This window comes from Mobula birostris, chromosome 21 (genome assembly GCF_030028105.1).
Source record: "Mobula birostris isolate sMobBir1 chromosome 21, sMobBir1.hap1, whole genome shotgun sequence".
In the NCBI taxonomy this organism is placed as follows: Eukaryota; Metazoa; Chordata; class Chondrichthyes; order Myliobatiformes; family Myliobatidae; genus Mobula; species Mobula birostris.
In genome coordinates, this window is record NC_092390.1 from 45,044,069 (window position 1) to 45,188,247 (window position 144,179).

The 144,179-nt window shown below is 39.8% G+C and overlaps 2 protein-coding genes across 6 annotated transcripts; one reads left to right on the forward strand and one right to left on the reverse strand.

Annotated features, from left to right (window-relative positions):
- Positions 1–31,382: 31,382 nt before the first annotated feature.
- Positions 31,383–58,158, reverse strand: glrx3 (glutaredoxin 3). Of its 3 annotated transcripts, none has more exons than XM_072239388.1 (11): positions 58,050–58,158; positions 53,161–53,269; positions 52,043–52,117; positions 42,970–43,141; positions 40,549–40,721; positions 39,787–39,848; positions 39,551–39,608; positions 38,856–38,908; positions 38,725–38,764; positions 33,378–33,470; positions 31,383–31,673 (listed from the first exon to the last, which is right to left on the reverse strand). In XM_072239388.1, the coding sequence occupies exons 1-11, from the start codon at positions 58,112–58,114 to the stop codon at positions 31,617–31,619; spliced, it is 957 nt and encodes a 318-aa protein (XP_072095489.1). In that variant the 5' UTR covers positions 58,115–58,158; the 3' UTR covers positions 31,383–31,616. The 3 variants fall into 3 exon arrangements, with proteins under 3 accessions (XP_072095489.1, XP_072095492.1, XP_072095491.1); XM_072239391.1 differs by lacking the exon at positions 58,050–58,158 and adding an exon at positions 57,426–57,501; XM_072239390.1 differs by lacking the exon at positions 58,050–58,158 and adding an exon at positions 57,351–57,438.
- LOC140185766 (uncharacterized protein C10orf143 homolog) lies at positions 57,411–72,665 on the forward strand. Of its 3 annotated transcripts, none has more exons than XR_011882722.1 (5): positions 57,411–57,573; positions 58,067–58,219; positions 66,751–66,921; positions 70,516–70,566; positions 72,021–72,665. XR_011882722.1 is itself a non-coding variant. In XM_072239392.1 (4 exons), the coding sequence occupies exons 1-4, from the start codon at positions 59,499–59,501 to the stop codon at positions 72,048–72,050; spliced, it is 324 nt and encodes a 107-aa protein (XP_072095493.1). In that variant the 5' UTR covers positions 59,348–59,498; the 3' UTR covers positions 72,051–72,665. The 3 variants fall into 3 exon arrangements, 1 of the variants encoding a protein (XP_072095493.1); XR_011882723.1 differs by having other exon boundaries at positions 58,067–58,212; XM_072239392.1 differs by lacking the exons at positions 57,411–57,573; positions 58,067–58,219 and adding an exon at positions 59,348–59,570.
- The last annotated feature ends 71,514 nt before the right edge of the window (positions 72,666–144,179 follow it).

Sequence of the window (144,179 nt, forward strand, 5' to 3'; positions counted from 1 at the left end):
TAGAGACCTTCTGTTGGAGCAAGATCTAAATGATCGCTTTGCATGTACCTTTTACTACAGGAGAGAAAATAAGACAATAAGATCATAAGATATAGGAGCAGAATTAGGCAATTTGGTCCATTGAGTCTGCTCCATCATTTTATCATGGTTGCTCTCAGCCCCAACGTACTGCTTTCTCCCCCTGACCCTTCATACACTGACTAATCTATCAACCTTTGGCTAAATATACCCAATGACTTGGTCTCTACAGCCATCAGTGGCAATCGATTCCTCAGATTTATTACCCTCTAACTAAAGAAATTCCTCCTCAACTTCATTCTAAATGGATGTCCCTCTATTCTGAGGCTGTCCCTCCTTGTCCTAGGCTCCACCACAATAGGAAACATCCTTTCCAAATCCACTCTATTGAGGCTTTTCAAAGTTTGATAGGTTTAAATGAGATCACCCCTCATTCTTCTAAATTCCAGCAAGGTAAGGCCCAGAGCAATCAATCACTCCAATAAGCTCTTCATTCTTGTGAAACTCCTCTGAACCCTCTCCAACGTAAGCACATCTTTTCTTAGCTAAGAGGCCCAAAACTGCTCACAATATTCCAAGTGAGGGCTTACCAGTGCCTTATAAAGTCTCAACATTCCATTCTTGCTTTTATACCCTAGTTCTCTTGAAATGAATGTGAATATTGCATTTGCCTTCCTCACCACCAACTCAATCTGCAAATTAACCATCAGGGAATCCTGCACGAGGACTCCTAAGTACCTTTGTACCTCGGATTTTTTAATTTTCCCTCCATTCAGAAAGCAGTGTATGCTTTTATTTCTTCTACCAAAGTACATGACCATACATTTTCCAACATTGTATTCCATTTGCCATTTCTTTACCCATTCTCCTAATCTAAGTCCTTCTGCAGACTCTCTAGTTCCTCAACACTACCTGCCCCTCCACCTACCTTCATATTTTTTGCAAACTTTGCCACAAAGCCATCAATTCCATCATCCAAATTATTGACATATAACGTAAAAAGAAGTGGTCCCAATACAGTCCCTGTGGAACACCAATAGAGAGTGCTACCAATGATAGAGTGAAGGAGAAATTGGATAGGATGAAAGATAGTAGGAATGTTTCTTACAGATAAATCCTGGTTGAAAAACAATTAATATTTAATGGTATTGACAATAATTGATGACGGTATTGTAGTTAATACAGACTTTCAAAGAATAATTGTTATCTATCATCAAGATTTGCAGCAAAATTGAGCTGATATAATAAATTGGCTGTGGGTTAGAAAGCAGATGGTACAACTGAATAGCAGACTGAAACAAACTATGCAGTGGCACTCTCTGGAAATCAGATTTGGAACATACTCATTGTGACAAATCTGAAAGAACTGAACATAAGTATAATGGCATCAATTCATGAGTTTACGGAAGACATTAAAGTCAAAATGTATTCAGCATTGAAGAGAATACCAAAAGACTTCAGGTAAATATACATCACATCATGAAATGGCAAGTCACATGCCATATGGAAATTAATGCTGGGAGATTAATTTGCTAAATGGAACATAACAATGCAGGGCTTGTCCCAGATTGATTTTGTTGGATGTTGTGTGATTGCTCTGATCATTGAACCAGTGGGGTAGATATTTATACTCCGGATGAATTGTTAATTCATCTGTTAAGTACTGTTAAAGTTGCGATTGTGGGCAGGGGTTTGATAAAATGGCAGGCGCAGCTCTCCTTTTAATGCAGACCAGCACTGATGTAGCAGGGTTCTATCATTTCTGAGGGGAAGGAGTGGTTGGATTTGGAATGTCTAATTAGTCCCCATCCCCCAGTGAAGAGTGAGAATTCTGAGTTAGTATCCACCCTTACCTCTCTGGCTAATAAATGGAAAATTCTCAGGTTCAAAGTCCCAGCTATGGTAAGCTTCGCCTATTCTCTGGAATAACACCCACCCCTAAAGGGGAAGAGGAGTATGAGACTTAGGCGGAGCAGACCTCTCAGTTGTTAGATGAGTGGCAGTGCTCTGATGGCGTAAAGTGACAGAGATTGGTTGAGAGTTTGAGTGGGCAGGCCACTGACGTTGTGAGAGCTATCAGGTTGCGGTATCCCGTAGCGACAGCTGTCAATTACATGCAAGCACTGGACAATGCTTTTGGCACGACAGGAAGCCCAATGGAGCTCATGGCGGGGTTTCAGAACATGCGTCAGGAGAAGGGGAAGAAGTTTCTGCTTACTTTTTCAGCTATAGAGGCAGCTAAGTTGCTTGCGGCACAGAGGGGTTATTCAGGCAGCTGGGGTGGATCAATTAAGAATGGATCAGATAGCGAAAGATGCCCAGTCCCAGGACCTGATGGCTTGGGGTCTCTGACAGTCTCGTAAGACGCGCCCCCCTCTCTCTTTTGTTGAGCTGATCAGAGAGGTACATGAGGAGGAGAACATGTCGGAGGCATGGGAGGGTTCTGTCAGCGGGGTAAAGTCCTCGGTAGTGGCCCCCTGCAGTGAAGTGACCATGGATAGCCTGCCCTGGGGAGCAGTAGAGGAGACTGTGGCAGAGTTGAGAACTGAGATGTCTCAGCTGTTATCAGGGGGTGTGATGCCCCCATTTAATGGAGCTGATGGGGGGCAGATCTCCTAAGGGGACGAACAATGCGGAGGGCTGCTAGTAGCCGGTGTCACATGAGAAGGAGAGTGAGCCCCCGGTTACCTAAGCAGAGAGAGTCATTGGGAAAACTTGGAGGAAACCCAGTGAGGGAACAGCCTGGTATCTCTGGGGGAACACGTTCCCAGCAATATACCAAGGGAACCCCAAAAGTGAAAGGCCCTAATCCTGAAGGCTTGGTGGGACCATGCTCCAGTATATCGCTATGGATAGAGGGTATTTATGCTAAAGACATACTCGACACCGGGTCACAGGTCATGCTGTTGTACCATTCGTCTTATGACCGGTATCTGAAGCATTTACCATTGACCCCATTCAGGGCACTGGAGATCTGGGGTCTTAGTGCTGGTGATTATCCATACAACAGTTATTTGTCAATGAAGTTGGAGTTCTCGGAGGCCGATGTGGGAGTGTCTGAGGTCCTTGATGCAGTGGTGCTGGTTTCTCCGGACCCCATTGAGAAGGGAAACATTTCAATTCTGGTGGGGACCACCACCCCTCTTGTGAGGAGGCTCATGGGGGCCTGCAAGGAGAAGGCTGGTGAGAGCTTTCTGGGAACACTGTCCGTGCACCCAGTGCTTTGAGCTGCTTTTGAGGAAGTGCGTGGCTGCATTGGGCCGGATATCGAATTTAGACAAGGGACTGTGTGGTTCACCCAGTCGAAGCCAATGGTGGTACAGCCCGGGGAAGTAGCCAAAATGATGGGTACCCCTAAATTTCCCAGAGTGCTTGAGGGTGAGTCCCATTTAGTGGACATTCCGGAAGACCACGAGGGGGTGTTGGGATTTCCTGCTGGGGTACTGGTGAGGCCCAAACTGCAGAAGCCCTCGGTTGTACAGGCGAGCAGGATGGCAGTGATTGTCAGGAACACTATGAAGAGGGAGGTCACCTTCAAGTGGGGGATGCCCCTGGCGCATCTGTTCCCAATGACGGTAAAGTCTAGTGTCCCTGTGAGACAAGCTGAGGAGACTCTATTGGAAAAAGGGGGAAAGTTGACCGCTGAGTCATTCAACTTCGGGAACTCCCCAGTTCCTGCGGGTTGGAAGAGAAGGTTGGTAGAGAAGATGTTGAAGCTGGAAGGTGTCTTTTTCACTGACGAGTTTGATGTGGGTTGTTCCAAGGGCACTCGTCACACTATCCGGGTGACCAAGGACACCCCGTTCAGAGAGAGTTCGTGGAAACTGGCCCCTGCAGGGGTGGAAGACGTACGGCAGCATTTGTGTAAGATGAAGGAAGCTGGGATCATCACCAAGTCCTGAACCCCCATGCATCCCCAATAGTAGTGGCCAGAAAGAAGAATGGGAAGGTACGGATATGTGTGAAGAAAAGGACTCTGAACAGGTGCACCAGCCCTGACCAGTATACTGTCCCAAGGAGCGAAGACGCACTGGCCTGTCTGAGTGGTGCAAGGTGGTTCAGTGTACTGGACTTGAGGAGTGGATATTACCAGATCCCCATGAGTGAGGCTGACAAAGAGAAGACGGCATTTATTTGTCCCCTGGGGTTCTTCCACTTCGAAAGGACGCCCCAGGGCATATTGGGAGCCCCTGCAATCTTCCAGCGGGTCATGGAGAAGACAGTGGGTGATATGAACTTGCTTCAGGTATTGGTGCATCTGGATGACCTCACAGTGTTTGTATCCACCTTGGAACCCCACAAAGTGAGGATACTGAAGGTGCTGGTCTGCCTGAAAGCTGAAGGGTTAAAACTTTCTCTGGACAAGTGCCAGTTCTGCAAAACATCTCTTAGCTACGTTGGGCACATAATCTCACAGGATGGAGTAGCTACAAATCTGGCTAAGTTAGAGGCAGTGACCACTTGGCCAAGACCCCAGACTGTGAGTGTTCTGTGCTCGTTCCTTGGGTTCTGTGGTTACTATCAGGGGTTCCTGATACGCTACGCGGAAGTGAGTCACCTGTTGAATCAGCTTCTGTGTGGTTACCCTCCTTTGGGGAAGAAAGGGAGGAGGAAAAGGGATGGGAGGGTGGAGAGTATCTTTGCCCGTCAGAGCCCTTTGGACCGAGGTGGGATGCAAAATGTGAGGAGGACTTTCAGTTGCTGAAGGAGCTGCTGACCCAGGCGCCAGTCCTGGCTTTTGTGGACCCCCAATTGCCATATGTACTGCACATGGATGCCAGCCGAGAGGGTTTGGGGGCATCCTGTATCAGGATCAGGGCACTGGGTTGAGATCCATTGCGCTTGTCAGCCAGAGTCTGTCACACTCTGAGGAAAGACTATCTCACGCACAAGTTGGAATATCTGGCGTTGAAATGGGTGGTGGTGGATAAGCTGAGTGACTACCACTATGGGGCCAAGTTTGAGGTGAGGACAGATAACAACCCCGTAACTTATATCCTGATCTGGGCGAAACTGGATGCCACAGGCCATCGGTGGTGGGTGGCATTGTCTGCCTATGATTTCAGCCTGAAGTACCAGCCAGGAAGCAGGAACGTTGATGCAGAAGCTTTGTCCTGATGGGCACATGAGGGACTGGACAGGGATGAGGAGTGGGAGAGTGTTCCTGCCACTGGGGGTGAAGGCCATGTGTCAGTTTGCCATCACCGTGAAGGCAGAGGGAAAGGAGAGGCAGGATCGAGCAGTGGATCAATTGGGAGCTTCTGATGATACCATTCCCCAAGTTTACTGTAACCTGACTGCTCTGAAGACAAATCAGCTGCTGGAATTGAATTCTGGGGAAGTGGTAGCTGTTCAGTGAGATGACCCGGGCATTGGTACCGTTTGGTTAGTGGTCGAAAAGGGAGACATTGCTCAGGCAGAGAAGGTGAAACATGCAGCGGTGCCTCCATTACTGAGAGAATTGCCTCAGTTTGGAGTTGTGGAACCAGATCCTATACCCGGTGTGGCGAGAATACACATAGATTAAGATGTTAGCTGTCCTGTGCTGGCACCAGTGGGATCGGCAGTTGGTCTGCCACCTGTCTTCAGGAGAAACAGAGATAAGGAAAACAAAGGAGCAGCATTTGGAGATGTTAATGAGGGGACGGGAGAGTTTAACGGAATGAGAGCTGTCAAGATCGGCTCCCCCTTTGAACCCTGAACTGTTTGAAGTGATGGACAGGCGATACCCCAGCAGGGGGATAAAAAGGGACAGGTTCGCTAAGGCAACACACACACGACACCCTGAGGTAACGAGACCCTGGAAGCGGTGCGTCTCCCACAAGTCGGTGGGAAGTTTTGGAAGGCTTGGTCGCGGGACCAAGCCATAGACGCACAGGGTGGAAAGGCATGATCAGCGGGAACCTGGTGTGTGTCCGCCCTTGCCTGGGTGCCAGGTTCACCGCAGAGAAACGATCGAATCTGGAAACGGAGGGGTCACGGTCGGTGACCTCAGAAGACATCACAAAGGGCTCACCCGAAAGCTGACTGCAAAGAATATCGAAGGTCTGTGTGGAAGCCGTTTGAATATTCATTCTTTTTGCTCTCTCTCTCCTTCCCCCCACTGTCCATCTCCCACGGCAGTGATTACTGCAAACTGAACTGAATTCAATTGAACTGAACTTTGCGTCACTTTGAAACTGGTCATTTACCCCTAGACAACGATAGAGCTTGATCGATCCTGTTATCTTCATTCTGTGTACATGTGTGTTTATCATTGCTGAACTGTTGCATTTATTATCCTTTTGATTAGAGTACTGTGTTGCTTGTTTCTTTAATAAAACTTCCTTAGTTCTAGTAATCCAGACTCCAACTGAGTGATCCATTTCTGCTGGTTTGGCAACCCAGTTACGGAGTACGTAACACCGGACAGACCATTGCCAGCTGGTTCTGCTGGAGAAATATCAGAGGATTGCAATGAAGTCACTTCATGATGATTCTGGACATTTGAGGGCTTGAAAAGACCTATTGATTGCTCAGAAACGGGTTTTACTGGCCCCAAATGAAGTCTGAGGTTGAAGAATACTGCAAGTTGTGCATTAATGCATACAGCGGAAGACACTGCCTACACGGGGAGCTCCCTTGACCCACTTGCAGTTTGCGCAGCCCCTGGACCTGGTGTGTATGGATTTTCTGTCAATAGAACCTGATGCCAGTAACATGGCGAATGTCTTAGTCATCACAAACCACTACACCAGATAAGCGCAGGCTTTTCTTACCAAAGACCAGAGACCGTCCACAGTGGTCAAAGTGTTATGGAAGAAGTGTTTCATTTATTATGGCCTTCCCAGGTGGATACATAGTGATCAGGGACGGGATTTCGAGAGCAGACTTATCCATGAGTTACTGGGCATGCTTGGAGTTGAGAGGTCGAGGACCACGCCCTTTCAACGGCAGGGTGATCCCCAGCCTGAGCGGTTTAATTGGACCTTGCTAGACATGCTTGGGACCTTGGAGATCAGCAAAAAAAGAAGGTGGAGTCAACATATTGGACATCTGGTCCACAGTTACAACTGTAACCAAAATGAGGCCGCTGAGTACTCGCCATACTATCTGATGTCTGGGCACAAGGCGAGGTTGCCCATTGACCTTTGTTTTGGGATTGATGAGGATGACTTACCACCGAAGACTTATCTGAAGTATGTGTTTGATATGAGAAGAGAGCTGGAAAGGGCTTATGAATTAGCTGGGGTCGCAGCTGCCAAGCAGAATCAAGGAAATAAGAGGAGGTATGATCAAAAGATGAGGTTCTCCCAACTCCTGCCGGGAGACCGAGTCCTCATATGGAACTTGGAGCTACCTGGGAAGCATAAATTGGCTGACCGCTGGGCAGCTACACCCTTTGTGGTGGAGAGTCAGGTGCCAAACCTACCAGTTCTCTGGGTGAAACCAGAGGATGGGAATGGGCCTATCAAGATTCTCCATTGGAACCACCTGCTGCCCATGGGACAAAAGGTGCAGGTAGACCCAGAGCCCGAACCTGAGCCTACACCTAGTAAGAGGACTCTGCGGAAAAGTAGAGCAACTGCAGGGCCAACAGCAGAAGTTAGGCCCCCACTCCTGAGAGGATACTGATTTGGAGTATGAGGACCTGAATGTGTGGTATATGCTGTCTTTTGCTAACTCCCCATTGACTGAGGAAAAGACTCCCTTCTCCCGTAGTCAGGTGAAATTGAGGGGGGATATCTGTGGACAGCCAGGGTTGCAGCGGGACCCTGCAAGGGATGAAGCGGGGATTGGCCACAGGACAGAGGGGTCCAAGTTGCTGGTGGGCATGAGTGAGAGACCGGGGGAGGCCTCACCAGGTAGACCAGATGTATCCCCAGTGGTGTCTGAACCTGAAGAGTTAGGTGAGGGGGAATGGAAGTCTCAGAGAATTAGGAGGCCACCGGATAGACTGGCCTATGTAGCACCGGGTGAACAGAGTGTGCCCCCTACCGATTTGGGAAGCTATGTCATGGCCTTTTACACCTGGGTTGGACTTTGTGTTCTGTAGGAAGGATTGGGAATTATCTCAAAGTCATGAGGACATGACTAGATTTGGTGGGGGAAGAGTGTAACTCCCTGGGAAAGGATTCACTGCTAATATAATGGTTTCTCTGTAGCGCAGTGTTTGGGTTATGACTAGAAATAACAGGGACTTGGGAATGTGCACTGGCCAATGAGGGGAGATGCTTTCCTTTCTTATGTGCCCCAGTGAAGGTTTTGCGGTCTTTTGTTTGGCGGAAGATGGAGGGAGAAGATGCCAGAATAGGGAAGTCATAGTCTGCAGGACAGAGTGGACTTGGAATGGGGTCAGGAGTTGACACCAGAGGGGAAAATCAACGGAGAATGAACAGGCGGGAAAACCGTGAGCTCCAACTGTTATTAGACTGTTTCATAAGATCGGGCCCTTTCTCTTTTTTTGTTTCTTTACTAACCCTACAGTCAAATTAAGAATTATAAAGCTCAAATGTTTAATTGCATATTGTGTACTGTTTGTTATTTCGTGGAACTGACTTGTAACAGGGGAACACATCACGCAGCATTCACCCAAACAAGAATTCTCAAGTTTGGCCGGGCCGGAAGCTGTCTTCTAGATTAGGCCGCTACCCAAACCTGAGGGTTACAAGTGTAAATGCTGCATTTTAAAAGGAGGTCAAAAATCAGAGAGACCTGGGGTGAATATATGCAGGTCGTTAAAAGTACCTGGGCACTTTGAGAAGTCTGTTGGAAGGCTATACAACTTCCTTTGGTTTCTATTTGGACACACTAAGTGTAAAATTCCAACCTTTGTAAATCTCTGTTTAGTCCCCAGCTGGCCAATTCTTTCACCAGATTTTAGGGAAGATGTCAAAGCCTTAGAAAAAATCTGAAGAGATTTACAAGAATGTTTCCAGGGATGAAGGAATTGAATGAACATGGAAATGCTCGAGAAATAGGAGTTGTTGTCCTTTTTGACCAGATAAGATTAAGGGGAGATTTCATGGAAGTGTTTAAGATCATGAAGGATTTTGACAGAATGAACAGGAGAAACTGTTTCCCCTGGTAGCAGACTGGTAACCAGAAAATACCAGTGGAAGATAATTGACAAAAGAACCTGAGATGCAAGAGAGAATTTTTTATTTTATTTTTACATTCATAACAATTTATAACACTCTGCCTGGAAGTCTAAAGGAAGTAAATTCAATAGCAGCTTTAGAAAACAAACTGGATAAATACTAATGAGGAGAAATGGTGCAGAGCTGGAGGAAAGAACAGACTGTGGAACTAATTGGATAACTCTTGCAAGTGGCTGACACAGGCACAATAGGCCAAGTGATGTCACCTGCAACACATTATCTTGTGGTCCTTTGATTCTAACTCAGTATACTGTAATTATGCAAGTATTTTAAAAGAAAATAATAAATAAAGGCTATGGATTGTGGTTAAACAAGCTGGCATTTTGTATTATTTATACCAATTTGCATAAAGAATTGCATTACATTGGAATGTATATATTCTCAAAAGAATGCGCTGCTCTGTGCTACTTTGCTGGATAATTTGAAAGCGACTGACTAAATAATGACAGAAAATGAATAATTTTCTTGAATGTTTGATCTTTATGCTGTTTAACATAAAATTTGAATACATTGAAATTCTAGTGAAAAACAAAATATAAAAATATATTATGTATTTTTGCTTCCCTTCTGTATAATATACAAAAAAATCTAGAATTATTCAACATAAAAGATAGCCTCTGTTGAGAGAGAAAGGAGGGAGCCAGTGCATTTGTGGGTATATATAATTCTGTCTCCTCACAATTGACCTTACCAAATGTGACAATGCTCCAAATAGGAACATTACACAAAGAATTAATTCACCTCATTTTTGTGTGATACCAAATACTGTCAAATTTACAAAAGTTTGGTAGGATTTGATCTGAAAATAGTTCCAAACACAATTTCATGCAGAATAGAATGATCTTCAAATGTCTAATGATGAAAAAAGATACTGCTATGAATCAAATTTCTGGGCAATGAAACAAAACTGAACCAGAAACTAGTACTGGAAAATTACTATTTCACTTGAATGAATACTTTGGCTCTTGATAGTGCAAAGAGTTGGAAAGACAATTATTGCTTTTCTTGTGCTTGAAGGTTTCATCTGAAGAAAATGATCTCTTATTAATACTGATATGGGAGAAACAAAAAAGCAAAACAAGGGATCTCCAGTCAGCCTTTCAACCTAATTTTCCATAGGCATTCATACTGTATATTATCCTACTATATGCCTTAGACATCAGTTTAATCTGAGGCTGCGTTCTGCTTACCTCCAAGAAGACCACAATCTTATTGTGGCTTAGAAGGTTGAGTGCCTCAATGACCAGGAAAACTATGTTGGCTGGTGTCACGGCCTTATGCTTTGGCTCTTGGGAGGGTCACCCATGCCAAAACTGTCAAAGGGCAAAGGCCAGACTAAGAGTGGTCCATCCAATCCTCCAGGTTCGGGGATTCAGCTCAGGGTTAACAACCCTGACTGATAAAACAAAACTGTTACGGGAACAGCAATGAAGGATCCTTCTACATCCTGAATCTTGCAAGACTGACAACTGAGAAGAAGCAACCGACACGATGAAAGAAGCCAAAAATGCCACCAGAGATTGAAGACCTTCATAGCTGCCCTAAAATCCAGCAGCGAAATGGGCAAAAGAAGAAAGAAGAAATTCTGCTTACCATTTCGTACATTCAGTTCATGGTATAAAAAAACATCAAGGAGATATAAGCAACATACATCAAAGTTGCTGGTGAACGCAGCAGGCCAGGCAGCATCTCTAGGAAGATGTACAGTCGACGTTTCGGGCCAAGACCCTTCGTCAGGACTAACTGAAAGAAGAGCTAGTAAGAGATTTGAAAGTGGGAGGGGGAGGGGGAGATCCAAAATGATAGAAGAAGACAGGAGGGGGAGGGATGGAGCCAAGAGCTGGACAGGTGATTGGCAAAGGGGATATGAGAGGATCATGGGACAGGAGGTCCGGGAGAAAGACAGTGGGGGGGGGGGGAACCCAGAGGATGAGCAAGGGGTATAGTCAGAGGGACAGAGGGAGAAAAAGGAGAGTGAGAAAAAGAATGTGTGTATAAAAATAAATAACAGATGGGGTACGAGGGGGAGGTGGGCATTAGCGGAAGTTAGAGAAGTCAATGTTCATGCCATCGGGTTGGAGGCTACCCAGACGGAATATAAGGTGTTGTTCCTCCAACCTGAGTGTGGCTTCATCTTTACAGTAGAGGAGGCTGTGGATAGAAATGTCAGAATGGGAATGGGATGTGAAATTAAAATGTGTGGCCACTGGGAGATCCTGCTTTCTCTGACAGACAGAGCGTAGGTGTTCAGCAAAGACTGGGAGACCGCTTTGCTGAACATCTACGCTTTGTCCGCCAGAGAAAGCAGGATCTCCCAGTGGCCACACATTTTAATTCCACATCCCATTCCCATTCTGACACGTCTATCCACGGCCTCCTCTACTGTAAAGATGAAGCCACCCTCAGGTTGGAGGAACAACACCTTATATTCCGTCTGGGTAGCCTCCAACCCGATGGCATGAACATTGACTTCTCTAACTTCCGCTAATGCCCCACCTCCCCCTCGTACCCCATCCGTTATTTATTTATATACACACATTCTTTCTCTCACTCTCCTTTTTCTCCCTCTGTCCCTCTGACTATACCCCTTGCCCATCCTCTGGGTCCCCCCCCCCCACTGTCTTTCTCTCCGGACCTTCTGTCCCATGATTCTTGCATATCCCCTTTGCCAATCACCTGTCCAGCTCTTGGCTCCATCCCTCCCCCTCCTGTTTTCTCCTATCATGTTGGATCTGCCCCTCTCTCTCCCACTTTCAAATCTCTTACTAACTCTTCCTTCAGTTAGTCCTGACGAAGTGTCTCGGCCTGAAATGTCGACTGTACCTCTTCCTAGAGATGCTGCCTGGCCTGCTGTGTTCACCAGCAACTTTGATGTGTGTTGCTTGAATTTCCAGCATCTGCAGAATTCCTGTTGTTTGCGATCAAGGAGATATCTTGGGTTAGTTAGTTTGCAGACAACACAAAGATTGCTGGAGTGCAGAGGGCTCCTGAAAGATTCAGCACATTATAGATCAGTTTCAGACATGGGCAGAGAGATGGCAGATGAAAGTTAATCAGAGCAAGCATGAGTTGTTACACATTGAGAGCTGAAATATAAGGAGAATGTATGCAGTTAATGACAGCACTCTACAGCATTTATGTACAGAAGGATCTTGTGTCCAAATCCATTGCTCAATGAAAATGGCTTTGCAAACTGCTGTGGTGGTATAGAAGGCACGTGGTATGCCTTTGGCAGTTGACACATCGAGTACAGGAGTAGGATGTCATTTTGAAGGTTGGGTTGTACTTGGAGTAACATGTGTAATTTTGTTTGCCTCATTGCAGAAAAGGTGTGGATGCTTTGGAATGGGTGCTGAAGAGGTTCACCAGGACGTTATCTGGCATAGAGGGTGTGAGCTACAAGCAGAGAGTAAACAAACTTGATTTGTTTTCTATGGAGTTTTGGAAGCTGAAGGGCGAACTGCTCTACATTTATAAAATTATCAGAGGCATGATATGGTAGATCATCAGAATCATATTCCCAAGAGAGAAATGTTAAATACCAGAAGACATGAATTGAAGGAGAGAGGGAGCTAGTCTAAAGGAGATGTGCAGAGCAAGTTATCTACGGAGGGCGTTTGCCTGATGCCGACCCCCTAGGCCTGAGTCGACGTAGTAGTAGTAGTAGTAGTAGTGTTTGGTGTTTGAAAGATACTGCCAGGTATACTGGTAGAAACACAATGGTGTTAAAAAGGCTGTTAGATAGACAAATGAATATGCAGAGAATGGAGAGATATAGAACATGTGCAAGCAGAAGAGATTTTGTTTAATTTGGCATCATGTTCAAGCCCAGACATCTTGGGCTGAAGGGCCTGTTCTATGTACTATGTTCTATGTTCTTTATTCCTCTTAAAATAGGTCTCAAATGTAACTGTAGGTTGCATCATAAACACAAGAAATTCTGCAAGTGCTGGAAATCCAGAGCAACACACACAAAATGCTGGAGGAACTCAGCAGATCAGGCAGCATTGATGGAAATGATATTTGACATTTTGGGCCGAGATCCTTCTTCAGGACTGGAAAGGGATGGGGAAGACGCAAGAATAAAAGGGGTGGGAGGGGATGGATCTAGATGGTGATAGGTGAAGCTAGGTGGGTAGGAAAAGTAAAGGACAGGAGAGAAAATAATTTCATAGGAGGGAAGAGTGGACCATAGGAGGAAGGAAAGTAGAAGGGGACTCAGGGAGAAATGATAGGTGAGTGAGAAAGAGGTAAGAGGCCAGAATGGGGAATAGAAAAAGAGGGGAGGGGGAGTGAAAAAAAATATTACCAGAAGAAGTCAATATTCATGCCATCAGGTTGGAAGCTACCCAGATGGAGTATAAGGTGTTGCTCCTCCACCCTGAGGGTAGCCTTGTCGTGACACAACAGGAGGCCATGGACCGACATGGCAGAACGGGTTGCATTTATTGCTTTGTTTTTTTTATAGCAAGCCAGAAATTTCCTCCCACAGATCCCACTCTTCCTCTGAAACTCCCCAGAAGTGTACATGTAAGCTCTTTTGGCATGTGTCAGTGGGGGTTCTGATGTACGTTAAGTAAAATGTGAGTGGGAGGGTTTGCATTTAAATTTCCAATGATAGATCTTGTAATTGTAAAATATTGTCAATGGCATTATTGCAGGAACATTCATCTTGCTTTCTTCATATTTCCAGTCAATTATATTTAAGGACACATTAACTCCATAAGACCATAAAACATAGGAATTAGGCCATCTGGCGAATCGAGTCTGCTCCACTATTCAATCATGACTGATTCGTTTTTTTATCTCCTCCTCAACCCCAGTTCCCAGCCTTCTCCCCATAACCTTTGATCCCATGTCCAATCAAGAACTTACCAATCTCTATGTTAAATACACCCAATGACTTGGCCTCCGCAGTTGCATGTGGCAACATTAATCACAAATTCACCATCCTTCAGCTAAAGAAATTTATCCACAGAGAAATTTCTCCACAGAGGGGTGAAAGTGCACCCCTCTATCCTGAGGCTGTGTGCTCTTGTCCTAGACTCTCCCACCATGGGAAACATCCTTTCCACATCTACTCTGTCTAGGCCTCTAAACATTCGAAATGTTTCAACGAGATCCCCCCTCATCCTTCTGAATTCTAGTGGGTACAGACCCAGAACTATCAAACGTTCCATGTATGATAACCCTTTCATTCCTGGAATTGTCCTTGTGAACCTCCTCTGGACCCTCTCCAATGCCAGCCCAAAACTGTTCACAACACTCAAGGTGAGGCCTCACCAGTGCCTTATAAAGCCTCAGCATCACATCTTTGCTCTTGTATTCTAGATCTTTTGAAATGAATTTTAACATGGCATTTGCCTTCTTCACCACTGACTCAACCTCCAAGTTAACCTTCAGGGTGTTCTACACAAGGACTCCCAAGTCCCGCTGTATCTCAGATTCCTGGATATCCTCCTCACTTAGAAAATAATCTGCACATTTATTTCTACTAGCAAGGTGCATGACCATGCATTTTCCAACATTGTATTTCATTTGCCACTTTTTTGCTCATTCTCCTAATCTGTCTGTCCTTCTGCATCCTACCTGTTTCCTCAATACTACCTGCCCCTCCACCAATCTTCATATCATCTGCAAACTTGGCAACAAAGCCATCTATTCCATCATCTAAAACATTTATATACAGCATAGAAAGAAGTCGCCCCAACACCAACCCCTGCAGAACACCACTAGTCAATGGCAGCCAACCAGAAAAGGATCCTTTTATTCCCACACGTTGCCTCCTACAAATCAGCCAATGCTCTAACCATGTTGGTAACTTTTCTGTAATACCATGGGCCCTTAGCTTGCTAAGCAGCCTCATGCGTGGCACCTTGTTAAAGGCCTTCTGAAAGTCCAAATATACAACATCCTCTACATCCCCTTTATCTATCCTACATGTAATCTCCTCAAATAATTCCAGCAGGTTCATCAGGCAGGATTTTCCCTGAAGGCAACCATGCTGACTTTGTACTATCTTGTCCTGTGTCACCAAGTACTCCATCACCTCATCCTTAACAATGACTCTAACATCTTCTCAATCACTGAGGTCAAGCTAACTGGTCTTTCTGCTGCCTTCCTCCTTTCTTGAAGACTGGAGTGGCATTTTCAATTTTCCAGTCCTCTGGCACCATGCCGGAGTCCAATGATTTTTGAAAGAAACTTAGCCAAAGTGAACAAGTTTATGATTCTGGTTAAAAGAAAAGCACAACACAAAGCAACTACAGTAATTTATATTCATTTATATTAGAGAATGAGTATGAATGAAATGGAGGGAAAGAAATGGAAAGATCTAAATCATTATTTTTTGTAAGTTTATGGAAAAACTGTGAATGAAGTTCTCCACATACCTTTTTTGATTTCTTATTATCCATATGTGACCGTTGTTTACTTTTCAAAAAATGAATCTGCAAACAAATGAAATTCAAATAGAATGCATGAGTTATATGTTGTGGCAGGCAACAGAATGGAGCTATATGTGTACCATTTGGGAAATAATTTATAATATAATGGTATATGTTTCATAAAGTACCTCATGCATAAACAGAGACATTTTCTGAGAAATGCCTATTGCATTTTAGATAGACAATGTAAATATTGATTTATTTAAATTAAGTGTAATGAAGCAATCAAGCTCAAAATGACCAGGTGCATCACATATCTTTTCTCGAAAGTAATTTCTGTCAGAGAATAAGCAAGTTTTCATCAATAGAAATAAACCCAAGTTGCCTGCCACAAATGATTTTACAATTCTGCCCCTCAGAGGTTAGGCTGAGAACTTGAGAATGGTCATCAATTTTTGTTTCTGTGGTACACACTGTCATCTTCTGGTTTTATACACAAATTGCAAGTCTCTGCCTTTTTTCTGTCACAAGTCGAATCATATCTAAAATATAAGCCACATCGTACATCTAAATTTTGTTATAAAGGGAAGAGCATTTTAAAAGTAATCAAATTAGACAAGGTCTGTACTTTAGCATAATAAATGCAATAACCATGACAAGCTATTTCTCACAATCTATAAACTTTATAATATGTTAAATAATATTTGGAAGGTACATAATTGGAATGCATACCATTCTAGGTTTTAATACTGACCTGCCTACATAAAAAGAAAGTAAAGGTTTTATAAAGTACAAATTGAGTTGAAAATATGGAACACAAATGAAAACAACATAAAATAACTTAAAACTTAATATTTCTGATGAACAAAGCGCAAAAGTTTTAATTTTGGTAATTGCTCACAAAATATTCATTCAGTAGAAATAATCCAACACAATTCCACTCAAAGTTGATAGCTGACTTTTGCAGAATCAAGTTTAGCTTATGAATATGGAGAATTCGCTCATAGTCTTAAATAATTCCATCAAAAAGTAATGATTTTACTTTTTTGAAGAACTTCTTTCTCATAGATAATAGGGAAAAATCTTTCTACAAAATGATGCAAAGTTTTGCTGAGTAGTCCATTTATTGTCCACTTCGCACATTCCATTTTGAAATGGACTGATTGAAACCGGAATTGCATTTGCCACTTTAATAGATTCCAGATTTTTCCTGAGCATGAGATATACAGTGCAATTTAAAGAATAGCAATCAAGGAATGATTGACTTTTCACTATTTATCTCATCCATTTAAATAGAGATATTGACATAATCCCCTGAAGAAAACAAAAACTATTTTGTGGAATTGGGAGATTTGAAAGAAAAGAAAGGAAAAGCAATAGAGATCCATCAATTTTCACCTCAAAAACACCTCATACTTACTCTGATTAAATTCCATCTGCCATTTCTCTGCCCATGTCTCAAACTAATCAATAACCTGCTGAATCTTTTAATGGACTTCTACATACCACCAATCTTTGTGTTATCTTCAAAATTTCGTAATTCTATGTGATATATACCAGTACTCTTGCAGCAATGCTTTGAAAGTTGGAAAATACAATCTACTACGATTTAGTAGATTTAAGATTGAAGGAATTGATGATACCTGCTGAAGGATGAGCTAAAGAATTCTATGAATTTACTATTAACTCTAAGGATGACAGATCCCCTTTCACACGTTAACTGATAGATCTTCATTTTCACTTTCTGTAGGAAATGAAACAGCTCTAATTCTTCATTGAGAATGAAAAGTCTTGAAGACTGATTCTGCATTAATAGACTAATGAATAGCAAACTGAATGATTTGGCTCATTAATAAAAAGTGTATTTTTTCTTTGTTAAAGCAACAAAGACAGAAACATAGAAAAGCAAAGAGAAAGGGACTGGGTGGGGGAGAGTAGAGGACAGGATAGGAGTGAGAAAGAGAGGCCTACATGCAAGGGAAAAAAAAACAAATATACAGTACTATGCAAAAGTCATAAGCACATATATATAGCTAGGGTGCCTAAAACTTTTGCAGAGTACTATATTTGTCAACATGGAGTGGGGAGCAAGTTTGCAAATATGGCAGGAGCAAAGAATGTTGGGAATGCCGAGGATGAAGTGCCGCAGGAGGTGTGTGGGACAGATGGCAGAGAAGGAGTACCAGGATGGGTGCTGGTAAGGGTGCCAACACATTCAGCCCTGAGACAGCAGGCAAGGTCTTTTGATTCCAGACAATTGGTTTATTGATCATTACAGAATGTTCCTCTGGTGCTTCCTGCTCCCTCCCCTCTCCCTATCATGATTCTCCTCTCTCTGCCCTCTTCCCACTCTCAGTCCACAATAGAGACTCATATCAGAATCAGATTATCATCACTCACATATGTCATGAGATTTGGTTTTTTTTTTGCAGAAGCAGTAGAGTGCAATACATGAAATAATTGCAGTACTGTGCAAAAGTCTGAGGCATCCTATCTATATATATGTGCCTGGTAATTGTGCACAGTACTGTCTCTGTATTCATTCAGAGTACTGATTTACGATGAAGTAAGTACTAATAATCTGTCTTTCCACTGTTGTGATAGAAATTCTGGCCAGTGTTGTCAGCTCCTTTCAACCCATTCTTACTATTGTTTTCTTAATTATCTTTCATGGATCAACTGAGTCTGTCATATTAAGCATCTATTCTTCTACCATTGAAAAATGTGTTCTAATATTGTTGCAATATTGTAATCTCATATGATTGTTTTTGTCTGCATCTCACCAACTGCATGTTATGTAATATGTATGCATATGCTGACCCTTTTCTGCTAGATTTATAGTTATTCCTGCCTTATCCTACAAAAGTAGTCGTTTTGGCTCAGTCCATCACAGGAAAAGTTCTCCCAACCATTGAGCACATCTACTTGAAATGCTATCGTGGGAAAGCAGCATATATCATAAGAGGTCCTCAGCACTCAGGCCACGCTGTCTCTCACAGCTGCCATCAGGTAGAAGGTACAAGAGCCTCAGGACTCACACTACCATGCTTCCCGTGCCAACATGGCTTGACCACAACTCACTAACCCTAAATAAACATCTTTGGATTGTGAAAGCACCCAGAGGGCACCCGTGCAGTCATGGGGAGAACGTACAAATTTTTTACACACAGTGGTGGGAATTCAACTCTGATTGGTGAAAGCTAGCGCAGTAAAGCGATGCACTACCGTACCAGTCTTTCAAAAGTTCCAGTGATGTTGTAATTTGTGCAAATGTGGTTTTGTAAATAGGGTAACATTTGGATTACATTCTCTAACTTCTGAACAAGCATCTACAACGTTTGTATATCTTGTCAAGTTTATCGCAGATTTCATTGATCTGCCATATAGTCAATTTGCAAAACAATGCAATTAATAACCATTGAATTAGACTTTCTAAAACTATGTGCAATCATACTGTCATGTGCATGATGAAATGTATTATAAAAATTGCAGATACTTAAGTGAGAAAAAAAATGAATGTTGTTTCATCAAACCTTATCAAACTCTAACCCACTCTCTTCTCAAAATAAACAAAGAACATTAAAATATGAACAGGAATAGGCCATTCCGCCTCTCAGTCCTGCTCAACCATTCAGTAAGACCATGGCTGTCCTGTCAGGCTGTCAGGGAAAACAGCATCTATCTTGGCAATTCTTCCAAAAATGTCAAACATTTCAATGATATCACTTTTCACTCTTTAGAACTTCTAAAATGTACTCATTGTATTCAACCACTCTTCAGAGGACTACCCTCCCTTCCCAAGATTTGATCTGTTGATATTCCAACACACTCTCTATCCTTTTTCAGGTAAGGCACTCCACCCAAAACTGTAAATAGTGGTCTTCCCAAAAACCTAAATAATTGCAGTAAGACCTCTGACTTCTTATGCTGCAATGACTTTTTAATATTTATGTAGATCAGCCGTAGCATAAACAGTTGGGTAGGTATACAGAGGAAATGTTGGTAGTAAAGAAATTGGAGATTATTTTTGCTCTCCAGGGTAAACCTTGAAGTAAATCAGGGTAAACCTTAAATAGAAACATAGAATCATAGAAATCTACAGCACATTACAGGCCCTTCGGCCCACAATGTTGCGCCGACCATGTAATCTACTCCAGAAGCTGCCGAGAATTTCCCAACCGCAATGCCCTCTGTTTTTCTAAGCTCCATATACCTATCTTATAGTCTCTTAAAAGACTCTTATCCGCCTCTACCACCTTCACTGGCAGTGCATTCCACGCACCCACCACTCTGTGTGGAAAAACTTACCTCTGACATCCCCCTTGTACCTACTTCCAAGCACCTTAAAACTATGCCCCCCTCATGTTAGCCATCTCAGCCCTGGGAAAAAGCCTCTGGCTATCCACACAATCAATGCCTCTCATCATCTTATACACCTCTATCAGGTCAGCTCTCATCCTCCACCACTCCAGGACGAAAAGGCCAAGTTCACGCAAGCTATTCTCATAAGGCATGCTCTCCAATCCAGGCAACATCTTTGTAAGTCTCCTCTGCACTCTCTCTATAGTATCCACATCCTTTTTGTAATGAGGTGACCAGAACTGAACATAGTCCTCCAAGTGGGGTCTAACTAGGGTCTTGTATAGCTGTAACATTACCTCACAGCTCTTGATTTACAGTTGATGAAGGCCAACATACCATACACCTTCTTAACAACACTGCAACCTGTGCAGCAGCTTTGAGTGTCCTATGGACACGGACTCCAAGATCTCGCTGATCCTCCACATAGCCAAGAGTCTTACCATTAATATTACATTCTGTCTTCAAATTTGACCCACCAAAACGAACCACTTCACACTTATCTGGTACGAACTCCATCTGACACTTTTCAGCCCAGTTCTTCATCCTATCGATATTGTACTGTAACCTTTGACAACCCTCCAGACTATCCACAACACCCCCAACTTTTGTGCCATCAGCAAACTTTCTAACACACCCTTCTACTTCTTCGTCCAAGTTATTTATAAAAATCACCAAGAGGAGGGGTCCCAGAACAGATCCCTGCGGAACACCACTGGTCACTATCCTCCATGCAGAATAAGAACCATCTACAACCACCCTTTGCCTTCTGTAGGCAAGCTAATTCTGGATCCATAAAGCAAGGTCTCCTTGGATCCCATCCCTCATTACTTTCTGAATGAGCCTTGCATGGGGAACCTTATCAAATGACTTACTGAAATCCATATCCGCTGCCTACCTTCATTAATGTGTTTTGTTACATCCTCAAAGAATTCAATCAGGTTCATAAGGCATGACCTGCCCTTGACAAAGCCATGCTGACTATCCCTAATCAGATTATGTCTCTCCAAATGCTCATAAATCTTGCCTCTCAGGAGCTTCTCCATCAACTTGCCCACCAATGAAGTAAGACTCACTGGTCTATAATTTCCTGGGTTACCTCTACTCCCTTTCTTGAACAAGGGAATGCTTGCAACCTTCCTATCCTCTGGTACTTCTCCCATCCCTATTGATGATACAAAGATCATCGCCAGAGACTCAGCAATCTCCTCCTTCGCTTCCTTGGGTATATCTCATCAGGTCCCGGCGATTTATCTAACGCAATACCTATCAAAAGCTCCAGCACGCCCTCTTTCTTAACGTCTATACACTCAAGTGTTTCAGTCCGCTGTAAGTCAGTCCCACAATTGCCAAGGTCCTTTTCACTGGTGTATACTGAGGCAAAGTATTCATTAAGTACCTCTGCTACCTTCTACAGTTCCATGCACATGTTTCCACTCTCACTGCAGATTGGTCCTATTCTTACAAGCTCATCCTCTTGCTCTTCACATACTTGTAGAATGCCTTGGGGTTTTCCTTAATCCTGCTCACCAAAGCCTTTGCATGGCCCCTTCTAGCTCTCCTAGTTTCATTCCTGAGCTCTTTCCTAGCAACCTTGTAATTTTCTAGGACTCTAACGGTACCTAGTTTCTTGATCCTTTCATAAGCTTTTCCTTTCTTCTTAACTAGATTTTCTACATCCTTTGTACACCATGGTTCTTTTACCCTATCACCCTTTCCCTGCCTCAATGGAACATTCTAATGCAGAACGCTATGCAAATGTTCCCTGAATATTTGCCACATTTCTGCTGTGCATTTCCCTGAGAACATCTGCTCCCAATTTATGGTCCCCAGTTCTTGCCTAATAGTGTCATTTTCCCCCTACCCTAATTAAATGTTTTTGCAAATTGTCTGCTCCTGTCCCTCTCCAGCACTATGGTAAAGGAGATAGAATTGTGATCACTACCTCCAAAATGTTCTCCCACCAAGAGATCTGACACCTGACCAGGTTCATTTTCCAATACTAATTCAAGTACAGCCTCTCCTCTAATTAGCTTATCTACACATTGCATCAGGAAATCTTCCTGAACACACGCTAACAAACTGAACCCTACCTAAACCCCTTGCTTTAAGGAGATGCCAGTTAATATTAGTAAATTTAAAATCACCATCACAACAACCCTATTATTATTGCACCGTTCTAAATCTACCTCCCTATCTGCTCCTTGATGTCTCTGTTACTACTGGTGGTTCTATAAGAAACACTTAGTAAAGTTATTGCTCCCTTCCTATTTCTGACTTCCACCCACAATGACCCAGTATACAATTCTGCTATGACTTCCTCCTTTTCCGCAGCTGTGATACTATCCCTGATTAGCAGTGCCACTCCCCTGCCTCTTTTTCCTCCCTTCCTGTCATCGTTGAAACATCCAGAGCCTGACACACTCAGCAGCCATTCCTGCCCCTGAGACCTCCAAGTCGCGGTAATGGCCACATCAGCATAGATCCATGTATTGATCCACGCTCTAAATTCATCCGCTGTGCTTTTGATACTCCTTGCATTAAAATAGGCACATCCCAAACCATCTGGCTGAGTGCTTCTTTGCTCTATCATCTGCCTCGCTTCATAAACTCCCTACAAGCTGTCACCAATTGTGCTCCAACCGCCCCATCCTCTGCCTCTTTACTTTGGTTCCCACCATCCTGCAAATCTAGTTTAAATCCTCACCAATAGCAATAGCAAACCTCCCTCGAGGATATTGGTTTCCCTCCAGTTCAGGTCCAACCCTACCCACTCATACACGTCACCCCTTTCCCAGAAAAGGCTCCAATGATCCAAGATCTTGAAACCCTGTCTCCTGCACCATCTCCTCAGCCACTCAATTCATCTGCGCTATCTTCCTGTTCTGACCTTCACTAGCTCGTGGCACTGGGAGTAATCCAGAGATTACCACCTTGGAGGTCCTGCTCTTCAGCCTCCTTCCTAATGCCTTAAACTTACTGTGTAGGACCTCTACCCCTCTCCTGCCTATGTCATTGGTACCAACATGCACCACAATCTCTAGATGCTCACCCTCCCCTTCAAGGATATTCTGCAACTGCTCAGATATCCTGGACCATTGCACCCGGGAGGCAACACTCTATCCTGGTGTCTCTTTTGCTGCTGCAGAATCTCCCATCTGTCCCCCTAACTATCAAGTCCCCTATGATTATTGCTCTGCCTGATTTCACCCTACCCTTCTGAAGCTCACAGCTGACCTGAGTGCTATTGGTCTGCAGAACAAATACAAAAGAAATGCTGGAAGCAAAAATGGATGATGTTTTAGGTTGAAGACCATTCATAAGAACAGAGAATTCAGAACTCTCAGAAGGGTCTTTGACTTGAAGCCTTAGTTCCATTTCTCATTCCACAAATCAAAAACCTGGTGAGTATTTCCAGCATTTTCTGCTTTTTTTTTTAAATTTTGGCTTGAACATAGATAACTGAGACCAAATAATACTAATTTTTGTTTTTCTTTTTTACTTAGCAATACAGAGGGATTTGCCTGGTGGCTGCTGAGTAACAGCTCTCTGCTGGTGCTCCTAACTTACTTACTTTTGTCTCCAACCTTTTGAAATACTACTGTTAGATTGGTTATATTACTAAGACTACCAAAGCAGCTTTGGAAGCTATTCAAAAGCTTACTGAGGAGCTTCAAGAGTTTAGAAAAGAAACGTCGGCTGATTCGCAACAAATCAGCGCTGAAATTAAACAAACAGGTACAAAATTAGACAATATTCAAGCAACTCTAACTGAGCTTGATAAAAAGATAAAGGAACATGAAGAGGTTATTACTATACTGGACGAGAGAATGGATGATTTGCAAAAGCTGCATGAAAAACAATCCAAGTCCAACGAAATACTAAGACAGAAGATTATTGATTTGGAAAACGGAAGTAGGAGAAACAACTTACGAATCTTGGGACTTAAAGAGCAAACGGAAGGAGATAATCCTAAAGAATTCAATCAAAGGCAGAGACTTTATAATATCAGGGAATAATTCCATCAAAAGGTTTGCAAAGAATTCTCCCATGGAAAAGGTATGATTGACTACCAAGGTCAGAAGATTCCTATTGTTGAAGATCTTTCATCAGAAGTTATGGCAGAACATGTTAAGTTTAAAAAAGTTATATATATTGAATAGATTAAAAATCTTGCAAAAACAGAAATACTATATATTTTAAAAAATAACTGCTTAATATTTTTCAGTATGAATAATTGCTCTTTCTGTTTGATAAACCTGTCTAGGCTTTTTTTTTACTGCATATTATTTTGTCTTGGTTGGAACAGTAAATAACCTTGAATTCTTTGGAGCGGTTCCAACAGGCTTTCTAAGGGGATGTTTTCAGTGGGGGTAGATAGCAGTTGTTCTTTGACCGATTTTCTCTTTTTGGGAGGAGAGAGGGGGATGGAGAGTTTTTTCTTGAAGCTGATTTGGGAATCTAGTCAATTCTCTTGCTTAGCTAATATATCTCAAGGTATGTTATTTGGGTTTAATATACATTTCTCTGATTGCTACTTTAACCTTTCTTATAGTTTTAAAATTGATCAAAGTATTAATTTACTAAGTTTTAACGTGAAAGGGCTAAATCACCCCGTGAAAAGGAATAAGATTTTTGCCTATATTAAAAAACTTAAGATGCCAATTGTTTTTCTTCAAGAAACCCATGTAAGTGTGACAATTCACACCTTTTTAATAGATGGAGAGGCTCTTATTTCCATTCCTCATTTCAAGCCAAAGCCAGAGAAGTTTCGATCCTTATAGATAATAAAGTTCCCTTTGTTCAACATTACTGGGCAGTTAATATAAAAAATCTTACAGTTTGGTTATCTTACGTAAATCATGAGGATTGCCCGATGTGGGTTTTTTTAGAAGCTACAGACATCAAAGTTGCTGGTGAATGCAGCAGGCCAGGCAGTATCTCTGGGAGAATGCATTTGACATTTTGGGCCAAGACCCTGTGTCAGGACTAACTAAAAGAAGAGCTAGTAAGAGATTTGAAAGTGGGAGGGGAAGGGGGAGATCCAAAATGATAGGAGAAGACAGGAGGGGGAGGGATGGAGCCAAGAGCTGGATAGTTGATTGGCAAAAGGGATATGAGAGGATCATGGGACAGGAGGTCTAGGGAGAAAGAAAAGGGGGAAGGGGGGAAAAACCCAGAGGATGGGCAAGGGATATAGTGAGAGGGACAGAGGGAGAAAAAGGAGAGAAAGAAAAAGAATGTTGTATATAAACAAATAACGGATGGGATACGAGGGGGAGGTGGGGCATTAGCAGAAGTTTGAGAAGTCAATACTCATGCCATCAGGTTGGAGGCTACCCAGACGGAATATAAGGTGTTGTTCCTCCAACCTGAGTGTGGCTTCATCTTTACAGTAGAGGAGGCTGTGGGCAGACATATCAGAATGGGAATGGGACGTGGAATTAAAATGTGTGGCCACTGGGAGATCCTGCTTGCTCTGGCGGACAGAGCGTAGGTGTTCAGCAAAATGATCTCCCAATCTGCGTCGGATCTCGCCAATAGATAGAAGGCCACATCGGAAGCACCAGCTGCAGTATATCACCCCAGCCGACTCACAGGTGAAGTGTCGCCTCACCTGGAAGGACTGTCTGGGGCCCTGAATGATGGTAAGGGAGGAAGTGTAAGGGCATGTGTAGCACTTGTTCCACTTACAAGGATAAGTGCCAGGAGGGAGATTGGTGGGGAGGAATGGGGGGGAAGAATGGACAAGGGAGTCGCGTAGGGAGCGATTTTTTATCCCCCCTTGTTCAATCCCTTCCCACCTATGTTCGTGACACTTCTCACGCTCCTAAACTTTTCCATGATTTTAAGTTCCCTGGCCCCACCGCTTTATTTTCACCATGGATGTCCAGTCCCTTTATACTTCCATCCCCCATCAGGAAGGTCTCAAAGCGCCTTCGCTTCTTTTTGGATTCCAGTTTCCCTCTACCACCAATCTGCTCCGTCTAGCGGAATTAGTCCTTACTCTTAATAATTTCTCCTTTGGCTCCTCCCACTTCCTCCAAACTAAAAGTGTAGCTATGGGCACCTCTATGGGTCCTAGCTACGCGACTTCCTTGTCCATTCGTCCCCCCCCCATCCCTCCCCACCATCTGGGTTGCCTCCAACCTGATGGCATGAACATTGACTTCTCAAACTTCTGCTAATGCCCCACCTCCCCCTCGTACCCCATCCATAATTTATTTATATACACACATTCTTTTTCTCTCTCTCCTTTTTCTCCCTCTGTCCCTCTCACTATATCTCTTGCCCATCCTCTGGGTTTTCCTCCCCTCCCCCTTTTCTTTCTCCCTAGGCCTCCTGTCCCATGATCCTCTCATATCCCTTTTGCGAATCAACTGTCCAGCTCTTGGCTCCATCCCTCCCCCTCCTGTCTTCTCCTATCATTTTGGATCTCCCCCTCCCCCTCCCACTTTCAAATCTCTTACTAGCTCTTCCTTCAGTTAGTCCTGATGAAGGGTCTCAGCCCAAAATGTTGACTGTACCTCTTCCTAGAGATACTGCCTGCCTGCTGCGTTCACCAGCAACTTCGATGTGTGTTGCTTGAATTTCCAGCATCTGCAGATTTCCTCGTGCTTACGTTTTTTAGAAGCTAACTCTGTTAATAAATTTTCTATTATTTCTCTTCTTGGATCCTCACTTCCTTTGTCTCTGATTAAGTTAACGGATAATCTGGTAGTTAAACACACTTTGGGAATTTGGATACAATTCTGAAAATACTTTGGCTTATTGAGATTTTCTCTTTCGAGTCCCATTTTTTCTAATTATTTTTTTAAACCCTCTATGATTGGTGTGACCTCTAAAGAATGGGATAGATTAGGTATTAAATGCTTTCAGGACTTGTTTGTAGAGGGAAGTCTCTTTTCGTTTGAAGAACTGTCAACTAAATATAGTTTACCCAAAACTCATTTTTTCAATACCTACAAATAAGAGATTTTTTACGGTCTCAAATAAGTACATTTCCTAAAAGTCCTGATAATAATCTACTAGATGTAACTTTTAATTTGAAACCTTTTTGTAATGGATCTATATCTAATACTGTATTTGTAATATGCTGTTGGGAATGAGAAGTGTTCCTTTACATAAAATTAAAATTCTTTGGGAACCAGATTTACAGACTTCAATTCCAGAGGAAACTTGGAATCAAATTTTTAAATTGGTTAACTCTTCATTGTTATGTGCCCGCCACTCTCTCCTACAATTTAAAGTGGTCCATAGGGCTCATATGACCAAGGATAAGTTCTCTTGTTTTTATTTAGATACATCTCCGTATTGTGATAAATGTAATAATGGAGAAGCCTCACTCATTCATATGTTTTGGACATGCCTGAATCTTGGAAAATATTGGAAAGAAGTATTTCAAACTTTCTCGATAGTTTTCAAAGTAAACTTTAAGCCTAATCCTTTGACTGCTTTATTTGGTATTGTTGGAGGAAAAGATATTATTTTGGAGTCATCTGACTTGCTCATTTTGGCTTTTATTTCTCTTCTGGCCAGAAGGACGCTCTTGCTTAAATGGAAAGATGCGGCCCCTCCTATTCACGCTCAATGGTTACGTGATGTGATGTCATGTTTAAATTTAGGGAAGATTCAATGTTCAATCTCTGAATCTAGCCAAGACTCTCAAACATTGTGGGGACCGTTTTTGAATTATTTTCAAAACCTTTGATTTGCTGTTAAGGCACAGATGATGACTAATTTTTTCTTTCCTTTTTTTCTTTACTAATCAGCTTCAGTCTTGGTAGTGGGTTAATTTTTTTTATATAACAAAATTACTATATTTCAATGTTATGAATTAATCTGTATGAATATAGGGAAAGGAGTCTTTATATGTGATTTAGTATAATGTATTGATATATTTTTCTTGTACTCTGTATTCTTATATGTAAAATTAATAATTTAAAAAATTGGAAAGCAATGGTGCAGATTAGGCCCTTCCGGCCATTCGAGCCATACTAACCCAGCGAATCCTGACAAACTCCATTAACCCTAACCCTAATCATGGGAAAATTTACAATAACCATTTCACCTACCCAGTATGTCCTGGACTGTAGAAGAAAACCAGGGCACCTGGGCAAAGCCCACACATTCCATGAGGAGGATATACAGACTCCTTACAGAATGGCGCCAGAATTGAACTCCGAACTCCGAACTCTGGAACACACCAAGTTGTAATAGCATCACACTAACTGCTACACTACTGTGGTGGCATGTCCATTGATTGTTGATCAAGCTTGTTATATGTCAGATATACTGATACACTTGGCCCTTTGAAGTAAGTTAGTAATGCTCCACCAGGAAGAGTGATCCTGACAGAACATTTATACTGGAAATCTGAATCTAAATCCTGGGTATTCCACTCCAACAAGTGTGTGCACTTTCTCCATAATTTACACTGCATGCACTGGTCTCCTTTCTTGCTTCTATCATTTCTCCTCTTTAATGATCAAGATGTACAGTCCTAAGATTTTATTTAGCAGGTCATGTTTCCTTCAGCTCAAATTTGTAACAATGTACCTGTCAAAAAAAAAATTGAGCAAGACAATGATGGAAATATTCTAACGAACTAACACATCGAAGATTACTGTGCTTCACGATATTCTGGGCCATTTGTTTTAGATTTCATCAAGTGGTTTTACTTCCTTGCTAACTTTTTTTTTAAATTCTATAAAACTCTCCAACTGGGCAAACTCTTTCCTACCAATAAACCTGTTAACCTAAATTTCTATCTAATTTTTTCATCGTGTTTGCCCAGCTCCCACCGTTTCTTGCTGCCATTCATGTTTCTATTCTCCTTCTGACCCACTTCTTTATAGTTTATTACATATGCAATTTCAAATGTTCAACTTTTGAAACTTTGGTTCTCAATTAACCATACACTTACTCCATTGCTCAAAATACTTAAGACTGCATGTATCTGAACATTTAGAATGCTCCATTGTGAGATTCACAGATGTGACACTATATGGACATAGATCAACAACACAGAGACATTGAGCATATAGGATCCTGTCACCAAGTACCAGCACTCGCCACTTCCTGCAGGGATTCTCTCTCCGATTCCTTGTCCATTCGTCCCTCTTCACGAACCTCCCTTCTGGCACGTATCCCTGCAAGCAGAAGTGCTACACCTGCCCATTCACCTCCTTCCTTAACTCCATTCAAGACCCCAAACAGTTCTTCGCGGTGAGGCAACACTTCACCTGCAAATCTGTTGGGGTGATCTACTGTGTCCAGTGCTCCCAATGCGGCCTCCTCTACATTGGTTAGACTCGAGGTAGATTTGGGGACCAATCTGTCAAGCACCTTTGCTCCATCTGCAAAAAGTAGTTTTCCTGGTGGCCAAGCATTTTAATTCCAATGTCCATTCCCATTCTAATATGTCGGTCCATGGCCTCCTCTACTGCCACGATGACGCCACTCTCAGGTTGGTCATATTCATTTGGGTAGGCTCCTGCCTTTTGACAGGAACAGCGATTTTCCTAATTTCCAGTCATTTTTCCCTCTCCCATTTCCCTTTTTCCATTCCCCCTCCCAGCTCCCATCTTACCTCTTCTCTTCACCTCCCCCTTGTGTCACTTCTCCCTTTCTCCCATGTCCACATTCCTCTCCTATCATATTCCTCCTTCTCCAGCTCTTTAACTTTTCCACCTATCTCCTCCCAGCTTCTCACTTTATCCCCCTCCCCTCTCCCACCCACCTGGCTTCACCTATCACCTTCGAATTTTACTCCTTCTCTTGCCCCCACCTTCTAATTCAGGCTTCTCCCCCTTCCTTTCCAGTATTCATGAAGGATCTCAACCCAAAATGTTGACTGTTTATTCCTCTCCATAGATGCTGCCTGACCTGCTGAGTTCCTCCAGCACTTTGCATGTTGACATAGTTATAGAGCTCAGAAACAGGCACTTTGGCTCCACCTGTCCATGTCGATCAAGTTTTCTAAATGAACTAATCCCATTTGCCTGCATTGAGTCAATACCTCTTTGGATTAATCAACCTTATTAATGCCTCTTGTGATGTAACAAACCTTTATTAGGTCACTGTTCAGTGTCCTATGCTCCAGAGAAAAATATCCTGGCCTAGCCCTGGTGTGGATAACTTCACCACTACTCTGAACTGATTCTATGACTTACACTCACTTTCAAGGGCTCTTTACAACAGCATTATTTTTATTTGCACATTAGTTGTCAGTGTTTGTCTGTTTATAAAGTATTTCATAAAACCCTATTGTATTTAATTTTTCCCTGTAAATGCCTGCAAGAAAATGAATTGAAAGGTTATATATAACATGCATGTACTTTGATAATAAAATTTTGAACTTTCCAGCTTCCCCTTACAACCCAAACCCTCCAGTCTCACTGACATCCTCATAAATCTCTTTTACACCCTCTCTAGATTAAATGACATTCTTCCTGTAGGATGATGACAAGTGCATCCAGTACTCCAAATGTGGCCTTACCAATGTTTTTAACATGGCTGAAGAGAGTTCACATGAGATAATTTTATTTGGTAGTGACCATGGTACAATTATGGCCAAACAACTAAATATCTAGTTTACTTACTGAGCTGTATATCTTTTACAATACACAAAATGCTGGAGGAACTTAGCAGTGAGCGGTGAGGCAGTATCTATGCAAGGAAATGGACAGTTCATGTTTTGAGTCTAGTCCCTACATCTGGACTGAAATAGCCAGCATTAAAAAGTAAAAGGAAGGCAGAGCAAGATCTAGTAAGCAGTAGATGGATCCAGTGAGGCACGATGATTGGTAAAAGGAGAAGAGTGGAAATTTTGCCAGAAGCTGGTAACGAACAAAGGGGGGGGAAGATGATACAATATGATGGGATGAAGGTGGAGCATGGAAAACGTGAAGAGTAGGGCAGATAGGAATAATGCAGGAGGAAAACAAGAGGGAGGTGTGTGTGGTTGGTAAGGATTCTGTATGTCTCAAAGAGACATTTGAAGAGTTTTAAAAGATTCAAATAATTAGCTCCCTTGTACCATGAATGTTACCAGTAAAATTATGATAATAGAAATATTTGGAATTCCAACTAACTTCAATTAATCATGTGTATTTCCAAATGTAGATGAGGGAGGATTTTTCATTCTAAAGGCTAGATGATCAATAAATCAACTGGTAAAACATTTTAAAGAAACTTGGCTTACTTCCCATGTTATTAAAATGAAAATTATTAATACTGCCATTTAACATTCAAGCATAGAGGTCAATATATAATAGTTTATATATCGATACATCTTTCAGTGTGCATGCCAAAATAATACAGCATGCCATGCATGGTGATCATGGCGCTCTTAAAGGATGTGTTACAAGGTAGTTGAAGCATATTTTTTAAGAAAGTATATGCTGGCTGACACACAGGACTTCTACTAAGGTAAACCCTGAACACTATAAAATAAATCATAAACAGTCTAGCTGCATAACACAATAATGTTTTATTGAAATAAGAGTATAACATTTGATCATTGTTTCAGCATGTTTCTCCCTTCATGCTAGAATGTTATTCATGAAATATTACAGAAGCATTAAAACATCAAAGATGATTTACACCCGCCATTGTATTACCTGGCTTTAGACTATATTATTGTCATTGAATAATAACTTTTAAAGTAAACAAATACAAGTTCAAGGCAGTTGCGCTCGTCCATAAAATTTTAACTGGCAGCTTCTTCTTTTAATATTGAAAGAAGCTCTCCATTATTTTTCAATTCCTGTAAGAGAAAAAGTTGTCCATGTTACATAGTGCACATCAAGCATTTTTCCCTATTACTTCCAAGAGCATAGTCAAATGGAAAACGCCATTTCTGGGTTTATCCTCAGCAAGCTGCCTGTATTTATTGTTTTAAAAATTATCCACTTTCTCCAGTAGGTGTTCTAAGGATCCAGAAAGAAATACTTTTTGATTTGTTAGCATAGATAACACAAACTTGGATATCCTGCACAATATTATTCAATGATAATAACATATTTTCCAAATTATTAACTAATGCACAAAGAACTGAATAGTGTAAGCTTCTTTCATTGAATAATGCAGTTCAAATGATAATTAAGCTTAATAAACTATTTCTGTCTGAAAAATCATTTTGTTTTTTCAGTCTTGTTTTGCTTTAAAAGGTGAATATAACTGGTTCTCAAATGAACATAAAAGGGGGCCTAGTCAACATTATCTCGATCTCTCCCTTCTCCAACTAAACACAGATATTGTGTCCATTTATTTCACTGATGTTTCTGGGAAATGCTGTGCACAAATTTCCTACATTACCGTAATGATTATTCATTAAAGTTATAACATTGGAACATTCTAAAACTGAAAATGTACTCAATAAAATGAAGGTTCTTCCTAGCTCTAAAGGAAAGAGATTTACAATATTACAAGAATATAAGGGCAGGACTCTGTCATTTGGCTCCTCAAGCCTGGTCTACCATTCAATATGATAATTGCTATCTGCCTCAGGCCTTATCTCATCTTCCCTGTCAGATCCCCAAAGATCTCATGTTCCCAATCTTTCAAAAATGTCTCTTATTCCTTTCTAAGTTACTCCACTGAGGCCTCCACACGCCTTTGTCACTTGCTGTGAGAAGTTTCTATATATCTCAATTTTACGTGACCTCTTAACATGTAACTACATCCCTCATTTGAGATTTCCCAAATAACAGACAACTCTGTTGTCAAAATCCCCTCAGGATGTTTATAGGTTTCAATAAGATTGCCCGTAATTCTTCTAAACTTCAAAAAATAATAGACCTAATATAGGTCTACTTTTTTTAGTGCCAGGAAGAAGATCAGTCGGGAGTGAACAAGGGAGTCACTTAAGAGAGTGTTTCCTACAGAAAGCAGGATGTGGGGGGGGGCGGAGGCTGTGGCAAGAGCAAGACGTGCTTAGTGGTAGGAACCCATCGAAGACGGCGGAAGTTACAAAGAATGATGTGCTGGATACAGAGACTAGTGAGGTGGGAGGTAATGACAAGAACTATCCCAGTTATGGTACCCAGGAGAATGGAGTAATGACAGATGTGTGGGAAATGGAGGAAATGTAGGTGAAAGCAGCATTAATAGCGATGGAAGGGAAATTATTGTTCTTTGTCAAAAAAAAAAAGACATCTCAGATGTTCTAGAATGGAGAACACATGTGGTGGAGATCGAGGAACTGAGAGAAGGGAATAGCATTTTTATAAGTGACAGGTTAGAAAGCGGTACAGTCAAGGTAACTGTGAGACTCAGTGGGTTTGTCGTCAGAATATCTTCTGAAAATCCAATTATGCTACATCTCGGTGTTCCTTTTATCTGTTATATCCTCAAAGAACTCAAACATTTTGTCAAACTTGATTTACCTTTCATACTTCTCACACAAAATATGTAAAGGAGAATTCTGGACTACGTTTGTCAGTCACATTCAACAATTGGATATACTTACCTTTACAATATCGAGCCCTCCAATAAGCTCGCCATTCACATAAAGTTGTGGATACGTTGGCCAGTTGGAAAACGTCTTTAATCCCTGCCTCACCTGCAAAGTAAGAATACGCAAGATTAAAAACAAAACTTTCATGGATTCATTATTTTCAAAAAATATAACCTACTATTTAAATCACCACATTGCAGAGCTATTTTGCTTCATTATTCAATAGTATTCTATCTATGTAAGGTGTTTCCTGATTTTACAACCAGCATTAGTTCACACTAATTAAAAATTGCACCTTGGTAATATACCCTCACAAAATATACTGCAAGACTTGCAATCTAGTGAAGTACCCACAGAAACACTTAGAAAATATAAAATATGGCAATCAACAATTTCCAGCTAATTTCTCTCTAGAAATATATGATTGAATCTTGATGTGAAGTTGTTCTAAAATTCTGTTGTGGATTGAACAGGAAGTGGAAAAACACTTTTCCAAGCTATTTAATTCATACTGTGGGTTCATCATTCTCCAAAATGGTTTTGCTTTACGAGCCACAAAAACTACTTGGACTTTAGTAAGTGAGAGCAAAATTGGTGGGTGAAAGATTACCATTTCTCCTCAAATAAAAGCAACTGGTCTCCAGTAAAGTTGCTGGTGACTTGGAAGAAATCGTGATTGGAACGTCATGATTAAAATTCTGGCAGAGTCATGTGTGAAGAGTATGTTCCTTTTTGTAGGAGAATCTAGAACTAGGGGTTACCAGTTAAAACTAAGTGGTTGCTCAATTAAGACAAATTAGGTACAATTATATTGTCTCAGAGGGTCAGAAGCCTTTGAATCTCTCTTCATCAAAAGGTAGTGACAAAGAAAGTCTCACTAATTTTAAGCCAGAGGTAGACGGATACTCAATAATCAAGTGAGCAAAGGTAAATATGAAGTTGACAATCCGATCAATCAAAATGAGGAACAAGCCAAAGAAACAGTATGATATACTGCTACATCTACTTCATATGTTCCTTTTTTGTTACCTAGTTTGAAAGCAACAGTGCTCACAGTTATCATAGACACTCTTGTATAGTTAAGAATGCAAGTCAGGAACTTGTTGGTCAAGATGCCCAGAAAGTGTAAAGTTGAGTAATAAATGCCCATTAATGAGTTTCTTTTCTCCAGATATGTCTATTCCAGGACTAGTATATTCTTACTTGTATACTAAATCTTAATTACCTACATAAAGCTGCCCTACTACTGACAATATATTCAGTTTTTAACACTATTTCTTTCTACTGTTTTGCCCTTTCATACATGACTGGGGATATACTATTTCACAGTTCAAAGTAAATTTATCAAAGTACATGTTTAGTTGCAAGAAAAAGTTTGTGAACCTTTTTTAATTACCTGATTTCTGCATTAATTACTCAGAAAATGTGGTCTGATCTTCATCTGAGACACAATTAATAGACAAACATAATCTGCCTACACTAATAACACACCAACAATTGTTCTTTTCATGTCTTTAATGAACACGTTGTTTAATCATTCACAGTTCAGGCTGGAAAAAGTATGTTAACCCTTGTATTTAATAACTGGTAGAACCTCCTTTAGCAGCAACAACCTGCTGCAACGTTTCCTGTAGCTACTGGTCAGACTTGTACAATAGTAAGGAGGAAGTTTAAGCTATTCCTCCACACAAAACTGTTTCAGTTCATCAGTATTTCCCTGATACCTTGCAAGAACAGCCCTCTTTAGGTCATGCCACAGCATCTCAATTAGATTAAAGTCTGGACTTTGACTTGACCATTCCAAAACATAAATGTCCTTTTTTTTAAACCATTCTGTAGTTAATTTATTCTTGTGTTTTGGATCATTGTCCTCTTGCATCATCCAACTTCTATCAGGTGACGGACCACTACCCCGACATTCTCCTTTAAAATATCTTGATACAATTTTGAATTTACTGTTCTCTCAACAACAGCAAGCTGTCCAGTCCCTGAAGCAGTGAAGCAGCCCCAAACCATGATACTCCTTCCACCATGCTTCACAGTTCAGATGAGATTTTGGAGTGCAATGCCCTTTTTCCTCCAAACATATCGGTGTGTATTTCTGCCCAAAATTTCAACTTTTGTCTCATCTATTCACAGCACACTATCCTAGAAGGAATGCAGAGCATCCAAGTGATCTTTTGCAAACTTGAAACGTGCAGCAATATTTTTTTGGACAGCAATGGTTTCCTCCGTGGTGTTCTTCCATGAACATCATTCTTGTTCAGAGAACAGAGACTTCAGCAAGTCCTAGAGACTGCTGCAAGTCTTTCACTGTTACCCTTGGGTTTTTTATCAGCTCTTTCAGCATTGCACATTGTGCTCTCGGTGTGATCTCTACAGGATGCCCACTCCTCGGAAGAGTAGCAATAGTACTGAATTTCCTCCATTTGTACACAATTTCTCTTTCTGGGGACTGATAAACAGTCGTCATTAGAAATACTTCTGTAGCCTTTTCTAGCTTAATTCATCTCTACAATTCTTCAAAGGCCCCCTGAAAGTTGTTTGATCGAGGCATGGTGCACATAAACAGGTATTTCTTGAGAAGAGTAGGTGCTGTCAGTACCTGACTTTGTGTCATTTTTATAGGGCAGGGCACCTCTACAACCCACACCTCCAATCTCATCTCATTGATTGGAACACTGGACTCCAAACAGATTTTGTAGAGGGCATTATCCCAGAGGTTCACATACTTTTTGAACGTAGACTGTGATTGTTTAAATGGTGAATTTAGTATTGACGAGAAGTAGTACAATTGTTTGTGTGTTCTTAGCTTAGGCAGATTGTGTTTGTCTATTATTTTGACTTAGGTTAGGATCATACATTTTATAAGTAATTAATGCAGAAAAAAGGGTTCACAAACTTCTTCTTGCAACTGTATGTCTCCCTATACAAACATGAGATTCATTTTCTTGTGGGCACACTACGTAAATCAAAGAAACAAACTAGAATCAATGAAAGACTGCACATAACAGGACGTATAAACAACTGATGTGCAAAAGACAACAAACAATGCAAATTCAAAAGAAAAAAATAACAAATAAATAAACAATAAATATCAAGAATGTGAGATGAAGAGTCTTTGAAAGTGAGTCCATAGGTTTTGGGAACAGTTCAGTGATAGGGTAACTGATGCTATCCCCACTGATTCAAGAGCCTGATGATCGGATAATAACTACTCCTGAACCTGGTGCTGTGGGTTCTCAAGGTCCTATACCTTCTTACTGATAGCAGCAATGAGTAGAGAGCATGGCTACTTTCCTACGACGGCAATCCAGGTAGATGTGCTGAATTCCATACCGGGCCACGATGCAACTAGTCAATATATTCTCTACCACATATCTATAGAAGTTTATCAAAGTTCACAAACTTCTAAGGAAGTAGAGTGCTGCCATGCTTCTTTGCAATTGCACTTACACGCTAGGGCCAGGACAGATCCTCTGAAAAGATATCACTGAGGAATTTCAAGTTGTTGACCCTCTCTACCTCTGATCCCCTGATAAGAACTGGCTCATGGGCCTCCGGTTTCCTCTTCCTGAAGTCAATAATCAGCTCCTTGTCTTGCTGACATTGAGTGAAAAGTTGTTGTGGGACCATTCAACAAGATTTTATATGCTGATCTATCACCACCTTTGTACCGTCTAACGACAGGTGCCGTCAGAAGACTTAAATATGGCACTGGAGCTGTGCTTAGCCTCACAGTCATAAATGTAAAGCCAGTAGAATCAGAATCAGGTTTATTATCACCGGCATGTGTCACGAAATTTGTTAACTTAGCAGCAGTAGTTCAATGCAATACATAATATAGAAGAGCAGGGAGCTAAGCACTCAGCCGTGTGGTGCACCTGTGCTGATGGAGATTGTGGGGATGGCGTTGCCAATCTGAACAGACTGTAGTCTGCAAGTGATGAAATCGAGGATCAAATTGCACAAGGAAGTATTGAAGCCAAGGTCTTGAACCTTATTGACTAGAGGATGATAGTACTAAATGCTGAGCTGTAATTGATAAAGATTATCCTGATCGTTGCTGTCCAGATGTTCCAGGTACAGATTGAACATTTCATTACCAATTCTTCGGTCCAATTTGTTGAGCAGACACATAGTCATTTGCTCTGTTTGCAAAGGTTTCAAGTTTCCTGAGGAGGACATATGCCTGACAAGAAAATCCAGCTCAATTTTTAAAAAATGATATCAAAGTTCCTGCTTATAATAAATAAAACAATGTTTTGCAAAGCCTTTTAAATTCATTATGTTACATTCCATCCAACATCTTCCATCAGTGACTTCCATTCTAAGCATTCCTTAAATTAACAGAATAAAATAGACATCTATTTTAATGAAATCCTGCAATCTACAAACAAACCAAATATGAAACTTCACAATAATCCAAATTGTGAGATTTTTTTCCCATTTTAGCAATTATAATCTTAACTACTCTAAAAAACAAATGGCACATCAGTCGGACACAAGTTAATACTGTCCTGAACGCCAGATGAAGAAACCTCCTGCTTTCTTTAACCAGAGTAAAGGATAGAATTAAGCTTTGATCTGTATCTGCGTTGTGTGTACTGGGCTCTTTTAATTGAATACTAAATAACGTGCATAAAGTGCATTAGTCATGTCAAGCATGGTTGAAGGCTAAAGGAAAAATTCAGATAAGGCAAGGCAGTACAGATTAAAGCCATCCACGTGGCCTTCTATAGGTCTTCTGGCAGCAAACAAATAAGACATTCTGAGACAACAAGGACAAACTCTTTTTAAAAGAGAACCAAGAGATTGTTTTGATGGGATATAATGATCAATATCATGAATTTCAATGCAAGATTATCAAAACTAAATTTACCACCTCTCAGTGGAATATTTATCAGCCTAATCAACATGGGCAATGTGTAGTAAATAGGAAAACTGAGAGAAAGTTTGAATCTTTGCCAAGCTTATTAAGAACTAAGGTTAAATTTAGTATTATGTTTTAAACTTTGCTGTTAGGTAAATCATGAATTTGTTCTTTGCCATGCGATATTGTTTCTATATTATACAAAGTGGTTTTACGTAAAACCTACATTGTACCCAACATTATTGAAAGAATTATACATGTCATTCACACGATAAAAGATATTAAAATAAAAAGGGGTGTTCTAGACACGAATAACCAAGAAATAGTGAATGGGATAGAATTTAGTTTAAAATTAACTTTTACGTATTCAATTCTTTCCTAAAAGACAAACTTTGTTACAGTTCTGCCCTGCTAATCAAAAGAATATACAAATCTACATTAACATCCAGCTTAAATACAAATGTATGGAATGTAAATGGAACTTACTTCTTCGTCTTCCAGAATGTTAAAGGTTTCATAGTCAACACTACATTAAAAAAAAATTAAGTTCTAAATTTAATAAAGTAGAAAGTTAAATTACTGCAAAATAACTCTGGAATCAAAACAGTGAAACTTACCCAGTTTCATTTAGTATTTCAATGATGGCACGACTGAATCCACACTTTGCCAACTAAACAAAAAGATTATAACTGCATAAAGTATTAAGAGTTATGCTCTTAAACTACCATTGTAAGATGCTAACTGGCTACCTAAAAAAAAGCTAAAGGTAGGAAATTAGCCACACTAGTGGGGAGCTTAGAGCTGTAAATGGCAATTCTAAATTTAAAAGATGAATACAATCCTTCTTTACATGGGTCTTGAGTGTAACCTATGTAGTACCTTGTAGTTGCTGTAAATCTCAGTCTTTTAACACAGGCTATATTCTGTTTAGGATATTATTCAAATCAGGTGTATCCTTAAAGAATTAGGCTCACATTAGCAGACTAAATCTGCATTTAGATCATAACGGGAGAACATACTTTGAGAAATCCTGGATCAAAACACAAATATATTGTTATCAATTATTCCAAACCTAGGTTCTTTAATTCAACTTTCATGTTGATCATTTTATGGAGACAAACTACAAAAGTATTGACGGGTGCAGAATTCAATGGCTATGCAAATAAAAGTATTAATTTCCACATACACCAATGTTGACATCACATTCTAAATAAGCCTTTACATTACAAAGTACCTTGGCATATTTAAAATATTTAAGCATGATATAAATCAATAAATAAATCTGTTGTTTACCCTAGTGCAAAGTACTTACCATTTTGTCGCCTTTCATAAAAAGAACCACTCTTGCTTTATTTATCAGTGCTTTCAACCTACAAATACAATATGAAGCTGAACACCATCTGATTGTGCAAAGTACTGCAAGAAAACTTAACGTCACATTCATAGTTGAATATTTTTAAATAATCCGGGTCCAGTTTACAGTATTTAATTGTATCTTTTTGTAAATTAAGTACATTAAATATGCTAAAGCACCAAGTATTATTTTACCTCTGTTCTAGTCCCATTTCCTTTGGGCAAATTTTGTCTAGTTCACCAGATTCAGCTTGTTCCTGCGAGAGTTAAAAATCAAAAAATTCATTGTCTCTCTTGTTCTGGTGTTAACTGACAAGAAAAGTCGAAGATTTTATTACAAATTATAAATTTAAACCAATAAATAGTTAATGCAAGTCTAATCAGACCCATTCTAATGCAAGACTTAATGAATAGTCAACTGTGTACTCACGCTTGGGGCACTAGGCACAACTTATCTGTTGTTTTCCTGAAGTAGCAGTGGGGAGCAGCTTTATTTTTTATGTAGTAATCTCGATATGGCCATATTTATAACTTACAGTTCATGTGTCATTAATTTTACTTTATGACCTTTCAGTCCTTTGTTGAGTAGCTATTGGCCATTAGGCATTTTGCTGAAAACACACAACTATACAGCCTACATGCTTATCAGATCTTTTTCATGCTCTAAAATCACAATAATCTTGATTTTTTTTTAATTTAGATTTCTCTACTAAATGTCTTGCCACGTAGTAACTAATTTATTCAAGATGTAGTGCTTTCTATAAGGTTTTTACAAATGTCTTAGTTCTTTTGAAGCATTTAACATAGAGAAACTTAACGTGCAAAATATACAGCTTTTTCTTGGTTTAATTATCTTTAACCAAAATTGCCACATATGACTCTTGCAATAATTTCTGTATCAGCTATTTTACTTTGGTTTTAATAAACGACACGAGTATAGCTTTCTCCAATACCAACCTTTACAATATCAAGTCCTCCCACCAGTTCTCCATTCACAAACAGTTGAGGATATGTGGGCCAGTTAGAGTAAACTTTTAGTCCCTGACGCACATCTTCATCAGAAAGAATATCAAAAGTGCTAAAGCGTATATTATGTTCATTGAGGATTCTCACAATTTGTTTGCTAAAGCCTGTGAAGTAGAACAGAATATAATAAGAATGAAATTAGGGACAATTATATTTCCTGGCTCATTTTTCCACAGCAACAGCATCTGCACAGTTGTCATGTAGTAAGAAATTAAACTTGAAGTTACTTGGGTACATGCTCACAATGACTAACTGAGTAGTAAAGATGAAAGCAATGATGAAATTAGAATGGGCTTGGCTATTGAACCTCACTTATTTAAAATAATAATTAATTTTATTCCGATAATGTCTCTTCATCAGAGTTTCAGGTTAATTCTTCTGAGCTCCACTTGAATTGTTCAGGAAAGCTATAAGAATCATGAACAGACTCAAACCAGTTTAAGCACGCATGCCCTCCACCATTTTGATAAGGACACCTCAGATGCCATCCACTAGTTCAGAATCAGGTTTATTATCACTAACATATGTTGTGAAATCTTTTGTTTCACAGCAGCAGTACAGTGAATACAATAATCATTGTACGCCACAATAAGAAATATAAAAAAAATAAGTAGTGCAGAAAGAGAGCAACATAATGAGGTAGCATTCATGGGTTGACAGTCTCCAGTCAGATAATGCTGATCTTCACACTGCTCGCAACTATCTCTTACCCAACATCCACAAACAGGATTGACCTGTTAAGCCCATTGTTTCTACCTACTCTTGCTCCACAGAACACATTTCCTCTTAGCTTGACTCTATTCCTGCACCCCTTCCCTCCAGTCCCTTCCCACTTACATCTTGGACACCCGATCTGGTGACCACATATTCCCTCCACTACTTTCAGCTCCCCATAAGATCTCTCTTATCTGGTTCCACATTACTCCTTATTTAAGAGTCCAGCATTTGCACCTCCCATGCCTCCATTCACCACTCTCCAGCCACTGTCTCTATCTTCACCAAAATCACAAATGGTTTCTTTTGCCCTTTATATTCCACCTTCCTTGCTTGTTTCATGTATCATTCCCAGTCTTGGTGTCACAACTACACCCCCCACTCTTTCCCACCTGACTCGCATGTGCCCATCAACTCTTACTCTATCTGGTCTACCAATCACCTCCTCTCCCCTTTATACTGACTATCCTTCCTCTACGCTCAGTTCTAATGAAGAGTCTAAACCAAAAGTGACCATTCCTTTCACTGACTCACTGAGTTCCTCCAGCAGTTTGTGTTCTGCTCCACATTCCAGCATCCGGACTATTTAAAACAGATTAAGATCCTCTTGAGGTTTGGAGTCTTTAATTTCGACAAGGCTTCCTGAACTAATAGTTCAACTGTTAGTAGATGGGATTAATACAGATGAGTGCCCAATGATCTCTGCAGATGTGGTAGGCCTGTTTCCATACAGTATAACTTCATGACCCCTTTTTCAGCACGTTGATATTAAGAGATAAAAACAATAGAAGCTACAATTTAAAATAATAAGGAAAAGACTATAAGATCACAAGACATAGGAGCAGAATCATGTTATTCACCCATCAAGTCTGCTCCGCCATTCCATCATGGCTGATTTATTATCACTCTCAACCTCATTCTCCTGTCTTCTCCCAGTAACCTTTATGACACCTTTACTAATCAAGAAACAATCAACCTCCATTTTTTTTATATAACCAGTGACTTTGCCTCCACAGCCATCCGTGGCAATAAATTCTACAGATTCACCACCCTCTGGCTAAATAAAATGCTGTTCTAAAGGGAAAAGCAAAGTAGAAAACTTGTATATTAATGAGCAGACCCAATATAGGGTACAAAATCTCAAACGTAAAATTAGTTTTTTTTAATATTTAACAATAATGTGCTCACTGAAAGCTTTATTTTATTAACTAGTTAACACTTCCCCAGCAATAAGTAAAAAAGGTTCTTTGTATGTATACTGGTTGTTTTTTTCACTAATTTTCCCAATGCACTTACAAAGGAAAGAGTTGTCACTACATATTGTAAGCATGCATCAAATATAAAGGTAATATGATTTATAAGATTAATGTGTTTTATATTTTCAAATCTGGAGTTTGTGCTTTATTACAGGAATAGAATCAGCTGCTAAAGAGTACTTATATATGCATTATCTAGAAGCCTGGTTACTACTTGCTGCTCTCTGTTTGCATGATTATGGACCTAAGGGTTTACGGTTATTGGGAGCCATCTGGCAGCGTAAGTATGTTGCATGGGAAGACAAGCTTAAATGGGTCACATTAAGTATAATTTATCCTACTGAAACCCCTCAAGTGTATCACGAAACAGAATTATGCTTACCACATCGAGGTTCTTGAGGTGATCCCTTCATAAATAGCATACAAGGTGCTGAATTTGTAAGTTTTCTCAACTGATCATTCAGATCTTGTTTAGCAGTTTCACTGTGCTGCTGAACCTTTTTAGTTAAAGCAGGAGCATGAGCACCACCTAGTTGATCAATCTTCTGACAGTTCTGAATCAAAAGAAATGTATTTTTATAAAAGCACATTAATAGAATAATGAAACATGAACATCTAGAAATCTATATCAATTAATAGAACCAGTCAGACCCCCAAACAGTAGTAAGGACATGGCCTAAAAATTACAACAGGAGATAGAAAATGCATTCCAAAAGGGCAATGTTACAATGGTCGAGGAGGACTTCAATATGCCGGTAGATTGGAAAAATCAGGTTGGTGCTGGATTACAGGACATGTCTATGAGATCTATGAAAGGTCTTTTTAGAGTAGCTTGTAACTGAGCCCACTAGAGGATCAGCTATTCTGGATTGAGTGTTGTGCAATGAACCAGAATTGGTTAGAGAGCTTAAGGTAAAATAAACTCTTTGTGACAAGTGCTTATAATATGATCAAATTCACCATGAAATTTGAGAAGAAGAAACAAAAAGGAGTAAAGGAATTACAGAGATATGAGAGATGAGCTGGCCAGAATAGATTGAAAAAGAACACTGGCAGGGATGACAGCAGAGCAGCAATGGGTGGAATTTCTGGAAGCAATTTGTAAAGCACAGGATACATATATCCCAAAGAGAAAGAAGTATTCTAAGGGAAAGATGACACAACCATGGCTAACAAGAGAAGCCAAAGCCAAAGAGAGGGCATATAATTGAGCAAAACTTAGTGGGAAGTTAGATGATTGGGAAGCTTTCAAATATCAACAGAAGGCAACTAAAAAAGTCATGAAGAGGTAAAAATGGAAGACGAAAGTAAGCTAGCCGATAATATTAAAGAGGATACCAAAAGTTTCTTCAAATACATAAAGTGTAAAAGAGAGGCAAGAGTGGATATCAGACCACTGGAAAACCATGCTGGAAAGGTAGAATTGGAGGACAACAAAATGGCAGACGAACTCAATAAGTATTCTGCATCAGTCTTCACTGTCGAAGACACTAGCGGTATGATGGGAGTTCCAGATGTCAGGGGACACGAAGTGTGTAAAGTTCATGACCATAACTAGCGAGAAGGTTCTTGGGAAACTGAAAGGTCTGAAGGTAGGTAAGTCACCTGAACTGGATGGTGTATACCCCAGAGTTCTCAAAGAGGTGGCTGAAGAGATTGTGGAGGCATTAGTAGTGATCTTTCAAGAATTACTAAATTCTGGAATGGTTCCAGAAGACTGAAAAATTGCAAATGTCACTCCACTCTTTAAGAAAGGAGAGAGGCAGAAGAAAGGAAACTATAGGCCAATTACTCTAACCACAGTGGTTGGGAAAATGATGGAGCTGATTATTAAGGATGAAGTCTCAGGGTACTTGGAGGCACCGATAAAATGGGCCATAGCCAGCATGGTTTCCTCAAGGGAAAATCCTGCCTGACAAATCATTTGGAATTCATTGAAGAAATAGCAAGTAGGATAGACAAAGGAGAATCAGTTGATGTTTTGTACTTGGATTTTCAGAAAGCTTTTGATAAGGTGCCACACATGAGGCTGCTTAACAAGCTATGAGCCCATGGAATTACAGGAAAGATTCTAGCATGGATAAAGCAGCGGCTGACCGGCAGATGGCAAAGAGTGGAAATAAAAGGAGCCTTTTCTGGTTGGCTGCTGATGAATAGTGGTGTTCCACAGGGGTCTGTGCAGGGATCAATTCTTTTTACGTCATACGTCAATGATCTGGATGATGGAAATGATGGCTTTGTTTCAAAGTTTGCGGATGTTATGAAGATAGGTAGAGGGGTAGGTAGTTTTGAGAAAATAAGGGAGGCTACAGAAGGACTTAGATTAGGAGAATGGGCAAAGAAGTGGCAGACAGATTTGTGTCGGGGAGTGTATGGTCATGCACTATGGTGGAAGACATGAAAGGGTTGACTATTTTCTAAATGGAGAGAAAATACAAAAGCTGAGGTGCAAATGGACCTCGCAGTCCTTGTGCAGGATTCTCTAAAGGTTAATTTGCAGGTTGAGTCGTGGTGAGAAAGGCATAGGCAATGTTAGCATTCCTTTCAAGAGGACTGCAACTTAAAAGCAAGAATGTAATATAGAGATTTTATAAAGCACTTGTGAGGCCTCACTTGGGAGTACTGTGAGCAGGTTTGGGCCCCTTATCTTAGAAAGGATGTGCTGAAAGTGCAGTGGGTTCAAAAGAGATCCATGAAAAAGATTCCAGAATTGAATGGCTTGTCATATAAAGAGCAATTTGATGGATCTTCGCCTGAATTCACTAGAATTCAGAAGAATGAGGGGTGACCTCATTGAAACATATCAAACGGGGAAAGGCCTTGATAGAGTAGATGTGGAGAAGATGCTTCCTCTGGCGGGAGAGTCTAAGACCAGAGGACACAGCCTCAGAATAGAGAGGCGTCCTTTTAGAATGGAGATAAGGAGGAACTTCTTTAGCGAGAGAAAGGTGAATCCGTAGAATTCTTTGCCAAGTCTTTATGTATATTTAAGGCAGAGGTTGCTAGATGCTTGACTGGTCAGGGCATGAAGGAATACGGGGAGAAGGCAGAAGATTGGAGCCGAGAGGAAAATTGGATCAGCCGTGATGAAATGGTGGAGCAGACTCGACAAGCCAAATGGCCTAATTCTGCTCCAATATCTTATGGTCTTAAGCACCAACACATAGAAATAAACTGGCCAAAACGTTAAACCCTTTGCACAATAATATGTTGTAGAAAATATCCATATACACTACATCTACTGCTCTACCTTCATCAATGTGTTCAGTCACATCCTCAAAAAATTCAATCAGGCTTGTAAGGCACGACCTGCCTTTGACAAAGCCATGCTGACTATTCCTAATCATATTATGCCTCTCCAAATGTTCATATATTCTGCCTCTCAAGATCTTCTTCATTAACTTACCAACCACTAAAGTAAGACTCACTGGTCTATAATTTCCTGGGCTATCTCTACTCCCTTTCTAGAATAAGGGAACAACATCTGCAACCCTCCAATCCTACGGAACCTCTCCCACCCCCACTGATGATGCAAAGATCATTGCAAAAGGCTCAGCAATCTCTTCGCTCACCTCCCACAGTAGCCTAGGGTACATCCCATCCGGTCCAGGAGACATCGAACTTGCTGCTTTCCAAAAGCTCCAGCACATCCTCTTTCTTAATGTCTATATGCTAAAGCTTTTCAATCCACTGTAAGTCATCCCTACAATCGCCAAGATCCTTTTCTGTAATGAATACTGAAGCAAAGTATTCATTAAGTATCACTGCTATTTCCTCCATGCAGGTCATGCCTTACAAGCCTGACTGAATTTTTTTGAGGATGTGACTAAACACATTAATGAAGGTAGAGCAGTAGATATAATGTATATGGATTTCAGCAAGGTATTTGATAAGGTACCCCATGCAAGGCTTATTGAGAAAGTAAGGGGACATTACTTTGTGGATCCAGAATTGGCTTGCCCACAGAAGGCAAAGAATGATTGTAGACGGGTCATATCCTGCATGGAGGTTGGTGACCAGTGGTGTGCCTCAGAGATCTGTTCTGGGACCCTTACTCTTTGTGATTTTTATACATGACCTGGATGAAGAACTGGAGGGATGGGTTAGTAAATTTGCTGATGACACAAAGGTTGGGGGTGTTGTGGATAGTGTGGAGGGCTGTCAGAGGTTACAGCAGGATATTGGTAGGATGCAAAACTGGGCTAAGAAGTGGCAGATGGAGTTCAACCCAGATAGATATGAGGTGGTTCACTCTGGTAGGTCAAATATGATGGCAGAATATAGTATTAATGGTAAAACTCTTGGCAGTGTGGAGGATGAGGGATCTTGGGGTCCCAGTCCATAGGACGCTCAAAGCTGCTGCGCAGGTTGACTCTGATTAAGAGGGCATATGGTGCAATGGCCTTCATCAACCGTGGGATTGAGTTCAAGAGCCGAGAGGTAACGTTACAGCTATATAGGACCCTGGTCAGACCCCACTTGGGAGTACTGTGCTCAGTTCTGGTCACCTCACTACAGGAAGGATGTAGAAACTAAAGAAAGGGTGCAGAGGATATTTACAAGGTTGTTGCCTGGATTGGGGAGCATGCCTTTTGATAATAGGTTGAGTGACCCCAGCCTTTTCTCCTTGAGAGCATCGGAAATGAGAGGTAACCTTACAGAGGTGTATAAGGGGTTGAGAGGCATTGATCGTATGGATAGTCAGAGGATTTTTCCCAAGGCTGAAATGACTAACACAAGAGGGCACAGTTTCAAGGTGCTTGGAAGTAGGTACTGAGGAGATGTCAGGGCTAAGTTTTTACGCAGAGAGTGCTGAGTGCGTGGAATGGGCTGCCAGCAACGGTGGTGGAGTCAGATACGATAAGGTCTTTTAAGAGACTCCTGGATAGGTACATGGAGCTTAGAAAAATAGAGGATATGGGTAAGCCTAGGTAATTTCTAAAGTAAGTACATTTTTGGTACAGCATTGCGGGCTGAAGGGCCAGTATTGTGATATAGGTTTTCTATGTTTCTATGTTTAAAATACATCATAATGGTAAGGGGTGGGAAGTTCGAGGGGGATATTAGAGGAAGGTTTTTTACTCACAGAGTGGTTGGTGCGTGGAATGCACTGCCTGAGTCAGTGGTGGAGGCAGATACACTAGCGAAATTTAAGACTCTACTAGACAGGTATATGGAGGAATTTAATTGGGGGGTTATATGGAAGGCAGGGTTTAAGGGTCAGCACAACATTGTGGGCTGAAGGGCATGTACTGTGCTGTACTATTCTATGTTCTATAATGTGCATATTATCTATTTCAGCCCTTCACTAAAATTCTCTGCTGTAGAAGGTGGAAAATCTGAAATATGGTAAATTAAGAAACACAGAAACCCTACAGCACAATACAGACCCTTCGGCCCGCAAAACTGTGCTGAACTTGTCCTTACCCCAGAATTTAACATAGAACACAGAACATAGAATAGTACAGCACAGTACAGGCCCTTCGGCCCACAATGTTGTGCCGACCCTCAAACCCTGCCTCCCATATAAGCCCCCACCTTAGATTCCTCCATATACCTGTCTAGTAGTCTCTTAAACTTCACTAGTGTATCTGCCTCCACCACTGACTCAGGCAGTGCATTCCACGCACCAACCACTCTCTGAGTAAAAAAACCTTCCTCTAATATCTCCCTTGAACTTCCCACCCCTTACCTTAAAGCCATGTCCTCTTGTATTGAGCAGTGGTGCCCTAGGGAAGAGGCGCTGGCTATCCACTCTATCTATTCCTCTTATTATCTTGTACACCTCCATCATGTCTCCTCCCATCCTCCTTCTCTCCAAAGAGTAAAGCACTAGCTCCCTTAATCTCTGATCATAATCCATACTCTCTAAACCAGACAGCATCCTGGTAAATCTCCTCTGTACCCTTTCTAATACTTCCACATCCTTCCTATAGTGAGGTGACCAGAACTGGACACAATACTCCAAGTGTGGCCTAACCAGAGTTTTATAGAGCTGCATCATTACATCGCGACTCTTAAACTCTATCCCTCGACTTATGAAAGCTAACACCCCATAAGCTTTCTTAACTACCCTATCCACCTGTGAGGCAACTTTCAGGGATCTGTGGACATGTACCCCCAGATCCCTCTGCTCCTCCATACTACCAAGTATCCTGCCATTTACTTTGTACTATGCCTTGGAGTTTGTCCTTCCAAAGTGTACCACCTCACACTTCGCTGGGTTGAACTCCATCTGCCACTTCTCAGCCCACTTCTGCATCCTATCAATGTCTCTCTGCAATCTTTAACAATCCTCTACACTATCTACAACACCACCAACCTTTGTGTCATCTGCAAACTTGCCAACCCACCCTTCTACCCCCACATCCAGGTCGTTAATAAAAATCACGAAAAGTAGAGGTCCCAGAACAGATCCTTGTGGGACACCACTAGTCACAATCCTCCAATCTGAATGTATTCCCTCCACCACCACCCTCTGCCTTCTGCAGGCAAGCGAATTCTGAATCCACCTGGCCAAACTCCCCTGGATCCCATGCCTTCTGACTTTCTGAATAAGCCTACCGTATGGAACCTTGTCAAATTTCCTAGGCTTACTCATAGCCCTCTATTTTTCTAAGCTTTTTTCTAATTTTTCTAAGCTCCATGTACCTATCCAGGAGTCCCTTAAAAGATCCTATCATTTCCGCCTCCATCACCGCCGCCAGCAGCCCATTCCACACGCACTCACCACTCTCTGCGTAAAAAACTTACCCCTGACATCTCCTCTGTACCTACTTCCAAGCAAAGCACCTGAAAACTATGCCCTCTCATGCTAGCCATTTCAGCCCCGGGAAAAAGCCTCTGACTATCGACACAATCAATGCCTCTCATTATCTTGTACAACTCCATCAGGTCACCTCTCATCCTCTGTCGCTCCAAGGAGAAAAGGCTGAGTTCACCCAACCTATTCTCACAAAGCATGCTCCCCAATCCAGGCAACATCCTTGTAGATCTCCTCTGCACCCCTTCTATGGTTTCCAAGTCTTTCCTGTAGTGACGCAACCAGAATTGAGCACAGTACTCCAAGTGGGGTCTGTCCAGGGTCCTATATAGCAGCAATATTACCTCTTGGCTCTTAAACTCAATACCACGGTTGATGAAGACCAATGTACCGTATGCCTTCTTAACCACAGAGTCAACCTGCGTAGCTGCTTTGAGTGTCCTATGGACTCGGACCCCAAGATCCCGCTGGTCCTCCATACTGCCAAGAGTCTTACTGTTAATGCTATATTCTGCCATCATATTTGACCTACCAAAATGAATCACCTCACACTCATCTGGGTTGAACTCCATCTTCTACTTCTCAGCCCAGTTTTGCATCCTACCAATGTCCCGCTGTAACCTCTGACAGCCTTCCACACTATCCACAACACCCCCAACCTTTGCGTCATCAGCAAATTTACTAATCCATCCCTCCACTTCTTCATCCAGGTCATGTATAAAAATCACGAAGAGTTGGGGTCCCAGAATAGATCTCTGAAGTACACCACTGGTCACTGACCTCCATGTAGAATATGACCTGTCTACAACCACTCTTTGCCTTCTGTGGGCAAGCCAGTTCTGGACCCACAAAGCAAAGTCCCCTTGGATCCCATGCCTCCTTACTTTCTCAATAAGCCTTGCATGGGGTACCTTATCAAATGCCATGCTGAAATCCATATACACATCATCTACAGCTCTATCTTCATCAATTTGTTTAGCCACATCCTCAAAAAATTCAATCAGACTCGTAAGGCACAACCTGCCTTTGACAAAGCCATGCTGACTATTCTTAATCATATTATACCTCATGAAAGATTCAAAAATCCTGCCTCTCAGGATCTTCTCCAACAACTTACCAAATTTTAAAAAATACTGGAAAAGGAGCTCATGTTTTTCTGGCATATATGACAAATAAACTCTTCTCGGGTTTCCAGCTGGGTACAGGTATTGATTATAACTGACATTTCGATGAAAAACTCTTGCCACCTTCATCAGGGATGATGTCTGGGCATGCCTAGTCCAGTAGTATTTATATACTCGTAGTCCATCCCTCCAGTTGTCATCCAATCAGGTTTCTGCTCTCTCACCTTGTTTACAATTGAATTCCAGTTCTTACTTAGAGTAAGACCTTAATCTTCATCTTTGTTAAAATTCTTTTCCTCTAGATTTATTTCAATAGCTTCCTTAACCAGGCGGTCCCAAGAGCCAGTAGTTTTACATCAAAGTCCACCTTATGGTCATTACAAATGCAGTATTATGTAACCGCCGATTTCTTTGTCTTTTAACAAAGGTGATGGTCTCGCTCTAAGTAAGAATTGGAATTTCATTGTAAACAAGGTGGATGAGGACAAAGCAATCAGGAGGGACAGACTACGGGGGTATAAATACCAGTGGACAAAACATATCCAGACATAAACCCTGATAAAGATGGCAGAGTTTGTTATTAAGACGTCAGTTAAAGATTACTTTGAAGCATTAGCCATTATTTACTTCATTTTACTTTAAAACATAACATCCCTCTCTAACTTTCTGAAACACTTAACTATTGTTCTTACATCTGGTGGAATGAAGAGTTTCAAGATCAAAACCATGCTCAGAGTTTACGCAGATGCTGGTGCACAAAGAGCATGTGGACTATGATTTTTATCTGCAGCATAACCATGTGAAACTGCTTGAATGGACCAATAGATTATTTTTATATCCACTCTATACTCTTTGGAAGCCAGGCCAACTACTTCTGGCCAGGCTCGAGCTGGCAAAAAGAAAAGATAATTCTTTCTCCACTAATGAAGAAGTTGTACCTTGTCATTTTGAATTATACAAGACAATGACAACCGACTGTTGATAAATTGGTACATGGAAGTATTGGAATTTTCTTTCAACTATTTGGAAAGATTATGTAGCATGATGACTAATCACATAAAATTACATATTTAGTTTTAATTTTCTGCATTTACAAATTCTACAATCTATATACAAGCTCACAGCAGCAAGGGGAAAACATTAAACAATTCACAAACTTCCGAACTCTGGAATGTTTATCATTTCAAAAATATACATTATGAAACACTGTCAGACAAGTAAATCCTGGAGATTATCAAAAATAGATGCTATAAAATAATTACAGAAAAGTTCATAATAAATAACATTTTAACTGTTTTTCACAATCTATTTCAAACTAATCTGTAATAGTTCTATTTTTTCTTTACAATAAAAAAGGGCCAAGTCCTAAAGAAAGAAAATTTTCAAAAGACAACAACAATATTTCATTTATACAACCACTCTGAGGCCAGTCAAGGTGCTTTTCACTGAGAATTCAGGCAGCATAAAATCAGGTCTCTACAGCAACCTAAAAATAGAAACTACCCAACTAGTGTTTTGCTTCTTCAATTGGGTTTGATGTTTTATATTCTAAAACTGTGAACTCTTACCTTAAAAAACAGGAATGTTGGTACAGCACTAATTTCGTATTTTTCAGATATCTCTGGAACAGATTCAGCTTCAAGCTGTTTAGAAAAAAGGTCCAGAAAGTAAAGTTTGCTTGTTTTAAGGATAATCTCAACTATGTTCAAATGTCACTAATATACTTTAACTCCAAAGAAAAAATGTGCCTAATCTAAAAGCAGCCTTCTAAACAGAGTAATTTCTCAAACTAAGTATGGATCACAAAATTCTCAGAATTTTCAAGAATTAGAAGCACTCTATGCACCTTTACGATAAGGTTTATATTTCAAGAACTGTCTTCAGGCTACAATGAAAAACACATCAATTTTATTAATTCTCACTCAAGTGCAGTTCTTGAAAATTAATAAGTTTTAGTTAGGCTGAACAATTCTTATGGCTCTCCTCACAAGCTACAATAGAAACAATTGTTTTTGTTTATATTTACCACTGTTTTTGAACTTCAAATCTTCATTGGCCACCAGATTGATTCATCATTCAGTTTTTCATAATATCTTTCAAAATGTAAATGTTCACCTACTTACAGATAAATTCTCAGAAGTGGCAGATTGTTTTCACGTAAATCAATTACGTAGTAGCTTTGTACAACAATTACTACCAGAGATATGTAAGCTAGTAATGATTTTATCACCCAAAAGGCAGACTACTGCAGTTGCTTTCCCTGGAGTGGCTTTCGCTGAGGGGAGATCCAATATCTCACAATCTTCAAACTCTACATTTACATGTAATATTTTGAGAACACTAAACTTAACATCTTTTCTTTCAATTTTGAGTAATATTTTAAACACCCTGCATTCAACCACCCAAATATTTTGTTTTGGACATGGGCTACAAATATTGCTTGCTCTCCCAATCTTCACTGGTTAAGGACTATAAAATATATTTCACTGAAAGAAAACTATAAAGGATCATATCCTATTTGGAGCTCTCAACATTTCATTCAGCATCTATGTGATTTTGTTACATTCTATAGAAACCAGCTGGATAAATGTTTTGTGAAAACATTTTTCTTTTGAAGAATTCTGCAGGGGATAAATTTTACTTCTAATGGCAGTAAAAATCAGCAGATTATAGTCAGGAATTTTACCTTTATAAACACAACATGTGCATATTCTTTGGCCAATTCATTCAAAACTTCATTCATTTGAGTACACTGTACAGCCCATGGTGCCCAGAAGTGGACTACAACCAATGATCTAGAGAAAAAAAAAGTAATTAAGTATGATGTTTGAAAGTCAAATTTTGAAGCTTTGCTCTTTCTTCAATTTAGAAAACTCAGATAATCTTTATACTTTATTGTCACCAAACAATTGGTACTAGAACATACAATCATCACAGCGATATTTGATTCTGCGTGTCACACTCCCTGGATTACAAATATTAAATATTAAAAATATTAAAAATAGTTCAAATTAGTAAATATTAAAAATTTAAATTATAAATCATAAATAAAAAATAGAAAAATGGGAAGTAAGGTAGTGCAAAAAAAACCGAGAGGCAGGTCCGGATATTTGGAGGGTACGGCCCAGATCCGAGTCAGGATCCGTTCAGCAGTCTTATCACAGTCGGAAAGAAGCCGTTCCCAAATCTGGCCGTACGAGTCTTCAAGCTCCTGAACCTTCTTCTGGAGGAAAGAGGGACGAAAAGTGTGTTGCCTGGGTGGGTCGTGTCCTTGATTATCCTGGCAGCACTGCTCTGACAGCGTGCGGTGTAAAGTGAGTCCAAGGACGGAAGATTGGTTTGTGTGATGTGCTGCGCCATGTCCACGATCTTCTGCAGCTTCTTCCGGTCTTGGACAGGACAACTTCCATACCAGGTTCTGATGCACCCTAGAAGAATGCCTTCTACGGTGATCTATAAAAATTAGTGAGAGTTTTAGGGAACACACATCAAAGTTGCTGGTAAATGTAGCAGGCCAGGCAGCATCTATTGGAAGAGTTTCAGTCGACGTTTCAGGCCGAGACCCAAGGGTCTCGGCCTGAAACGTCGACTGAAACTCTTCCAATAGATGCTGCCTGGCCTGCTGCATTTACCAGCAACTTTGACGTGTGTTGCTTGAATTTCCAGCATCTGCAGAATTCCTATTGTTGAGGGTTTTAGGGGACAGGCCAAATTTCTTTAGTTTTCTCAGGAAGTAAAGGCGCTGTTGGGCCTTCTTGTCAGTGAACTCTGTTTGGTTGGACCAAGTCAGGTCACTTGTGATATTGACCCTGAGGAACTTAAAGCTTTTGACCTGTTCCACTTGTGGACCACCGACGTAAATCTACTCTTAAGAATACAATTTTTCCAGAACCCCCAGTGGCTCAGCACCTGACTCAACTATCTGAGTTTCCTCACACTCATAGTCATAGTCATAATCAAAGTCATACTTTATTGATCCCGGGGGAAATTGGTTTTCGTTACAGTTGCTCCATGAATAATTAAATAGTAATAAAACCATAAATAGTTAAATAGTAATATGTAAATTGTGCCAGGAAATAAGTCCAGGACCAGCCTATTGGCTCAGGGTGTTTGACCCTCCAAGGGAGGAGTTGTAAAGTTTGATGGCCACAGGCAGGAATGACTTCCTCTGAAGCTCTGTGTTGCATCTCGGTGGAATGAGTCTCTGGCTGAATGTACTGCCTTTAAACACTACCTTTAAACTCACCAGGGCTGCTTCCCAAGCTCACTTTAAACTCACCTAGCTCACTGAAAAATTATACTAATAACATTTAAAAATTGAAAACTGTATTAGTAGCATCATTATTCAATGGTACAAAAAATCTGTTAAGTCCGGCACCAAATTGTTAAAGGAGCTATATACTGACACTCAACATTGAAAAACAAATCTGTTGCAGAATTTCAAATATAACTTTAGAAAATATGCTGAACTTTGTCAAATATTCTATGTTTTCTGTTGAAAAGATTTGTTACAAAGCTTGAGCTTTTACTGTATGTTGAGTTTTACTATATGTTAAAACTCAAGGTACAGAAACTACAGAATTTCAAATTTGACTTTAGCAAATAAGCCGAGCTGTGTGACAATTCTACTCAACACCAAATATATAAGGATGTTTGATCAGTTCTTTTACGAAAAATTTCATTGCCACTCTTTTGAGTATACCTCAACATAAAAAAAATGTTGTGTAAGGAGGTGGGAACTATTAAACCAAAGGTTTTCAGTAGCTTGGTGCCTGGGATTACCCTCCGTTTGCACTCCCAAAAATTTAATTTTTTTGTCCTGGTTAATTTTCCAATGCCATTTCACATGGGAATCTAATCCATAGATTCAGAAGGTGGCCACTGTTCCCCCCTCCCCAACCCTCCACTCCAGGCCTGACACATGACATATGAAGGGACTGGAGGGATATAGGTGACACACAGGAGGACATTTAGTATAAACTGGCATCAAGAGCACCATAACATTGTAGGCTTAATGGCCTGTTCGGTGTTGTACAGTTCCATGTTCTATTGATTCAAAACCCTCTATACGAAAGAAATCTCATCTTACCTTTCTCAAATCAGCAATCACTTATTTTTAAATAGTGATCAGTAGTTCAAATTCTACTGTAAAAAGAAACATCCTCTGCACATCTACTATGTACAATTCCTCACAACTCAACAATTCCAGGTATCAGTCCAGTAAACCTTCCCTGAATGACTTCAAAAGTACTGACACTCCTTAAATAAGCAGATTAACACTGTACACAATATTCCAGATGTAATCTTACCAGTACCCAATACATCATATGTATAACCTCCCTGTTTTATATTCAATTCACTTCCTAATAAAGCATATACTATTCTTAACAGAACGTTATCAACCATTTAGACTGTTACCGAGCTGGATAAAAAAAATCTTTTCAAGGGACTATTTTAACATCCTCAGATACCTTTATTTTCAGTTATTTTTACCATGCCATACCTGCCTGAAATAATTCTTTATTAAACTGTGACTTCCCTTTGCTTCCATGAATCTATAGTTGATAGATTTTTAAAACATGATTATTTTAAAGCCTAGTCATTTAAATTACACCGGAATTACAACTAGAAATTGTTTGGTAATTTAATTAATGTCATTAATTATCCCATGTAGAAGTAGTAGTGACCCCAATATTTTCTGTTCTGATGCAGAAAGGGATGTGTACAAACAAATAAAGGAATTCTAATCTTATATCTGAAATAAATACAAAAAAAAATTAGCATGTAGAAATTTATAAGCTAATGAAATGTTGGTCTTTCTTACATGGATGGGAGAGATTGAAGAGGAAATTTTGATGCACTTTCATAAGGTGTCAATGAGACTGCACTGAGAGTACTGTGCATAGTTTTGGTATTTAATAAATAAATGATATATTTGCATAGGAAGCACTGCAGAGATTCCTGTAATTCCTGGGATGAAGGGGTTAATGTATTAAATGTTAAGTAGGGTGGTCTTATATTTAATCTATTTTAAAAGAATGAGTATTAATCTTATTGAAACACACAAGATTCTCAGGAGGACACATAAAGTGATTGCTGAGAGGATGTTTCCTCTAGAGGGCTATTTACAGAAATGTGGTCACCTATTAAGACAAAGAGGAATTTCTTCCCCAAGGATCAGTGATCTTCCTTTTCTAAATTACTGAGATTACATTATTTACTGTCCAATCCATAATAAATAATCCAGGATATACAGTAAAGAATGTTGGAAAATAAACACGAATACATCTAGGCCACTTTCCTAGGGTGCAGACTACTGGCACTAGAGATTAATTGGTTAGTTGGTTTCTCATCCTAGATGCACTACAAGAAATCCTCCTACACAGTATTGTTAGTAATTAGGTTTGCCAAATCTGTGTGTAGATTAAGGTGACTTATGTTTACAGTTGAATCCTTTTGGTCATCTCTCATTTTTTATGTTGTCCAATATCATCTCAACTGTTTGGTCATCTGTATCCAACTCCCACTATTTCTTACTCCTTGGTGGTACTCAGATCCACCCACAGAAATTTCACATCACCTGAACATCCTTCTTCGCTATTGCATTAATCAACTCCCCCCTCCAACCCCGCCCAGGCATATCAGCTTTTCCTTTTCACTTGTCTTTCCTAAATATGGACTACCCCTCGACTTCCGTTCGTTTTCTTGGTTCCCTACAGCTGCCTCTGTGACCTCAATTACAAATACCAAATTACAAATCTGTATTTATTTGCACAATTAATTCGTCCGACTTATTGCTTCATTCTAGGTTTGCCTCTTCAACAGTATTTTGTGTCACTGGCATTATTTTGCACTTCAGCCTTATTTGTTTCTCACCCTTGACTTCTGCTCTTTCAACTTTGCTTTCATCCTTCCTGTCTACCCGAATAAATACACATTCCCTGCCCATACATGCAATGATTCGTAGTCTTCACTTCCTTTAGGCTTATAGATATCGATGAGAAAGCTGGGGTGGGACGACACTCCCGATGAAGGAGCAGGAAATCGCCGATAACTCCTCTGCTTTTCCGTCTGTAACTGAGAACGTGCTCTTCTCCAGGTATTGCTGTCAGTTTTATGTGCAAGGCATTCTAATCATAAAAATGTAATCAATGCGTTGGGTGATGGGGATTCATTATCATCATCTGAAAAACATAGTCAATTTTTCTAGAACCCAAAGATAGTATATTAAACCTATATTCGGATAATTCTCACGGCGCACGTTTTTTTAATTCTAGCGACGTAAAGCGGTCTTAGCTTCCATTGAACCGGCTGGTAGAATTTTTTTTGCGTAAATTAATTTTCCGACCTTTTCCCATTATTTTATTCCTCATTAGGGAAAATAATATTTACACGGTTTTGATGTAAAATCTAAAGACGGTATCGGCGCCTCTAACAGGCCCGCACAGCAGTCTACCCCTCCGTTCATGTTGCAAACCCTAATCCCAGCTGTCTCTATTACTCCGGTAATAGCACACATATATCGAAAGTTGAAAAAGGTAACGTTCCTCAGCCCACTCCCCAGTCTGAACCTACTTCTTTGCCTTTTCCAGAATCTCCTCGAATTGTTTCGCACTCTCCACCTCCACTACAGTCGCCATGATTACCAGACTACTCGAGTTGCGCGGATCGTAGGAGGAAACATAGCTCTGATCGACTATTGATGCCTGTCGGGCAAGCACGTGTGGTGCAGCGCTAAGTACAAAGTTAAAAGTTAATTTATTATCAAAATAAGTATATGTCACCAAATACTACACTGAGATTCATTTTCTTACAGGCATTCACTATAGAACAATGGAGTGCAATAGAATCAATAAAAATCTGCACAAAGACCAACTGTGCAAATACAAAAGAAAGAAATAATAAACAAATAAATAAGAATAGGAGTTGTAGATTCCTTGAAAGTCAGTTTATAGGTTGTGTTCAGTGTTGTGGTGAGTGAAGCTTCTGGAGCCTGGAGGCATGAGACCAAAGACTCCTTCATGATTCTAGCAGTGAGAGGAAAGCATAGCCAGGATGGTGAGGATCATTGATGATGGATGCTGCTTTCTTGTGGCAGTTCTTTGTAGCTGGTGCTTAATGGTGGGGAGGGCTTTTCCTATAATGAACTGGGCTGTATCCTACACTTTCTCACGAGGAAATCTGCAGATGCTGGAAATTCAAGCAACATACATCAAAGTTGCTGGTGAACGCAGCAGGCCAGGCAGTATCTTGAGGAGGAGGTACAGTCAACGTTTTGGGCCGAGACCCTTCGTCAGGACTAACTGAAAGAAGAGCTAGTAAGAGATTTGAAAGTGGGAGGGGGAGATCCAAAATGATAGAAGATAGGAGGGGGAGGGATGGAGCCAAGAGCTGGACAGGTGATTGGCAAAGGGGATATGAGAGGGTCATGGGACAGGAGGCCTAGGGAGAAAGACAAGGGGGGGGGAACCCAGAGGATGGGCAAGGGGTATAGTGAGAGGGACACAGGGAGAAAAAGGAGAGAGAGAAAAAGAATGTGTGTGTATATAAATAAATAACGGATGGGGTACAAGGGGGAGGTGGAGCATTAGCGGAAGTTTGAGAAGTCAATGTTCTCAAGAACAGAGAACATTGCCAGAGAAAGCAGGATCTCCCACGTCCCATTCCCATTATGATTATGTCTATCCACGACCTCCTATACTGTAAAGATGAAGCCACACTCAGGTTGGAGGAACAACACCTTATATTCTGTCTGAGTAGCCTCCAACCTGATGGCATGAACATTGACTTCGCCCCCCCAAGTTTTTGAATTAGCATGTGATCACGGCGTGCTGCCTGATTGGTTGGCGTCAGCGGGCGCGTGGAATCCGGCTGAAGCCGCGCCGTGCGCGCGCGCGCACGCTCGCTCCCTCGCTCGCTCATCGTCCTTTCCCGGTCTCCCCCGGGGATCGTTCGCCGGGGCTCTGGAGGGTAACGACGGGGGGGGTTGCGCTTGTGGTTTCGGCGGGGCGAGCGCCCGTCCCCATGGATTACTCAGTTACCCTCCAAAAGCGCCGCCTCGCCGTGCCTCCGGAGAGCTGGGGTCAACCTGATAAAGTGAGTGCTAGCGGTCGACTGACCGACATTTATAACTTCTGTAAACGTTTATTACAGAATCTTGCAATGTTGAGCTTAGAGTGAAGCGGGGATCACGGACGGAGAGTAGACTTTAAATTTATGTTTGTAATGTACTGCTCTAATTTTTGTGGCACGTATACGCTGGGTGTATAAGCTTAAATGGTGTTCTTGCCCAGCTTGTTTGGGACGACAGGCGCTCTAGTCAGCCGAAGTTTGGTTTTATCGGGTATTGACGGGGTGGTGAGGTCTTCTACACTTGGAAGATAAAGCGCTTTGATTTTGCATTCCTTATTACGTGCCCAGTTTAAAAGATTTAAATTGCTATGCCATCGATGTATTTATAGTGGAATTTTAGTGTTATGTAAAAAGGAAAGTTCTTAGTGCTGTCAACTGGGTGGGAGGAATTTTATTAAGAAACAATGTCAATTTGCATTTGCTTCACAGTGCAATAGATATTGTGCAGTGAGCCTCGGTCACTTGGTATGTTGGAAGGCGGGGAAAACAGGATGACTTTGCGTATGAACGGTAGAAAAGAAGCTGTGACCTTGCAGAGCCAAGGGCACCTGCTAGATAAACGTAGCTGGTGAGAATTCTCCAAGTTTGTGTGAAAGAGTGTAGTTAATCAAATAAGAGATCTTTGTAAGAATGAATATACCATTTTTTTAAAGAGGCTAAATTTAGCTTAAAATTGACTCAAGACTCTTGGCTATCTCAAATACGGCTTGGAGCAAAACAGAATTTTATATTTGGGAATGAGATCACCCAATCCATAAGAGTGATTTAGCTAAATTTCATTTTCCAGTTTTCTGGCTCTTCAGCAGTTGAATTCAAGTTTTGATCAATGTAATAAAATCACTGAAATACATAAGAAATTTGGAGGAGTGGGAATGGGCCACGTATGTTGTCAAGCCTACCTGACCATTCGTTTGCTGGTCTCAACTTGGTCCCTATTCCACTTTGAATATTGGGAAACAGGAATTTTTTTTTCTATCTCAGCCTTCAGTATCTACAGCTCTCAGAGCACTGAGGTGGAGAATTCCTTGCAAAAAGAAATTCCTCATTCACTTAAATAGGTGATACCTTCTTCTAAAATGATACCCTTAATTCTAGATTACACTGCCATTCAACACTGTCATCCCTTCTTCTAAACTCCAGGATCCTCAATTATAACTTAATGATAACCTCTTCATCCCAAGAATAAACCTAGCAAATCTTCTCTGGATTACTTCAAATGCGGGGGAAAAGAACTTGTACGTGATGTTCCAGGTGTTCCTGATTAGTTGTTGTTGTTCGTCCATCGTTGACGTTGATGAGGACCTCGACACCATTATGATGGTGTCGAGACTAGCGCGTGATATGGATTTAAGTGAGGGAGAGTTGCGCAGCGTCAGCCTCACTCTCTCCCCAATTCTCATCTGGGTCCAGTGGCAAGACAGAGTCTAAACGGCTGGAGATGGGACTAGGCGCAGTGGATGACCAGGACATCTTCTGTGTCTTGTTCTGCTCTACACATTCCACGACACTTGCAGAGACCACCTTCTTGACCGTTGGACCTTCCATTGGTCTCGTCCGCTCAATCCGCCGGAGTCTGTCTTCACATGCTGGGATAGACAACTCCCTATCTCACCGAGGGTTTGAGACCCGTCGGCTACCCTCACCTGGTTTAGCCGGCTTGTCGAAGCCGTTGCCCGGGGTGTGGCCGCTGTCGCATGCAAACAGCTACGGGGAGCCACAGGTGAGAGCTGAGTGCCAGGTGGGGACCAAAGCTGGACTAACCGCCCTGAAAAGGACGCGACATGTTCCCCCACCAGAGGTGCTACCCCTCCCTGACACCCCATATACCCCTCCTGATTAGTACACTTGCATCAAGAGATGCATTTTTTGCAATAGTGCTCAGCATTACATTTGCCTTCCAAATTGATTTATACAGCACAGGAATGGGCCGTTTGGCCCACAATGTTGCACCAAACCAGCTAAAGACCAAATCCGAAACACCCAGACAGTAATCCCTCCTATCAACAATGTCCATATCCCTCCATCTTCCGTATGTCCTTACTTTTTCAAAATTTGGAAGTTTCTAAAATTCTTACACTGAGAGACTGCTAACAGTTAAAATACTTTATATTTTCTGAAATAAGAACCAAAGCATTTAAAAACATTTGAAAATTATGTTTGTCCTTAAATGTGTTAATTTTAATTAATGCCAAATCAGCATTTGTGTTTACAACATCAGTGTTTTAGAATCTTAAAGTAAATAATGATTGCAGAAGTTGCTATAATATACCAAAAAGAGTTGTATGAAGGTGAAAAGGGGACTGATAGCATTGTTAGTAGGAATTTTAAACAAATTCCTGCTACTCAGCATAGAAATTTGTTGTTGGAATGCTGGATTAATTTGAAGTTGAGATGAGTTACTGAAACTTCTTATTGTTGTTTTGGTTCTTGACTGTAACTTGGAAGCATACCCCACTAATGACATCAGTATTATTTCAAATAAAGTTTAGCATTGGTGATTATTTTGTGTTTACCTAAATTGCTGAGATTAGCTTAAGAGTGTTGCAATTTGATATATAAAAAATATTTCCATAAAGCATTAATGTTCTGATTGGTGTTAATATAGTTGTAAAAAATGTTAAACACAAGAGATTCTGCAGATACTGGAAATCCAGGGCAGCGCGCACAAAATGCTGGAGAAACTCAGCATGTGAGGCAGCCGAGACCTTTCTTCAGGACTGGGAAGATGCCAGAATAAAAGAGGTTGGAGTAGGAGAAGGTGATAGGTGAAGTCAGGTGGGTGGGAAAAGTAAAGGGCTGGAGAATAAATAATCTGATGGGAGAGGAGAGTGGACTATGGGCGAAAGGGAAGAAGGAGAGACACCAAAGATTCAACGTATGTTTATTATCAAAGTATGTATGCAGTATACAACCCTGAAATCTGTCTTCCCACAAGCAGCCACAAAATAAAGAAATACCATGGAATCCGTTCAAAGGAAACCTCAGACGACCAACATGTGGGGAAAAAAATGAACAAATCAGGCAAACGGCAAAATAATGAGCAAGTAACACAATAGTAAACCACAGAGTCCTTGAAACAGTCGAGAGATGTTCAGTTCAATTTAGCACTGTCGTTCGTTGGCTGCAGAGCCAGTCCACGTTGAATTGTCCTGATCAAAATCACGTAAAATAGCTGTAAAAGAGTAACCAGAAACACATGTAACATGAGTTTTCTAAAACCAAATCCAGTCCACACCGATCAAACCTTGCCCAAGACTCCAGCACCTTCTGGCAGCAGGGAGGGAAACCGGTCAAGCCCCACTTTCCTACTGCTGTCATCCTCGTTGATTTCAGTCTTGCTCAATGCTTTAATTGGTGAGTAGTTGAGCTAATCATGGGTTCACATTCTGCCATTAGGCCATATGCTTTGTTCTCAGCCATGCCTAATTCCCTCAGAGACAGCAAAAAAGCAGATCACTCAGTAGGTCCAAAAACACATTATCAAGATGTAAATTGCAAGCTACAATTGCACACAGATTTGTAGTAGAAGTATATGTAAAAGAAGTAGTTGTTTCGTGAACTGTCTGCAGAACATCACCATTGGTCGCTGGCACCATCTTGCCAGGACAGGTGATAGGTAGGTGAGGAGCAGAGGTAAGAGGCCAGAGTGGGGAATAGAAGAGGAGTGAGGAGGGAAGGGAAAAATCATTACCAAGAGGAGAAATTGATGTTCATGCCATCAGTTCAGAGGCTACCTGGACAGAATATGAGGTGTTGCTCCTCCACCCTGAGAGTGGCCTCATTGTGGCAAAATTGAAGGCCATGGGCCGACATGTAGGAATGGGAATGGGGATAGGAATTATCATGGTTGGCCACTAGGAAATTTCACTTTTTGGGAATGGAGTGGAGTTGCTTGACAAAGCGGTTCCCCAATTTACATTAGGTCTCACCATTGTACAGGAGGCTGCATTGGGCTCACTGGATACAATAGTCAATCCCAACAGATTCGCAGATTAAGTATTGCCTCATCTGGAAGGATTGTTTGGGGCCCTGAATGGAGGTAAGGGAGGAAGTGAATGGCAGGTGTAGCATTTCTGTCACTTGCCAAGAGGGAGATTAGTGGTGAAGGATGAATGGACAATTAAATCACGGAGGGAGCAATCTCTGTGGAAAACAATGTGGGGGAGGTAAAAATGGGGGACTAGAAATGTATAGAGACTGGACATCCCTGGTGAAAATAAGGTGATCAGGGCCAAAGAATTGAAAATTGTTGAGACGATCAAGAGCACGTGAAGTGGCATGGATGTAGGTGGGAAAGGACTGAACCAAGGGGAGATAGAAAGGAGTCGGGGTGAATCCAGACATGAATTCAGGACAGGAGCAGGCAGAGACAGTGGCCCTACCTGGACAGTCAGGTTTGTGGACCTTGGTTAGGAGGTAGAGATGAGCTGTGCATCGTAAGGAAATTACGAGTTTGGATGGGAGTTCTGCAGATTTAATGAGGTTAGCGATTGTGTTGGAGACAATTTTCTATAGGTTGAGAAAATAATGTTAATTAGATTCCTTCACCTCGGTAAGCTTTCTGAAGTATTTTAGTTCCACCAGTCAAGTTTTGCACTTGGAAACATGAGACTGCAGATGCTGGAACCCATCTTTGTACCAAGTTTTAATCATTGTTTTGTGTCCACTATTGCATATGTTGTGGTATATAGTCAGTAAACCTTGAAGCTGAGTTGTAAGATAACTAGGGTTAATACTTAAATATAAATTTCATCTTCAAACATATAGCAATTATTCAAGTCGTCACTTTTTATTGTCATTTTGACCATAACTGCTGGTATAGTACACAGTAAAAATGAGACAACGTTTTTCAGGACCATGGTGCTACATGAAACAATACAAAAACTACATTGAACTACGTAAAACAACACAAAAACTACACTAAACTACAGACCTACCCAGGACTGCATAAAATGCACAAAACAGGGCAAGTATTACAATAAATAATAAACAAGACAATAGGCACAGTAGAGGGCAGTAGGTTGCTGTCAGTTCAGGCTCTGAGTATTGAGGAGTGTGATGGCTTGGGGGAAGAAACTGTTACATAGTCTGGTTGTGAGAGCCTGAAAGCTTTGGTGCCTTTTGCCAGATGGCAAGAGGGAGAAGAGTTTGTATGAGGGGTGTGTGGGGTCCTTCATAATGCTGCTTGCTTTGCGGATGCAGCGTGTGGTGTAAATGTCCCTGTAATGGTGGGAGGAGAGACCCGGATGATCTTCTCAGCTGACCTTACTATCCGCTGCAGGATCTTGCAATCTGAGATGGTGCAATTTCCAAACCAGGCAGTGATGCAGCTGCTCAGGATGCTCTCAGTACAACCTCTGTAGAATGTGGTGAGGGTGGGGGGGGGGGAGGTGGACTTTTCTCAACTTTCACAGAAAGTAGAGCTGCTGCTGGGCTTTCTTTGCTACGGAGCTGGTGTTGAGGGACCAGGAGAGATTCTCCACCTGGTGAACACCAAGAAATTTGGTGCTCTAAACGATCTCTAGGTCGTCGATGTTCAGCAGAGAGTGGTCGTTCCATGTCCTCCTGAAGTCAACAACCATCTCTTTTGTTCACATTCAGAGACAGGTTGTTGGCTGTGCACCAGTCTGTTAGCCGCTGCACCTCCTCTCTGTATGCTGACTCGTCGTTCTTGCTAATGAGACCCACCATGGTCGTGTCATCGGCAAACTGATGATGTGTGTTCTTAAAAGTTACAGATTTTCTTTATGGTCATGACATATTCTGAGTTGTATTTGTTCCATGAGAGAACAAAAAACTAGAGATGGAATCCAAGCTATTACTCCAAGTTAATAATTCTGGTCAGAATTCATTGAGAATTACTGTTAAAATAAAGTTTCACTTTAAATCCTGCCACCACTGGATCAAGTGCCCTCTTGTGGTAGTTTCCAGCACGTCCTCTCAGCTCTATTATTGTTATATATGTGTGTAAAATGTTTGTTCACCCATAACTTAAAGATGTAGGAGGCAAATTTGTCCCACTTTTACATCAATGTTTATAATAATTATTTACACCCAAAATCCTTTTAAAATAATGTGCTGAAAGTGAATCTCAAATAACACATTCATGTCATTGTACAGTGATATTAAATAGCTAGGGCAAATGTTTTGTGCATTGGAGATTCAGTTGACAAACGGAAGAAAAAAAACAGCAAACATGCTCTTATGCAATGATGCAAATATGGTTTCAGCTACAGCATTTGAATGATCAGGTAAGAGTACATGATATAACATTCAGAGTACCATGTGAATAATCGATCTTATTTAAGGAATGATATTCATACACCAGAATCAGTTCTGGACCAATACCAATAGTTGTTTTATGGAAAGATTGGGCAGTCCAGGTTTGTATATGCTGAAGTTTGCAGTGAGAGGGGACTTAACTGAAATACAAAAAATCCTGTAGATTTTTGACAGGGTGGACGTAGAGAAGGTGTTTACTCTTGTGGGAAAATCTGGAATTTTGTGGTTAATAAGTAGTTGTCCGTTTAAGACAGATGAACCAAGACCTTTCCCTTTCTCGGTCATGAGTCTTTGGAACACTCTTCCTCAAAAAGCAGTGGAAGCAGTAACTTTGAATATGTTATGATCTCAAGTTAGTTAGGTTCTTGATAAGAAGGAAGATGACAATTAATGCATAGAGATGAGAATACAGGGTCAAGATTAAAATAAGACTAGTCATGATCTTATTAGAGTAAAGCTAATCCTCTATCTGACCATTTGAAAATCCTGATGGTTTGGCACCTGACTCATCAAGTGATGTTTGCAGTTTCCGATCACGGGGGCAGAGAATTGTTCCTCTGCTAGCCACAGTTGTTTAAAATGAAAGCCAGAAAGTGCATGTTCTGAAAATACTCCATAGGTCAGACTGCATGGGCCTTTGAACTGAAATGCTGTTTCCTCAGTGGAGTCTAACACAAGTCTAAATGATGATAAAAGTGTTTGCCAAAAATCCTGAATGGATGATCCATTGCTGCTTACTTGTGAGTTTCCTTGATCACAGAGAAAATATTCAGCCAATTCTAAACCATTCCACGTGATGTCAAAAAGCGGCTGAGTGAAATGAATGTAACTAAGTTTGTATTCCTTATAATTTTTTTTCTAGAAGCGACCTTGCCACGGATTGGATGGAGGTTTTCAGAATGACAGTGATGTACCTTATACCCAACTAAACTGGAGCTCCACAGATCATCAGAATCTGCAGAATCATGTTCAACCTGCAGAAGCAATTTGCACAATCTTTGCACTACCGAGTATAGACAAGTTAACTTCTATGGTACTGCGTAGCTTTTTCTTTCCAGCAGTTGATGTTCTTTTAGATCTTTCTAAGATGAGATTTTTTGTTACACATTGAGTTGTTCTTTGTAATATAATTATTTTATTTTGCTGTTTTATTACTACTTTTTGATTTCTTAAATAGCACAATAGATATAGTGCCTTGTAAAAGTATTCAGCCCCAATCCTTTGTTCACATAAGTGAGTATTACAGCCAGGGATTTTGATCAATTTAACTGGATATTTTTATTTGTTAATTCAAAAACTGAATTGTCAGCAGTTCAAAAGAATTCATTCCCTTTTGCTCAGTATTTAGTTGATCCACTTCTCACAGCTATTAAAGCCAGTTGTCTTTTTGGATAAGTCTCTAATAACTTTGCACAATGTGATGGAGCAAGATTTGTCCATTCCTCCTTGCAAAATTGCTCAAGCGGTGCCAAGTTAATTGGGGTGTGGTAGAGCACAGCAATCTTCAGGCCTTCACAGAGATGTTCAATCAGGTTAATGTCAGGACTCTGACAGAGCCACTCAAGGACATCAATTTTCTTCATTTAAAGCCACTCTATGGTGGTTTTGGCAGTGTACTTTGGGTCATTGTCCTGCTGAAAGATGAATTTCCTCCCCTATTTAAGCTTTCTGACAGAGGCTAGCCATTTTTTAAGTCCAGGAGCTCTCTGTATTTAGCAACATTCATCTTCCCATCAATCCTGACCAGATTTTCAATGCCTGCTGCTGAAAAACATCCCCCATAGCATGTTGCTACCTTCACCATGCATTACATGAGGGATGGTATTACATGGCTGATGCACAGTATTAAATTTACAACTGCACATACCACTTGGTGTTGTGGCCAAAAAATTCCACTTTAGTCTCATCTGGCAAGACTTTTTTCCACACCTTTAGAGTATCTTCGAAGAGATGCTTTGCAAAATCTTTATAGGTAAGGATATCCTTTTGTTTTTAACCAGCATTTCCTCCTTGCCACTCTTCCATAAATTCCTCTATTGTGCAAGGCCTTAGAGATTGGAGCCATGAACTTCATCTCCAGTTACAGCCACTGACCTGCAGCTCACTCAGAGTGACTGTTGGCGTCGAAGTAACCTTTCTTACAAGTGCCATTCTTCTCTGACTAAGTTTAGAGCGGGCAGCCTGACCTAGGTGGTGTGGCTATGTCATATTTTTTCCACTTTTTCACGATAGACTTCACTGAGCTCCAAGGCATGATCAGTGACTTTGAAATGGTCTTGTACTCTTCTCCAGATCTGTGCTTCTCTATTATCATTTTCCTGACTTATCCTGAATGTTCTTTTGTCTTCACTTTGGTTTGGTCTATTGAAAATCTACTATACTGTTGGACCTTACAGCGAGAGAGGTATTTATTCAGGTGATCCTCCAATTTTCTACATCAGCAAATTGGCTGAGTTTGTAAGGTAATATACAGTATTGCACCTGAAGAAAGGTAACGTACTAATTACAAATATTTTTGGCCTCAATTTTGGTTTTTAATTTTTGGTAAATCGTTAACAAGTTTTGGAATTTTTCTTTTGATTTGACATGATGCACAATGTCTGGTAGATTAGCTCAAAAAATTCAACATTTATCTATATTTTAGATCTTAAAAATGAGACAGTAAAATGAGAAAATAATCATGGGGCTGAATACTTTTTCAAGGCACTATAAATACTATTTACCATTAATTGACCAATCCTGAGCATCTTAAGAATATTTCTAAAGTGAATCATTCAAATTTTTGAGAATTCAAGAGTTGCCGGTAGGGTTTAATTACAGATAAATGGACACACAACTATATATTAGGCCAGTCTGTATCTTGCTGAACTAATGCATTTGGTTCCTTCAGGTTGTTATAGCTAGGGGTGGTAATGGGGGATAAGCTACCACCACCCATTAAGTGCTCAAATGGCATGTGTCTCAAATAATCTCTGACAGCCAAGTCCAGCAGAACTGTCTGACAAGAGAAGGGGCAAAGGCGTGTTACTGGCACCTTAAAACCATTTCCTTCAGGCAGATAAGGCTCGTCAGCGTGGTTGGCAGCTCATTTAGGAGAGGGAAAACTCTGATCTCAACCTCCACTGTCTTGTGACTATACCCACTTATGGGAAAGACTTTGGCAGTAAACCGAGAGGAACTGTATGGAGCTGTCCTATGTTGAGTTTAACGTTGACTGGCAACTCCTGTGATGTCAGCAGTGCCTAGCTGTAATGGTCTCTGCCTTTCTTTTGGATTTATGAGCTGTGTGGAGAGGGAGAGCCTGCTGCATGCTCTCCATATCCAACTACCCAGGCTTGTGTATCATATAGACAGCTAAGACTCAACATCCATTGTCAACCCCAACCAACAGAAGGCATCAAGTAATGCATTTTACTAATCCAAAAGGTGTTGTTTGCACCAGAGGAATGCTTTGAGTTTATATACTGTATAATATTTGAATGAAGTTGCAGTTCTTCTCATTTACATGCGAACAAATTGTGATTTAATAAAAAGGCTCTTGCACAATATTGCATTTTTTATGCTTCATTGGCTACACACCCAAATAGCAACATTATCTTCCCACTACCCTTCAAAATCTAGAGTGTGGTATATCTTTGTCTCAAATCTCTAATCTCAGCATTGTTTCCTTATTAAAATGTAAAATCTTGGAATTATCCATAAGTTTTTTTGCTTGTATTAGTCAGCGAGGCCCTATTTTGCAGTCTAAAGTAAACTGTTGAGTATTTCATGGATTTATATATACTGTAAGGTGCTGTTGGAGAAATAACATATGGAATATGGTGATATTTCAGATTCAAATTCATTATCGTATGTACCTTGTGAAACAGTGAACTCTTTTGATTGCATTAACAACCATCACAACCCAAATGTGTGTTGGTGACAGCCCGCAAGTGTTAACACACTGTCTGGCGCCTACAATGCTTGGCAGCACAACACAGAAAGCAATAAAACAGAACCTAACAAGCAACAAAACAAAACCTTTTCCTTCCTCGTTTGTACCTTGACTCAATATCCATGTCAGATTTTCACCGAGCAATCTCAATCTCCACAGCCTGTCTTTTTGGAGCACTGTACAGATACGTAGTCTAAGACGTCTCAGAATCAACCTTCATGACTACTCTCAGGAGAAACATATTTTCACAGCGCAGTGCTGAATCAGGATCTCCACAAGTCATTTCCTTACAGTCTTTGGTCGCTGCCTTCTCATCGCTCTGATACTCAGAGTCTGTCTCCACAAATCAAACCTTCACTGTAAACCTTTTGGACCTATACCATTCCATCTGAACGTGATCAGGCAAATGTTAGGCACAACTAAAATTATTAACACGTCTACAGTAAGTGCACTAGTTTTCCTAAATTTTTTTCCTTTATACATTGGAGCCTTTCCAGAAGTAAAAAATAATATGCTTTTCAAGGCAATTTTTGCAGTAAAATACAACAATGATTGGTGTGCTGTCATCTATTTTCACAGTGACACAGTGTGTTGAAGCACCAATATATAAGGAAATCTTTTGAAAATATTTAGCATGGTACACACTTATTACTGTCAATTTTTGTTATTTATAGCAACATTTTCTTTCCACAGGGACAACCAGGCACATTAAACCCTTGCCTTCGATGTTTGGCAGGTGAATCTGTAAGTACTTAGTTTCGTAAGGATTACTGAACACAAATGTGCTCTTTTTGTTAATGATGGCATATGAAGGTTGAAACTGAGTATCAGATGAGGCAAAATACCTCATTGAAATTAATGTGAATTTTTTATGAGTTATCATTGAAACATTCAGTTTTAAGGATTAAGTAGATCTGTGGTCCAAGCTAGCCCAATATGTTGTGAAGTATCTGCATACATCCAATATTGTCTGTCGATCAATTTAAATAAATTACAGCATCTCAGCAGGGTTTTAATCTTGCAATGACAGCTAACCTTGGAGCTTGAATTGTTTGACTGCATAGTTAGCTACCTATTGTTCAGCTTTTCTGTAGCTTAAAGTGAAGTAAAACAATTTTTTTTTGCCATTTTCTAAGAGAGGATAAAGTACCCTTTTTTTTTTGAATATCTATTGTGATAATCTGATTTGGGTACTATTACAGAACTAAAATTTGTTCTCTTGAGGCTTCACATTGGTTCAAAAGATTTATCCATTAACTTGTAGATTTATGCAGACAAGAGAGGTCTTGAATGTAGCCTTCAGTCTGTGATCATTTGGTTGATCAAAAGGGATCTGGTGTCCCTGAGATTGAGGGGGAAATTGGCTAGATTTTTTCATTATCTAGCATATTTCACAAGAAGTGCATATCTGGACAACACGTTTGCACATTATGGTTTTTTAAACTATAAGCCACAGGAGCAAAATTAGGCCATTCGGACCATTGAGTGCTTTGCCATTTTATCATGGCTGATCATAGCCCTCAACCCCATTCTTCTGCCTTCTCCTGTAATCTTTGACACCCTAGCTAATCAAGAACCTATCAACCTCGGGTTTAAATATACCCAATGATGTCTTAGCCTCCACAACCATCCATGGCAAAGAAGTCCAAAGATTCACCACCCTCTGGCTAAAGAAATTTCTTCCCATCTCTGTTCTAGAGGGATGCCCTTCTATTCTGATGCTGTGCCCTCTGCTCCTAGATTCACTTCCAAATACCCTATATCTAGGCCTTTCAATTTCAGTATTTTTTTTGATGAGTTTGCACCCTCCTCCCCCAAATTCTTCTAAACTCCAGTGAGTAAAGGCCTAAAGCCATTGAATGCTCTTGGTTTGACTGAGCTACCAATGCTTCTTTTCATGTGTAATGAATAATCTGACCTACAGAAGAGACAATAATTGAAGAAAGTTGAAGGAAGCAGGGGAAGAAGTGTGTAAGGCTATTTGGTATTAGAAAACATGACTTCTATTACTCTCATGACATGTATTTTTTCTGGCCTTTGGCAAAAACTTGCACCTCATTTTCTTTGTAAACCATCATTTTTTGGCATATTAAGTATGCTTTCCACTTTATATTGTAAATTAAACAATAAGCATTTATTATCTGCTAATTAGATCATAAAAATGTTGTAAAAATATAGTGATTTTGTTTCTTTTTCAGGGGCATATTAATCATATCACAACTGGCTAGGGGAAAAATTGAAGATAGCTTGCCAGGATATTCTTCTGTCAAGCAAGATATCATCCACTTTGCAATTTTACTGCTATTAGGAATACTGTGCAAAAAATGACTCAAGTTGCTTAATTGATATTGCAAGCTACTGACTGCAAGCCTGACCTATATGGAAAATAATTTATTTTCTAACAACAAAAGTTTTTTAGCAAGGAATTTTTCACAAAGATGTGCTTGAAATAAATTAATTTTGAATTTTAATTAAATCATGAAGATAATTGAACATTGGTACTCAGTATAGAATTGATGTCACTTATTATAATGCTTGTTTTTAAATTCTGATATTTTTATAACAGATTTCAAAATAAATGTTTCTTGTATTTTGTTTCAAAATAGTAAATTGATAGGAGTTTTGACCATATTTTTCAAATTTTGTATGATAATTTCTGATTGTTAATTTGCAAATTAAACATCAGAATTGCTTTCCTTCATTTTATTTTTCTTTAGCCTTGCCATAAAGCCTGCTAATGCTTGTAGATAATTTAGTATTGATAACTAAATTATCAAGTGCCATTCTTCATGTGTGAGCAAAGCTTATGGATCAGGTATTAAAGTGGAGCTTGATTGTGTCCACACTTTGACAGAAGTGCTTTCCTGTCAACAACATTTAACATGTTTATTTTAATTGTGGCTTTGCCCTAATGTCTTTTGCCTGTCATTAATTACAATTGTCTCTGCCAAATGTTTTATCAAAATTTTGGTGAAGGTTCTTAAAACAATAGAATCTCTTTTTTTCAGTAAAAAATTGTATTTTTCAGTACAATTAGATCATCAGATTTTGTAACTAAAACTGTAGCTATTTTTAAATGATTATCTTTTGTACTCTTGCATGCTTGCCAAAGAGTTCACATCTTAAATCAGCATTTACTAATCATTTTCTTTAAACTTACTCAAAGAAAGACCATCTGGACCAGCTGTGGTTTCAATTTGAAAGCTATCAATATTTCACCTGAACTACTTGTGGTTACATACCAAAAAATAACATTTTTAGGGCTTATATCCAGGGGAAATCATAAACTACTTTCTCTTCCGTGGCTGTGGCTATGGTTGAACTTGAGGATGGATAGACAGTTTTCAGAGGCTTCTTGCTGTTGTTATAGCACACTGGTAGACCTTTGCCAATTTAATTTGTTCAGATTTATGAATAAGATGGCGCAATGCCATCTGGAAGGCAATAACTGCTCAACTTTTTCCAGAGAAGTTAATGTGATTTTTTTTTTTTTTGCATTTAAACCATACCATTTAACTGAAGGATGATTGAAAATTAACTGCTACTTTTGATGACTTTTTTTTAAACGATATCCATTGTGGGGCAGCTCATTCACCTTTGGTCACCACCAGACACAGCTCTTACTTGTGGTTCCAAGTACCTGGTGAATGTAGACAGCAGGCTTCAAACCCTGGTGAAATAACAACGTGTCCTAGTATGTGAAGTCTTTTCCAACAGTGAGATCCAATGACCAAGAGGGTAGTTCTGCAGCACCTCATGGAGAGCAACAGGCATGAAAAGGCACAGAAGAAGTCATGGTTATCCACTGCAGCCAAGGAAGACCCTAATTTGTGACAACTATTTGTACCACTGGACCTAGACCTCTAAGGGCAAGAGAGTGGAACTGTCACTGTGCAACAGCTTTTTCACTTTAAAAACTCCCCTTCCCAACTTTCACTGTCATTGTCGGATATGACAGATAACCAACAAACACACTGCCCTGTTCTTTTGATTGTTTGTAAATGAAAATCAGTGCAGACACTTACTATAGCTAATGGACTGCCTTCATACATTGCTTTCAATGATTGCTTCCTCCAAATCTTCATTTTCATTGTTGCATTCAAGATTATCTGTCCCTTCAAATACTTTGTAGTTCCTAACTTGCTGATATTGTGATTATAGTCTCATTTTCACTCCCAGAAGTTACAAGCATCTCCAAGCTTGAATGCTTGAAACTGCAGTAAGCAAACTAATACTAAATTGTGTTACTGCTTATTTGTTGCCAACTACCAGTGACAAAAACTCGCTGCATTTTGAACACAAACACACACAGGTGATGCTATTTAAAAACTGTTCACTCTAAGCACGGTCGAGTGAACAGTTAAGTTCACATAACTGGTGCTAGTTCGAAGCTTTGGTAGCTGTCTCCTGTTCTAAATAAGCAGCATAGTGTCCCAAATAAGTGGCTGGACTGATTAACTGATTGTCCAATTAACTGTCATTCTCTAAAGGAAATATTTATAATCGCTGTGGGAATTGACTGCAATTCAGTGTATTTTTATCCACATTTAATGGCCATTCAATTGATTTTTAGTCTGTTTTAGGTGTAATTGAAGTTTGAGCTAAATTGAAAAGAATGCCATTGTACAAGAAAATGTGTGATTTATTTTAGTTTATAGTATTTAAAATAATAACTTGGTTGACAAATGTCCTCGGTCTAGAAATTCTTTGAATGTGTAAGCAATTATGGTATTCTGTTCTATTATTTTGGTTCCTTAATGTTTTAGCTCTAGGTGGTAGTGGGGATAAGCTCCCACAACCTATTAATAGACTTAATATCATGCTTCTCACAACATTGCCTCTGACGACAAAGTCCAGCTCCTGGTCTTCACATGTGACATTTGCTACTAAGCCCAGCAGAACTGTTTCTACTGATAGGAGAAAGGGCAAAGACAAGTTACTGCCTTAAAACCAGTCACTTCGGGATGATGGGGTATGACAGCCATGGTTGGCAGCTCATCTATGAGAAGAAATAGTCTGATCTGAAACCTCGGCTGCCTTGCGACTATAGGGAAGGCTTTGGGAATAAATCCTGAGCAAAAAATCTGGAGTTGGAGTCAATGTTGACTGGCAATTCCTGTGACACCGCTGGTGTCAAACTATATCAGTCTCTGCTATTTCTTTGGATTCATCAGCTGTGTGGAGAGGGGGAGCCTGATGCACGAGCAACGAATTGCTCTCCATATCATGCTGCCCTGGCTTGCATATCACGTAGGCAGCTGGGACACAATATTCATGGTTGACCTCGATCAATGGAGGGCCTAGTAAAGCACTTTAGAGCTGAAAGTTATTCAAAGAAGATTTCTCTGAATAGCCTTCCAGGAATCATTCTTGTAAAGTCAAGCATTTTGTACCAAAGGCAAAGTAGGTTTCATCTTTGCTGATAATGAGCCAGCAGATAAATGGTCAGTTTATAGGATGTTTTTTTTTAAAAAAATAATAGATTCTTGCTTTCAGCTAGAAAATCTTTGCCAAATTGCAACAGAATTTGTGTTTGAGAACTGGGTTTGAGCAGCAACAACTACTGCTATTGTCCTCAGTAGACAAGACACAGAAGCAATGTTGATTGACTTTGTAAAATAAAGATAATGCATCCAATGGTTTTTTGGTTAGAGAAGACACTTTCTCCACTTCCAAAACATTCAATGAATAAAATTCAGCAATGTTAAGATTAGCTTAATCACTTTGATCTCAGGTACTTTAATTCTGTTGTATTTGTGTTAATTGCAAAATTTGGAATTGCTGTAAATATTTTTTTCATGGATGATAATTGCAGTTACTGAGTGAAGTTCATTTCAAGTTGAGGTCTTTAAACTTGCATAGAAAGGCCTGTTAATTTCTGTACATTTTTGGAAAGTAGTTGTTAGGGAATACATGAAAAACCATTGTTTTCCATGTTCTGAACACATGGCATAACATTTGGCATTCAGTATTACTGGATTTATTTTTATTCCATTTATGCTAGAATTGTAGGTCAAGTGGATGTGGAAATGTTTCTTTGCATAAAGTATTCTAGTGAAAGTAATACTTTTCCAGAGATCTTAAATAGTATATACTGCACGTCTCTTCCATTATTTCTGACTACAGGTAAAGGTTGTTCTGGTACAGCATTGCCTCTATCTTCAAATTGTAATTGTGTGAACATATCAGGCTGGAGGAATAAAGTGGAGCAAAGAAAATTGGAAGGAACATTGTTTGTACACTAACAAAGCCCATCAATATGGAGATCCCTTCCCAGATTTTGACAGCCACCTCTCAACAAAGGCAGACATCGATGATTGTTGCCACTGCTTCCAGTGAGGCAGCATAATCTAATTGTCTAAGGAAAGGAGTATTGGAAGATCAGTGTGTCAAATCCAGCACAAAACTCATGATATACCTGTAGAGGTGATTCCTTACTCCTCTTCCCCGCTCCCCCCCAATATGTTTCTGAAACTTAGACAACCAACTGCAGACGCTGCAAAGTACTGTCTATACAAAATATTTCAGATCTACCAGCAGGATAAGTGAATCAAAGGTAGTCCAAGTTTCAGAACTGTTCAAGAGGGTAGGAATTAAGCGTTATCAGGCAGACCATGAGCTTCATCTTGGGTTTAAGACCTTGATCTACAAAACTAGTTTTCTTACAGACCTAAAGGTTATGCTGGCACAGTGAAGATAATGGTTAAGTGGTCTGCCAACATCCCAAAAGGGAGACCCTAATTGTACTCAGTGGACCCCACTGGATCCATAATGTCATTTATATATCTAATACCAGAGTGCTGGAAAAGGCATATTGTTCCAAACTCCAACATGGAAAGAGATTAAATGGCAGAAAAAAAAAGATTTAAGGATTTTATTCACATCTTTGAGAAATGACGCAACATCTGCACCAACTCCTGAGAACCCCTGTTTCAAAGTTAAATGTGAGAAGGACCATTTCAGAAAGTAGTCAGTCCATGTTTTGGAGCACAGAGAAGCCCAGCGTAAACAACAGAAGAGTCCTCCACTTAAACCACTCATCCAACTGTCAAGCACCTCCTACTCAGCCTGTGGCAAAATCTGCCTGCTCCTCCTCAATGACCCTCAACATTCAGAACTAGAGTAAGAACAAGTTATACTCAAACCTGAGGGAACCACAGGGCAAGAAGAGATAAATTGTGTGACTTTGCTTCTCTTTTGAACATCACAAAAAGTGAAAACTAATTGGATACAACCAGAGGTTTGAATTTAAAATATCTGAAATGTTGAGGCACTAAATTTTAAACATCTGAAGATTAATATTCATCTAATACTTTAGGGCATACTAAAATAGAAAATGTTTAATTCTACATTTTATGACCTGAATGATAAATGGTGAACATACTGGCCAAGATCCCACCAGGTGGCCTATTCACATTTTAACTGGAAATGCTGCTTTCACATTTTAAAAAAATGAATTTTCACAATTATTAGAGAATTTACATTTGAGTAGTTAGGTCAACAGATCAGGCAGTGACATCTAGCTTTTTTTAATATCATAATATGGACCATTCTACATCAGGGACTATTTGGGGAAGTTATGAGGATGTATTAAAAGTCATTTTACAAAATTTGTATGTCATTACAACCATAGAGTAACTGAATAGCACAATACTGTAATTCTTATCAAGATTCAATTTTATTAAGAATTACTGACTTTTATGTTCAAAATGCTATTTGTTGAAGAGGGATATATTCAATTGTTCCTTTGGTCCTTATTATGCCAGAATTTACTTTGTACTTTTGAAAATAAACAATTTAAAAAATACTATTTTGTTCATTGTACTAACGTTAAATCGAAAAACAAAGTGAAGTAGTCTAAGAATTCAATTGTCCAAACGGTGATACTATATGCATTGAGAGTAAATTCCTCTGCCCTATTCTCTGTGCTGATCCTAGAGTCCATATTTTTTCACATACCATTTGTAGCTGCACAGCTACCAGTGTCTCAAGGCAATGTTGACGTTGGTTGTCCTGCAAATTGGCTGATGAGCTTCCCTAAAATGGACACATTGCTCCTAGATTGCTCTGATAGTCTAATGACAGCTCATGTCGTCATATTGGGCAGCACAGTGAGACATTCTTTAGGATCAGTAAAGTATCTATCTCTCTATCTATCATACCAAGCAAAACTGCTGTCTCATGGCACATGTGATCTCAGTTCACTTCTGATCTCCGTGCAACATAGTATTAAACTAGCCCTGTGTCTTTGATGATCAGACATATAGAAACACTTAAAATGCATTCAATTTTCAAAATATTCATTTCATAAGTTATGTTAAAATTATATATTTTGGTAATTTGCAGCAGTTTAAATTGGAATAAAAAGAAAGTTACTCTTTTAGACTTTTAATGGAAGTAATCACCAAATTCAAATAAATGTGGTTGCACCAGATTTATCAGCCATGGCTGGTATAAAGCTTAATGACTGGATATGCATTGTGTCTGGCCCCTCAGGCTGATCTGCCACTACATTTAGTAGAGGAATTAGAAACAGAGGGAGAGATCTGATAGGCGGGTCTACAACATATTCTGTACTTCATTGTTGCAATGCATGGATGCAGAACTCATCAATCTTCTGACCAGCTGAAGGTTTTATTCACTGGTTCTCCAAACAAATTTCCAGGGGTTGGGGGGGGGGGAACAATACATTGGGCATGTTGATTTTCATTCAAAACAAGTATGAAGTTGCTGTTGCAATGGAGCATAAATGTTAAAGAAATTGTGAGTCACGAAGAGGAATGCAGGCCAAAAAGAATAGTACATAGGACACCGCTACTGAGGACAATTATAGAATATTCGCTGATTGATCAAAACTTCTAAATAAGATCTTTTTCCTTACTTTCAAGTGATGGAGGCAGAGGGAATGTGATGGTGTACTGATTACTCTGTTACTTCAAAGTTCAAAATAAAATTTATTATCAGAGTACATACATGTCATCACATAAAATTCTGAGGTCCTTTTTCCTGCAAATCTAAGGTACAGTAACTGCAAACAGGATCAATGAGCAACAAACTGAAAATGGAAATAAAATAAATAGCAAAAAAAAGACTGTGAAATAATATGATAAAGAGACCTCAAAGTGAGACCATTGGTTGTGGGAACACCAGAAATGGAATGAGTGTAGTTATCCCCTTTCATTCAAGAGCCTGATGGGTAGGCTTCTACTCAGGTGTTCGCTCCTGATGCCAGGATGAGTAGCCCTCCTTCAGAGAAATGTGGTGGCCATTCATTTTTCTCACTAGTGACTCAAATTCATTACTTGAAGCAGAAATTCCTATCGAGAGCCACCACTTTAAGAATGCTGTCATCGTGGGAGATTACAAATAGGTTGGTACATGCACCTTAGAAAATAGCCCTGCCACCGCTGAGAAAGTATCTAGCACAGATCCTATAAACAGTAATTTCTTGTGCATTTCTAAGTTATTTTTATTTTTTTTTTGCCCAACATATTTAATTTAACAATGCATAAATTCTTATATTCAAAATTTGAATGTGTTTCAATGAAGTGAACTTGACAAATTGCAATCCAAGAAAGAAGCTTAGGTTAGTTTCTCTGCTGTCCAAAATAAATCTAAGACAAATGGAAATAGTTTTTGGTTCCTTTGGGAAGGAGGTATAAAGTATTGGGTAAACAACTGCTATGCTTTCAGCAGCTTGAAACAAAACTGAATTAAAAGCCAGTATTATCCTTGCATGCTATTTTCAGTGATCTCTTTTGTCCAATATGCTTTTGGTACTGAAACTAAATATGTTGTTTCAATTGAAAGGACCTGTGGTGGCAAGTAAACAATGACTTCCTAATTATTGCTATAAAAGCTTTATTTCAAGAAAAAAATAAAAGTGCTGTTGGTTAAGACATTTGATATATGGTACTTGTTTTGAAGAAAAGCAGATTCACCAAAATTCTTTAAGGACTACATATGTTAGCTCATAAGACTAAAGAAGGAATGAGAGTAGGCTATTCAGCCCCTTGAGTCCTCTCCAGCATTGAATAAGACAGTGACTAATCTGACCTGTCTCAAGTCCGCACTTCTTTTTTTCCTCTATAACCCTTAATTCCCATACTGATTAGAACCCTATCTATATCAATCATAAATAGGACTCTGTTCCCACATTTCTTTGATTTGTAATGCTCTGATAGAATTTATTTTCTCATATCAATCCTATGTGGGCATCTCCTTAATCTGAGACATAAGCAATCCCAGACATGATTGTCCTAATCTAATTGACCTCAGTTTGTACAGGGTAAAATCTCCTATTGGTATAACTGAAAGCAGTAGCGTGATGCTATCTTCAGATCCAGAAAAAGAAGACCAGTAACTAATTGAGATCTTCATTAATCCAAAGGGTAATTGTCTTGACATATTCTGGTTTTTCTTTCTCCATAAATGCTGCCTGATCTGCTAGAGTTTCCAGTGTTTTTTTTTATTTTAAGTGTGAATACTTTATTAATTTAAATCTGAGTGTTTGAGTACTGGGGTATATTGAATCCAGATATACCAGATATGCATAAAACCAGATTTTTTAATACAAGTTATATTTATTTATAGAATGTTGTGAACTAAGAAATGTTCGACTCAGCTGCACTACAACCTGTCCACATGCTCTGTTGTATGCAACGTAAAGCTCAACATAGACCTGTCAGTTAAAGTGGAATAGTGTGATTATTATGGAAGGAGCAGACAGACATCATTACAATGCTGGAAGATGTCAAATGAAAGAGAATGCTGATAAGCATAGTTAATGACATGCTGCGTTGATGCAAATTGCTGTATTGTTTTAAAAGCATTACTATTAAACTTGTTAATTATAAATTATTATAGTACTTATGTTTAGTACAAGACTGTGGCCTAGTGATTGTACATATTTCGAACCTTTTTTACTGCAAACAATTAACCATAAATTTCATGGATCTGTGTGGCATTGCTGGATGTGCATAGGAATATGTGGTTTGCTACTTGCCTGCTCTTGTCAGGTTTCTAATGCTGTCTCTCCAAAAAAAAAAGCTGGCACCTCTAAAGCAGCCAAATGAAAGCAAGTAATTATGCTGAGGGAAGATGACATTGTGAAGTCCCACATTCAAGTGGCCTTCAGCTCATATCTTCTACCCTTTGCCCCTTTCTATTTCCTGGCCTCTTGACCCCTATCTCCTCACTGTCAGATGCCTGATTGCAGACCAAAGACAAATGCAGACAGACTCTGCATATGAAAGGTTCAGGAAAAAAAAATGTCAAAAAATCCAGTTGAGGAGCTGCTGACAAGAGCAGCAAGCTGAAAGAGAGTAGAAAGAGGCCAGTGGAGGGGGCTGGCTTTGACAATCACCAAGTCACTTGGGACTTGGCCTGGGGTAAGTAGGAAACGGGCATCCAGATCAGTCAAAGTCCCAAGGCTTGTGAGCTCTATTACAATAAAAGTACTGGTTGGTCATGTCAAAAAAAAAGTGAAGGTCATGGAGCATGAAGACTGAGCCCTAACAAAAATGATGCCAGGGTTCAAAGCATGAGGAAAAACACATGCCAGATGCAGGTAGTGGATGAGTGACCAGAAGGGGACGATAAAAATAATAAGGATGCAGGCATATGGTGAATGGTGGAACAAGACAGGAGTTTGCTAGAAATAAGAGTTTATTAACATAATTTTCCCCCTGTTGGTTGGGGGGAAATACCAGGAAGAGAGATCATGTTCAGTAATGGTGTTGGAAAAGGAAATAATGAGGGAGTGGGAAATGGTGATGTGGATAGAAACAATGTAGGGGGAATGATGGCAAGAGAAGTATGTTGGCAATAACAAAACAGTGGGAGTGTACAGAAGTAGCTGGGAGGTTGATGATGAGTAGATTAAAGTAGTTGGACAAATGGCAGTGGGCACATATAGAAGTGAAGGGGTTTAAATGTTAATTGGGGCAGGAGTGCTGGCCATGAGAATAAAATGATGGCGGGGGTGGAAAGAAGGAATTGTGCCAGTGTGGAAACAGGGGGACAGAGGTCGGCATATGGTGGTGGGAATAGACGGGAGGGTTGGGAGATGGGCTGACAAGGGTAGAAGGGCTGGGAAGGATATGGTCTCATAAACAGAAGAAATGGGGATGGGGCAATGGTAGTCAGTAATGGAAAGGGGTGAGAGAGGAAATGGGATAGCAAGGTTGAATCATAGTAGAAGGGGTCAAGACAGAAAGTGCTGGCACTGATGGAAGTGGAATGAGTGGTTGTGCTTGACAGATCCATGACAACACCCATGCTGCATTTTGAGGCTGAAGTCTCAAAATTGTGACACATAGCTATTTACAAGAAAATTATTTCCATTTCATTGATATATTTTGACAAAAAAAAACAATTGTAAATAATTCTACGAAGTGCATGCACGTACAATATTTTGCATTAGTAGGTCACTAAGGACAAGGTGAATGAATAGCTGGAATTTCTGACCTTAGAGATAGGACAGCATTTTCTAATTTATATTAACTCATTGAAAAGACATTTGAAGTACTGCTGACTTTGACAAATGACCTATACTGAAAAATATCAACTGAGTTTCCTGTTCTGAGAAGAGATGAGAAAAGGCGGATCCTTTAATATTACTCATTGGTTGCCACAGTGGTGTAGTGATTAGAGCCACGCTGTTGTGGCTTGGGGCATTACGTAGTTCAGAATTCAATTCTGGCGTTGTCCTGTTGTTACGTAACCAGCAACAATGAATATCAATCGAGACAGGTTATATAAAAACAACCAAACATTTATTAAACACGGATAAACGATAAAAAAACAAACAAAAACCTTAACTGGAAGTTAACCGCTATGCAGCCGTTCAACAAATCGTCACTCGGCACTGGTTCTTAAAGCGTTAAATGTGAAAACAGTTCTTAAAGTGGTAAAGTCAGATATAGTTCTTAAAATGGTAAATTCGAAAGTCCAACAGATTTATACGTTCAATTGGGAGAGACTTCTCTGGAGAAGGATTTCTTCATAGATGCGACTTTCGTACTGGTTCTGTCCAAAGGATTCATGATGCAGGGAATAAACAGTTTAAAACAACTAACCTTAATTTCTTCTAGAGAGAGCAAACCTTTGCATGAACTCTTTTCTCTTTTGGCAAGAGTTATCTTCGATGCAGGTCACTACTCCTTCAACGAAGACTCAATAAAGTCGATCCTTTGTTAAACTGCCGAACAAAACCCACTCCTCTCAATCCTTCGGGTCCTGTACTTCGATAAAGTCTTCACTCTCCCGTACTACTGCTGGAATAAGGTACATCAACACATCTAGCAAAAATTTCCAATCCAGCACTATTGTACCTTGCAACAGAACGTAACCACCATTTTAAAAATGAAACTGCGTCATAAAAACAAATACGCAACAGAAACGGAGACACAGTACGTTCTAGCTGGAAATCTAAAAACTAAAATCTAACTGCGTCATCTGGGGTCTTCCCTTATATACCCGTGGTGCACAGGTCATCACGTGACCTCACACTGGCAGGAAAATTACATCAGGTGACCTCCAAAAGTCCATTACATCATTCTCACAAAAAAAAACACAGATCTCCTTGAGGTATGTAACACTGTAAACAGTCCAAACATGTGCAGAGTACGTTAATTGGTCATTGTAAATTGTCTCATGATGCAATTAGGGTTAATTGGGATTGTGAGGTTGCTGGGGAGGTGTGGCTCAAAGGGCCAGAAGGGCCTAATCAGCCCTGTATCACTAAATAAAATAAAGAAATAAATTTCGTACAATGCTACAAAAATAACATTACCTCAAATGAAGCTAATTCCTGTATTTTTGCAGGGACTGTGTTTACTATGAAGGAGAGGTTGAAGTATCAGTAGCATCTCGTACACCTGTTCAACCCAGGCACAATTTCCCTAGAAGATGCAACAAAATTAACCCAAAAATCCAGTGACTCCCTTGTTTCTACATTATGTAAAGTTAATGAACCTTTTTTTTTTCACAGGGACTATTCAAAAGCTCTTGGGAAATAAGAATACCTTCCTTTAAATTACACCCTGCCTTTTAAATCATTACCAGATGCAATTTAGGTTGACACAGTACATAATGAAATGTTTATTTCCTCTCCTGCAGAACAATGAAAGTAATTTTGGATTGCCCTCACAGATGAATCCATGTTATCCATGGAAAGAACTGAAAATCTTGGATAGTCTGAAAAAGCCGCAATATAATGCAGCAAGACAACAAATGGCATTTAAGTAAGTTGAGAACAGAACGCCTCTACCCAGCCATGTGCTCAGAGATCATCCACAACTCTAGATTTGCCACAGAACAAGGGAAACTTGCTACAGTTGCCCAGAGACATGGTTGGCTGCTGACAGTGCTAACATTTGTTTATTAAAATTAGATAAATTAAAAAGAAAGGAAATTACCATACCTTGTCACACTTGCCAGCTATAGAAGCCCTGTCTGAAGCTCTAAGGATTCACATACACAAGTGCCAAATAAAAGGCCATAAGGGTTTATACCCCCAAATCAGTAAAAGCGGCAGAAAATCCATCTTACTCTGCAAGGTGAAAATTACTAATATATAAAAAATAGGATGGATGAGTTTATTGGGAAAATTTTCAGCTTTTTAAAAATCTTTTTAATTGTTGAACCTTTTATGTTATAACTTTTGGGAGAACAGATTAAACTCCAGATCAAAAGGAATATATAAATATATTTTGTCCTTGTTTTACTTTCTTGCTTCCAGCACTTGAGAAAACCATAGACTGTAAGATATAGGAGCAGAATTAGGCCATTTGGTCCACCCCGTCTGCTCTGCCATTTCATCATAGCTGATCCAAATTTTCTTTTGGACCCCAATCTTCTGCCTTCTTCCCATATCCCTTCATGCCCTGACCAATCAAGAATCTATCAACCTCTGCCCTAAATATACATAAAGACTTAGCTTCCACAGCTGCCCACTGCAAAGAATTCCACAGATTCACCACTCTCTGGCTAAAGAAATTCCTCCTCAACTCCATTCTAAAAGGACACCCTTCTCTTCTGAGGCTGACCCCTGGTTTTAGACTGTCCCACCATAGGAAACATCCTCACCACACTCACACTATCAAGGCCTTTCACCATTCGATAGGTTTCAATGAGGTCACCCCTCATTCTTCTGAATTCTAGTGAACATCAAACACTCTTCAAATGACAAACCATTCACTGCTGGAATCATTTCCGTGAACTTCCTTTAAACCCTCTCAGGTTTCAGCACATCCTTTCTAAGAGGCACAAGGTTGCCTACAGTACTCCAAGAGAGGCCTCAGTGGACCAAGTTCCTGGGAGTTCACATCATGGGTGACCTCACCTAGTCTCTCAATATCATATCCCTGAATAAGAAGTGCCTCCACTTCCTAAGGAGAATGAGGCAAGCCAGGATACCACCCACCCCCCGCCGCCACACCTCTGCCCCGCCACGCATCAGACCAGAAGTCCCTACAAAGACCACTGGCTTATATCACAAATATTCATGCTGTGTCCATGAGGTGGTGATCAGCCTCGTTCTCAAGGGCAATAATGGATGGACCAAAATACAGTACTTCCCCGAAAGTGTAAAGTATAAATAGCATTTGTTCATACACTTCATGAATTTTCATACTTCTATCAGATCCATTTGCAGTCTTTTCCATTGTAAGGAGAATTTTGCTTATTTATTTGTTAAGATTCAGAGCAGAATAGGCCCCTCCGGCCCTTTGAGCTTCATCACCCAGCACTTCCCTGACTTAATCCTAGCCTAATCATGGGACAATTTACAATGACCAATTAACCTACATCTTGAGGATGATTCCTGGAATGCAGGGGCTAACATATGAGGAGCGTTTGTCGGCTCTTGGACTGGATTCATTAGAGTATAGAAGAATGAGAGGGGATCACATAGAAACATTTCAAATGTTGAAAGAGTTGGACAGAATAGATGTGGAAAGGCTGGTTCCCTTGGTGGGTGAGTCCAGGACAAGAGGCCACAGTCTTGGAATTAGAGGATACCCATTTGAAACAGAGATGAGGCGAAATTTTTTTAGCCAGAGAGTCGTGGATTTCTGGAATTCGTTGCCACATATAGCTGTGGAGGCTCGATCATTGAGGGTGTTTAAGGAGGAGATTGATAGGTATCTAAATAGTCAGGGTATCAAGGGATATGGGGAAAAAGCCTGAAACTGGAACTAGAAGGGAGAATAGTTCAGCTCATGGTGGAGTGGTGGAGCAGACTCGATGGGCTGAATGGCCTACTTCTGCTCCTTTGTCTTGTGATCTTGTGACTGTGAGAATGGCTGAAAGAATCATAGGGGTCTCCTACCAAACATCAGGGACGTTTATCAGGAGCGCTGCATACACAGAGCCCTTGGTATTATTAAGGATCCTCATTGACCTTTCTACCATCAGGCAGGATGCATAAGGACAAGAACCGTCAGGGTAGGAAACAGTTTCTTTCCTCAGCCCATTAGACTTCTGAAGTCCCTGCCTCATCACATTCGAAGTGTCACCAGTTAATTTGTTGTGTACCGGTAATACATAATTTTTGCACTTTACTTTGTTTACCTATGCATAATTCATTGTCGATTTTATTCTTTCTTTCCTAAGTTACTGTGTGTAACACCCTGGCCCAGGGAAATATTGCCTTGTTTGACAGTATACTCTTATATAGTTAAATAACAATAAACTTGATGACGACTTGAAATGTTAAAGTGATCAGGTGAAAAGACCAGACTTTGGCAGAGTGGAACCATCGACAAGTGCGTAAACATTATAATTGACTCAAAATGCCAACGAAACAATGCAAACCAAATCAAATAACCACTAATTCCATCAGGGCACTCAGAGGAAAGCAGCATCTGACAACCTTGTGGATAGAGAACAAGGATAATTCTGGTTCATGACCAAGATGATGTATTTGTTAAACTTCAGTCAATTTTCCAAACAATGATGACAAAAAAGTACTTTTTTGGGGCTGAAAATTATGGATATTAGTTAAGTAAAACCTACAGGCTAAATAGTAGGTGCATTTCTTATTTATAGAATTAGTATATTCGACTGAAAAAAGTGCTGCTGTAATGACATCTATGGCTTCTTAGCAATTTTCTACTGACAATGCAAGTTGAACAGATGTAGTGTATGATAGACAATATTTTCCCTCGTGGTGTTTTTAATACTCTCAGGCATTTTTGATTCTAATGCTACTGATGGAGCTGAGGTTAAGTGTATATCTGTGAGTAAGTGGCCAACCAACTGTGCCCTCCTTTTGGCTCAGCTTATGATCTTTTTATTTGCAGATCTTATATACATTTTATTCTTGGATCAGGAGCTCTAAGCAATTTAAATGAAAATGTAGTATGCTGGGGGTGGTTTGTTTAGATTAGGTTTGTGTAATCTAAAGCTGTTTATATTAAATTTATTTCCCATCTTGTTTTTTTCTTGTTCAGTGGCTTTTGCAGTGTTACCACAAAGAGAAAAAAGTCCTCACTTGGCAGTCATTTATTATTATAAATCTACCTGGTATGCATAATAAATTTTAAAACAACCTAAAATTGTTTTCCTTCCATCCTCAGATAGCTATGTTTTGCAAGGATTGCAAGCTTTTCTATGGTAAAGAATATGACTTATGCATCCAGTCAGCAGGGGCTACATGTCTTCTCTGTGATGTAACCTAACCAAAATGAATTCCATGCACTCTGTGATTCATAACTAGCTGATTCATGATTATACACAATTGTTTTTCCCAACTGATTTGTACCATCTTCATTTGTGATGTCATGGCAAGAAAAATAATTCCTGTCAGTGTGCACACATGTCCAGGGTACAATCCATGTACATGACCTATACTCCCTAAATCATAAGGGAAATATCTTGAAGAAGGGTCTCTGCCCAAAATGGTGACTGTTTACTCTTTTCTATAGATGCTGCCTGACTTGCTGAGTTCCTCTAGTATTTCTGTCTGTGTGTTGATAAGGGAAATGTGATAAAGCAAACCATTGGTGTGCTGGAGCAAGAATTCCATTGTCTGGTCCACTCTGGAAGAGCCCTGTAATATTTTGACAAGTGATGTCAAGATTTGTGGCTGCCTGTGTATGCTGCGCTTCTTCAACGTAATGATAGATTAGCATTTTCTATCTGCTTTATGATTAATGGTTGCTGACAGGGTGGGGAGACAACCTAGATAGTCCCATCTTTAAATGAACAAACCCCACATGTTTCTCAGGGCTATGTCTAGACAGCAAAATGCAAATATTCTAAACCCAATCAAACTACCCAAATTGTTCAGAACCAATTACCAAATCACACTTCCGCACTGAGTTATAAGTGCCTTTACTTCTCTGATAATTCCAATCCAGTCATCCCTCAGCAGGGGAAGCTATGATTAAACTGGAAGGATGCTTTATGCAGTTCTATACCTATATAGAGTGCAGTTGAAGCGATTTGCCATGATCATCAGCACTCTTGGCTAGCATCATCATCATTATGACCTTCCGGTAACTTCCTTCGGTGGGCGTCCTCTGGATAGATCATAAAACCGTATATTTCATTTCATTTTTGTCTTTAATATCTGTTTTTCATCTTGAATGTGATTCTAGAACTGTTGGAGCCTGTGATTTGCAGTTCAGGGATTGTTTGGATATGTCAGCACTCTGCAGTCTCCGAGAGGGTTCCGGGAGGCAGAGGCAAAGTACACCAACCTCATGGTCAGAAGACTGCAGGACAGGGCGCGAGTTGATGTTTGGCATCATTTCGTGAATTAAGCTTCCATTGTTCGCCGATTAAAGTGATGAGGGAGATTGCAACATGGAGGTGAATGTGAAAGGTGAGTACCAGCAGCCTGCCTTTTTATCTCTGGTGGGATTGCTCTGCTATGGAGAGGGGAAGCTCCATTTTGATTGCTGGGGGATTGCTCCGCTATGGGAAAGGGGAGACGCCTTTTTGATCACAGGTGGGATCGCTCTGCTGTTGAAGAGGGAAAGGCCTGCTGCTCTACTCAGAGAATGTTACCCAGATTTTCTGCGTTTTGGATATGGACCTGGACTATAGACTTTTTCTCAGTCTTATAGTTTTTTTTATATTCTATGTTTTTCACCTAATCATTCTTATTTTTTTGTGTGTTCGGGGAGGAGGATCTGGGGCTCAACGTGTCTGTTCCATTTTTGTTTTTTGTGCGGGGAGGCGGGATCTGGGGGTTGATGATCATGCTGCCATTATTTTCTTTCGTGGTTTCATGGCTATCTGGAGAAGAAGAATTTCAGAGTTGTGTACTTTGATAATAAATGAACCTTTGAACTTTTGATTATGTCCATGATTGTTCTTGGCAAATTTTTCTACAGAAGTGGTTTGCCATTGCCTTCTTCTAGGCAGTGCCTTACAAGGCAGGTAACTCCAGCCATTATCAATAATCTTCAGAGATTGTCTGCCTGGTGTCAGTGGTTGTATAACCAGGATTTGAGATATGCACCAGCTGCTCCTATGACCATCCACCACCTGCTCCAATGGCTTCATGTGACCCTGACTGGTGGAAGGGAGCTAAGCAGGTGCTACACCCCGCCCAAAGGTGATCTGCAGGCTATCGGAGGAAAGGAGAGCCTTACACCTCCCTTGGTCGAGATGTATCTCTATCCTGCCACATTGGCTAGCAAGAAGGGCAAAAAGTGGAACAGATGAAGTGGATGATAATCATGGGATAACAAACACTGTCATCCTAAAAGAGAACAGGAGATTTGTAGACCATGTTAGTCCCTATGGCAATACCTCAGCAATGCTATTCAGCCCTTGTGTGTGGAACATGGCCATGGCGACTGACATATGCAGAGCAGGAGACATTATCTACTTGGATTTTGGATGGCCTAATGATTTGGCTGAGAATGTCAGTGTCATGATTAATAAGTCTGTGGTTGAATCACAGCAAAATTGGTGGTGTAATATTGTCTAAAGTAAAAGTAGTATCTGGACCAGGATTACCACCCTTTCTTATGCCATAGACCAATGCTATGAAGCAAGGGCTCCATGGACCCCAGGTTGAGAAACCCTGAAGTAGATCAAGTGGAAAAGTGGAAAATGAATTGAATTGACTTTATTTCTTACATCCTTCACATACATGAGGAGTAAAAATCTTTACATTACGTCTCAGTCTAAATGTGCAATGTGCAATTTATAGTAATTTGTAATAAATAGTATGTACAACAGGACAGTCAATATAGCCTAGAAATACAATTGTGTCAGCATGAATTAATCAGTCTGATGGCCTGGTGGAAGAAGCTGTCCCGGAGCCTGTTAGTCCTGGCTTTTAAGCTGCGGTACTGTTTCCTGGATGGTAGCAGCTGGAACAGTTTGTAGTTGTGTGACTTGGGTTCCCAATGATCCTTTGGGCCCTTTTTATGCACCTGTTGCTGTAAATGTCCTGAATACTGGGAAGTTCACATCCACAGATGCGCTGGGCTGTCCGCACCACCCTCTGCAGAGTCCCGTGATTGAGAGAAGTACAGTTCCCATACCAGGCAGTGATACAGCCAGTCAGGCTGATCTCAATTGTGACCCTGTAGAAAGTCCTTAGGATTTGGGGATTCATGCCAAACTTCTTCAACCATCTGAGGTGAAAGAGGCGCTGTTGTGCTTTTTTGACCACACAGCTGGTATGTACAGACTACGTGAGATCCTTGGTGATTTGTATGCTGAGGAATTTAAAGCTTTTCACCCTCTCAACCCAAGATCCATTGCTGTCATTATGTCTCCATTCCTTCTGTAGTCCACAGCCAGCTCAATTGTTTTTGTGACACTGAGAGAGAAGTTGTTCTCTTGACACTGCTGTGTCAGGCTGATGACTTTCTTTCTGTAGGCTGCCTCGTTATTATTTGAGATTAGACCAATCAGTGTAGTATCGTCAGCAAATTTAATTAACAGGTTGGAGCTGTTGGTGGCGACACAGTCATAGGTAAAGGAGGGGGCTTAGGACACAGCCCTGAGGGGCTCCAGTGTTGAGGATCAGATGGGCAGAGGTCAGGGAACCCAAACTTGCCACCTGCCTTCTGCAAGTCAGACAAGTGAAAAGTGTTGCATTTTGAGAAGTTAAACCATGGCAGGACTTGGACAGAGAGACCAAGGGGTAAATGTGCATAGTTCCCTGAAAGTGGCAAAAAAGTGGGACAGGGCAGGGAAGGAGGCATAAGGCATATATTCTGAAACATAGAAACATAGAAAACCTACAGCACAATACAGGCCCTTTTGTCCACAATGCTGTGCCAAACATGTACTTATTTTAGAAATTACCTAGGGCTACCCGTAGCCCTCTATTTTTCTAAGCTCCATGGACCTCTCCAGGAGTTTCTTAAAAGACCCTATCGTATCTGCCTCCACCACAATCGCTGGCAGCCCATTCCACGCACTCTCCACTCTTAACATAAAAAATTTACCCATGATATCTCCTCTGTACCTACTTCCAAACACTTTAAAACTGTGCCTTCTCATTTCAGCCTTGGGAAAAAGCCTCTAACTATCCACATGATGAATGCCTCACATCATCTTGTACACCTCCAACAGGTCACCTTGCATCCTCCATTGCTCCAAGGAGAAAAGGCTGAGTTCACTCAACCTATTCTCATAAGGCATGCTCCCCAATCCAGGCAACATCCTTGTAAACATAATCTGCACCTTTTTTATAGTTTCCACGTCCTTCCTGTAGTGAGGTGACCAGAACTGAGCACAGTACACTAACTGGTGTCTGACCACGGTCCTATATAGCTGTAACATTACCTCTTGGCTGCTAAACTGAATCCCACAGTTGATGAAGGCCAAAGCACTGTATGCCTTCTTAACCACAGAGTCAAACTGTGCAGCAGCTTTGAGTGTCCTATGGATTCAGACCCCAAGTTTCCTCTGATCCTCCACAATACCAAGAGTCTTACCATGAATACTATATTCCGCCATCATATTTGACCGACTAAAATGAACCACCTCATACTTGTCTGGGTTAAACACCATCTGCCACTTCTTAGCCTAGTTTTGTATTTTATTGATGTGCTGATGTAATCTCCAACCTTTGCGTCATCAGCAAATTTACTAACCCATCCGTCCACTTCCTCATCCAGGTTATTTATAAAAATCACGAAGAGAAGAGGTCCCAGAACAGATCCCTGAGGCACACCACTGGTCGCCGACCTCTATGCAGAATATGACCCGTCTACAATCACTCTTTGCCTTCTGTGAACAAGCCAATTCTGGATCCACAAAACAAGGTCCCCTTGGATCCCATGCCTCCTTACTTTCTCAATAAGCCTTGCATGGGGTACCTTATCAAATGCCTTGCTGAAAACCATATACACTATATCTACTGCTCTACCTTCATCAATGTGTTTAGTCACATCCTCAAAAAATTTCAGTCAGGCTCAAAAGGCACGACCTGCCTTTGACAAAGCCATGCTGACTATTCCTAATCATATTATGCCTCTCCAGATGTTCATAAATCCTGCCTCTCAGGACCTTTTCCATCAACTTACCAACCACTGAAGTAAGACTCACTAGTCTATAATTTCCTGGGCTCTCTCTACTCCCTTTCTTGAATAAGGGAACAACATCTGCAACTCTCCAATCCTCGGGAACCTCTCCCATCCCCATTGATGACACAAAGATCATTGCCAGAGGCTCAGCAATCTCCTCCCTTGCCTCCCATAGTAGCCTGGGGAACATCTCATCCAGTCCCGGTGACTTATCCAACTTGATGCTTTCCAAAAGCTCCAGCACATCCTCTTTTTAATGTCTATATGCTCAAGCTTTTCAATCCACTGTAAGTCATCTCCAAAAATGCTCTCCCACTGAGAGATCTGAAACCTGACCAGGTTGATTTCTCAATACCGGATCAAGTACAGCCTCTCTTCTTATAGGCTTATCTACATATTGTGTCAGGAAACCATCCTGAACACACCTAACAAACTCCACCCTATCTAATATCCGGACCTGCCTCTCGGTTTTTTTTTGCACTACCTTACTTTCCTTTTTCTATTTTCTATTTATGATTTATAATTTAAATTTTTAATGTTTACTATCGATTTGTACTCCAGGGAGCGCGAAGCGCAGAATCAAATATCGTTGTGATGATTGTACGCTATAGTATCAATTGTTTGGCGACAATAAAGTATAAAGTATAAAGTATAAACCTTTTGCTCTAGGGAGATGCCAATCAATATTTGGGAAATTAAAATCTCCCACCACGACAACTCTGTTATCATTACACCTTTCCAGAATCTGTCTCCCTATCTGCTCCTCGATGTCCCTGTTACCATTGGGAGGTCTATAAAAAACACCCAGTAGAGTTATTGACCCCTTCCTGTTCCTAACTTCCACCCACAGAGACTCAGTAAACAATCCCTCCATGACTTCCTCCTTTTCTGCAGCCGTGACCCTATCTCTGATCAGCAGTGCCATGCCCTCACCTATTTTGCTTCCCTCCCTGTCTTCTCTGAAACAACTAAAGCCTAGCACTCTAAGTGACCATTCCTGCCCCTGAGCCATCCAGGTTTCTGTAATGGCCACAACATCGTAGCTCCAAGTACTGATCCACGCTCTAAGCTCATCTGCTTTGTTCATGATGCTTCTTGCATTAAAATAGGCACATCTCAAACCATCAGTCTGAGCGCACCCCTTCCCTATCACCTGCCTATCCTCCCTTTCACACTGTCTCCAAGCTTTCTCTATTTGTGAGCCAACCGCCCCTTCCTCCATCTCTTCAGTTCGGTTCCCACCCCGCCAGCAATTCTAGTTTAAACTCTCCCCAATAGCCTTAGCAAACCTCCCTGCCAGGATATTGTCCCCCCTTGGATTCAAGTGCAACCCGTCCTTTTTGTACAGGTCACTCCTACCTCCAAAAGAGGTCCCAATGATCCAGAAACTTGAATCCCTGCCCCCTGCTCCAATCCCTCAGCCACGCATTTATCCTCCACCTCACTCTATTCCTATACTCACTACTGCGTGGCACAGGCAGTAACCCTGAGATAACTACCTTTGAGGTCCTGCTTCTCAACTTCCTTCCTAACTCCCTGTAATCTGTTTTCAGGACCTCCTCCTTTTTCCTACCTATGTCGTTGGTACCAATATGTTCTGGCTGTTCCTCTTCCCATTTCAGGATATCGTGAACATGATCAGAAACATCCCAGACCCTGGCGCCTGGGAGGCAAACTACCATCCGCGTTTCTTTCCTGCGTCCACAGAATCACCTGTCTGACCCCCTAACTATAGAGTCCCCTAATACGGCTGCCTTCTTCCTTTCCCTACCCCTCTGAGCCACAGAGCCAGACTCTATGCCAGAGGCATGGCCACTGTTGCTTCCCCCAATATTCTTAACATTCTGTGTTCCTGGTGAGTCATTGGGATGTCATATCGAACTGTACAAGAATTTGGGGAGTGTTAAATTTCGTTTGGGTCACCATCCTATCCAAAGGATGTGAGGATACTGAAAAAATTGGTAAGGATCTTGCCAGGACTGAGGGTTGATTTATTAGAAGAGACTGGTTAGATTGGGTCTGTTTTCTCTGCAATGAAGTGTGAACTTGAAAAAGTTTATAAAACTATGAAGCATGTTGATACATTGTAGGGGAATCTAAAACTGGAGAGCAGAGGTTTAACGTGAGAGGAGGAATTTCAAATGATTTTTATGAGGCAACAAGAGTTTTCCTTAGAGTGGTAGGTGTCTGTATCCTGCTGCCAGGGGAGACGATGGTTCCAGATACAACAGCAACATTTAAGACGCAATGCATACAATGCTTGTGCACTGGCAGTTGTGTCTGAAAACCCATATTCAACGACAAAGTGTATAGACTGAGTTAGGAACACGAACAGGCAGGGGTGTAGAAGGATATAGACCATGTGCAGGCAGATGCAATTAGCTTAAATTTGACGTCACAATCAGTGCAGCCTCTGTGCATATGTCTTTGTGTTGCACTGTTCTATTTCCATCTTTAAACGTGCAAGGGGAAAGATGTAAAAGGTACTGTAGCTGATGGACACATGGGACTATGAAATGAGCTGTCACAGGAAGTGGTAGAGACAGGTACGATTATAATGTTTATGCTAAAGAAATGTTTAGAGGGACATCAGCCAAGTGCAGGCAAATGGGACTAACTCAGGAAGACACTTAGTCAGCACATATTCAGTGGTCATTTTATTAGGTATATCAGACAGTCCACTCGTTCTTTAATGCAAATAACCAATCAGCCAATCATGTGGCAGCAACTCAGTGCTTAAAAGCATGCAGCCATTGTCAAGAGGTTCAGTTGTTGTTCAGGTCAAACACCAGAATGGGGAAGAACAGTGATCTAAGTGACTTTGACAATGTTGGTGCCAGATGGGGTGGCTTGAGTATCTCAGGAACTGCTGACCTCCTGGGATTTTCACCTACTAGATTTTACAGAGAATGGTGCGAAAAACGAAAAAACATCCAGTGAGCAGCAGTTTCTATGGGTGAAAACACCTTGTTAATGAAGGGCTCAGAAGAGAATGGACACACTGTTTCAAGCTGACTGGAAGGTGACAGTAACACAGATAACCACTCGTTACAACAGCACTGTACAGAAGAGCGTGTCTGAATGCACATCAAGTCAAACCTTGAAGTGGATGGGCTACAGAGACACACACAGGTTCCACTCGTGTGGACACTTTACTAGGTACTCTCCTGTACCTAATGAAGTGGCCTCAGAGTATAGATGTGATGAGCTGAAAGGCCAGAATTTGTCAACATGTACAACATTCCCTTTTTCATTGGACTATGAGGTTATGGATGTAGCTGCTGCCTGTAATTGTGGTCAATTTACCCTATAAGATAGATGAACCTGTTTCCTCAGTGTAGTGCAGTTTGTTTGGGCAATTAGTCTTGTTGAGGAGATGGTGGTGTATATAAACTACGATATCAACATGAATGTTGTAGCAGTTCCATCTGTGAGAGGGTACAGAGAACAAATGGACATTTAGAACAAGTTCTAATTGATGGAGCAGAAGAGGTGTGTGAATAGAATCTGATATATTGAGCAGGGTCTTGTCCTAGCAATGCAATTGGTGTGATAATAGCAAATGGTAGAAATAGTGCTCACAGGCAGAATCTGTTGAGAGAGAAAGAACAGCTGAGATCAATAACTTTTAATCAGAGCAATGCTCAATATTAACATTTCTGATCATTGAGTTGGTTCGCTACAATTTAATTTCCAGAAGCACCAGATTTAACTGTCAGTGATGTTGAAGTAACACTAACTCTTTTACAAGTCAAGTAGATGTCAAAGCTATGTGCATTTGTTCTTGAAAAAATGAAGGAAATTGAATACTGTTTTACTAATAAATTTGTAAATTTATTTTCATTTACAGTGCTGTGGCATATCTACATCTCTTTGTTTCAGCAATGGGCAACATATCTAAAATACACTGAAATTCGATCCATCAATCATCTAAATTGATTTTACATGTATCATAATCTAAACTGCATTAATCTCAATGTTCAATATAAAAACAATCATTAACAAATGTGCTTATAAATCATTAAATTCTTGATTTCTGGCTAATTTCAGTTATATCTATTACCTTGGTTTAATGTATGTTACTATAGTTACATCAGAATCACAGAAAGGAGGAAAACTAAATCCCTTAAATAACAAATAATATGAAGCAGGATGCATTGCTATCAGGTGCAGTTCACCTCTTCTTTGACCTAAATAATTGATTTTCTTTTAAGAACAGTCAATCTTTAATATAGAGGAGATTTATGTCCTCACCTCTGGTGACAGGAATGCCAGGACAAGTGTCTGCCAAAGTTGATTGCCTTACTAGGTTACTACCAAGTCCCACTTGATTAAAGTAGCTTAGTGGTAGACATCTGCACACAAGTACAAAGTCATTTGCACACACTGATTTCTGTGCTTGATTTGTTTGAAGGTTTTCTTTTTAATTGATCCAACCATGTAGTCACTATGGCCAAGGAAGTACCTCATTCCCTCTACTTCCTCAGAGGCAAAAGAAATTTGACATATGCCCTTTGACCCTTATCATTTTTTATTGAAGGACTATAGAAAGTAACCTATCCAGATGCATGATGGCTAGATATGGCAACTGCAAGACAGCAGAGAGTTATGGCACAACTCAGCACATCATGGAAACCAGCTTCCCTTCCATTAACTCTGCGTACACTTCGCTGTCAAAGCAGCCTTTATAATCATATGCACAAGTACACATATGAACAGGTGCAGTGAAAAACTTACTTACAGGAGCATCACAGGCACATGGCATCACCTACACAGCATCCGCAAGAAAAATATCAATCATAGACTACTTTCAATTTTTGCAAGAAAGCACAATTAGCATGATTAAAAACTCCATTTTGGTACAAAGTGATCAAAGTGGCCTTAGGGTTGCTAAACTGTAATGATTACAGTTGTGCCAGTCAGTAAAAGAACCAAATGGTTGAAGGGAAATAGCTGTTCTTGAACATATTATGTGGTGAATCAGTGGAATTCTTTGCCATGGGCAGCTGTGGAGGCCAAGTCTTTATGTATATTTAAGGCAGAGGTAGATAGATTCTTGATTGGTCAGAGTGTGAAGGGATACGGAGAGAAAGCAGGAGATTGGGGCTGAGAGGAAAAATGGATCAGTCATGATGAAATAGTGGAGCACACTCGAGGGGCCAAATGGCCTAATTCTGCTCCTAACTCTTATGGTCTTATGATCTTATATTAGTGTGAGACTTCAGGCATCTGACCAATTGTTGATGTGAAAGATGGCATGACGCGGCTGGTAGGGAGCCTTAGTGATAGATATTGCCTTTTGAGCCATTGCCTCCTGTAGGTATATGGTTACAAAAATCAACTACCAAAAGTATTCGCTTTTCTCACCCTGCCATCAGGCAGAAGGTACAAAACCCTGCAAGCACAAACCACTGGGCTCAAGGACAGCTTCTACCCCACTGCTATAAAACTATTGAACTGTCCCTTAGTACTACAGGATGAACTCGCAACCTCACAATCTATCTCAACATGGCCTTGCACCTTATTGTGTACCGGCACTGTCCTTTTTCTGTAAACGTAACACTTTATTCTGCATTGTATTGTATTATACTTTGATGCATAGTGAAAATGAAATTATGTTATGAATACCATACAAGACAAGATTTTCACTGTTTCTTGGTAGATGTGACAATAATAAGCCAATTTACCAATTTATCTACGCTAACAGGACCTTCAACTTTCAGGAAGTGAGAAAAAAAATGGAAGAGGAAAATTAAATGCTATTTAATATCACAATTTTGAGTCATTTCATGTTATATAAAATAAAATTATTCAGTACTCTGAAATATTGAAGTATATTTCACTGAAAACTGAAACAAACCAAATACCAGGATAAATTATTAGCCTCTCTGTTTTCTGTGGGTTTCAAACGTTTTTTGAGCTAATAGTTCAAAAATGAGCTCATATTGTAAAATCTGAAAGTAACTCAATTATATTGTAGTGCACACACTGTAGTCACTTTTCTTGCTGGCAATCTTATACAATTAGAAAAAACAAAAACTCTTCTTGTTGGTTTCTGATTCAGTAAAATTGTGAATGTTTGGTATTAAAAAATACTCTAATGCTGCTTCTGTGGCCATTGTTATTCTGCTGCCAAAACATTAATGTTACCTCATGTTTGTATTATTGTTGAAACTAAGTCTATAATGTTGGTTTCTGCATTTTTGGTACAAGTCATACAAAAACATTGTAATACAACAACATAAAAAATGAATTACAATTAAGGTATAAGAAAGAAAGTCCTACACGTGAAAATTAATTTTCACCCAGTTTTTTTATAACAGAAAGATATCTCATCTAATCAAGTATCAGTGAAATTACTGTTGAGATTTGAATAAAAATAGCTCTAGAAAACTTGAAACTGGTTCTGATAGCCTAACCTTAACGAGAGTGTAGGAATGGTATTGACTATTTTTGTGGCTGTCCCACTGCATTCAAAATGTAGCTATGAGCAACTCCCTGGGCTAGTCTCAGAAGAAAGGAAAGAATTCTTTCTTTTGAGGATCAGGAGGAAGGGAATTGCCCTACATATGGATCAGGAAGGGCAAATGTTCTATTTCAAGATGTTCTATCAGGAATGAGAGAGGTCTTCTTCTTGGGGACTGGGAAGGGGGAGGCATTGCTTAGGAATCTCACGTGGGTGAGATACTGCTCAGGGATCCAACTTGGGAGTGGAGGTGGAGGGGGTCCTCTGTTTGCTGATTGCAAGGGGGAAACCATTCTGTTTATTGGCCTAATGGGAGGAGGACTTCTACTTCAGAATTGGGGGAGAATGGGCTTACTGTTGAGGGACTGGCAGCAAGGAGGAGTTAATTTCCTGTTTGAAGATATTGTGTGGGATTTCTATTGAACATCAATGGTAAGAAAGTAGGGAGTTCTAAGAATGTGAATGTATTTTATTTATTTCCATCCTTTGACAGCTCTCCCCTTTATCTTAATTACTTTGCAGTTTCCTAGTTTGATGCTGAGATATAAGAACGTGTTACCCTGGGTGTATGCAATGACGGATGCTTCCCTGGAAATGTGAAGCAAGTTACTCAGCAAATTGGAATATTGCATGTGTAATAACCTTATAATTAGTATGTGTAATTAGCATTTGTGCCCCATTTGCAGAAACTTCATTTGTGTCATAAGGATGACCATGTCAAGGAGTGCTTAGTGAGTTAAAAAAAAACCCTAGAAATAGAGATAATTGTAATTCACTCAGGAGTAAACAAATACAATTAATGTGTTGAACAGGGATTCAAACTGTAGCAATTTGAATAGAAGTGGGGAAGAAAATTCTCAGTGACAAGACAATTTTACTTTTATATCATTTAAACAAAAGTCTACTTCTTAAATCTAAAATATCAGGAAGAAAGACTAAAATAGCGCTAAGATAAGATACAAACAGATAAGAATTTGAAAAATTGGGTGTCAATGTTATGAATTTAGCTTTTTTAGTTGAACAAAGTACAGCATATTAAGCTTGGATATTTGTTAACTAGTCAAATCTTACCTTTGCTTTAAACCTGCTGAGATAAGCATAACAAATGTCAAGGTCTTGCTGATGGTTACATTTTTAAGTTACCTTTAAAGTTTATAAAACTGTAGTTGATTCAAATGAGTTACTGTGAAGTTATAGTAATGAGGTAAAATGAAATAAGACAGTGCTGTTCCGGAGCAATTCAATTTAATCTGGATAAAGTATGTTAAAAGATTTCAGATGGTAAGTGCAATTTGTCAAAACTGAAAAGATGTAACCTTGTTTGCCAAATAACTATGATATGATTCAATAGAGAAACAGTGCTGTAGTGAAATGGGACAGATAAGCAATATTACTCTGCGATTGTCTACTCAAAATCTACATCAAAATCATTCTGCAATTGATTCATTTCATAACTTTTAAAGAAGTGATTTACTTCCTGTCCAGCAATAATATCATCTGACTTTTTTTTTAAATAGGAGCATCATCTTCAATTTACTTGATTGTTGATAACATTATATCATACAGATTTCATAAAGGCACGAAAGGAGTGTTTTAAATAGCAAATGGTGGAAGAGTATACTTCCTGCCTCATTTTTTTTTTGTTTCTTAAATTGAGATATGCCGTGTGAAAGCTATTGGATTTGACATAGCTGAATGGCAATATCCATATGTTATAACCTTCCTCAAAAAACAAACTGATGGATGAAATCAATTCATCGATGGGGGAAGGAATTATCAACATTTTGGGGAGAGAAACTGCATCAAGAGTGAAACAGAAATGAATTCAGGTGCAAGAGACAGCCAGTTTTAGACTGAATACTGGCCTTGGTTCAGGTCAGAGACCAATTAAGTTATTAGTATTGGTGTGGTGGTGAGGAGGGAGGTAGGAAGATTTGGTATGTAATTCAATTGAATTGGATCCTAAGAGGTATGGGTTGGAGATCAAGAACTTCATCAAGAATCTGAGTGACGTTGATGGTGGAATCCAGGCTTGATGGTGTTGATTGGGGCATGGAAGAGAATCAAAGCCTTGGGGAAATGAAATATGAATAGTTGTGGTTGGTCAGAACCTCGGGCAATCAGAGGGTTGTGGGGGAAGATGGCTGGACAGTGAATCAAGTTCAAGTTCAATTGACCTTCAACCATACACATGTATACAACCAAACAAAACTGTTCCTCTGGGGCCAGGGTGCAAAACACAGTACATACAGTCAGATAGAGCACATATAGTTACAATAGCAGATATAGTCACAAAATAATATTAGCATAAGTCCCTGAGTGGCATAGTCTGAAGGTTGATCCTTCATGGGGTGGTGTCCTGGAGCCACGTTTCTGCAAGAACAAGCATGCAGCAGTTCCTCATCACGCACTGGGCAAAAGCAATCTCGCTATTTCTTCCAGGGAGCGAACACTGGAATGCAGCACCAATGGGAGAGCCAGCCCCCAACTCAGCAAGAATTCCAACGTGCCCACCGAGCTTCTGTTCTCTCCCACACAGCCTCTGGTGTCTCCTCCCCTGAGTGGCTTTAACAGCATGGCATGAGGGCCTGGTCCGCACAGTAGCTGAGGCTACAGCAGTTCCTCTGTCATTGGCCTCACCAATGAAGCAGAATTGCGGTATCTTTTATTACCAATGTCCCACATGGTCTTGCAATCACAAGAAAAATATTTAAACCAGACATTTGCACTAGATGTTGAACCCAGAAAGGCTGCTGCGACCAAACGCACTCCCGTCTTACAGGAAGCCTGCTGCCTTTTTACCTGAAGTGCTTATAGCAGTTGCAGTATTTTTCATCTTTGTTCTGATTTCCTTTAGGTACACAGATCTAAGTAAGAGCTGATTATTCAATATGAAGTAGGGAAGGAACATCATCCTTTTGTTAACAAAAAGACACTCTCTGATGCATTTGAGAATATGTTAAGCTTAGAAAATTATGTATTTAATTATTTAAACAATTATGGGGTTAGTACAAGAAGGGTGGGCCCTGTTAAAAGAGCATCCATAACGTTCAATTATGTTGATTACCTGAAGGTTTATTCCTGCTTCTTTTTATGTTCTTGTATCAGGTGACACAATGGCACAGCAGGGAGCACTGCTGCCTCACGACAGCAACTAATGCTATCTCCAGTCCTGTTCAATGTGGAGTTTGCATGTTCTCTCTCTCTGTGACCATGGGTTTCCCATGATGCTCTGCTTTTCTCCCACATCTCAAAGATGTGCAGTTTGGTAGTTTAATCGGTGACTGTAAATTACCCCTTGTGTAGGTGGATGAATGGTGTGGACAAGGGAAATTGGTGAGCAAGTAGGAGAGAATAAATTATAAAGAAATAAGGGAATAAATGAAATTGCTTTGAAAGTCTTCTTGGGCCAAAGGGCTTCTTTCTATGTTCTAAGAAATATGAGAAAATACATCAAACACATGGCCTGTGGAATAGTTTCATCTGGCCTGGAAACTTAGCCTGAGTTGCTATTACTTTATTTAGGCTGTCTGTTTTAGTTCCCTGAACAAGTTTGTGAGATTGGTTTTATAACAACCCGAAACAATTTACTGAACTGGCTCCCCTCAACTATTAACATTGAGATGACAATCATGCTTTACTATTGTTTGTCTGACCTCATCCTGTATCATCTCTTGTCGAATATTTCACCATCTCGTCAGATAAAATCCTGATTTTTATCAATGGGCCTCCTCCTTTGTTCAAGTCTGATCAAGAGTGCCATGCACTTCAAGAGAAATCCCCGATTTCATATTTTTTTTATTTTATATTTAGCAGTGAGCTGACTGTCTTGATTTGTAAGCAATTTGTAATTGTGTATTAAGTTCAAAGACACTGAAGCAAATTGTGGGGAGAGATAAAATAAGTAAACAATAATTTTACGTGAAGATAAATTTTCTGCAAATGTAGTCAACCAGAGGTGTGTGGGTTCATGTCTCAAAACAATAGTATAGTTTAATGGGGCCTAACGACTCTAGCTCGTTCCAGTACAGATCGTAAGTTTTTCCTCATCAGGTAAGGAAAAACTAATACTTAGCAAGTTCCATATCTTTCAACAGCTTTTATAATCTAACCTTTTTTCTATTATTTGAATTTCATATGTTTTTCTCCTTAAGGCATAAGCAGTCATTTAGCCTGTCAACTCAATGCCATCTCAAGTTCAAGTGGAAGTTTAATTGTCACTGAACCATACATGAATACCCATGGATACAGTCAAACAAGGCAGCTTTATTCTGGGGCCAAGGTGCGAAACACAGTCCCAGCAATCTGATGTTGCAGTGTTGGCTGGGCTTGGCAATTAGCTTGCAGATGTTTCATCACCAGTCCTCAGTGCGCAGTTGTTGGTGTTTCTCTCTGGAAGTGCTCGCGTTTATATAGGCCCCATTCACTCGTCTCAGTCCTGACTGGCTACCACTTCAGTTGAACTTTGAATTCTATGGGCTCGCATTTCTTTGGCTCTTAGGGGCTTGTAGATGGCGTCAGTTTCAATATATTTATTTACAGTACCAACAGTCATACACAGCTAAGACACATAGTGCACATATAGATGGCAGTAAAAGGCAGTCGCACAGCAAAAATATAGTCCATGTCCCTGTGTTCATGAATGTTAAGCAGCAAACATCTGCTGCAGCTGGAAACATTACAGCTTGTCTTCTGCCATGCGAACACTGGGGGGGCAGCTGTGACTCCCGAGTAATCCCATCAATTTTATTTCCCCAATTGTTTCTCAGTAACTCTTCAAACACACATGCCCATCAACTCTCCCAGTTATCCTATTACCCACCTATTTAAGTAACTTAGCAATCGGCACGTTAGTGGGTAATTGGAAACTGGAGCACTCAGGAGAAACCAATGCAGTGACGGAAAATAACCAAACTCCACGGAGCACTGGAGGTCAGGATTCAATCTAGTCTGCTGCTGCCTTCTCCCAGGTGTCCAATATGTCATTCTACAAACAAAGGCTGATGCAAGGACTTGATTAGCTGGGGTTGCTTTGGCATAATCTGAGCATGGACTGTGACTTTTATTTAAATATAATATCTTTGATATTTTATATTACAGACTCCTTATTTTGTCCAGTACCTGAAGAAATGTATCCAGGATGTCAAAGGAAGCAAAGAAGGAAATTTTCGATGTGTTGACCATCATTTTCCGATCATCCCTGACTACAGGGTAAGTACTGAAGGATTAGAGAACTTCTAATGTTGGAGGGCTTCTAATTATAGAGCTTCTAATGTTATGCTGCTGCTTTATAAAGAGCAAGGGATAAAACAACTTATTGCAGATAATTTAAGTTCTGTGGTGGATAAATTACTGTAATCATTTCTGAATGCCAGTGTAAACCCTGATTGTTTTTTGAAAAGAATGGATTAATCAAGGACTGTCAGTAAGGGTTTGTTAAGGAGTGATCATACCTTCTGAGTGTGGTTGAGTGGGTAAAGAGATCAATGAGTCTTGTGCATTTGAGGTAGCTTATATTAGAACTTAGGTTTTTGATGAAGCCCATGTGTCACACTGGCAAAAAAAATGTAAAAGTTAATGGTATCCAAAGGAGGCAGGCAAATTAAATTCAAAATTGGTTCAGCAGCAGGAAGCTAAGGATTAAGGCTGATAGGTAATTTTATGACTGGGGAGGTTTTTATTATTGGGGTTTTGCAGGGTGGACTTTATGGCCCCTTGCAGTTTATAGTTTATATTAATAATTTAAATTTGCCTTTAAGGGATGTGATAAAGAAGTCCACAGATAATACAAAAAAAGCTGTACCATTTTATGTAAGCTGTAGATAGTCTGGATGCTTGGGAGTGGAATTCATTCCAGAGAAGTGTAAATAAGACGTATTTGTTGACTTGCAATAAGGCAGGAGGATGCATGTTAAATGGTGGAACAGGGGCAGATGGAACATATGTCTGCAAACCCTTAAAGGGTACTGAGGCATGAAATCTAAGAACGGGGAAGTTATACTAAGATTGTATACTACACTAATTGGAACACAACCTTGGTTCTTTGTCTACTGTTTTGGTTAACAAATGTAATGAAAGATCCAGTCATAGTGGAGGGAGTGCAGAGATTGACAAGGGTGGCCAAGACTGGATGATTTCAGTGGTGGGGCCAAGTTTGCAGAGTATGTTAATGTCTTCTTTGGACCAGAGGAAGTTTAAGAGGAGACTGACTGAGGAATATGAAGTTATGAAAGTGCCTGGAGAAAGTAGATAGGAAGAAAGGAAATAGGAGATAGAGTAAATAGGAAGGATACAGAGTGGAAAAGTCAAAAAACAATGACCATTAATTTAAAACTCTTGATCGGTGGGTGTTCTTATTCACCATGACTGTAGTTAGATCTACTACTCACTTCCTGAGGTACAGTAGTGGTGTAAGCGTTACCTAAAAAAAAGCAATGTCTTTCATCGATAAGCAAGAACCAAGTCTTTGCTGGAACCAAGCTATAAACAAAATCTTGGCAAATCCATCTCTCGAGTTTGGGATTGACTTGTGTCCTATTAATTTCAATTGTTAATATGTATGTAATATATTGGAAACCCTCAAGGACAATTATTATTACTGTTGTCAGTACAGCATAACTGAGCTGTGATCACCACTTTTTGTGAAAACACCAAATGAGAGTTAAGATAATTGGAAATAAACTTTTTTTTTCAGAAAAGTAGTACAAAAGAACACACAATAAATTGGGGAATACTGGAAAGGAAATATAGCCAAATAAATACCGCAAGTGGGAGATTAAAGATAAATTGGAAGCCAATGGAATGGAGAGAAAATTAAAGCCAAGGGAAAGAGCACATGTTTTGGAAAAGATTAAGAAACTAGTGAATGCCTTAATCTACATGATCTCTTGGGGCTGTATGGTGAATCTTCAAGGATTGTTTAAGTTGTATAAAGATTTTTAATACAGAGTTAGTGATAACATCTAAATTACAGAAGTAATTAGGAAGTGTGTTATTTACCTACACATGATCCTCTTTTGACCAGACTAAGCTCATACTTCATCTTAAGAAAACTATACCGAATTCAGGCTTTGTTTTAAATTTTAAAGATGACAAGTGCAAAGTGATAGTCCAAATACATGGTAAGAGCACAAGAAATATAACAAATCTTAGTCTCATCATTCAATATCTTGAGGTTCAGGAGAAAGTTTTCTGAGATTTATTTCTGAAAATGAAAGAATTTTAAAAGATTTCCTCCTCTGGAAAAGCAGCAAAATTATTTTTAAAGATTATAGAAGGCCGAAGATGTTTAATAATGCTTCCTTTTAGTTTAACTGTTGGTCTTTTAATGGTTGACATCTACATTACCCCCATCATCAGGGAAGGCTTGCCAGCTGCCTAAATTCAGCTTATTAGATGCCAGCAATAATTGGTTGCCTTGCCACAATGAATGTTTGAGCAGCACAGGCAGTCAGTTTCCCTGGCATGATGAGTAAAGACTCTTAATGTTCATCCTCCAGAGGGAATCCAAGTGCCAATACCAGCTGAGATTGGAATCTCATTCGAGTTTTCTACTGGGAATCCAATAGCGTTATTATAGCAAACGGTCTACATTTGGTATATTTTGCTTTTATCATTATGTTTAATGCTTGCCTTAGATTCCTAATTACTTCTGTTATTAAAATGTTTAGACCTTGGCAGTTAATATTTATTTTCAATCCACTGCAAACACCACTTATTTTTACTTTTCTGTTTCATTGTTAATTAAACCTACTTATTTCTTTGTAATTATTATCCCAGCATTCTTTGCTTGCAAGCCAATAGTAATTTATAGGAAAATGCTATTTTATTATAGCAGATTTTAAATATTATTAGTATATGTAGACAGTATTAAATCTTTACTGAAAATAAAAACGGGGGAAAAGCTTCAAATATTCAGGCAGTATTTGTAGACGAGTGGAAGTCAATCATTCAATCTTTTAGGTTTAAGACCTTTTCTTTCAGGTAATTGGCAAAAATACCAGAGGGGAGATGAGATATGTTCTACTGGCAAGTTGTTATGATTTGAAATGTACTATTTGAAAGAGTGGTAGAGGCAGATTCAATAGTAACTTTCAAAGGAAAATTGGATAAATATTTGAAATGGAAAAATTTGCAGGGCTGTGGGGAGTAATTCCATAGCTTTTTTGAAAGAGTTGGCCCACTTCTGTGTTGTATGATTCTGTGATGTTGCAGCTGAACAACTTATAAAAGGGAGCAGAATAATAGGGGAAGCGGATAAAGAAAAATAAAACACACAAGGACAGAAATGGAATGATCTGTGAAGTTCTTGGTAGGAAAACATAATATGACAACAACAAAGAGAAATCCATAATAAATCAAACCAAGACAAAAACATGATCAAAGAAAACTTGTGGAGAGGGAAGCACAAAGAATTGGCAAGACAGTGCAAGGAGTGAATTTGGAACGTAATGAGGGGTGGTGCGAAATACAGAACTGATATCAATGAACCAAAATGATGTAATGGTGTCCAAATGAAGAACCACCTCAATGCCATATCTTGCCCCAGGAACATTGGCACACCCTTGCCCTTTTTTTTGTGATTTCTAACAGACCGCTTGGTCACCCAAATTTTATGTTTCCTTTTATATGCATTTACCTGTTCATATATTCTATATCCTTGGTTAGTTGATTTTGCAAGTCATCAGCAGGAAAGCAGACCATTCAGCCTATTGAGTCCATGCCAGCCACCAACCACCCATTTTTGCTCATGTTTCCAGTATTCTTATGCTTTGCCTCTGTTCTCCCTTCTCTTTCCCCCACACCTTGTCACGTTCCTTCTGAAATGTTCCCCTGAAGGACAAGTTATTCAGAATGAGAATGTTCATTTGCAATTTTTTATCAGGTTGCAGCAAGTTATATCGCCTAACTTTATAAAGAGCTATAGAATTTGATGAAACCATTTTTCATTTCCAACACTAACCTTCTGTGCATTGTGGCACAATTGCACATTTTGCTGAAAGGGGTATTAACATAAGTTATAATTTACTTTACAGCAAGCATGTGAAGGAATTGAAATTTTCTGATTAAGGGGACAACATATGAAATAATAATACATTTAATCAGAGTGAAAATGAATTTGTCCTGTTTCGGCTAATTCCCTCTGGATCCGTGACGATAACTTAAACTATTCTCAAATTTGGCAACAATTCATCAATCTCATTTAAGGATTCTGAAGACATAAGACACATGAGAAATGTCATTCTAATGCAGTAGAGGGTGCTCTACATTGCTTTTGAACCATGCCAAATCTGACTATAACTACTTGAAACAGTCACATTGTAAAGCAGATACATGCATTTTCATAGCATGCTCATCTCACGCCGTATTACACAGATCTTTGTAGAAAAAAATTTTTAAAGAGAAAACTAAAATAAGTGCAAATATGTGTTGTTAGAAGTCTTCTTTACTGAATGAAATAGAACCAAATCTAATAGATACTTACTGCAACAAACTACACTGAAACACATGGAAGGATATATATTTGATAAGCTTATATAACTCAGACAGACTCAAGAAAGACATATTTTGGGCTTCTCCTCCGTATCTTGTCAACCCACAATTGAGGAGCAAGTATTATTTCTTTTGCCACTCATCTTCTGCCAAGTCATATATTAAAATATCTTTGTGCCCCGCTTATCTAAGTGAATTAGATTGGAAAAGGTCACCGTAATTGTCATCAACATTGAAGGTGATAGAGTAAAAAGGGCTGAGGCATACAGATAGAAAATTGGCTAAACAACAAAGAATAGCAGTTATTTTACAGACCTGAGGTGGTGTAAAGTCCAGTTCCCTATGGATAAGTACAAGGACCACTGCTTTTCTTTATTTATATTAATGAGTTGGACTTTGGTATATAAGGCACAATTACCAAATCTGCATATGACTTAAAACTTGAAGATGGAATGTTCTGTGAGCGTAATAGCAAAATACTATAATCCTATTTAAGGATGTATATGACTGACTGGATTATTAGTGGCAGATGAAGATTCATGCTGAGAACTATTTTAGTGAGAAGAATAAGAAAATGCAATATAAATTAATCTATAACATTAGAATACTTGGTTCCATTGACAATGGAGATGGTTATCAGAATGTACAGAGGCATCTTGATCAATTGGGTAAGTGTACTGAGGATCAGCAAATGGAGGTTAATTCAGGTAGGTGCCATATGTTGCATTTTGAGAGGACAAACGAAACAAGGGCATTCATCGTGAATGATAGGGCACTGGTGAGTGTTGAAGAACAGAGAGATCTAGGAGTACCAGGACATGGTTCTCCAAAAGTGGGGTGGCAGACAGAGTAGTGAAGAATACTTTTGGCACAATGGCCTTCATCAACCAGGGTTTAAATTAAGAGGGGAGACACTTAATAGAAACCTGACGGGAAACTTACTCACTCAGAGGATCAGCAGAATATCGAATAAGCTGCTAGAGAATGTGGCTGTGTTAACAATGTTTCAAAGCTATTTTGACATGTACTGTTAGGAATGGATAGAATATTGATAGGAAGGTATGAATAAAGAATCTAGTGCTTTCCCAGCGTATATGACAAATGAACTCATCTCAGGCTCGTCGGGTACCTGTACCCGGCTGGAAGCCCGAGAGGAGTTTATTAATGGATAAGAAAGGTTGAGAGTAGGGGGTCTGAACCTGAAGTCCACGGACCTCTTGCTTTATGGTATTGATCCAGGCATAAAAAAAGTTGGGAACACCTGGTTTAGAAGAACTTGGGCAAAATGCAGGCAAATTGAACTGACTTGGATGGGAATTTAGGCCAGCATGGACTAGTTGAGCCAACAGCCCTGTATTGTGCTATGTAACAACATGACTCAATGGTCAACTCCAAGGCAGTGTTCTAATGCAGTACAAAAATAGAAAGATATGAATGTATGTGTGCGTGGTTTGTTAAAAGTGGAAGGACAGCTTGCAAAACAGATTAGGAAAACATTTGGCAATATGGGACTTATAAATAGAAGAGCACAGCAATAAAGTCATGATGAACCTTGAAAGACACCCACGTGGACATAACCAGAGTACTGTGTGCAGTTCTGGATGCCACACTTGAGGAAAGATATGAAGGCTTTTAGGGACTTGCAGAAGAGAAATACTATACAAATGGTTTGCAAAAATGAGAGACATTAACAATGTGGTCAGAAAGAAGAAACAGCAGTTGTTCCCTTTGGTTTCAAGGAAGTAGTGAGGAGATCTTAAAGATATATTGAAGGCAAATTAAATGGTGGATAGAGAAAGCAATTGTAAATGAAGAGAAATAGGATGAAAGTGAATGGTGGAATGAGATGAAGTGATTTTATTTCTGCATAGCCATTGGTTAGAGTTTGATATGTGCTCAGAGTAATAGTGGAGTCAGATTCAATTACAGCATTCAAAATGGAGCTTGATAAGTAATTTGACTAAATGAATCGCAAGGCTATGGTGAGAAAATAGAAGGATGGGACAACCAGATTGCTCTAATAAAGAGCCTGTACAGAAACAACAGGCCAAATGACCTCCGTCCTTTGTACAAATTTTATCAGAAACAGACGTATACTACAATCAGAGACGTATCTTGTGCAGCTTAAGAATCTTGCTGAATGGAATATTTAAATAGTTCTATAAGGTATTATTTGAAAGCAGATAAAATTATTTTTTCCTCTATTGATTGAACTATTGAATGTATTGCCTGGGCTTTTCCAAACAAGAAATGCCTGATTTTATTTTAGAGAAAAGGAATTAATTTGACCAGTAGGCCTTTAAGCCAAATCACAGGCTGTCGAATCCAAATGCTTTCGCAATAGTTTGGGAAAGGAAGAGAAAGTTCACTGCAATTTGATAACGGTCTTCCTTAGCTTCCTCATCCAAGACTGAATAAATACTCCATATCAACAAGGTGACATGTTTAATGCAGATGAAAGACCTTGGTGTTTCTTTTTTCCTTTGCTATTTTGCACTGAAAATTACAGCCTTTTGAAACTACTCCTGAAGCATCTTATTGATATATAACATAACGTTAAAGTGCCATTGATATCATAAAGAGGACTTTGTTTCTGAGTATCAGTCATCTGCATTTGTTCCTAGAACTTTAGAATGTTGATTTGATCTTATTCACATTGTAGATTTAACAAAACTGATATGTTTTTGTATTTTCAAAGTCTTGAAAACCAACAGTAATGTGGCAGGATCTGGTGCAAGGTGAATAAGGAGCTAAACAGATGATCATAAGCTCAAACTGACAAGCCTTAACAAGACTGAAGATGAGAAGACAGTATGCTACATACAATTGACTCCCAACTGTCAGTGAATTTCATCAGGATGATACTCATTTATTGTTCTGGTGATTGAGAAAAATAATGTTCAGAAATTTGCTGCTTGCTGTTTTGATTAGTAAATCCATTGGTAATAGCTCAACAGACATCCACATAAATGTCTCTGAGTTTCTGCTTGAGTGTGAACCTGTGCAACCTGCAGGAAATTTCACAAAGGTGAAGACCAGTAAGTGTCCATTATTTTGTTTATATAGTGTGTATATATTTCTACAATTAGTTGTATTAATGTGCTTTTGTAAATTCTGTTCTCTGCTGTATTTATAAGTTGTTAACCTGTTTTACCCACTGAGTTCTGTGGACCAAAACTTTTAAAGCATTTGAATATTGAAAAAACTACACACAGAACAAAATTGGTCAAAGATGTGTCAACCTTCAAAATTACGGGCATGTGGAGAGTACCACATTCCTTGCATGTGTCATGAGGGCTGTTCAGCATGAAAACAGACCCTTCAGCTGGACTTGCCCATGCTGATCTATGCCAATCCAATTATCTACCGTCTCTTCCTTTGCTATGCATGTATCTGTCTGAATGCTTTTTAAGCATTGTGATTGCTGATAAAGCATTTAGGAAACCTATCCAGTGAAGAGTGCCACGTTGACTGTTCATTCCCCTCCATACATACTGCCCAACCAGCAGTAAATTAAACTAAGCTGAACTAAACTAAACTGAACATTCCTAAATAGTTTCAAGGGCTCTGCGGTTTGATGCTTAATATTGTGTGTATTATTGCCTTTTGCGTGATTTGTTTTTTTTGCGCAATGTGTGCTTGATGTTTTCTTTGAACAGATTCCATGATGCGTCCTTGATTCACGGCTGTCTGCAGGAAGTTAAATCTCAGGATTGTATACTGCATACATACTTTGATAATAAGTGACCTTTGACGTTGACTTGCATCTATCACTTTCTCTGGTAGCTTGCTCCATATACCCATCATGGTCTCTGCAAAAATCTTGCCCCTCAGATCTCCTTTATTTTTTTTCTTTCATCTAAAGTATATGCCTTTTAGCTTCAGTCTCCCCAGCCCTTAGTAAAGGACTGTGCCCCTCTTACTTTAATATACCTCCATTAGGTCATTCCTCAGTTTTCCGTGCTTCAATCTTGCATAGTAACTAAACCCTTCCATTCCAAGTAACATACTGCTGAATCTCTTCTGCACTCTTTCAGAGCTACTTTCTTTTTCTGCAGTGTGATGACCAGAACTGTCATCATCATCATCATCAGGTGCCATGCCTAGTTTGAGCTTCGACTGCAACGGCCCACACACTCCTGTTTCGGGTCAAGTGGATCAATTCATTGGTATTCATTTCCGGTTCTCTGGCTGCTGTCTCCATCATCATTTGTCTTTGTCTTCCTCTTATTTTCCTCCCTTCAATCTTTCCCATAATTACCGTGCATTCTAACTCCTCTTTCCTAATCACATGTCCAATGAAGTTACGTTGCCTTCTCATGATCTCATACATTATTTCTCTTTTTGTGCTTGCTCTGTTCATGACATCCTTGTTAGATATTCGTTTCGTCCATGATATTCTTTGCATCCTCCTCAAAAACCACATCTCTGTTGCTGCAATTCGTTTCCTCATGTTACTAGATATTGTCCAACATTCTGAGCCATATAACATAACTGGATAAACGTAACATCTCAGTGCTCTGAGGCGGGCTGTCATGCCTACTTTAGTGTTGGAGAGTATACTCGTAAAGGTGTCTTTTGCCATCCTTATTCTTCTTTTGATGTCCATGTCGCACCTGCCATCTGATGTCACCCAGCTTCCTAAGTAGCAAAAGTTCTGTACTTGTTTTATGTCTTCCCCGTTTATTCTCAGCCTGCAGATAGGATTCTGTTCTTTTTGGATATCACCATACATTCTGTCTTTTTGCAATTGATAGATAGATCCATTTTTGCACTTTCTTCAACAACTATATCATTTAAGTTTTGTAGTTCTTCCTCCATACCTGCAATTAACACAGTGTCATCTGTATATCTAAAATTATTGATGTTTCCACCTCCAACTTTGATTCCCAAGATGTCTCTTAATTTTTGTAATATTGTTTCACTGTACACATTAAACAAATCAGGGGAGAAAACACACCCTTGTCTAACGCCTCCCTTGATTTTCGTAAACTGACTCACTTCTCCATCTATTCTTACAGCGGCAGCTTTTTCCCAGTACAGATTTCTGATTAGGCAGAGGTCTTTTGAATCTAGATCTATCAGAATGAGCTATTCAAATGCAAAAGATTTGTTTGTTTGTTTTATCAACTGCACAAAAGCATTTGATAAAGTGAAGCACAGTAAGTTATTCGAAATATTACAGGAAACTCTAGACCAGCACTGTATACAATAGAACTGTGGCCAAACCAACATCTTGTACAGCTGCAATATGATGTACCTACTCTTCTACGCAATGTTGCTTCCTATCAAGGCAAGCAAGCAAAACACCTTCCTCGCTAACCTATCCATGTTCGGTTAGCTATGAACTTGCATACTGAGGTACCTCCAGAATCGTTGCCCTGAAGTCCCTGCACTAACTGTAAATGTCCTGCCTGCATTAGAAAATGTCATTGAAAGGTCTTGGAGTATCATGAAGTGAGTCATTCACTGCTGGGTACCCAGAACGTCTGACACAAACAATACCACAGATGCTGGATATCTTGACTAACACACACACACAACATGCTGGAGGAACTCAGCCAGTCAGGCAGCATCTATGGAGGGGAACGAGCAGTCGACATATCGGGCCGAGACCCTTTACCAAATAGGTTTCCTGCAAAACAAAAACATAAAATTAGATAACAAGGACTCCAAAATGGCAATTAGATGTTTTTCCCATAATTACCTAATCAAAATTACCTATTGTCATCTACACAATATTACAAATCTCAAGATTGTATAACTTATGCATTTTTTGATAATAAATGGTTTTGATCCTAAATTACTCATCGTACCTACACTACAGCACTGTGGGAGTATTTTTACCAGAAGGAGTGCAGTGGGCAAGTAGGGGTGGTAAAAATATTTGCCTAGCTAGCAATGCCCAGATCCAAGCACTGAATTAAAACAAAATATAACTATTTTAATGGGTCTCTCCAAAAATTTAAACTGCTGACTAACCCCGACACCTACGGATCAAGCAGCTGTCAAAACTAAAAACAATTATTCTAAAGCAATCAAACAAAAATAATGAATAAAATTAATATTGTGAGATGCCAAAAACTCTACTATTTAGATACATTTACTTAAACTTAATCAGTTAAAGAAAAACGATTAAGTGATATTATTTAACCATTATTTACCTTTGACTCAGGCAGCCATTCTTAATTCAAGAATTGAGCAAAGGAGTTTATGGTTAGAAGCCTACATCTCTTGATTTCCTTAATATTAGAATTCTAGGATTCCTTGTTTTGAATTAACTCAGTGACTGAACTTCTGAAATCCCCAGAGGTAGAGAATTCTAAAGATTCACCACACTCTGAATGAAGTATTCCCTCAATTATTCCTTCTTCTTATTCCGAGATGATGGTTCTGAACTCCTCGGCCAAGGAAACTTCCTCCCTACATTCACTCTGTCAAACCCAGTAAGAATTTTGAATGGTTCAGTATGATCACCCTCTCATACTTTTAAATTCTTGAGAATGCAGGCCTAGTCTACTCGATCTCTCCTTTTTAACATGTCTTTATCCTGAGTCAGCATGGCAAATCTGACTGTTGGAGAGGGTTTTTTGAGTGAATTTCCCAGCTTTTGAGGAACTACGTTACCCTCAGAGTTGGTGCAATATCCAAACACAGTCCGGAAGTGACCCTGATTAATTTCCAGAGACAAGCAGCTGTTTTGGCCACTCATTGCCAGCCTTAAATTTACAGCGCTCATTACGGGTGATGGAATATCTACTCTAACAATCTCATAGTGATCATTCTGAAATCTAATCAGAGAACAGACATAAAGGGGAGCGGCACTGGAGGAGGGGTGGGGGTGGTGGTGGCTGGGCGTTTGCGTTCTTAGAAAACAGGCCATATTGTAATTTTACATAACATGAAGGCTTTCGTCCTAAGCATGGGTTAAGAACAATGATTTGAAAAGAAAATTGAGTTAATTTATTTACTTATTCACATAAATTTCATACCTCAGGACCCTGGGCAATATTGAGTGAATTCTGCAATGGTGAATTTCAGTAACTTAAATCTCCATAATGTGGCAGTCACCTGTGATGCCCGAAAAAATGAGGACATAGCGAATAATTTGCACATGAGATCTTAATTATGTCTTCACTTCCTGGTATAATTATAAGCTCTCTCTTTGAAACCTGATTCATCTGAGCAAGATACATCATGTGACTCATTTTGTACAGTATGACAGGAGATTTATGTTAATTTTGTAAGTTTTATTTTCTACACCTGCAACTGGTGAATTCTTTTTTGAATTATTCAGCTGCTTGGTACATTTTATCAAAGTGTGCAACATACAGTTTAGAACTGAAACGCTTTCAGTTTCTGACTGCTGCAAGTATTGTTTAAACTGCATACTGATATTTACATAATCGTGAGTTAGCGCTGAATTGACTGAATTAAAGTCTCTTCTCAGGGGAATTTTGCATATCTTTATTCTGGTATTAAGCATGACCCTGATTCTGAATTCAAATTATGTTTACACTCCGAGTAGAATGATAGTACAAAGCAAAACTGTTCTGTGCCAAAACTACACTAATGTTGCAATATAAATGCAACTCATGATTTGCCTGTGCATCCTGCAAAAAGTTGTTTTTGAGTCAGCTTAATACAGCATGGACATTGACGCTTAGGGTCGGTCAATCCACTAAGCACCCACTTAGACTCAACTCACACCCATCCCATTTTATACTCCCCACATTTTCATCTACTCACCCACCCCCAACCCCTATCAGGAACTAACACTCACCTACACACTAAGGCATGATTACAGTGGCAATTAGCACAGTAGCATAGTAATTAGCACCAATGCTTTATGGTACAGGTAACCCAGGTTCAAGTCCCACTGCTGCCTGTAAGAAGTTTGTATGTTCTCCCCATGGCCCTGTGGGTTTCCTCTGGGTGGTCTAGTTTCCTCCCACAGTCCAAAAGTATACTGGTTAGTAGGTTAATTCTTCTTCTTGGGCCAGTATCTCCCATAGGCCATTAATGACTGTCCATCATCATCGTTGGTCTGGTTGGAGTCCATCAATGTTTCTGTAATCCATTGCATCCACTGTACAGAGGTTTGGCCGATACAGCTTCACCAGAGCCCTGTCGGCCAGCTTTACCCATAACAACCTCTCACAACGGGGACGGAGGGTTGGACTTTGAGAGGCTGGTAGGTTGATTGGTCATTGTCAACTGTCCTGTGATTAGGCTAGCATTGAATTGGGGGATTGCTGGGCAGCACGGCTTGAAGGGGTGGAAGTGCCTATTCCATGCTGTATCTCAATATAAATGCAACACTTCTTTGGAATGTGGGAGAAAATGCAGGCAGTAGAGGAAGAACATGCAAACTTCAGAGATAGTCTCAATGGTCAGGATGAAAGTCGGTTCAGCTATGAGGCAACAACTTTACCAGCTCCTCCATTTTACTATTTTATTTGAATACTGAAAGAGGACTGCGGCTGAGTTTTAAGTTGCTGCTCCTTACATCAGTATGAAGAGTGTGGCCTTTGCAGAGTACTCCCAAAGCACATCGATAGAAGGCTAAATGAAATCCTGGTTCTCCTGAGCCAGATTTTAATCCACACAATTTAGGTGCATTCTTTCTGTCTGCTATTTCTTAGAAGTGAGGGAAAAGAAGAAGAATATTTGGACTTCAAGTTTATTTTCACAGGTATAAATTCACAGGGAATAAATGCAATGAAAATTAGCTTCTTTATAGAATGACCAACATTTTTTCTTGCAGCATTCACTGTAAATACAAAAGTACATAATAGAATCAATGAAAACGTACACAACAAATATGAAGAAACAACCAATGTGTAGAAGGCAACAAACTCTGCAAACATAAGAAAGAGAAAAAAGTAATAATAATAAAAATAAATAAGCAATAAGTTCTGAAAAGTTGAATTGTGGAGTGCTTAAAAATGAATACATATGATGTCCAAGGATTTGTGAAATCAGTACGGTTTTGGGATGAGTGAAGATCCCCTCTGGTTCAAGAACCTGATGGTTGAGGGGTAATAACTGTTCCTGAACCTGGTAGTGTGGGTCCTGTATCTCCTTCCTGATGGCAGTAGCAAGAAGAGAGCATGACCTGGACAGTGGGGGTCCTGGATAATGGAAACAACACACATAAAATGCCAGAGGAACTCAGCAGGTCAAGCAGCACCTATGGAAAAAAGTGCCATCAACATTACGGGCCGAGACCCTTGATAATGAATCCTGCTTTCCTGCAACAGTGCTCCTTGTAAGTGTGCTCAATGGTGCGGAGAACTTTACCTGTGATGGACTGAGCTGTAGCCACTACATTTTGTAAGCTTTTCCATTCAAGGTCATTGGTGTTCCTATACCAGGCCGTCAGGATACTCCCCACTGAGCATCTATATAAGTTTGTCAATGTTTTCAATTCAATTCAACTTAACATGCATACTCAGGAATGCTGCCAAATGAGACAGTGTTACTATGGAGTCAAGGTGTTAAAACACATTACCAACAGTCACACACAAGAACACATGAACACATTCACAGAATAAAAGAGTCCTGATGCCCCCCTGCCCCCCCCCCGGCTTGATGCCCCGTCCTCATACATACAAGTCAAAAAACCCATATAGAACATCAGTAAAATACAACAACGTAGAATATGCATCTATATAATCCATACCACGTAGACACCAATATCATCTGTCGACCCGCCCCAATGCCCGCTAAGTGACACCATGACTTTGAGGCCCAATCGTTCCATTTACAAGTACCTATAGAATATTAGTAAAAATACAATGATGCAGAATAAGCATGTATATAGTCCAGACCTCCCAGTTCACCGATGTCATCTCTCAATTGGCCTTGACACCCGATGCCTGCTGGGCGATACAGCAGCTTAGAGGCCCAGTCCTCGCATATGCAAGGACATAAAGAATATTAGTAAAAGCACAACCAGGCAATTATATATGTATATAGTCAAGAACCCTTAGTCCATTTGAAATCTTCAGTCAACCACAACTGCACTGATCCATCCCCCGGTAGGGCACAATGGCTTGGACACCTCTCCCTTGGCGGCTGAAAAGCAAGTGACTCCACAGCTTGAGGCCTGAGTCCATTGAGTACTGTCAAAATATCTGCAGTCAACCGCAACAGGACTTGTCTTCTTCCAAAGCGAAACTCTGGGAAGGCAGCGCCGAATCCATCTGGGCACCATGCTACTCTGCCCCTGGTGAAGCACAACAACTTCGTCTCCTCACTCCAGCAGCAGCACATTGTGCAGCTCCTTCATTACCTCCACCAGCAAGCAACTAGCTGATGGTGTAGACCTGCAGTACTTTATGTTCTTAATGTACAGTAGGATCTTGCGATCATTAGAAGTAAGTTTAAGTAGAACGGTAGCACCTTTTTGTTGACCCTGTTGACCAGTCACGCCACCATCTTGCCGAGATCTTAGATGACTTATCAAATCTATGCAAGTATCTATGAAAGTAGAGGCTCTGACATGGTTTCTTTGTAATGGCAGTTACATGTTGGACTCAGGATAGATCCTCTGAAATAATAAGTTGCAGACCCTCTCCACCTCTGATCCCCTGATGAGGACTGGCTCAAGGATCTTCCGTTACCTCCTCCTGAATTCAATAATCAAATCCTTGGTCTTGCTGACATTGAGTGAAGGGTTGTTGTTGTGGCACCTTTCAGCCAGATTTTCAATCTCCCTCCTATATGCTAAGGGATTCGGCCAACAATAGTGGTGAAGGAATACAAACGAAAGGTGAGGAGCAGGCTACAATTACAGATATATTGGAGGATGGGAGGACTGGAAGAACTCATTGATATAAGGCATAATTCGAGTATAATGTTGTTGTAGCCCGTGGAGTTCTAATCTGACCATACCTGAAACTTTGCAGGGCATAACATTTCAGATAATTTTATCTACTAATCATTAATTTATTGAGTGCTAATGCCAAATTAGGTCTTCTGTAAAATAAAAACATAAAAATGGACAGAAAGAACTTCAAAATAGCAATAAGATGTCTTTATCTCAGATGTGCTAAAACAGGACCTGTGTGGTTGCCAATGAGATAAGGCCCAACAGAACACAACTGCCAGCATTTGACTGAAAAGATTAAAAAGATTAGCTTTATTTGTCACGTACATCTAAATATCGGAACATACAGTGAAATATGTTAGTTACATCAACGACCAACATAGTCGATATATGTGATGGGGCAGCCAACCAACATAGCATGCCCACAACTTCCCAACCCTAACCCATGTCTTAAAAATGTGAGAGGAAATCTGAGCACCTGGAGGAAACCTATGCAGTCATGGGGTGAACGTGCAATCTCTTCACAGGCAGCAACGGGAATTGAACCCGGGTCGCTGATCGCTGGTGCTATAATAGTGCGATGCTAACTGCTATTATAGCACCCGTGTGACTGTGTAGCGATCATAGAAGGCTGTCACTCCACTGTATCAATATGGAAGCAAGAAAGGGCACTCTCAGATTTACCTTAAAGTCCAGGTGCAAGAAATGCTAATTATCAGAGCAAAGTTTTGTAAGGTCAGCAGGAAACGTCTGAAATACTTACAGATCAGAGAAGCAAAACACTGTAGACGCTGGAAAACTGAAATGAAAACAGTGAATAGTGGACATGAGCAAAATGCACAAAATTCTGGAGGAACTCATCAGGCCCAGCAGCATCTATGGAAAAGAGTAAACAGTTGATGTTTTGGGATGAGACCCTTCATCAGGACTGGAAGGAAAGAGGAGAAGTCAAAGTAAGAAGGTGAGAGGGAAGCGAGGAAGAGGTATAAGGTGACAGGTGATAGGCGAAACTGGGAGGGGGAGGGGTGAAGTAAAGAGCTGGGAAGTTGATTGGTGAAAGAAATAAAGGGCTGCAGAAGGGGGGAATCTGATAGGAGTGGATAGAAGACCATGGACAAAAGGGAAGGAGAAAGAGAACCAGAGGAAAGTGATGGGCAGGAAAGGAGATAAGGTGAGAGAGGGGAAAGGGGATGGGGAATAGTGAAGAAGATGGGATAGGCCATTACCAAGTTTGAGAAATCAATGTTCATGCCATCATGTTGGAGGCTACCCAGATGGAATATAAGGTGTTGCTCCTCCAATCTGATAGTGGCAGTAGAGGAGGCCATGGATTGACATGTCAGAATGGGAAAGCGAAGTAGAATTGAAATGGGTGCCTATCGGGCAGACTGAGCATTGGTGCTTGACAAAGTGGATGTGAAGACATCAAGGAAAAGGAGAATACCAGTAATTATTTCCCACTATTAATCTTCCTTGAGAAAATGGCGGTGATACACCATAAACCACTGAAGGTCTTTTGGTGAAGATATAACAACTGAGCTTTTGGGAAGACTTCAGTCAGTGACAATCAAATAATGGCAATATAATAAGTCAATACAGGGTGTCAACTGGAGGTAAACATGCAGATGGTGGTGTGCCTATGCTCCTCCTGCCCTTATGCATCTTAGTGCTTGATGTCCAAGATATAGTGGTAATCTTGGAGCATCTGCACAAATACTAGCGGCGTATTTTGTAATAAATAATACTTGTTCCCCAGGATCCACGAAAAGCTTTGAAAATTTACAGCAGTAGAAACTCTCTCTCAGAATGAAAGTCTTATGTGCTTCCAGAAAACACAGCATTCACCAAAAGAAAATTCATTTGTGATCCACAACAACCATTTTTTTGAAAGACCTGGATAATAAAAAAAGAGTCCTGGTGGTTCCATGAGGGAAGTCAACAATCCTGTCAATTCCCAGAGGCTGAGATGTCACCTAGCCCTCACTTAATTAATGTAGGTGAAATAATTTCTTTGCAAATAGAATGTTTGTGTGACCTCTTGCAATGGTGAGCAACAAACTGGGAGGTATGAGAGGGATCTAGTGCATCTTCTTGGAAAGATCTTATGGCCACAATTCTGAGAAGGAATATGATGTTGACCTCAGTGAAGAGAGCAGACCAGATCAAAGCATTGCCAAAAGTCTTCCTACAGAATGTTATATATGCAGTATTTGTGATGACATGAACCTGCAAACATACTCCTCATTGGAGAGATTCAGATGGGTTAAGTCTCCATGGAATAAGGCTATTTGCAAATGGAAATGTGCCAATGTCCCCAACCTACCTGATTGACCAAGCAGAGCATAATAATGCTTGCAATAGTGGAGTACTGCAATCAGTATTACTATGGAGGCACCTCATTGAAAGAATAGCTAAATAATGGTGAAAATTATTCATTGCAACACACTTTAAACAGTTTATAGTGTGTTGTGAAGATGCCCAGCCAAAACTTCCAATATCAACTGAGTAAGTGGTGAGAAATTTAATAGGACGTCATTGTCTAAAGTCTCTCCAAAGTTTTGTCAACACATCCAGGTGAGCACACAGGGAGATAGCATACTTGACCACTGCTACTCTCCCTTCCACAATGCATACAAAGCACTCCTCCGTCTGCCATTCGGAAAATTGGATCACTCCTCCATCTTGTTGCTACCAAGGTACAGGCAGAAGCTGAAACAAGAGGCGGCCATTGTTAAAACCATCCACTGTTGGTCTGACCATTCCGTCCCCATATGACAGGACTACTTTGATGACGTCAACTGGAATGTCTTCCTTGATAAGGATGTCTCCGAGTTCACGGAAAGGGTCACGAGTTTCATCCGGAAGTGCATTGAGGATGTCATCCCCCAGAAATTAGTCAGGGTCTATGTAAACCAGAAACCTGGATCAACAGTTCCGTGCGAGCAGCAATTACCGCGTGATACAGAGCTTACATTGCCAGTGACCAACAGGAACTCAAGAAATGCAGCTAAGATCTGCATGAGTTCATCAAAGCAGTGAAACAACAACACAGGGGCAAGATCCAGAAACAACTCTCCACCAGCAACGCTCACAGCTTATGTCAAGGACTGCACACCATCGCAGACTTCAAAGCTAAATGCAGTGGAGTTTCCAACATCGCTGCCTCTCTCCCAGATGAGCTAAATCTTTTTTACGCTCGATTCGATGTTGGCAATACTGAGCCCTGAGGAAGGCCACTGAGAGACCTGCAGCTTGGTCACCTCTGAGACTGACGTACACAGGTGTTTCCAATGAGTGAACAGTCACAAGGATTCGGGACAGGACGGTATCCCAGGGCAGGTATTTAGGAGTGTGTGCAGCACAACTGACAGGTGTGTTTACAGACATTTTTAATCTCTCCTCCTCCCAGTGTAGAGTGCCCTCCTGCGTCAAGATATCCACCATTGTTCCTGACCCTAAAAAGACCAAGGTAACATGTCTGAAAGATTGGTGTCCTGTTGCACTCACCTCAATAATAAGCAAATGCTTTGAGAGGCTGTTCAAGGACTACATGTGCAGCATGCTACCACCCACACTGGACCCCCTACCATTCGCCTAGGGACACAACCGATCGACAGATGCCACAATAGCCACGGCTCTACACACAGATCTTACACGTCTGGAGAAGAAGGATGCATATGTAAGAATGTTGTTCTTGGACTACAGTTCAGCATTCAACACCATAATTCCTTCCAGGCTCGACAAGAAGCTCAGAGACATCAGCCTTCACCCTGCCTTGTGTAGCTGAATCCTGGACTCCCTGTCAGATCGCTGGCAGGTGGTAAGATTGGGCTCCCTCACCTCTGTCCCCCTGACTCTCAACACAGGTGCCCCTCAGGGCTGTGTCCTAAGCCCCCTCCTTTATTATCTGTATACCCATGTCGCCACCCACAGCTCCAATCTGCTAATTAAATTTGCTGACGATGCTACACTGATTGGCCTAATCTCAAATAGTAATGAGGCCACAGAGAAGAAGTCATCACCCTGACACAATGATATCAAGAAAACAACCTCTCTCCCAATGTTGCAAAAACATAGCAGCTGGTTGTGGACTACAGGAGGAATGGAGACAGGCTAACCCCGATTGACATCAGTGGATCTGGGGTTGAGAGGGTGAACAGCTTTATGTTCCTTGGCATACACATCACCAAGGATCTCACATGGTCTGTACATACCGGCTGTGTGGTGAAAAAAGCACAACAGCGCCTCTTTCACCTCAGACGGTTGAAGAAGTTTGATATGGGCCCCCAGATCCTAAGAACTTTCTACAGGGGCACAAATGAGAGCATCCCAACTGCCTGATATCGGAACCGTACTTCCGTCAATCGCAGGGCTCTGCAGAGAGTGGTGCAGGCAGCCCAGCTCATCTGTAGATGTGAACTTCCCACTAGGCAGGACATTTACAAAGACAGGTGTGTAAAAAGGGCCCAAAGGATTATTGGGGACCTGAGCCACCGCAACCACAAACTGCTCCAGCTGCTACCATCCAGGAAACGGTACCACAGCATAAAACTAGGACCAACAGGCTCCAGGTCATCTTTCTCCACCAGGCCATCAGACTGATTAATTCTTGCTGATACAATTATATTTCTATGTTGCATTGACTGTCTTGTTATACATACTATTTATTACAAGTTGCTATAAATTGCAGATTGCACATTTAGTCGGAGACATAACAAAGATTTTTACTCCTCATGTATATGAAGTATGTAAGTAATAAAGTCAATTCAATACAAGTGAATATTTGAAGTGAGACAGTTCTAAGGCAGTCACAGTGTGGAGACTTGGGCCTCAATTTATAGTACGTTGGTATAACAGAAATGAACCCTGTACATCTAGATACATGCATGATGGTGGTAAAATGTGCATTGTGCAATTAGATACATGCTTGAATGCAGGAAAAGATTGGGCATTCTAAGGTTTGCACATGTATTTTATGTGCACTTTCACCCAGCAATGATCCCAGTGCAATCTCCTCTGGGCAAAGTTGAAAAATGGATCATGTTTGAAAAACTGAGAAGTATTGTGTGATCAACTTCTTAGTTATTTGAGACAAATCCAGAGCTAAATCCCCATAGTAAGACTGGAGTAAAATAGATGGAGAACCCACCACGAAAATTTTTCTCACTCACGTTATAAATCTTTTATAAATGTAGTCTTAGACAACAGAACATCATAAATAAAACAGTTTCCAAAAAAGCAAAGAAACCTGAAAACATATGTGTCTCAACACAGGAAAGAGTAAAACATGTCTCCAAAACAGCTGGAGACATACATTTGTAGCACTTTGCATGATAAAGAGTCAAGCCTTAAACATGCACAGAAGATCCTTATGTTCCTGCTATTTCTGGGGAGATACCTTTGGGATCTCCAGAGAACAGCATGTATGCAAGACAGCGGCAGCTAGATTTCCTGAGGAATTTCAAGTCCTATCGGTTTTGTTTGATATCTTAAAATTCTTCTGTAACAACATCTATAAATTGCAGTTACAAAAAAAAATACAAATTCTTTAACTACATACGAAAGTGTTTTTGAGAGGCTGTGTCTTGTTATTTATATTTTATGTCAAACAGAAGGTTCACTCAATATTATTGAATTGATTGATTCTTTCATATATGTTACAGTTAAGTAAATGAAATTCAATAAAAATTATTCCTAGGAACATTCTCCAGGAATTTTATGGAACAGATAACAAAGTGGAAAAATTATTTCTCTACATGTATCTGTGATGTACTTTTTTAAGGTGCACATGAAGTAAAACAAATGAATGTTCTAATCTTGTTCGGTAAATATAGATATTTATTAAAAACCCTGAATTTTCATATGAAAGAAAATTTTTCCACATGGCCTAAAGGTTTTCTGCTGTAAAGTTTAAAAATAACTCCATTCCTTGGCATTTTTCATTAGTTTCTCTAGCGGTTAGCACATTTTATTCCAATAGAATTTTGCTGAAGAAACATTCTGGTGAAACATATTTAGTTCATTCTTTTGGCCATTATTCATTCATACCAAATATCAGTTTACTGGTACAATTTAGTTAATGTCATGAATCCTGTACATTGACAAGAACTGTTATATCTTTGATCTACTTGTATTATCTGCAGTGTCATTAACATTAACTCTTAGGAATTAAATATAGACACAGAAGAATTTGTGTAAGGGTCAAGTTTGTAGTCAAGCAAATAAATTGGATTTAAGTGTATTACAGTCATAATCTTTCCCCCTCTCCAGACAGCCTCAGTACATTCTGAAATGAGAATGTGTTCTCAGACAAAGCTTGACCTCAGGGAGTAGGCTGCAGAAATCTGGATTTTCAATAACAGAAGACAATAAAGCTTAGACTTTCAACCAGCTGCAATATGGAACAAATATAAGGAGCTTAGTAACTAATAAAAGAAAAGGGTCTTCCAACTCATATTTGAAGAGTAAGACCCCAATAGAACACTTCATAAAGATCATAATGGGCAGCATGTATCAAAAGATGCAATGTGCTACTTTGACCAATTCTCTGACAATTGTCTTCTGACGCATTGGATATTGAGGTGCCTGATATTTATTTCCTTTGGGTGTTTTATCGTCATAATCGACATCTACTTATTTTGATGTGTCATACACAACATATTTGTTTGATAGGATTCTCATACAAATATATGGGCACAATGCACATTTTGTTAACGACATGAGAATATTGTGTAGCTATGTTTTCCTCATAAGAAGAACATGAATCTTGTTATTGACATCTAAATGATGATGTACTGACCAAGTTTTACTCTTATTACTTTTTTGTGCTCATCAAGGTGATGGATGTTAATACTGGCAGGTTAAACATACTACATTGAAAATCAATTGAACAGCATCAAGCATTTTGAGATCAGCTCCGTCAGGTCCAACCATGTACTTCAGTACCAACTTTATTGAAGAACTTCAGTGTGGCCATAGCCTGTTAGACTGAATGAGGTTAAATTACACATGGCACCTTGCAGGATCCCGATAGAGAAGAAAAGGAGATTAATTCCATTATTCTAACCGGGATTTGAATTCACATCCCAAAGCCGAAATCCTCATTTTTTCTCTGGTTATGCAAAGTGTGGCATTGACCTCAGCTACTGTATAAGAATGGGACAAAGATTCTCACCACAGGAGCTTTTGTCTCCTTTAGATATGTATTGTCTCTGATCAGCATTTCTGCTATACCATGATGCGTCATGAACTTCACAAATGGACGGATTATAATGACGAATGACAGTCCACGAGATTGTATCTATCCTCCAACTTCCAGATGAAGGAACTCAAAATGTTGACTGTCCCTTTCCGTTCACAGACCTACAAATTTCTTTGAGCAGTTTGATCTTTGTTCCAGATTTCAGTATCAGCAGTATTTCCAACTTCCTGTGTCATTTTGTTGCTTTGCCACAAAATTAGTTTCACCATTTTTACTTAACTAATGGAGGTAATGCTTACAGAATTACTTTAATTTTCACAATATTATATTATCATTTAAACTGGGATCAGAGTACTCAGATTTCAAGAAAAATGGAATTCAAGTATCAAATTATTCATTTTTAGCATGGCTTCCTCCATTTTTTTATGACCATGTGATGACTACCACTGAAAGAACAGGGATATGTTCTAGTCATGAGCTCTTCCACAAAGTGTCTAAAAGTGACAACTTGCCTAATGTCTTCTGCTTCATTTCAGCTCAGCAACTAGTTATAGTCATGCATCAAAGATTGGGTATTGAGAGATTAGGCAGTATGATATGCTCTTCCTTCTCAGTGTGACCTTTCAACATTCCACACTATTAAGAGTATTCATTTTATATGATTTGTCTGTTCTTCACATGTAGTTTTTGTTAAAATGTTCATTATATATTTATTCCAAAGTCCAAACAAGTTGACAATTTGAATATTTTTTATATAGTTGGGTTGAGTCGTTCTCCAATCTTGGCAATCCATTTGCAAAAGTTTTGTCACCATACAAGGAGACAATTGAAACGTTTGCAAATGGATTGTCGAGATCAGAGAACAACTCTACTCAGCCATCAACTACCCAAGCAGCACATTTTCTGAGTTATTTCCAATCTTTTAATATTTGTTTTAATTCATTATAAATATCACTTTGAATAAGGAAAGATACTGTGCTCATTTAGATTTACTTCACACGAACATCCTGAAGCTCACCTTAATAATTAATATCCAATAACTTCTTTGTAAGCCACATTCACTTTTTAAATGGTGCTTCAGTGGGATATTGGCTATAAATGGATTAAATAGACATAGTATGATTCTGGGTAGACTACATACATTAACTGATGATGTGTACATTTGTAATTAACAGCAATAGCTACCGTCTGTGACAAGACAATTATTGAGCTGTTCACCTCAACATGAGCAGTTGAAAAAAAAAGAAGGAATATTGAATATACTTGTAGTTATCCCTAACATATAGTTTTACATTTTTCACATTAACCCTATCTGTTATATTCTGGACAACAATTATTCCTTTTGAAGTTACACCTTGCTAATGAAAAGTGAAACTCCAATTATTGTTTGCAGTTGGAACTTTATACCCGTGGAGTATTTTCAGTTACCTTATGCTGGCTTTTGATTTTTATGCATTGTGTACAAAGATATAAAACAAAACAACAGCCACTTTTGCTCTCTTTCTTATTTCTGGAGTACGTGATGTATCTGTGTTTGTGCATTGGGTGTCAAACTGTGGTGTATTGGCTTACAATCAATCATTATTAAAATTAATCCAAATGACTTAAGTGATTCTCAGTCAGACCATATTTAGTGTACAAACACTGAGAATATTTTTGCAGTATTTTCTTTTATGAAATGCCTTCACCACAGTTAATATGAGTAACCTAAGGCAAGTTTCAAAACATGTAAAATATTGAGCAAAAACAAATAAAACTCTAATTAGAAAACTTTGATTTCTGACAGTCTATGAGTGCTTGAACACTACCTCGCTACTCTTCTCTTGAACTATTTATTTTAATTATTTCTTATTATAAGCTATAGTAAATTTTGCCTTGCACCGTACTGCTGCCACAAGCCAACAAATTTCACAACATGCTGTATGTCAGTGATAATAAATTTCATTTTGACTCTGAGTATTTCAGATCCATAGGCTTGACTTATTCGAAAATAACTGCTTTTTAATTCAAGATGGAAAGCTCATCAAAATGAAGCTTTAAATGTATTAGAGAGGAGATAAGAGCTTGGAAAGGAGATGGGAGCATAAAGAAATGTGTAGAAATTATTTCACTGTACTACTAAGTGTTAAAATTGTTTCAATTGGCTTTCTATGTATGCTGCACATTAGAGAGTGATTTTACAAGTCTAACATTTTTATGCTTTTAAAATCATATAACCCATCATGTGAAACATCTGCTACCAACAGTGAAGTACCTGCCATCAATAGCAACATGCTATTAATTCCTTTAAGTTTGAAACATTATTAAAACATGCTTTGTATAGGGTTTAAAAAATAATAACAAGTGAGTAGATATTAAGCCATTTTGAAAAAGTTAGCAGAGTGAAACTGCCCAAATATATGCACCTTGAGAATTATTTTGTTTAAAGATAAAATAATTTGCGAAGAAGCTGAGGAATTTGAGGGGAGTGTTTCATACAGAGGTGTCCTAATAATAATGATGGGATGATGGGATGAGTTATGTGGAGTCGGAGTCAGAGCCAAGCATTCAGAGGCATATAAGGAGATTCAGAGAGTTGTTGAGGTGGGCTGGAGAGAGTTTTAATACAGAATTGAAAATGAGAATGTAGATTTGTCGGTGCATAACAAGTCACTGTTAGTCGATGAGGTTGTCTAATGGGTTAATGTGTGATTATGCAAAACAAAGTGACGATTGTGGACAAAGCAGATGGGAAGCCTTTGAAGGGGGCACTGAATATATTCATTCCAGAGCTAACATAAGTAGAGCTGTGGATCTTACCAGTGGAAGGGAGAACACAATGCTTGAGCAGATTTTGCATATTCTTAGTGAGACTTAGTTTTTCGATGATCGTGGATTAAAATTACATGTTTGGTTTCGATAAGCAAAACATAAGAAAAGGCAGAAAAGAATAAGAATCAGAATCAGGTTTAATATCACTGGCATTTGTTGTAAAATTTGTTGACTTTGCAGAAGCAGTACAATGCAATACATGATAATAAAGAGAGAAAAGAACTGTGAATTTCTGTAAATATATACATAATAGTTAAATTAAATAAGTAGTGCAAAAAAGGAAATAAAAAAAGTAGAGGCAGTGTTTATGGGTTCAATGTCCATTCAGAAATCGTATGGCAGAGGGGGAAAAGCTGTTGCTGATTTGCTGAGTGTGTGCCTTCACAGTTCTGTATGGCAGCAATGAAAACAAGGCAAGACCTGGGTGATTGGGTCCTTAATGATGTACGCTGCCTTTTTGAGGCATTGCGCATTGAAGATTCCTGGATACGATGGAGACGAGTGACCTTGATGGAGCTGACGGAATTTACAACTCTCTGCATCTTACTTCGACCCTGTGCAGTAGCGCAGTAGCACCTCGCGCCCCTCCCCATACCAGATGGTGATGCAACCAGTTAGAATGCTCTCCATGGCACAACTGTAGAAATCTGCAAGCATTTTTGGTGACATACCAAATCTCTTCAAACTCCCAATGAAATATAGCCAATGTGTTGCCTTCTTTGCGCTGCATCGATATATTGGATCCAAGTTAGATCCTCAGAGATATTGACATCCAGAAACGTGAAACCACTCACTCTTTTCACTTCTGATCCCTCAATGAGGACTGGTGTGTGTTCCTTCACCTTACCCTTTCTGAAGTCCACAATCAATTCTTTGGTCTTACTGACATTGAGTGCGAGGTTGTTGCTATGACACCATTCAACTAGCTGATGAACCTTGCTCCTGTTTGCCCACTCAAACGCTAGAATTTTCTAATCTATGATGAACTAGAGAACTCTCTTTAACAAATCCTCCACCCCTTATTGTTCTGTCATTGTCTGACTTAAATAATCTACCTCATAAAAGTTTTTAAAAATCCCAAAATATTTATCATGTTCGTACTGACAAGTCTATGTTGGGCACTGATTCACCAACGGCTGACTATTTATCACACAACGGTCTTTCCATTACATGTCTGTTCAATTCAATTGGATCATAATATTTAATAATTCCAGAACATTTAAACTAACCTACTCCATTAATTAGTAGATATATATCATCCTGAAGTAGTTTTCAATTAGTTTTATCAGTTGCATGCCCAAGATTTAAGTAGTGGTATATTCCACATACATACTAAATTATTTTAACCATGTCTTATTATTACTTATCACTATAACCATCTACTATTTCTATGGCACAGTAGATCATTTTAAAACCCTGCACATGCCCAATAATTGAATGGCAAAAGACCAAATTACATAATTAATCTTTGATAAGCTATTTACACGTTCAAAAATTGCAATATTCCACAGAGCACACTGTTTCATGTGGTGGACGGAGTTGTGAAAGAAAGAATTATGTCTGCAGATCTACAATATGTATCAGAGTTATAGAACATTTTGCAATAAAGAAAATGCAGACTGAAGAAAGACTGTGGTTCCCTCAAACTCATGTATATTATGTCTCAGATTTTTAAAAAACTCTCAATTCTTGTGACTCTGTGGACTAGTAATTAACTAAAGTATGAACCAGAATTATTTCCTTGCAACTTGGGTTCTGCATTACTTTTTTTTGCTATCACCTAAAAAAGACTATATTTGACTATATTTGCTTCAGTCTGTATTTTCATGCACACTGGCAATATAAAGACACTCACTAAAGTTTTGAAAAGAAATGCCCACAAATATCTAGTAATATTTACAGTGTAGGTGACCTGCAGCACCTCGACTGTCATATGGGCAGGAGAGGGCCTTTTAAAGAAATTCGAAAGATCATGCATCGGTAAGTAAAATTCTTCAATATTTTACCAATTGCTATAAGCATCTTACAGCAAGTGAAATGAAGAATGGAAAATCAACAAGAGATAAAGGTATAAGCTGAAATATTATAAAGAAATCTTACAGTACACTATTTCTCCTGTTTTGAGAATCGTGGTATTCTTAGGAAGTATTTTCTGAGGAAATTGAACACCACACATAAAATTAGTTTATCAGGGTCAGAGCGGTGTTCAGTCATATTTATGGTTTAATATGCTGTAATACATCATTTAACAAAACTTAATATTTCTGAAGGTTTTTACATTGAGAATACGTGTAAGAATTTGAATTTCCTGTTATGCTGCTGATTTCAAAAAGTTCTCCCTTTGCATTACTTCAATTGTGTGCCCTGTGGAGCAGCACAGTTACACCAACAGTGACATCTGGATTTCTGATTTGAAATGCATTTGTCCAGGTTCAAAAAATTATCACGTTCAAAGTGTAAATACGCAATCATTGATAGCTTCACTGGCTTTATGACTGAAATGACATCATCTGCCCTTTGCTGTTGTTGTTTCCTGTTGCAGAAAGGCATTTGGAATAAAATAAATGCTGAAAATATAAATTATTATGTGAATTCTTGTTCTTGGATTGTACAGGGAAGTAACTGTGATTTCTTTTAATCCAAGTTTTGCCTAGTGCTCCAAGAACTCAATCTTTCCTACCTATTTCTGCAACTAAGAAATATTAGATTGGCTCATTGATAACATTCACATTTCTTTTCCAGAAAACTATAGGTTCAAGTTCTACGTAGGATTTTAATGCCCCATCAACGCTCAGTAGCTACTTTATTACGCACAGTATACCTAATAAAGTGGCTACTGAGAGTGTCTGTGATCTTCTGCTGCTGTAGCCCATCCACTTCATGGTTTGAGGTGTTGTGCATTCGGAGATGCTCTTCTGCACACCACTGTTGTAACACATGTTTATTTGAGTTACTGTCACATTCCTGTCAGCTTGAATCAGTCTGATCATTCTCCTCGACACCTCTCATTAACAAGGCATTTTCACCAACAGAACTGCTACTCACTTGATGTTTTTTGTTTCTCTCACCATTCCTGGCAACTCTTTTGTGCGTGAAAATCCATGGAAATCAGCAGTTTCTGCTATACTCAAACCATCCTGACAGGCAGTAACAATCATTCCATGGTCAAAGTCACTTAGATCACATTTCTTCCCCATTCTAATGTTTGGTCTGAACAACAATTGAACCTCCTGACCATGCTTGCATGTTTTTGATGCATTGAGATGCTACCACATGATTGGCTGATTAGATATCTGCATTAACCAGCATATGTAAGGTATATGCAATGAAGTGGCCACCGAGTGCAGGTCATCATTTCAGTTCAGTGCTGAGGGAATGAAGCATTTACCTTCAAGTAAGTTGTTAAAGAGAATCTCAATTTCCGATTCAGATGGATGTAAAAGATTGTGACTTCTAACAAAGAGAAACTGGAGAATTGTCTGATTGTCTTTGCTGGTATTCCCTCCTCTGAACAACATGAAGTAAAAATTACCTGCTACCTTTGAGGTCACTAAATTAATTTCAATGGAAAGAAAGGGAATGGAGGTCCAAAAGGGTTTGAAAATATAGCAAAACTAGATAGAATGTTCTTTTTCACACAGTGAGGACTAAAACCTGTGTTACTTCATTGGCTTTAAGTGACCTGAGGGTGTGAAATGGCAATATATAATTAGAATTTTTTTCTATTTAATATCCTTCCAGCTAATAAGAAATTCAATTTCTACACCACATTTAATGATGCAGCTTGCATCTTTTTTTTGAGGACAGGATGCCATAACATAAAAAGAAGACTACTTTCCCTTTGCTGCACCATCCTAACTGCCAGTGAATGGGTATGCTTACTCCACATTCTTGTTTCCATACGTTTTGGTATAATTTAAAATGTGTTAGGAGATAATTAACATGGATTTGCCTTTCTGTGCTCAGCTGTTCAGAATTTTTGAATCTGTAGATGTATCATAAATTTATATTAAGACAGCAATACAATACCTATTTTACAACATGATTTGATCAGTAAAGCTGAATTTAATCATTCTTAATGTCATCTCTCATTAACAATAATACTTCCAAACTGAAAATCAAACATGCAAATATTCCCAATAATGAATCAAAAGGAAAGAAAATCCAAAATATTGTTCCTCAGAGGCAATCTGAATAGACAACATATTCAAAAGCTGATATGCTAGTGAACTGTGTTCGCAGATCTGTGTTTGAACTAGCAGCTTTATCTATTATGAGTTTTCAATTTTTACTGCATTATTTGCTAAAGCTGTTGTGAGAGATAGTGGAATTTCATCAAAGGAAGGGTAGAAAATCAGAAAGCTGATCAACTATGACAGTTCCCTCATTCTGTGAAGAACGGGAAGAACTGGGGGAGTAAGTGGCTCAAATATCCTTTCATTCAGAAATTGACATTCCATGGGTATGATGAAAGAAATTTTTTTTAAAAACTAGGAAAATTGGGAAAAATTCAACTCAAAAAGATCTATTCAGAAGTTATGTTAACTTGTTTGAGCTCATGTGCTTCAAGCAGTCTTCAACAGGTTTTACATAGCAAAATGGTTGAATTCTAATGAATACAAACCTTTGGCAATTCTTTTTCTTTTTACAACTAATTAAATCCCAAGGTTCATATCTAATCTCTTGTTACATCTTCATCTAGAGGCTCTGATTATATGCACCCGCAGGACACTCAGTAACAAGAAACAGTGTTTGAACAGGCACCAAATTCATTGGGAAAATTATTGGATTTATTATAGCATTCTCCCCATCAATGCCTCTGATCCTCTCTGCTCTTTCCTTGCTGATCCTCCCATTGACGTTCACTCCATGATGTGGATGCTTTTTATTTTCCCTTTATGTCTTTGACATCTTTTTTACCAGCTCTAGTCTCGTGCCTTCGATGCTTGTGCCATTGATACCTCTCATATCTCAGCTACCCTGTAAATTTCTTCTTTTTTCTTCACTATTAAGCTCTCAAGAGATTAAATCTACCCAGTTCACTATACTCCCAAGGCTAGGGATTTGATTCAGAGGAGCCTATTGAAGAAATGGCATTTTTTCTAAGTCACATCAATTCACAGTGATAGGGATTCATCAGACATCTAATTAAACTGTTGCATTGCGTTTAATTCATTGAATCCATTCGGAGTGGGGGAGGTGTATGTGAGGTGCACTAACTACCAACAGCTTTCATTTATGAGGGCAGTAGTTGTTTCATTAGCTCTATTGGTAACGTCATGCATTAAGGCTTACTTATGACTGGTTGCAGAACAGGACAATTTACAGAAATCTCAGCCATTAATGGAAGGGTACATACAAAAGGTTAATATTGATTTGCTTCACCGGACTCCTAATCAGTAAGCCTGTTTATAATAATGGTGTGTTACTTTTTTCTCAAATTTTTATGTCCATGAAATGACAGATGATGTCTAATATAGTCGCAAATTGCTATTAAGCAGGAACTGTGTGAGATCAGTGTTTAAATGCTTTAAATGTTGCAGATCACACTGTTGTCGTTATTTGAAGTGTTCGTGATGATACTACTTACATGTTCCAGAGAATTTGACTCCATCGCCAAATAGCGATGCATGTATGTTTGAATGTGCTTTTGGGTTTACTTACATGCAAACATACCTGGCCCCTCAATCCTGCTCCATCACTTATTAAGATCATGGCTGATCCGATTATAATTTCAACCCCAGATTCCCACATATTCATGATGAATCTTTCAGACCTTTGCTTATCATTAACTTAAAAATATTCAATCTTCTGCTTCTGCTGTTCTTTGAAGAAGAGAGTTCCAAAGACATGACTCTCCAATAGAACAAGTTTGGCCTTATCTCTTGACTTTAACGGATGACCTTTATTTTAAAACAATGACTTTGGTTCTAGGTTCTCCCACAAGAGTGAGAGTTTCCACATCCACCCTTTTTAAGGACACCCCACCACCCATGATCTTACATACTTCAATCATATCTTCTCTCATTGTTCTAACTCCAGGGAACACAAGCTTCACCGATCGCAACTTTCCTCATCAGACCAACTCACCCACTCCAGGTATCAGATTACTGGACTTCCCTGAGCTTGTTTCAACACATTAATATCCTTCCTTTTGAAAGGAGACTATACATTTCTCAAGGTAAAGTCTAACCAATGTCCTATATAAGCTCCCTACTTTTGAATTCAGCTAGCAGACATTAACATTCTGGTACCTTTCCCCATTAATTTTCAGTCTATAAATCTTATCCCTCCGCCACTCATGCTCAGTTTGTGGCTCTTGTTGTTGCCTAATTACAATGCAGTGAGAATCAAAAAGCAAGGGAATCCAAGTCAGTCTTGGCACCCGACATAAGAACTGTATGAAGAGATTGCACTCATAGCAACCCTGCACCAAACTGTTGGCATGAAGCTTCCACTCTGTGTAAGCTTGTTCAGAGGTCTCTGATGGTCAAGATCAACTATGAATGTTGCATCCTAACTGTCTAGATACACAAGCTGGGGCAGTACAATATGGCGAGCAGGCTGTTACCTATGGAGCAAGCTATTGCCCATGTAGCAAGCTCCCCCTCTCCACGCATCTGATAAACCCAAAGGGATGGCAGAGATCGATACAGCTTGGCACCAGCAGTGTCACAGGAGTTGCCAGTCTCTGCCTTAGGGACTCCAGGTCCGGAGTTTTACTCCTGAAGCCTTCCCCATGGTATAGCCTCATGGCAGCAGAGGTTTGGGATCAGAGTTTTCCTTCTCCTAGATGAGCTGCCAGCTACAGCTGACGAGCTCCATATGCCCAAAGTGACTGATTTTAAGGCACCAGAATCCCGCCTTTACCCCTTCACCTGTCAGTAGAAACAGTTCTTCCGGGCTTACTAGCTAAGTTTATTACACATACCTGTAAAGGAAATGTAGCCTCTCAATTGCTTATAATTTAAGTTCTCAGAACAGCTTTATTTCTCTTTTAGAACTTTTAAAAGATTAAAAGCTAATGAGGTAAATGTGATAAAATTAAAATAATGTGTAAAATTCTAGAAGGCCGAGACCAGTTTTTGATGCATGATAAATAAATTTCTGAAATGGGGAATTATTTTTATATAGAATCTCTTAGGACTGTTGCAGACATATTCAGCTTAATGTCATATTCCATTGCATTCTCAATGATTGTAGGGTTCTATCTACATAGCTGAATGAGTCTTTTTCACAAAACTTTGGAAAATAATGTTAATTTGCTTTGCACATAATTTCTATTCTGTACTTTCAATCCTGATTACAGGTGAAAGCAAAATACTTGTTTGAACGATTTTAAAAATTAAAGATTTCCCCGATTTAGAAGTTGTATACTTTAAATTTTTGTAACGTGATCAGATAAATGATTGATTTTGTTTTGTCTTCAATTTTACTTTCTTGAGGAAATGTTTTTACTGAATATGATAGTCTGCGAAAATGATATTCTACCTTGCGGCATTGGCCTGGTTTTGATGAAATGACCTTTAAGGCTGAATAAAAGTAATTGTTTAAACCACACCCAGTTGGCACCCTTGCCCTGATTATGTGTGAGTGTGAGAAAGAAAGAGAAATATTTTTTGACTTCAAAATGAAGGTGGTGAAATCAACACAGCATACCCAGCTTGAAGGACCCATGACGCTTGGAATGTTGAAATCTATCCTCTGCCCCTCGCAAACCATAATATAAACTCATGCCAAGTTGGGGAAATCCTTTCATGCTTTTATACTATCTCTCATGATTATTCTGGTTATATTTTCCTGAGCCTTTCAAGACTTGCAATATTTTTTTTAAGTTTGAAAGGCATCTCCTCTCATACTCCAAAACTTCAGAAAATAGAAGTTTATAGCATTCATTCTTCTCACATACACAACCCATAATTCACCATCCCTACAAGGCTAGGCTAGGCTACAAACTAGGCTAGGGAATCTTTAATGCACTCTCTCCGAGACAAATATATCTTTTCTTTCCTAAGAAGACTCAAATGCTATACTGTACTCCAGATGTGATCTCGCTCTTTATAATTGTAGAAAGATAACTTTACTCCTGTACTCAAATTATCTCATAACAAAGGCCAACAGAAAACTTGCCTCCTTAACTGATTAGATTATATATCTGTACAGAGCTGAATGATTAGCTAATCAAGCTTAGAACAACTTAAAAGCTATGGTAATTCTTATATCACAAAGGTTCTTTCACAGGCCTTTGATTCTTAACTTTTAGTGGCATATTCTGCATAATGAAGTTAAGTCCAAAAGGTTACATTTCATTGGGTCAGGATTTTGAGATATAAATACCGCTGTGTAGGGATTGATTGTGCGTGGTCTCAAATTGTAAAACTGTGCACTTATGTTATATAGTGCAATGTTTTATCCACTGTACAACATTACTGCATAATTTTACATGCAAAAAAATTCATTTGCAAATCCAACATCCACCTGGACAAAAGCAAGTCTTCAGTGGACGTTTGAAAGGGTTCAGTCATGTCTTATCCACCATGTTGATCTAGCATTTAAGAAGAGTTGAAGACCCAGCAACCCAGATCTCACTAACCCTCCTCTTCCTATCCATTTGCTCCCCACCATTTCTTTCCCAGCAATCTGAAAAAGATTTGGAAGGTAAGTCTGAAGGCATGATGTTATCATTGCTTTCATGACAACTGTAACATCAAAGAAACAACTATTGAGCTTTATGTTTCAATGTTAACAACTAGAATTAATCATTTAGAGAAATCATTAAATTTCAGTGGAGAACATGTATCATATTCTTAAGAAGAGCAGCCTTTATTTATTTTTCCAGAGGGAAAACTAAATTTGTTCAGCAGTTGGCTGTTGTCAGAATGAAATGAACATCTCCCTGCTTGCACAGAAGGTTGGACAAACTGTTCTCTTTCCTCCTTTACCCCTTTCTTAGAAACCTGTAGAATAGTGATTCATTTCATCATCCTGCTATGTGTATATTCCTTAATGCAAAGCAAACATTACAGAATGGGCAGCAGACAAGAGCTATCATTGCCCAGAGCATAGAGAAGCACCATCCATGCTTAGTGATACTTTTCTTGCTGTTTTTGTGAGCTTCCATCTGGGGGGGCAATCAAGCATTGCCTCCAGCTCCTGTTCAGTGAATCTATCTCTCCTCCACCTACCTTGAAATAATCTCTAGGTAACGAGTACTAACCACACACTTTGATACAGAGCCTTGAGTGTAAGTAGGTGTCTCATGTCACAAGGAAGAAAACTATTTCTAATCCAGGAATGGACAGACTGGGAGATAATTTTTAATCCAGTGTTCAAAAATTGAGAACTTTATGGCAGGTTGAAAAGTTTCACTTTAAGAAACAAAAGCAGAACTAAAGAGCTAAGTAGTTTCAGTAGTGATGGCCAAAAATAGGGGTTAATGCTTGTGGTCAGAGAAATAAATCATTTATGGGGTGTTCTGGTACTGGAAAACATTCCACGGGAAGCAATTGCATTCCTGGACTGAGAGTGGTAAAGCAGTCCAGCATGGACGCAGGCCCAAAGACTCCCTGACGACCACATACCCTTCCAGCCAATCACAATTTCCTGCATTCTGCCCATATCCATCTAAGGCCCAGCCCTTCATATGCCTACCCAATGCTTCTTAAATAATACTATTGTACCTGATTCAACCACTTCCTCTAGCAGCTAGTTCCATATACTCCCCACCCTCTGCATGAAAAGATCGCCCCTCAGGTCTCTTTAAAATATTTCTCCTAGTTTAGGACTTATGTCCTGTGGGGAAATGACTGTTACTATCCACCTTATCTATGCCTCTCATAATATTAAACATTTCTATAACATCACTCCTCATTTTTCCAGGTATGTTGCAAGGAATAAAGTCCTAATCTGGCCAACTTCCCCCTATAACTTAGGCCCTCCAGTTCTGGTGACATCCTTGTAAGTCTTTTTTGCACTCTTTCCACTTTAACCACATCACTCCTATAAAAGAGGAATCAAAACTGTACACAGTGCTCTAAGTGTGGCTTCTGCAATGACTTAAAGAAGGGCAACATAATGTCCTAGCTCCTATACTCAGTGCCCTTACTGATGAAGGCCATGTGCAAAATGCCTTTTTCACCGTCCTGTGTATATGAGATGCCATTTTCAGTGAACTATGCTCGTGTACCCCTAGATCACTCACAGAGTCATAGGGCATCACAGCACAGAACCAGGCCCTTCTAATTCATGTCATTCTGCTTTATTGCTTGGTTCCATCAACCTGCACCTAGACATAGCCCTCCAAACCCCTCTCATCTATGTCCACATTCAAACTCCTTTTAAATGTTACAAATAAGTTCACATCTACTGGCTCTGCTGGCAGCTTGTTCCACACTCAAACCATCCTCTGAGTGAAGCAGCTCCCCTCAGATTCCCCTTAAATATTTCACCTTTCACCTTAAACCTATGACCTCTAGTTCAAGTCTCACCCATCCTAAGGGTAAAAAGCCTGCATACAATCAACGTATCTATATCCCTCATAATTTTATATATCTCTCATTCTTCTGTGCTCCATGGAGTAAAGTCCTGATCTATTTAACATCCCTATAACCTCAGGTCATCAAGCCTGATGGTACCTGTTCTATTAAACTCCCTAGTGTCCAACCATTCATAGTATATGTCCGTGCTGATTTGACGACTTCAAAATGCATCATCTCACAGTTATCTGTATTAAAATCCATTTGCCACTCCTCAGTCCATTTTCCTAAATGATAAAGATGCCCCAGTAATCTACAGTAGGCTTCTATGCTATCAATAACATCTGATTTTGTGTCATCTGCAAACTTACTGATGAAGCCTTTAGCATTCCTATCCAAGTCATTTATATAAATAACAAATAGGAAGGATCAACCCTTGCAGCACAATGTAGTCACTTGTCTCCATTCAGAGAAATACCTTTCAATCACTGTCCTCCACTTCTTTTGAATTCTCCTAACTAATTATCCTTGGATTCCATGGAACCAAATCTTCCAGACCAACCTGCTATGTGGAACCTTGTTGTCGGCCGTGCAAAAGTCCAAAAAGGCAACATCCACTGCCCCACCCTCATCTACTTGATTATCTCTTTAAAAATACTCTAAAAGATCAGTCAAGCAAGATATCCATGTACAAACCCATACTGACTCTGCCTAATCAGACTCTTGTCTATCTAAATGCTGATAGATCTTGTCCCTTAGAATTCCCCCCACCCCACCCATTTCCCTGAATCTTCCACTCTACTGATATCAGACTGACCGGCCTATAGTTCCTGGCTTGTCCTTCCTAAATGACTGAACAACATTATCCACCTTCCAGCCTTTGAGAACTTCACCAGTGGCCAATGATGATGCAAACAACTCTGTAAGGGCCTCCACAATTTTTCTCTAGCCTTGGGGATATTTCTGTCTTTGGCTTTATGTTCTAATAGAGTTCAATCAGAGCTCATCAAAAGCCACACTACCTTTTAATTAGGTAGCAATCAACATTACATTCAATCATTCTAAACACCAGTTGTTCTGGTTTGTAGCCATTTCAAATGAAAAGACATCCTCCTGTAACATTAACACAGTTGCTGACTCTGCCTAATTTATCCCCACAAAGGCTGCTGGATGTTTTGGGTATTTCTGGTACTCCTTTTTATTTCAAATTTTCTTGCAACTGCAGGATTTCGTATTTCTTAATTCCAATGTTATGTTTTCCTCCCACCTTTGTCCTATTTCAGAATCAGAATCAAGTTTAATATCACCGGCATATGTTGGGAAATTTGTTATGGATAGAGAGAGCCTGTTGTATGTCGAATTATTAGGTGAACGAGTAGTTTTTGAAGCACTGCATGCCTGTGTCTTTATTGATGCTTTGTTGCACACGTGTGCTTGGTGGAGGGTGCTGATTTTTTTTTGCTGGGGGGGTGGGGGCGGTCATTTGTCTTGCTGCTGGTTGTGCGTGGATGGGGAGTTGGGGTTCTAATGTTTTTCATTCTTTGGGACACTCCTCTGTTTTCGTGGATGTCTGCGAAGACAAAGAATTTCAGAATGTATATTGTATACAGTTCTCTGACATTAAATGCACCTATCGAAACCCATTGAAATGCATGATAAATAAATATAGAGAAAAACTGAATTACATTAAGTATATATATGTCTATTATTAGGTAAGTTAAAATAAGTAGTGCAAAAAAAACAGAAATAATAAAATATTGAGGTAGTTTTTATGGGTTCAATGTCCATTTAGAAATCAGATGGCGGTTGGGAAGAAGCTATTCCTGAATCACTGAGTATGTGCCTTCAGGCTTCTGTACCTCCTTCCCGATGGTAACAATGAGAAGAGAGCATGCCTGAGTGGTGGGGATCCTGGATGCCGCCTTCCTAGGCCACCGCTCCTTGAATATGTCTAGGACACTAAGGAAGCTAGTACCCATGATGAAGCAGACTAATTTTACAAGTGTCTGCAACTTACTTCGGTTTTGTGTGGTAGCATCACCCCCCTCCCCCCACCCCTCACCAGACAGTGATGCAGCCAGTCAGAGTACTCTCCACGGTACATTTCCGTGTGTTTCTGAGTGTTTTAGTTGAGAAACTCCTAATGAAATATAGCCGCCATCTTGCCTTTGTATCTTCTCCAGACAGATCAGCTGTGATTATCGTCTTTAATGCCCTCCCTCAGCCAGCGCACTAGATTTTGCGTGATCCAGTCTCTCTTAGACACCACCCTAACACACCACCTCACCCTTCTTTGTAACTTATTCAGTTTTTAGCATTCCGCACTTCCAACGAAAGGCCATCAACCTTAATCTTTAGCTCTGTTCCTTGCCTCGTAGATGCTGCCTAGCCAGAGTTTAACCAACATTTTCTCTTTTTATGTGAGAAACACAGTTGACCCTTGAAGTGCCAAAAGCATCTGTAAAGTTTTCAGTGGTGCTCAAGGTATGGCTATGAAATGTAACAGAGTAATTCTTCAGCCTTGGTGATGGTTAGGATGTAAGGTTTCAAACACAGCTCAGGGTTGAATAAAGTGCTAAGATTATAAATTGTATGCAGCTCAAAAAAAGGACATGTAATTAGTTGGAAATCAATGGAGTTTATGCACAGACCAAAGAAGATACCTCTGCTTCTCTCTGTGTTGACCTGTAGGAAATTATGGTCCATTAAGGGCTTGTTGTCAAACAAGAATTGTGTCCTGTTCTCTGGGAAAGTGATAAAGATGTTTTTCCCTACAAACATGGCATCAGTGATTTGTTTTATGCAGATATGACTACAGACTAGATTACCAGGCTGCTGTCTCCTGTGGTGACCTGGATGATTCCTATTGCACTGATATTTAGTACAGATGTGACCTTGACAATTGTTGATATTGTCTCCATGTCATAGTCTGCCAGATGGCATAGTTCAGTCATTGCCGTAACAGTGAATAAAAGACAGCAAAGAATAGACTTCTGTTAGAAACACAGGTAAAAATTATTGTAGTGAAAGCAAGTGTACTGCCAGGGGTGTTTTTAAAACTGAAAAGTCTCTTCCATGACATGACACCCTTTATCCCAAATTGGACTAAATGATTCACATAGCTCTACTGGATACAGTTGGTAACCGAAGAAGTTTTACTGAAGAAACATTCATAATTATAAGTCATTGATTAAAGAGGTGAATCCATAACACCGTAAAACAATAGGAAAAGAATTAAGCCATTCAGCCCATCGTGTCTGCTCCACTTATTCTCACTGAAGCTATTTATTTTCACTGAAGTTTCACATCAATTGTCATATTAAACACAATCTGTTTCATAACCTATTACCATCATCTAGCCACTCCAAGACATTTGTTTCAACCAACCTTGGGCATAGATTCCCTCAATTTCCTACCTAATAGAGTCTAAGTATTCCAGGATGTCTCTTAGTGAGTGCCCATGCAAGGAAAATAGAACCTCCAGAAATAAAGGCCTGAAAATCCAGTTGTGTGGTGAAACAGTGCCAATTAACACTGATTTTAAATAAAGTTGCCCACTTATATAGCTCTGTCTCTCTACCGTGGACACACCCTCCTCCAGCATCAGGTATCATCAGGTATTAGCTCAAAAGGATCCGTGGCACACAGCAATAGGCATGTCACCTCACTTGAAGTACTGTGTAGAGTTTTGGTTATCCTTTTATAGGAAAGAAGTGGTTAAAATGGAAAGAATGCAGAGAAGATTTACAAGGATGTCACCAGGACTGGGGAGCCTGATTTAAAGGGAGAGGTTGGCCAAGTTAGATCTTTATTCCTTGGAAAATAGGTAACCAAGGGGTGACTTTATCGAAATGTTTAATATTATGAGAGATGCAGATAAGGCTGATGTAACAGTCTGTTCCCCGCTGTAGGGGAGTCCAAAACCAGGGTGCATAGATTTATGGTGATAGGAGGAAGATTTTTAAGGGACCAGAGGGGCAACCTTCTCATGCAGCAAGTGGTGAGTATGTGGGTATGAACTGCTAAAAGAAGTGGTTGAGGCAGGTAAAATCATATTATGTAAGAAGCTCGGAGGGGCTGGGCAGAATGCAGGAAATTGTGATTAGCTGGGTGGGCACCTTGACCGGCATGGGTTTTTTGGGGGCCTGTATCCATGTTCTACTGTTTTATAACTGTCAGTCCAGCAATGCATTTCCTTCCTGTACAACTTTCTCCAGTACCAGAACAACTCATAAATAGTTTATTCCTCTAACCTCAGGCAATAACATTAAGGAATTTTCAAAGTAATGAAACACGGAAGGAAAAGGTACAAAAATTAATAAACTTAAAAAAACATGTTGTAGAGTATTAATTAAAAAGAAAATATAAATGTATAATTATGGCAAAAATTAAATATCAGAAATAAAGGTTTTCATTTTTTATTTTAAATTCTGAAATATATTTATCTGGAAATTACAACCCACATTACATTATATTGATTTTCAGAGCAATTGTTTGCTAAGAAGTAATTATGGCTTAGTATACTATTAAAAACTCACTCAGGAACTCATGCAAAACACAGCAACATTTT

What these genes read in the sequence shown, in the direction of transcription:
- LOC140185766 (XM_072239392.1), top strand. Translation starts at nt 59,499, where the DNA reads ATGGATTACTCAGTTACCCTCCAAAAGCGCCGCCTCGCCGTGCCTCCG. An exon ending in GCTGGGGTCAACCTGATAAA is followed by an intron (nt 59,571 to 66,750) that starts GTGAGTGCTAGC and finishes TTTTTTTTCTAG; the next exon opens with AAGCGACCTTGCCACGGATT. An exon ending in TAGACAAGTTAACTTCTATG is followed by an intron (nt 66,922 to 70,515) that starts GTACTGCGTAGC and finishes TTCTTTCCACAG; the next exon opens with GGACAACCAGGCACATTAAA.
- glrx3 (XM_072239388.1), bottom strand. Translation starts at nt 58,114, where the DNA reads ATGGCGACTGTAGTGGAGGTGGAGAGTGCGAAACAATTCGAGGAGATT. An exon ending in ATTCTGGAAAAGGCAAAGAA is followed by an intron (nt 53,270 to 58,049) that starts GTAGGTTCAGAC and finishes TTTTTTCTCTAG; the next exon opens with ATCATTGGTTGTAGTCCACT. An exon ending in ACCTCAAGAACCTCGATGTG is followed by an intron (nt 40,722 to 42,969) that starts GTAAGCATAATT and finishes TCTACTTCACAG; the next exon opens with GCTTTAGCAAACAAATTGTG.